At 44.3% G+C, this 144,179-nt stretch overlaps 4 protein-coding genes and 1 long non-coding RNA gene across 5 annotated transcripts; 2 read left to right on the top strand and 3 right to left on the bottom strand.

Annotated features, from left to right (window-relative positions):
• Nucleotides 1-33,531: 33,531 nt before the first annotated feature.
• Nucleotides 33,532-45,971, bottom strand: DNAJC12 (DnaJ heat shock protein family (Hsp40) member C12). The gene is made up of 5 exons (XM_072131163.1): nt 45,823-45,971; nt 43,000-43,078; nt 41,126-41,265; nt 37,230-37,422; nt 33,532-36,549 (listed from the first exon to the last, which is right to left on the bottom strand). The coding sequence occupies exons 1-5, from the start codon at nt 45,901-45,903 to the stop codon at nt 36,455-36,457; spliced, it is 588 nt and encodes a 195-aa protein (XP_071987264.1). The 5' UTR covers nt 45,904-45,971; the 3' UTR covers nt 33,532-36,454.
• Nucleotides 45,972-74,382: 28,411 nt separating this feature from the next.
• Nucleotides 74,383-75,456, top strand: LOC140106475 (olfactory receptor 6C4-like). Its single transcript, XM_072130932.1, has one exon. The coding sequence runs from the start codon at nt 74,383-74,385 to the stop codon at nt 75,454-75,456; it is 1,074 nt and encodes a 357-aa protein (XP_071987033.1).
• Nucleotides 75,457-76,884: 1,428 nt separating this feature from the next.
• Nucleotides 76,885-86,005, bottom strand: LOC140106200 (cytochrome c oxidase subunit 5B, mitochondrial-like). The gene is made up of 4 exons (XM_072130484.1): nt 85,836-86,005; nt 85,311-85,381; nt 77,944-78,043; nt 76,885-77,080 (listed from the first exon to the last, which is right to left on the bottom strand). The coding sequence occupies exons 1-4, from the start codon at nt 85,945-85,947 to the stop codon at nt 76,968-76,970; spliced, it is 396 nt and encodes a 131-aa protein (XP_071986585.1). The 5' UTR covers nt 85,948-86,005; the 3' UTR covers nt 76,885-76,967.
• Nucleotides 86,006-89,442: 3,437 nt separating this feature from the next.
• SIRT1 (sirtuin 1) lies at nt 89,443-100,712 on the bottom strand. Its single transcript, XM_072129647.1, has 9 exons — nt 100,254-100,712; nt 98,948-99,061; nt 96,850-97,091; nt 95,880-96,032; nt 94,255-94,402; nt 93,711-93,790; nt 92,940-93,126; nt 91,372-91,917; nt 89,443-90,619 (listed from the first exon to the last, which is right to left on the bottom strand). Exons 1-9 carry the CDS (start codon nt 100,558-100,560, stop codon nt 90,318-90,320), a joined length of 2,079 nt encoding a protein of 692 aa, XP_071985748.1. The 5' UTR covers nt 100,561-100,712; the 3' UTR covers nt 89,443-90,317.
• A 17,267-nt stretch (nt 100,713-117,979) lies between these two features.
• Nucleotides 117,980-132,364, top strand: LOC140106402 (uncharacterized). The gene is made up of 3 exons (XR_011850780.1): nt 117,980-118,110; nt 119,380-119,494; nt 132,086-132,364. It is a non-coding gene; the product is annotated as an uncharacterized lncRNA (long non-coding RNA).
• Nucleotides 132,365-144,179: the final 11,815 nt, after the last annotated feature.

The raw sequence follows: 144,179 nt of genomic DNA, 5'->3' as shown, positions 1-144,179 counted from the left end.
GAGTTTGTTGGAAATTCAATGAGAGCTCCTGTACTTGGGGAGCGTCTTGCACTTATCGACATGAATGTTCAGGTTGTGGGGGAGCAAATCATCCCCTGTTCAAGTGCTTTAAAACCCTCACAACAGCGGCCGGGTGAAGGGGCTTCAAAAGGGGGCGACGCCGGTGAAGCTAGGAGAAATGAGACAGTGGCTAGGGATCTATCCAAATAGGGAGAAGGTGCTGTTGTTGTTGGAGGGGTTTCAAGACGGGTTTAAGATTCCCTTTAGAGACTGTGAGGGTTTGGGTTTTGTTAAGCATTTAAAGTCGGTTAGAGAACATCCAGAGGTGGTGAGGGAAAAAATCTACAAGGAAGTTAGTCTGGGAAAGATTTTGGGCCCCTTTGACGTCCCGCCAGTAGAGGGTTTGCGGGTATCACCACTGGGGGTTGTACCAAAGAAGGAAGAAGGCAAATTCAGACTGATTCATCATTTATTGTATCTCTCTGGGGCTTCGGTAAATGATGATATTGATTCTTCATTAACGGCAGTGACATACACATCATTTGACGCGGCGGTGGCATTGGTCCGGAATGCTGGGCAGGGGGCATTAATGGCAAAGGCCGACATTGAGTCGGCATTTCACCTCCTGCCTGTGCATCCGGAATCAATGCACCTGCTAGGGTGTTGTTTTAAAGGGAAGTTCTTTGTGGATGGGTGTCTCCCAATGGGCTGCTCCATTTCATGCGCTTACTTCGAAGCATTCAGTACATTTTTGGAATGGGTTATTCGGAAGGAGTCAGGTTTGCGGGGGGTCATTCATTATTTGGATGACTTCCTATGTGTGGGGCCTGGGGGTAGCTGGGTTTGCCATATTCTCTTGAAAACATTAGAGGACGTGTTTGGCAGATTTGGGGTTCCCTTAGCGCATGACAAGACAGAGGGGCCAACCATGTCTATGTGTTTCTTAGGAATTGAAATTGACTCTGTGGAAATGGTGTGTCGTTTTCCAGATAAAAAACTGACCGACTTACATTTAGGGGTTCAAGAGGCATTGGTCAAGACAAAAGTGTCACTTAAACAATTGCAGTCTCTATTGGGGAAGCTTAATTTTGCATGTCGCATTTTGCCAATGGGAAGGGTATTTTGTAGAAGACTGGCACAAGCGACAGCAGGCGCAAAACGGCCAGAACACTTGATTCGACTCCGGAAGGAACACAGGGATGATTTACGGGTGTGGGATAGTTTTCTGGTGAGCTACAATGGTAGGACTTTGTGGATGGAAGAGCCGGTGATGAGCGTAGCTTTGAATCTGTTTACCGACGCGGCTGGGTCGGTGGGGTACGGGGCATTTTTTCGAGGCAATTGGAGTGTAGGGGGTTGGCCAGTGCGGTGGCTGGAGGCAGGTTTCACGTAGAACCTCTGTTTGCTCGAGTTGTTTCCAGTGGTGGTAGCGGTTGAGTTGTGGGGGGCTCAGCTAGCAAACAAGTGTGTGGTGTTTCACTGCGACAACATGGCAGTGGTGGAGGTGATATCGAGGCAGACTGCATCTTCGCCCCCCGGTTATTGAGCTGCTGCAGCATCTGGTTTTGTTGTGCTTGCAGTGGAATATTTTGTTTAAGGCAGTGCATGTTCCAGGGGTAGATAACAACATCGCTGATGCGTTATCCCGCTTGCAGTTAGGTTCCGAGAACTGGTGCCAGAGGCTGCGAGGGAGCCATTACCATGCACAGAACATCTGTGGGAGCTAGTGTGGTAAAGTTTATGCACTGTATAAGAAGGTTGTTGGCTCCATCCACGTGGGGGTCTTATCAGAAGGTTTGGAAAGATTGGTTGTTGTTTATTGATGAATGGGGAGTGGATGGTTTGTTGAGGGACCGCTCAGAACAATTATTCTGTTTAATGGCAGCGCTTTTTGATAAAGGGGTGTCTGGGGCGGTAGTGCATAGGACGTTAGCGGCATTATCGTTCCTTTTCAAGCTCATTGGGGGGGGGGGTGATGAAACCCAGGCATTTTTGATCCGTCAAGCCACAAAAAGTTTTGTGAAAGGTGGGGTGAGAGCAGATGGTAGGCGGCCGGTGTCGTTTGAAGTGCTACTGGGGATTGTGCAGCAACTACATGGGGTTTGTAGGTCCGAGTATGAATGCCAGTTGTTCACGCTGGCTTATTCATGGGCCTTTTTTGGGGCGTTTAGGATTTGTGAGCTAGTTAGTGGAAGCAAAAGGACTGAAGGGGGTGTGCAGAGTAGGTACGTGGTGTTGAATCACACATCGGTGAGAATTTGGTTGTTTGGGTCAAAGACAGACGTGAAGGGAAAAGGGTTTTTGATTAAGTTGTACAGGCTGCAGGAATGCGTATGCTGTCCGGTTTCGGTGTATGAGGAGTATCTAGTTGTGCGGAGCCAGGAGTGGAGGTCACTGCTGGTGCATGAAGATGGTACGTCATTGTCTAAGTTTCAATTTGTGTCAGTGTTTAGGAGATGCGTTGAGCGGCTGGGGTTATGTCCAAAAGAATATAGCTCGCACTTTTTTAGAATTGGCGCGGCGACAGAGGCAGCGAGGTGGGGGCTCAGAGAGGAGGAAATAAGGATTGTATGTCAGGCCGCGGTTGCTCGAATTTTAGAAGAGCGTGCCTTTGGAGGAAGATGTAGGAATATGGTTGGGTTGAGTTTCAATGTTCATTTGCTGTTCTAGTAATATGTTTTTCTTCAGGGACTGCGAAATGTATAATTTGGGTGTTTGGCCATTCGTTTGTTTACTGGGCTGAAAGGAGGGCGAAGTTGCGGCTATTGGGTAGGTCATTGGGCATGAATCCTGAGCAGGTGAGTGTGCACTGGATGGGGTTTCGAGGCCTATAATGGTGTAGAGTGCGGCCGAAACTGCAAGAATGTTTTAAGAGATGGGGTCCCCCTGATGTTTTGATTTTGCATGTGGGGGGTAATGACGTTGGCAGCTTCCCGATGCGCCCTTTGATCAAGACGATTAAGAGAGACATATTGTGCCTGTGGGATTCGCATCCAAAGATGCTAATAGTGTGGTTCGGACATGATACGGAGAGAGAAGTGGAGGAAGGCTGTGTCGGTGGTTGCACTGAATCGTTCTCGGGTGAAGGTTAACAGAAGTGTGGCCAAGTTTGTCAGATTGAATGTCGGTTTGGTGGTGAGGCACAAGATGCTGGATGCGGACAGGTCCTATACAGGACCGGATGGTGTTCACCTAACGGAAGTAGGGTTGGATGTTTTTAATTACGGCCTGGCGGAAGTGGCTGAGTTTTGTGTGCGGCTGTGGGGGAGCATGGTGGCTTAATGGGTCAAGTTGCCATGCTTGGCGGGTTCTTGGCAACAGCCAGTGGTGATTTACAAATTGGTGGCTGGTAAAATATAGCCCCCAGAAGTAAGGAAGGTGGAGTTGTGGAATAAATTATGGTAATTTTCCCCTGGGATGGTATCCAGGAGGAATGGTGGGTTGCATTGTCTCCATTTGGTTGATCTAGGGCCACATCCTCTTTCGCCATTTTACCTAGGCGAAATTGTTTAACAAGAATTTTAAATAAAACGCTGTGACCATTCACCTTTCCAACTACTCATGTGTCTGTGTCGTTATTTAGATAGGGGGTGGTCAGGCGAGGTGTATTGGGTGTTTCTCCTATGCCCTGAACTCAGCCATTGCCTGGTCATGTGAGCACGGAGCTTACGGCAAGTGGGCGGAGAGCGGGCATGACGGACTGGGCTGGGAGGGACACAGAATACAGGTGGTTGGAATTAATTGGGGGGTGGAGAACAACATTAGCTGTGATAGGGGGCTTTAAATGCGGGGGGTGGCGTGAGAGGGTTTATAAAGTCTGGCAGGGAGATAGAGCCTCATTCTGGCCAGAAAAAATTGTCCCGCCCACCCTCCCCATAGTTGTTTTTGTTAGGGACACTCTTGTGTATTTAGGGGAGTGTCACAGTCTATGGGGATTAGTCCCTTAGGACTAAGTAAGTGGACTCCCTGGACCACCGCGGGAGATAACAACCTTAGCCACACCCGGGAGCGGAGTCTAAGTGAACTCCTGGTCTTCGCCAGAGCCCGCCGCAAAGCGGGATGGACTTTCTGCGGCGGGGAGTCACCAGGTCGCTCCACGGGTGCGACTAGGCCCACGGTGGCAGCCAAGGTAGGGACAAGGGGACCACGGGAAGGCAGGCAGGCAGGACCACGGGAAGGCAGGCAGGACCACGGGAAGGCCTGGGAGTCGCCAGGCTATATAGCCGAGCCTGGAATGCCAGAGCCAATAAGGAGGACGCTGGCCCTTTAAGGCTGGGAGAAGTCCGCGCGCGCTCCCTCTAGTGGCAGGAGCACGCGACTGCATGGAAGAAGCATGCGGCCTACACGCTGGGAGCAAGAGTGCAGGCCGGAGCCTGGAGAGGTAAGTGAGAGCTGGGGGAGAGGCTGAAGAGTCTCTGGAGCAGCTGCAGGGAGCTGCGGAGCCACTGGAGCAGCTGCGGGGAGCTGCGGGGAGCTGCGGAGCCACTGGAGCTGCTGCGGGGAGCTGCGGAGCCACTGGAGCAGCTGCGGGGAGCTGCGAAGCCACTGGAGCAGCTGCGGGGAGCTGCGAAGCCACTGGAGCAGCTGCGGGGAGCTGCGAAGCCACTGGAGCAGCTGCGGGGAGCTGCGGAGCCACTGGAGCAGCTGCGGGGAGCTGCTGAGCCACTGGAGCAGCTGCGGGAAGCTGCGGAGCCACTGGAGCAGCTGCAGGGAGCTGCGGAGCCACTGTGGGCAGCTGCGGAGCCACTGGAGCAGCTGCGGGCAGCTGCGGAGCCACTGGAGCAGCTGCGGGGAGCTGCGGAGCCACTGGAGCAGCTGCGGGGAGCTGCGGAGCCACTGGAGCAGCTGCGGGGAGCTGCGGAGCCACTGGAGCAGCTGCGGGGAGCTGCAGAGCCACTGGAGCAGCTGCGGGGAGCAGCGGAGCTACTGGAGCAGCTGCGGGGAGCTGCGGAGCTACGGGAGCAGCTCTGGGAAGCTGCGGAGCCACGGGAACAGCTCTGCGGAGTCACGGGAGCAGCTACGGGAAGCTGCGGAGTCACGGGAGCATCTGTGGGAAGCTGAGGAGCCACGGGAGCAGCTCTGGGAAGCTGCGCAGCCTTGGGTGCCGCTGGAGCAGCTCTGGGAAGCTGCGGAGGCTTGGGCGCCGCTGGTGCAGCTCTGGGAAGCTGCGGAGGCTTGGGCGCCGCTGGTGCAGCTCTGGGCAGCTGCGGAAGCTTGGGCGCCACTGGTGCAGCTCTGGGAAGCTGCGGAGACACTGGAGACCCTGGAACCATGCAGGACAGATGAGGTAATCGAACTTAAAGGTGGTTCAAATCTGGACTGGATTTTTGCCAGGAACTTGGTATGAGTAACCATGTCCAGGTCACCACTATCCCATAGAGGAGTAGCCCAGTCCAGCGCCTCTCCAGTGAGCAAAGAAAAAACACATGCCAGTGCGTTCGGGTGTGGACAGGGAGGACGTTAGCTTGATGTATAACGAGCACTGGACGACAAAACTCCTGCAAAAATTGGGGTTGCCATCAAATTTGTTTGGCATCAAAAAATCTGATCCAGAGTTCGCTGCCGAAAAACATGGCTGTGGGACAGAAACAACAGGAGGAGTCACATGAGCCTGCTGCTGGGAGGTAATAAACCGCAGGGTGGCAGCGAGTTTATCCAAGAGTTCTTTTTGCGTAGCAATCTCTTGGGCCTGCTGGGCAATAGTGCTGGGAAAGTCACCCAGAAGCTGGTACGGATCCTCGACACAGTCCATGGCTTTTGCAGGATACAAGACCTTGGCAGAGTCCATGGCCGGATCTTACTGTCACAGTCTATGGGGATTAGTCCCTTAGGACTAAGTAAGTGGACTCCCTGGACCACCGCGGGAGATAACAACCTTAGCCACACCCGGGAGCGGAGTCTAAGTGAACTCCTGGTCTTCGCCAGAGCCCGCCGCAAAGCGGGATGGACTTTCTGCGGCGGGGAGTCACCAGGTCGCTCCACGGGTGCGACTAGGCCCACGGTGGCAGCCAAGGTAGGGACAAGGGGACCACGGGAAGGCAGGCAGGCAGGACCACGGGAAGGCAGGCAGGACCACGGGAAGGCCTGGGAGTCGCCAGGCTATATAGCCGAGCCTGGAATGCCAGAGCCAATAAAGAGGACGCTGGCCCTTTAAGGCTGGAAGTCCGCGCACTCCCTCTAGTGGCAGGAGCACGCGACTGCATGGAAGAAGCATGCGGCCTACACGCTGGGAGCAAGAGTGCAGGCCGGAGCCTGGAGAGGTAAGTGAGAGCTGGGGGAGAGGGGACCGCGGCAGCAGGCACGGGTACAACCTCAATCCGTACCGAGGATCGTGGGTGTAACCATGACAGTACCCCCCCTTTGGGCCCCTCTTCTCTTCTTCTTCGGAGACACTGGAGCAGCCACGGGAAGCTGCGGAGGCTGGAGAGTCTCTGGAGCAGCTGCGGGGAGCTGCGGAGCCACTGGAGCAGCTGCGGGGAGCTGCGGAGCCACTGGAGCAGCTGCGGGGAGCTGCGAAGCCACTGGAGCAGCTGCGGGGAGCTGCGGAGCCACTGGAGCAGCTGCGGAGCCACTGGAGCAGCTGCGGGGAGCTGCGGAGCCACTGGAGCAGCTGCGGGGAGCTGCGGAGCCACTGGAGCAGCTGCGGGGAGCTGCGGAGCCACTGGAGCAGCTGCGGGGAGCTGCGGAGCCACTGGAGCAGCTGCGGGGAGCTGCGGGGAGCTGCGGAGCCACTGGAGCTGCTGCGGGGAGCTGCGAAGCCACTGGAGCAGCTGCGGGGAGCTGCAGAGCCACTGGAGCAGCTGCGGGGAGCTGCGGAGCCACTGGAGCAGCTGCGGGGAGCTGCTGAGCCACTGGAGCAGCTGCGGGAAGCTGCGGAGCCACTGGAGCAGCTGCAGGAAGCTGCGGAGCCACTGCGGGCAGCTGCGGAGCCACTGGAGCAGCTGCGGGCAGCTGCGGAGCCACTGGAGCAGCTGCGGGGAGCTGCGGAGCCACTGGAGCAGCTGCGGGGAGCTGCGGAGCCACTGGAGCAGCTGCGGGGAGCTGCGGAGCCACTGGAGCAGCTGCGGGGAGCTGCAGAGCCACTGGAGCAGCTGCGGGGAGCAGCGGAGCTACTGGAGCAGCTGCGGGGAGCTGCGGAGCTACGGGAGCAGCTCTGGGAAGCTGCGGAGCCACGGGAACAGCTCTGCGGAGTCACGGGAGCAGCTACGGGAAGCTGCGGAGTCACGGGAGCATCTGTGGGAAGCTGAGGAGCCACGGGAGCAGCTCTGGGAAGCTGCGCAGCCTTGGGTGCCGCTGGAGCAGCTCTGGGAAGCTGCGGAGGCTTGGGCGCCGCTGGTGCAGCTCTGGGAAGCTGCGGAGGCTTGGGCGCCGCTGGTGCAGCTCTGGGCAGCTGCGGAAGCTTGGGCGCCGCTGGTGCAGCTCTGGGAAGCTGCGGAAGCTTGGGCGCCGCTGGTGCAGCTCTGGGAAGCTGCGGAGACACTGGAGACCCTGGAACCATGCAGGACAGATGAGGTAATCGAACTTAAAGGTGGTTCAAATCTGGACTGGATTTTTGCCAGGAACTTGGTATGAGTAACCATGTCCAGGTCACCACTATCCCATAGAGGAGTAGCCCAGTCCAGCACCTCTCCAGTGAGCAAAGAAAAAACACATGCCAGTGCGTTCGGGTGTGGACAGGGAGGACGTTAGCTTGATGTATAACGAGCACTGGACGACAAAACTCCTGCAAAAATTGGGGTTGCCATCAAATTTGTTTGGCATCAAAAAATCTGATCCAGAGTTCGCTGCCGAAAAACATGGCTGTGGGACAGAAACAACAGGAGGAGTCACATGAGCCTGCTGCTGGGAGGTAATAAACCGCAGGGTGGCAGCGAGTTTATCCAAGAGTTCTTTTTGCGTAGCAATCTCTTGGGCCTGCTGGGCAATAGTGCTGGGAAAGTCACCCAGAAGCTGGTACGGATCCTCGACACAGTCCATGGCTTTTGCAGGATACAAGACCTTGGCAGAGTCCATGGCCGGATCTTACTGTCACAGTCTATGGGGATTAGTCCCTTAGGACTAAGTAAGTGGACTCCCTGGACCACCGCGGGAGATAACAACCTTAGCCACACCCGGGAGCGGAGTCTAAGTGAACTCCTGGTCTTCGCCAGAGCCCGCCGCAAAGCGGGATGGACTTTCTGCGGCGGGGAGTCACCAGGTCGCTCCACAGGTGCGACTAGGCCCACGGTGGCAGCCACGGTAGGGAAAAGGGGACCACGGGAAGGCAGGCAGGCAGGCAGGACCACGGGAAGGCCTGGGAGTCGCCAGGCTATATAGCCAAGCCTGGAATGCCAGAGCCAATAAGGAGGACGCTGGCCCTTTAAGGCTGGAAGTCCGCGCACTCCCTCTAGTGGCAGGAGCACGCGACTGCATGGAAGAAGCATGCGGCCTACACGCTGGGAGCAAGAGTGCAGGCCGGAGCCTGGAGAGGTAAGTGAGAGCTGGGGGAGAGGGGACCGCGGCAGCAGGCACGGGTACAACCTCAATCTGTACCGAGGATCGTGGGTGTAACCGTGACAGGGAGTAGGGATACAATTAGTCTTAAGATAGTTTATCAAGGTGGGTAAATTAGGCAGTTAGGGCTGGTTGTAAGATGGCGGGTTCTTGGCAACAGCCAGTGGTGATTTACAAATTGGTGGCTGGTAAAATATAGCCACAAGATGTAAAGAAGGTGGAGTTGTGGAAGAAATTATGGTAATTTTCCCCTGGGATGGTATCCAGGAGGAATGGTGGGTTGCATTGTCTCCATTTGGTTGGTTTAGGGTCACATCCTCTTTCATCATTTTAGCTAGGAGGTTGGTGGCTAGTGGAGCTGGGGTTGTGGTCCTCGCGCGCTGTGCGCGTAATTTATGGTTTTGTGAGACAATGCTGATATTTGAAGTCTTATTTGAATATGGTACCAATTCGGGGTGTTGCCAAGAGCTCAGCTATTACTTTTACAAGTGTTACTGTATTATGTATTGTATTCTTTAACAATGTTTTATATTTTAGAGATTGTTTAACAAGAATTTGAAATAAAACGCTGTGACCATTCACCTTTCCAACTACTCATGTGTCTGTGTCGTTATTTAGATAGGGGGTGGTCAGGCGAGGTGTATTGGGTGTTTCTCCTATGCCTTGAACTCAGCCATTGCCTGGTCATGTCCCTGATATTCTCTCCAGGTCTTGCACTGGCTGGGGTTGTCCCGACTCTGTGTCCGCATAGTATATACTTTCAAAGCCAGAACTCATAGGGGGTCATTTACTAAGGGCCCGATTCGTGTTTTCCCGACGTGTTACCCAAATATTTCTGATTTGCGCCGATTGTACCTGAATTGCCCCGGGATTTTGGCGCATGCGATCGGATTGTGGCGCATCGGCGCTGGCATGCACGCGATGGAAATCGGGGGGCGTGGCCGAACGAAAACCCAACGTATTTGGAAAAACCGAATTAATAACCGCATTTAATAACCGAAAATTGTCGCTTGGGAAGCGCTTGCCTTCACCTGGTCCGGCTCGGTGTATTCCGGCGCGATCAGATGCATTTTAGCGCAGCAGCGCCACCTGGTGGACGGCGGAGTAACTGCCATCATAAATCCCGTCCGGACCCGAATCCTGTTCAGAGAACGCGCCACTGGATCGCGAATGGGCCGGGTAAGTAAATCTGCCCCATAGTACTGAATGGCTTCTACAGACATCGGGCAGGGAATCCTTTTTAGAGATGTGTGGGTTGGCACAGAGCAGGCACCATGTCATCAGGGAGAGATCACCATGTGTCGATATATGGTAACTACATCTCCTAGGGATTTCCCCGACACAAGCTCTTATTTAAATTAATTAAATAAATTTCTGCCCACCTCAGGATTTGAACCCAGACTTCACTGCTCTACCTGCCATAGAGAGACACAGAGCCTCTACCCACTAGGCCAGTGATGGGGAACCTTTGGAAGACCGGGTGCCCAAACTGCAAACCAAAGCCAACGTTTCTATCGCGAGGTGCCAACACAGAAATTTAGCCCAATGGTGCCACAATAGCACCTAACAATAAGACAAATAATACTGCCATATGATGATGCCACCTTTAAAACCACATAAATAGCATCATTCTGATAATAAAGACTATAGAAAGACCAATGTTACCAATAGTATTGCTATACTATGCTATACAAATATAGCAATAAATATCATATTACTGTCATTCAGTGAGGAATATTACCGCCATATACTGATTATCATTACCCCCATACAGTGACAGTAGTCCTGAGTAGATGCAGGGACTAGGGGACTGTGATAAGTTAGCTTGATCATGGACCAAATATTGCCCCCTTTTTGTTTTTGCGTTTCCATTTTTCACTCCCCACCGTGAAAGAGCTCTGTGTAAAAAATTGCACTTCATAGTGATGGTATTTAATATCTAATACCCTGTACTGGGAAGTGGTAAAAAATTCCAAATGCAGTGAAATTGGTTAAAAAAATGCCTTTGTGACATATTCTTGTGGGCTTGGATTTTACAACTTGCACTGTGCACCCCAAACGACATGTCTACTTTTTTCTGTGGGTCAGTACGATCACAGGGATAATATATTTATATAGGTTTAATAATGTTTGTATACATTTACAAAAATTAAAACCTCCTGTACTAAAAAGTCATTTTGCCATCTTCTGGTGCTAATTTTGGCGCTAGCTTTTTCATACTTTGGTGTACGGAGCTGTTTGTGGTGTAATTTTTTGTGATATGAGATGACACTTTCAGTGCTACCATTTTGAGGACTGTACACCCATTTGACCACTTTTCATAACATTTTATTACATGTTGCCAAATGGCAAAAAAGTGGCATTTTCAACTTTGGAGGCTATTTTCCATTACGGGGGTTTAACTCATATGTGGTAAATAAGGTGCATGGTGAAAGATTGGGGAATCCAATTTGGAAGGTGGTTTGTAGGGCAAAGTGGTTGTTGTGGGGTGGAGGCACATGTGGATTTGGGATCACCCATATGACAGCTGTCCGTGGCCACATATACACTTGCCTCTGTCCACAGCGCTCATCACCTGCACAACCCGGCCAGTGATGCAGCATAGCACCCGGTTACATTGTGCATAGGGTGGTTTCTGTGGGGTTGTCCTGGCTTCACTGGATGCCTTGTGCAGGTGATGAGCATTTCAGATACAGGCAATGTGGCCACAGAAAGCTGTCATACAGGGTGATATGGGACACTAAACCACAAGTATGCATAGTTGGTTTAGTGTCACCTGACAGGACCTGTGTAAGTGTGCACATCTCTGTGTGTGATCAGCCCCAGCAGCTCCTGACCTCTTATCTCTGTGTGTGAGCAGCCCCAGCAGTTCCTGACCTCGTATCTCTGCTCTGCTGCTGTCGGCTCCATTCTGTGAGCTGCCTCAATCCTCATTCTCTTCCCACTGTTTCCCGGGCTGAAGAGGATGAGGGGCGGGCAATGATCGGCTACTACTGTCTCACTAAGCATCACTAGTGAGAGCAGAGCTGATCAGCTTCAGGGTGCAATGGACAGATTCTGGCTGGAGCTCCGACTTTGATGAGACTGGGGAGATGGTACGCATGCCTGCAGAGAGGGCTCTGCGTGCCATAGGTTCGCCACCACTGCTATGGGCTTAGTGAATGTCTGTCAGTGGATTTTTGGTAACTAAGAGCTGTTACTGTTACACTGTCACTTAATGCCCTGGTATACAGAGAGGGAACTTCTTAGAGATTAATAATTAATGAGACTATTATTATTATTATTTTTATTTTTATTATTATTATTATGGAGACATTATTAATAATAATAAAAATAATAATAATGTCTCCATAATAATAATAAAAAAAAATAATAATAATAATTTATTGTCTCATTCATTACAATAATAATGAAGATCCCTCTCTATATACTAGGGCATTAAGTCACAGTGTAACAGTAACAGCTCTTAGTTACCAAACATCCACTGACAGATATTCACTAAGCCCATAGCCTATTGGTTGGAGGCTCTGTCTCTCTCTCTTTAGCAGGTGGAGCTGTGAGGTCTCGGTTCAAATCCCAGGCTGGGCAAAAATATATTTAATATTATTTTTATTATTGAGAGTTTGATTATTATTATGATATTATGGTAAAAATTTGGGGTGTGGCCAGTGTGTGATTAGGGGTGTGTAATTCCCTCTCCCTTTAAAAGAAATTGGTCTTCCCACAAATTCCCTATATCTAACCAAAACCATATAATGTTCCATTTTGAGCAGCCCCCAGTCTAAAATACCCCCAGTGCTGCTTTTTCTGTTGTCAGTCAGTTATCAGAAAGGGGCTACAGAAAAGGATAAACCCTTTTTCTATAGTCCCACACAACTTGGAGGGACAGAATATAAAATAATTCATTGTGGGGGACAGAATATGAAAAAATAATTGTGGGGGGACAGAATATGAAATAATTCATTGTGGGGGGACAGAATATGAAATAATTCATTGTGGGGGGACAGAATATGAAATAATTCATTGTGGGGGAGGCAGAATATAATAATTCTTTAATTACGCAGAACAACCCACCAGTATGTTTTGGAGTGTGGGAGGAAACCCATGCACACACAGAGAGAACATACAAACCTCTGCAGATGTTGACCTGAATGGGACTTGGACTCCAGTGCTTCTGTAGAAGCCATTCAGTACTATGAGTTCTGGCTTTGAAAGTATATACTATGCGGACACAGAGTTGGGACAACCCCAGCCAGTGCAAGACCTGGAGGGAATATCTGGGACAATCTCCCAGCTGCCCGTGACGAGGAGCAGAGGTAAAAAAAATCGTGACTGTCCCAGCAAATACGGAACGGTTGGGAGCTATGGATACGGATAATATAGAGCAGTGTTCCCCAACCTTTTTGTATGTGGGGACTGGCCTTGTGTACCCACACAATTTTTAGGGTTTTTTAATATATTTTTTTTTTTTACTTTTTTTCAGCATCACTAATAGATAGCCTAAAACTTGATTGCCTCGGATCTTTGTGTGACCCAAGGCTGTCATGGCAACGAATTGCCGCTCCCTGATAACGTCACGGGGAGCGACTATCCGAGCCAAAATTGGGATCACTGGTGTTAGTTCTATTGTGAAGCAAACACCCAGTGAGTATGAAGAGGGTGCTGTCCCCAATGGGGCTCACAATCTAAACAACCTACCAGTATGTTTTGAAGGGTGGGAGGAAACCCCACGCAGACACGGAGAGAACAAACAATTTTTTTTGCAGATGTTGACCTGAGTAGGACTTGAACCAAGGACTCCAGTGCTGCAAGGCAGAAGTGCTACCCACATAGCTACCTCTATCCTAACATTTCATTGTAGGTGGACAGAATATGAAATAATTCATTGTGGGGGACAGAATATGAAAAAATTAATTGTGGGGGGACAGAATATAAAAAAAATTTATTTTGGTGGTACAAAATATAAAATTAATCATTGTGGGGGATAGAATAGGAAATAATTCATTTTGGGGACAGATTATGAAATAAATCATTGTGGGAGGACAGATTATGAAATTATTCATTGTAGACGGACATAATATAAAAATAAATAATTGTGGGAGGACAAAATATGAAATAATTAATTTTTGGGGACAGAATATGAAATCATTCATTGTGGGGGACAGAATATGAAATAATTCATTGTGGAAGGACAGAATATAATAATTCTTTATTTACGCAGAGCTGCAAAAAGGATGACAAATTGGTCCCTGTCCCCAATGGGGCTCACATTCTAAACAACCTACCAATATGTTTTGAAGTGTTGGAGGAAACCCATGCAGACACAGAGAGAACATACAAACTCTTTGCAGATGTTGACCTGAATGGAACTTGAACCCAGGACTCCAGTGCTGCAAGGCAGAAGTGCTACCCACTCAACCACCATACTGTCCATATTATGAAGCAATTCATTGTAGGGGGACAGAATATGAAATAGTTCATTTTGGGGTGGACAAAATATGAACTAATTAATTGTGGGGGACAGAATATGAAACTTTCCAGGAGAAGTTCCCCAAACTGTCAAATGCTTTGAGGGGTCTAGTTTCCTAAATGTTGACATCTTTGGCGGTTTTCTATTGTACTGTTTAGAGATGAGCGAGCACTAAAATGCTCGGGTGCTCGTTATTCGAGACAAACTTTTCCCGATGATCGAGTGCTCGTCTCGAATAACGAGCCCCATTGAAGTCAATGGGAGACTCGAGCATTTTTCAAGGGGACCAAGGGTCTGCACAGGGAAGCTTGGCCAAACACCTGGAAACCTCAGAAAATGATGGAAACACCACGGAAATGGACAGGAAACAGCAGGGGCAGCATGCATGGATGCCTCTGAGGCTGCTTAATCGTACCATTATGCCAAAATAATGGGCAACAGCATGGCGATGACAGAGTGACCGAATGAGGCTAGATAGCATCTAAAACATCCAATAATTGACCCTGACACTATAGAAGACGGCATGCAGAGGCAGCGGCAGCAGCGGCAGGCTAGAGAGGGGCATGGCGACATACCCTAAATGGACTCAGGCTTCAAACCAATGGGTGGCAGAGAGGAACCAAAGGAGGTGAGCAAGAAGCGCTGAAATGATTTCCTATGTAAACAAAAGGTTGACGGCATATTTAGTGAATAACACAGAATAGTGGCGACATAGTGACCAAGTTCCATAACGTATCTGGTGAAACACCCGAAAAATGAGCCTGACACAGCTCGTTTGATAAGGGGATGACATGTGGAGGCAGCCATGGAGACTACTTCCATGATTAAGAGCGACAGTATGGGGCATTCATATTGCGCTGCTATGATTGCAACTTCAGGTCTCCAGCATGACGGAGATAGATGCGCTGAGTTCCATTATGTATCTGGTGAAACACCTGAAAATTCTGCCTGACACAGCTCGTTTGATAAGGGGATGATGTGCTGTATTTCCTCTCGCGCTCCAGTGTCTGGGGTATAGACAGTTGAAAGTTGCGCATGGAGACATTGGTGGACGCTGTGGAGGATCGTGGAGGCGAAGGTGTGGTTTTCGCATGGAAGGTGTTTGGGCCGGGGTCCTGGGCAGGGGGCTGACTAGCAGAGGCAGCAGATGACACAAGGGAAGGAGCAGTGGTGTGCCCGGCCGGAGGTGAACGGCCTTGGTTCCATTGAGTGGGGTGTTTAGCATTCATATGCCTGCGCATACTGAAGGTGGTTAAGCTGGTAGTGGTAGAACCCCTGCTGATCCTGGTGTGGCACAGGTTGCACACCACAGTCCGTCGGTCATCCGGTGTTTCTTTAACGAACCTCCAGACTTCCAAAAATCTAGCCCTCGCCACGGGATCTTCACTACGTGAAACATTTGGCGCTGATGCACCAGCTCTGGCCCTGCCTCTCCATCTGGCCCCACCACTGCCTCTTCCAACCTGTTCTCGTCAAGGACTCGTCTCCGGCCTATCAACCCAGCTTGGGTCTGTCACCTCATCATCCTCCGATCCCTCAGTCTGCTCCCCCCTGACAACAACTTCACCACTGTCTGACAACCGTGTCTCCTCACCTCTTTACACACTTCTTCCACTACGTCAATAATGTCATCATCACCCACAGACTGCGACCAGTGGAAAACCTGGGAAAGGAGTAAGGTATAGAAAGGCGGACAAGGAGAGACCAAAAAGCGCTCATAGAGTAGTAAGGTCGTAGGCTGTGGTGCTGTTTAGGAGAGGTGGAGAGAGGCTCACCGGATTTGGTTGTGCTGTATTAGGCACAACTCTAATGAAGGTGAAAGGGTTGATATTTCCTGGTGCTGCCTGTAGACAAGGGTCGTCGAGACACGGTTGCCAAACCGGTCTAAAAGCGTAGTCAGTAGTACAGGAAGGGTACTTGTCTTACGTCGGCGCACACAGATACGTCAAATGCACAAGATGGATCCAATAAAAGGGGGGGTATTTTTATTCGGTATCTTAGGAACACAACGCGTTTCGGAGTCTAGTATGACTCCTTTATCAAGTGGGTAGATACTGGGGGAATAAAAGAGAGTACTTGGGGAAAAGAAAACATATACATAGATATATCCATATATACAGGAGGGGGTATGGTAATATTAATCATGTAGTAACAGATAAAAGTAAGTAAAACATAAAGATATATATACACACACATACACGAATATATAGCATATATCGTGACCTTTTATGGGACACGTGTAAAAATTAATTAATACAAATGCATAAAAACATCCATAGTATAGGGGCAATCAGACTGGTTAAAAGCTAGTATTCAAAATAAATCACTGAATGAATCGATTGGTACATAGATTAATAAATGCATAAGATGGATAGTTCAATAAATAAATAAATAAGTGGTTTGATCAAGAATAAAAAGTACCGATGGAGGTAGGATGAAGTCGCTTACCTGCAGCGCGGGTGAAAATAGGATTCCCCGGAGCTGTCAGGTAGCGCTGGCTCGGCTTGTTAAATAAGTGCCGACTAGTGGGAGCGGCGCGCGCCACAAGTGGATTGTGGCGCATGCGCAGGTGGATTGTGGCGCATGCGCACAGTGGAGTATAACCAAGAATATGTCTGCCATCTAGTGGGGCGACATAATCATGCAGTGTGCTGACATTGGAGGGACGATCAGTGTGTAACAACATGCAGTGTACTGGCATGGGAGGGACAGAATATGTGAGAGATAGTGGCTAATACATAAATGGGGGGAGATAGTTAATGAGTAGATGATAAAGTATATAAATAACTGATGTAAATGTTTAAAAGATTAATTGAGAAATAATCTAATAGATTACATCGGTGGTAATACATAGTATAAATGTTAACAATTAATAAGCTGTGGATTAATGGTTTATTAATGAATAGTTAGTAATTTTAATCTTAATATTAGTATGGATATAAAAGAATATATATAGGTTATTATTAATCTTGATCTTGGATGTAAAGAATATGTTGGTTTTAAGATGGGGATGGGTAGGGGTGGCTTGGGAGGGGGAGTTTTGGGGGGGGGGAGAGAACATATAATGTGGGGGATTGGTATCTTAAGGGTGAAAAAATAAAAAGGTCTTATTAAAAGTTGCTTTCTAGCGATTCATTTAGGCCACTGGGGGTGAGACAATTCATTTTAAAAATCCAAAACATTTCTCTCTTGCGTAGGAGATTAAAGCGATCGTTCCCATCAGGGATATGTTCGATTGGGGTAACAGAAAAGACTGAGAAATCCTTTTGGTGGTGTGTGAAGCCATGTCTCGAAATGCTATGTTTAATGTATCCGTTTGTTGTATTACACCTGTGGCTGTTCATTCTTGTCTTAAGTTGTTGAGTTGTGCGGCCCACGTATTGAAGGCCGCATGGGCATTCCATTAGATAGATGACAAAGACTGAGGAGCAATTCATGAAGCTTTTAATTGTAAAGACTTCGTTGGTCGTATTGCTTCTGAAGGATTTGGCTCTATGTGTAATGTTGGAACAACATTTGCAACTAGAGTTGCCACATTTGAAGCTTCCGGTGATTTCCGGGAATATTGAGTTCCTTGGATTGTTTTTAAAGGGGTTTCGGAGCTCGCTGGGGGCTAAATTGTTTTTTAGTGTTCTTGCTCTCCTGAAGATAATGCTGGGTTTCTTTGGGAGGTTCTTGGATAGGTATGGATCATTAAGAAGGATGGGCCAGTGTTTGTCCAGGATCTTTCTAATGTGTTGGTGTTCGCTGTTAAATGTTGTGATAAAGTTTATACTGGTGTTTCTCTCTGAGGGTTTTGATTGGGTATCTTTGTTCTTGGAGGATAGCAGGCAATCCTCTTGGGTCAGTTTACCGGCTCTTTCTATGGCGGAGTTGATGATGTTCTTGGGAAAACCTTTGTTCAGAAATCTTTTGGAGAGTATTTGGCTTTGTTCGAGGAAGGTCTGTGTCTTCGAGCAGTTCTTCCTAATGCGTCGGAATTGGCTGAACGGGATATTATTCTTCCATTTTCTGTGATGGCTACTTTTGTAGTGTAAGAAACTGTTTGTGTCTACTTTCTTAAAGAAGGTCTTCGTTTGGATTTTCTCTTCTGTTGCACTTAGGTGTAGATCAAGGAACTCGATGTAGTCGGGTGAGTGTTGGAGGGTGAACTTAAGACCCCAATTGTTAGAGTTAATGGTCGTTACAAATGAATATAATTCTTCTTCCCCTCCATCCCAGATGAGTAGAAGATCGTCTATATACCTCTTGTATAGGACAATGTTCTTCTTCCATAGGGGATTGTTCTGGATAAATTCCTGTTCGAATTCGCCCATATAGATATTCGCGAAGCTTGGGGCAAAACGTGTCCCCATTGCGGTTCCGTGTACTTGTTTATAAACTTTATTCTGAAATGTGAATACATTGTGAGTAAGAATGAAGTGGATGGAATCAAGGATAAATTGTTTCTGTTTGGTTGGTAGCGATGTGTCACGACTTAGACAGAGGTTTATCATGTCGATCCCTTTGTCATGGGGGATGTTGGAGTATAAGGCTGATACATCTAGTGTTACCCAACGGTAAGAGGGTCTCCATACTATGTTCTTGAGTGTTATAATGACACTTGTTGAGTCACGGAGATAAGAGTCCAGTTGTGTAACATATCTTTGCAGGTGTGTATCGACATAGTGAGACAGATTACAGGATATAGAGGATATACCTGATATAATGGGTCTCCCCGGTGGGTTGGTGGCATCTTTGTGTATTTTTGGAAGGTGGTAAAAAATTGGGGTCTTGGGATTGGTGACCCATATGTAGTCCTTTTCAGGTTTTGAAATAATGTTGTTACTGTAGGCGTCATCAAGCAGTATTTTTAGTTCTTGTCTATGGTCTTCCATAGGGTTGGTTTTCAGGGTTTCATAGTAGACAGTGTCCGAAAGTATGTTCAAGGCCTCTGCTAGGTATACTTCACGGTCTTGGATGACAACTCCTCCTCCCTTATCCGCGTTGCGTATAGCGATGGATGTATCGGACATGAGAGTCTTCATAGCTTGTCTTTCTGTCCGTGATAGGTTGTGTGAGAATTTAACGTTCGAATTCACTGATCGAAATTCTTTTTCTACTAGAGTCATAAACGTTTCGATGTTATTACCTCTATGGTGTAGAGGATAAAATGTGGACTTTGGTTTAAGTCCACTGTTTCTGATTTGGGGTTCTATTTGCTCGACCGGAATAGTTAGTGGCACTACTGGATCTATTGAGTTGGACGTGGATGGGAGAGGGGGGGGGAGGAGGGGCACCGTAAACCTCGACAGTTGCGGGGGTGTTTGATGGCGTGGGGATGTCGGGGTTTTTCTTTGGAAGACTGAAATGTCTAGATAGGGTTAGTTTTCTAATGAAGGATTGCAAATCGATGAAGAGTTGGAACTCATTGAACTTGGAGGTGGGACAGTATGAGAGGCCTTTATTGAGAAGGCTTATTTCTGGCGTTTGAAGTAGGTGAGTGGAAAGATTGAATATTTTTATTTATATTTCAGCTTCTTTGTTTTCTTTCGGTACTGTGCTGGGACTGGTGGTTCCAGTGGGGTCTGTGAGGGTCTTTTTATTGTTGTTTCTTTTTCTTTTTCCTCCTCTCGTTCCTCTTCTGGATTTTTTCTTTTTTGGCTCTTGGTTGAGCCTAACTGAAAAAAATGATGGAGCTGGGATATTTTATTTTTCTGAGGGGTACAGGGATTGGAGGGGGCTCCAGTGTTGGATGGTGACTCAGGATTTTGTCCCGATCGAGTTGCACGCCCCTGGGGGGGTCCTGTGTGAAAGGCATGTTCCTCAGTGGGACTGGGTATGGGGCCAATGGCAGGACACTTCGTCGTTGTTGGAAAAATACTCTCGATGGCTGTGGGAGAGGGGAAATCATGCAGAGTGAGAATGGATTCATTGATCTCTATTCTCACAGGGGAAGGATTGATACCCACAAAGGTGGTAGGGGGGAGATTTAGTGGGCATTCGTTTATCTCTAGAAGAGGGATTGGCGATGGGATGGAGGGTGGTGTGTAGAAGTTTGGGGTAAGGGTGAGCTCAGTTGGTATTGGGGTCTGGGGTGGTGGGAGTTTGATTGAGAGTGTTGAGGCTTGCACGGGACCTGGTGTTCCACTTGGGTGTTTAAGAGATCGTGGGAACAGGTTGGCACTGAATGTTTTGTTGGTCTTGTTTGGAGGGTTGTAATTGTATGGAATGTTAGGGTTTTTATTGCTGTTTCTGGAATTTGTATAAATAGTTTTGGAATTGTGGGATGCTTTGCTTCTCCTGGGGTAGTGCAAGGGTTTTGATACATGGGTTTTTGGGGTATGAGTGGGATGGTTGAGGTGGACTGATCTTGTCGGGGTTGTGGAGTCGGTGGTGGAGGGTGATGTGGGGTTCTGGGGTTGTTTCAACCAAAATTTGACATTTTCTGTCTTGAAGTCGTTTCTATCTCTTTGTAATTTGACTAATTTTTTGTCAATAATTTCTTTCTCGAAAGTCCTAACCCTATTTGTGATCATCCTGTCGAATTTTGTAAATTCTGGATGATTAAGATGGTGGCTAAGGAGATTGTGACATGTGTTTATGTCAAATGTTAGTTTTCTCATGAGCTCTTCCCTTTTGGCACATAGACGTTCCATAAGGCCACGTGCACAGGTTAAGAGATATGCGTCCCAATTCTCTGCAAAGAGGGGATCATTCTTAAAGCAGGAGTCCGTGCGTATTCGGAGACCTCTGGGTACTATTTTCTCTTTAATGTAGAGCTTCAGAAATAGGACATCAATGTGATGTTGCAGTTCATCTTTCAGAAGTTTTTCCAAACGATAAAACAGTTGGAGGAGATCTGTGGTGTTGATGGAGGATGAATTAGCTTCCTCTGGTTCGTGCAGAGGTTTGATGTTCTGACCTGAGCATTGAGCGATCAGGGCTTCTCTTTGTTGAACTCGTTGTAGACAGTAGTCCATTCTCACTTTTTCTTTTTCGTAAGATTTACGACTGGTTCTACGGCTGCTGGCACTGTTTAGAGTGAGGTCTTCCTTTAGTTACGATGTAAACCTGGGAAAGGAGTAAGGTATAGAAAGGCGGACAAGGAGAGACCAAAAAGCGCTCATAGAGTAGTAAGGTCGTAGGCTGTGGTGCTGTTTAGGAGAGGTGGAGAGAGGCTCACCGGATTTGGTTGTGCTGTATTAGGCACAACTCTAATGAAGGTGAAAGGGTTGATATTTCCTGGTGCTGCCTGTAGACAAGGGTCGTCGAGACACGGTTGCCAAACCGGTCTAAAAGCGTAGTCAGTAGTACAGGAAGGGTACTTGTCTTACGTCGGCGCACACAGATACGTCAAATGCACAAGATGGATCCAATAAAAAGGGGGGTATTTTTATTCGGTATCTTAGGAACACAACGCGTTTCGGAGTCTAGTATGACTCCTTTATCAAGTGGGTAGATACTGGGGGAATAAAAGAGAGTACTTGGGGAAAAGAAAACATATACATATATATATCCATATATACAGGAGGGGGTATGGTAATATTAATCATGTAGTAACAGATAAAAGTAAGTAAAACATAAAGATATATATACACACACATACACGAATATATAGCATATATCGTGACCTTTTATGGGACACGTGTAAAAATTAATTAATACAAATGCATTAAAACATCCATAGTATAGGGGCAATCAGACTGGTTAAAAGCTAGTATTCAAAATAAATCACTGAATGAATCGATTGGTACATAGATTAATAAATGCATAAGATGGATAGTTCAATAAATAAATAAATAAGTGGTTTGATCAAGAATAAAAAGTACCGATGGAGGTAGGATGAAGTCGCTTACCTGCAGCGCGGGTGAAAATAGGATTCCCCGGAGCTGTCAGGTAGCGCTGGCTCGGCTTGTTAAATAAGTGCCGACTAGTGGGAGCGGCAGTTATTTATATACTTTATCATCTACTCATTAACTATCTCCCCCCATTTATGTATTAGCCACTATCTCTCACATATTCTGTCCCTCCCATGCCAGTACACTGCATGTTGTTACACACTGATCGTCCCTCCAATGTCAGCACACTGCATGATTATGTCGCCCCACTAGATGGCAGACATATTCTTGGTTATACTCCACTGTGCGCATGCGCCACAATCCACCTGCGCATGCGCCACAATCCACTTGTGGCGCGCGCCGCTCCCACTAGTCGGCACTTATTTAACAAGCCGAGCCAGCGCTACCTGACAGCTCCGGGGAATCCTATTTTCACCCGCGCTGCAGGTAAGCGACTTCATCCTACCTCCATCGGTACTTTTTATTCTTGATCAAACCACTTATTTATTTATTTATTGAACTATCCATCTTATGCATTTATTAATCTATGTACCAATCGATTCATTCAGTGATTTATTTTGAATACTAGCTTTTAACCAGTCTGATTGCCCCTATACTATGGATGTTTTTATGCATTTGTATTAATTAATTTTTACACGTGTCCCATAAAAGGTCACGATATATGCTATATATTCGTGTATGTGTGTGTATATATATCTTTATGTTTTACTTACTTTTATCTGTTACTACATGATTAATATTACCATACCCCCTCCTGTATATATGGATATATCTATGTATATGTTTTCTTTTCCCCAAGTACTCTCTTTTATTCCCCCAGTATCTACCCACTTGATAAAGGAGTCATACTAGACTCCGAAACGCGTTGTGTTCCTAAGATACCGAATAAAAAAACTCCCCCTTTTATTGGATCCATCTTGTGCATTTGACGTATCTGTGTGCGCCGACGTAAGACAAGTACCCTTCCTGTACCAGTGGAAAACCTGGGCATCGGGAAAGAGCTCAGCAGCAACCGGACAAGTGGTTTGTGACTCTGGGAAGGGTCCAGAAAACAGTTCCTCAGAGTATGCCGGTTCAAATGCCAAATTTTCCTGGGAGGGGGCAGACTGGGGGGAAGGAGGCTGAGGTGGAGGAGCTGGAGGAGTGCTGATTTCGGTGACATGGGTGGACTGCGTGGAAGACTGACTGGTGGACAAATGGCTAGAAGCATTGTCCGCAATCCACGACATCACTTGTACGCACTGTTCTGGCCTCAATAGTGCTCTACCACGAGTCCCAGTAACTTGAGACATGAACCTAGGGACTGTAGCTCTGCGGCGTTCCCCTGCTCCCTCATCAGCAGGTGGTGTCTCACCCCTCCCAGGACCATGGCCTCTGACCCCTGCAGTAGTTGGACGCCCACGCCCTCTAACCCTACCCCTAGCCCTCGGGTTCCACATTTTCAAAATTAAAGTGTATACTGTACATTTTTTTGTGTTTTTTTTTTGTTTTTTTGTGGTTTTTTATTTTTGGTGTTTTTTGTGGGTTTTTTTGTTTTTTTGTGTGATAACTTTCAGCTTTGAAAAAAAATAATAAAATATCGGCAGACTGTGCCTAATTCAATCAAACCCCTAATAAATTGTCCCACTTAGGTGTTTGAGATGGCTATGTGTGTCACTAAGAGCTAAATAGAATGTTCGCAAGTCTCCCTGCAAATCCGTCACAATATGGTACTACTAGTGCCAGCAAGCCCAGCCACAAGCAAAGAAAAAAAAAATATTCTAGCGCTAACAAGGGCTGTTGGGTTCTTGTAGACTCACTCCTGCCTAACAGTAAGCTAATATAACACCCTAACGCTTTCCCTGACCTGCAGCAGCTCTCTCCCTAGCGGCATCCAGACAGAGAATGATCCGAGCAGCGCAGGCAGGGGCTAGTCTATTCCAGGGTCACCTGATCAGGCCAGCCAACCACTGCTATCGACGTGTAAGGGTACCACGTCATGCTGGGTGGAGTGCAGAGTCTCTTGGCTTGTGATTGGCTCTGTTTCTGGCCGCCAAAAATCACAACGGCGGGAGATGCCATTTTCTTGAGCTGGCGAAATACTCGTCCGAACAACGAGCAGTTTCGAGTACGCTAATGCTCGAACGAGCATCAAGCTCGGACGAGTATGTTCGCTCATCTCTATTCTTTACCTATATTGGGACTTAAACCCACCGTACACAGAGAAAAATATACACTCCGGACCAAAGTGTTGCTTGCCATGGCTCCTCTGCGTGCTCCCACCTGCACTCTGCCAGTACCTTTATTGATATGCATTCTTGTAACAGGCCATTCGAATGTTTTACCTTTTCAGTCTTGTTACTGCTTAATTCATTATTCAAACATTCTCCTCGGTTATCGCATCTCCACTCCATTGTAATTGCATTGTATATATTTACGTTTTTATAACTCTTTTTCTTGTGTCACTTATATTTGAATAGCACTTTAACATAGTATATTATTGCCCACTGGTGACGCTTATGTGGGCATCTTATTATTTATTTGTCTGTGTGTTTAACTCGTCGTTAACAGTGTTTATATGTAGATTGGGTATAATGTTATTGTAGTCGTCTTACCAATTACTCTTGCTACTTAAGTGCCCTCATGCGCAGGGGATCACTTTTTCTGTGTAAGAACGGGATGAGACCATTAGTGGTCTCTGTAATAAATCCATGAATTTATTTTAATTCTTTGGCACATGAAGTATTTTCACCTTCTTTTTTTCTTTCTCTTTGTATGTGTTAAAAAGCGCGATTTCGTTTACAAATAGAGTGCTTTACCTACTTACTTACGTACCTGAGGACAAACTACAGGTTCGGGGCAGATTGATAGATCGCCGTGCTTATAACTTTTTATGCATGAGGATCGATATTTCAGCAAGGCCAGCCACAAGCAAACAAAAAAAACAGTAAGCTAATATAACACCCTAACGCTATGCCTGCAGCAGCAGCAGCTCTCTCCCTAGCGGCATCCAGACAGAGAATGATGCGAGCAGCGCGGGCAGGGGCTAGTCTATTCCAGGGTCACCTGATCAGGCCAGCCAACCACTGCTATCGACGTGTAAGTGTAGCACGTCATGCTGGGTGGAGTGCAGAGTCTCCTGGTTTGTGATTGGCGGGAGATGCAATTTTCTTGAGCTGGCGAAATATTCGTCCGAGCAACGAGAAGTTTCGAGTACGCTAATGCTCAAACGAGCATCAAGCTCGGACGAGTGTGTTCGCTCATCTCTAGATTCAACGTATGATTGATGAATATCAGGTATGTGCAGTCCCTGGAAGGAAGATGTCACACAATTTGTTACTGCTGCGCGATCTTTTTAGTTACTGTAATGAGACTAATGTGCCTTTACTCCTAGAATCTATTGATCTAGAAAAAGCTTTTGATAAGGTGTTGCATAAATTTATGTTTGTGGTTCTAGGGAAAATGGGCATCCCTGCTAAGGTTGAAAGCCAGGTCTCGGTCAACGGTAACCTCGGCCCTCCTATCAGCATAAGGTCCACAGTAAGACAGGGCTGCCCCCTGTCCCCACTGCTGTTCACATGTATAATGGAGCCGCTGTTAGCTTACAAAAGGATAAGATTGTGGATGGGCTAATCATACCTGGGAGTGGTGGAACACAAGTCAAAAGCTTAGCATACATGGACGACGTGGTGTTTATGGGTTCCTCTAATTGTCATATTGATAGAGCAAAGTGTTAATTGGACCAAATGTAATTTTTGTAATTTTGGTAAAAAAAATGCCCGATAGGATTGAGAATGTTCCCACCGTAGACGAAGTATTGGGTGTAACATTTGATGCTGATCTAAAGAGCAAGACCAGTTATGCCCAACTAGAGAAGAAGATTGACCAAAATCTCTCCTTCTGGAAGCTGAGGCGTCTTTCTCTTAAAGGGAAAACTCTGGTAGCTAAAGCAGTGGTTTTGCCTTTGCTCCTCTATGTCGCAGTTATCTTACCTCCTGAAGTACTTTGGGTGAAGAAAATAACCCGAAAGTTTGAGGAGAGTACTTGTAATGTCTAGATGTGAGTTAGGGGAGGGATGGATTTCACGAATGTAAGTGTTTTCTTAAAACTCCAATATCTACTGTTAATTTACAAAACGGTCAAGTCTGGGAATGGAACTGCCCATATGATGAGATACTCTGCAGGCTGGCTTTTTGTATGGTGGCAATGGGTCGCTAAAGATCTAACAAAACCTGTGGCGTTGCGCTTACCGCGCTATTATGTAGCTCTGAAAGTCTTTGTCGAAGAAAGACATCTCAATGTCATCAGAGAACCGGTAAAAGATAGAATCTGGGATAAATTAAGAGAAGATGAGCAGCTGTGAGATGTCCCACTTCTATACCCCCGGAAGAGTCCAGGAAAGTGTGGAGAACATTTAAGGCTCCTGGAGTTCCAAACAGATATCTGGAGATTACTTGGTTGGGCATGCATCAGGTTCTGCCCACACGTGAATTTTTGAAAAAGAGAGGGGTAGCTCATGTAGATACCTGCCCGGGGGAAAACTGTCATGCGACTGAAAATTGTTCTCATGTCTCTGTAAATTGCTCCTTTTCTAAGATTGTTTTTTTAATGTTATGTCCATTATTCAGTCTTCTAATTTTAAGTTTGAGGAGTTTTTTTCAGGATTGTCTTGACCTGTTATGGATATGGATTGTCTTGACCTGTTAAGAAGGATATGGATCGTAAGTCCTGCATTATGTTTTGTGTTTTTAGGTCTGTGATTTGGGATGCTAGGAATGTTTTGTTATTTTAAAAACTTGAGTGGAGGCCGGAGGATGTTGTTAAATTGTTTTTGTCCCGTTTCATGTTATTTTCCCTTATGACCAAAAAAGATGGGGTAAAGATTTGGCAGAGTCTTATTGGTATTTTAAAGAATGGAATAAAAAAATTAAAAGAAAATGGAAAATTGGAAAATTGGATAACTTTTCCTTACACAAACCTTTTCAAATATTTGCTGAAAGTGGAGAACCCCTTTAACTGAAAGGTTTACCATGAAAACTCTGCCTCGCTATGCATTGTGCCATCTAAGCATAGAAGCGGCCTGCTATTTCAATATATGGAGAATGACTGTATATGCCTGAGATATGTACTACAAGATTTGGGCTGCCAGCAGAAAGGGTGAAGCTCTCTAATCAGCTATACCCTACTCATTCAAATCTACTAATGTATGGGGGATGCTTGTAAAGGTTCAAGGAGCTTGTGACACATTAAAAAGAGAGAAAGGTTTGATGCATAATTTATTAAGTTTTTAATTTGAAAGGCGTTTAGAAGGGGCTGACAGGTTCCTTTTAGGTCATTTAGTTGGTGGATGAGCATGAACAGACACAACTCTTTGTTATGAAATGAAGTAGCAATGGCGCTGGGTCACTACTGTTTATTGATGGTGTGACTGAAGACCGAAACGAATGGATAAAATGTAGCCGGATCAGGTGGGTGAGGCCTAACACTAAAGATGGACTATGATCCAAAACATGCTGCAAAAGCAACACAAGTTTTTTTAGGTAAAAAAGTGGGATATTGTCATGAGTGCTCCCGCGATCCTTGTCTCGGATCGCGGGCACACCCGTGGTCCTCCGTGTGCCCCTGCTGAAGCCCCTGCGCCGGACTCACCTGCTATTCCGGACTGCCACGCGCACGCGCGCTGGATGCCGAAAATTTAAAGGCCCTGCGCACCGCTGATTGGTGCACTGGCTGAAAACCTCCTGTGTTACCAGCGATCCTCTGTTTTGCTGTGTTACTGTGTTGCTGTGTTTCTGTGTCACGCGTGCCTGTGTTCCTGTTTCCATCTGCTTGGACCTCCGGTTGCTGACCCCGGATTGGACTTGACGTTGCATCTCTGCCACCTGCCCTGACCCTGTGCCTTTGCCTGGACCCGACCACTTAAGTTGAGGGGTGGACCTGAACACGAGACTGTTTTCCGTTAAGGTACCTCGACCTCAGCTGCCAACGCAGGCTAGTCGCACCAGTGGAACGACCTGGTGGTACGCTGCCACAGCAAGTCCGTGCCGCTTTGCGGTGGGCTCTGGTGTAGACCAGGTACCTCTTAGACTCAGGTCCCAGGTGTCGGCTAATACCACCTCCTGCGGTGGTCCAGGGGATCCACTGATCCTCACAGATATTAGGCAGGTCTCAGTTCACTTGTTCAAGAAAAAACTTTACCTCAAACTTGGTCATGAATACAATCATAAGGTCCTCTCAGGCACTTTACATATCAAGAAAGCAGAGCAGAACTTTTAATACCGTATATCAGGGGCGTTGCTAGGGTGGTAAAAGATTCGGGGCACGGGCCCCAATGCATGTGTATTGCACTTTCAGTAATGCCCCCTCCTGTACATAACCTTCTCACATGTGGTTGTGCCAATAGCAAGGTTACTTCTGGTATATACAGCTACAGAGAACAAAGGAGAAATCCCCATCACCACATCTTATGTTCCTCATTGTTCCTACATCTGTGTTCCCTGGCAATGTTATCCTGCTGCTGCCCCTAACAATCTCCCCAAATACTGTAAGGCTGCGCTCACATGTTTGTCTTGAATTTAAACAAAACCTGGTGCGTGTTACCCATCACTTGTGTATTACTGGAAAATATATGTGATCAAATCACGGTCTGTCCTAGAGCCCCCCAGTAAGTAATGTCCTCACACAGCCCCCCAGTAAATAATGTGCCCCACACAGACTCCCAGTAAGTAATGTACCCACACAGCCCCCCCAGTAAGTAATGTGCCCCCCCCAGCCCCCCCCCAGTAAGTAATGTGCCCCACACAGACCCCCCAGTAAGTAATGTGCCCCACACAGACCCCCAGTAAGTAGTGTGCCCCACACAGTCCCCCCAGTAAATAATGTGCCCCACACAGTCCCCCCCAGTAAATAATGTGCCCACACAGTCCCCCCAGTAAGTAATGTGCCCCACACAGTCCCCCCAGTAAGTAATGTGCCCACACAGTCCCCCCAATAAATAATGTGCCCACACAGTCCCCCCAGTAAATAATGTGCCCACACAGTCCCCCCAGTAAATAATGTGCCCCACACAGCCCCCCCAGTAAATAATGTGCCCCACACAGCCCCCCCCCAGTAAATAATGTGCCCCACACAGCCCCCCCAGTAAATAATGTGCCCCACACAGCCCCCCCCCAGTAAATAATGTGCCCCACACAGCCCCCCCAGTAAATAATGTGCCCCACACAGCCCCCCCCAGTAAATAATGTGCCCCACACAGTCCCCCCAGTAAATAATGTGCCCCACACAGTCCCCCCAGTAAATAATGTGCCCCACATTGCCCACAATGTTCTCCCCCTTCCCTAGTCCCTATCATGTTTCTCACCTCACAGATGCAGCTCTCTCTCTTTCTGTGCGCTGCTTTCCCCTGCAGGTCATGTGATCATGACATCATCACAGGTCCTTCAGCCTCTGGAACCCCCGGAGGCTAGGTCCTTGCAGGGGAAAGCAGCCCCTGCACTCGTTCTCATCATGATCTGTGTCCTCAGACACAGATCTTGATGCGACGCCCCTGCCGTATATACTCATGTGGATAGAAAGGCAAACAAGGGGAAACCGAATAGCGCTCATAGAGTAGTAATTCTTATTCAAATATGGGTGGTGGTAGTAGATAGAGAAGGAGAAACAATTGGACTGAGGCTCACCAGACGGGGTTGTGCTATCTTAGGCACAACACTAATAAGCGTTTGGTAAGCCGTTGGTGGGTGGCGAGGTGCTGCCTTCAGACAATAGGTATCGGGACTCGGTTGCCAAGACGGTCGTGATCAGGATATGTAGAGGTAGGCAGAGAGTTGTCTGTTGTGGCGCACTCCCAAACTCAGGTATGGTACATCATGGTTAAAGAAGCATTTATTTGAAAAATCTCGGGTCACAACGCGTTTCGGAGTAACTAGGACTCCTTTCTCAAGTGGTATGAGACTGAAAACGAAGTACATTTACAAAACACACAAATAAATAAATAAATGGAGCAATACAATTTTTTGAAGAAGGAGATAGTAAAAGTGCTTGATATCAATGAGTGTAAAAAATAGCAATGGTACTAAAATATGGGTTTTGGTAAATATATAAATCAGTAAAAATACATATGCAAATTATTGCTTGTTGAGCATATGATAAATACTGCATTGCTAAGAGGGTAAAAAAAATTATACAAACATTATTTCAAACAATATTAAAAAATATATAAAAATAGAACCAGATCGTGATCTGAATAGATCAATTGATGAATCAATAAATGCAAGAACAAATTAATAGGTGAATCATTTATAAATTATAGCGATTAGAAAGAAAGGTGGATTAATTAAGACATAAATAAATGAATATATAAATAGATAACTAGATAAAAAGGTAAATAGATGTGACTTTCAGATTATTTAAAATAAGGGAACCCGGTATGGTAAGTATTTGTGTGGAAACGATCCTTGTCCTACCTGCAGCGTGGGGGGTATGAAGCTTGTCCCGCTCGCTAGCGGGAGGCGCAAGGGCGCCAGGGTTAATATAGTATTCGGGAGGTGGGAGTCGCGCCACAAGTGAAAGTTGGCGCATGCGTGTGGGGAAGGGAAACCAGAAAAATGGCCGCTAGGTGTAGGAGCGACATATTGTGTGGATCGTGCGCATACAGCGAGCCGACTCGGTCAGTAAATTCTGAGAGGAATTTGCTGGGATTGGATGCTTGGCAGAGCTCTAGATAAGTGTGTAAGAGACGTTTTGAATGAGAATAGCAGGTACAAATGATTCAGGTGTGCGCATTAATGGATATAGCTTACAGTAAAAGAAATTAATATGAATAAATAAATAATTAAGTGGTAATTGATGGTTTGTGGTGAATGGGGGAAATTTATAAATGAGTAATAACCTCATTGATTAGGAATAGTGTGATGGCTTATTGTGGTGTTATTACTAGGGAGTGATATCAGAGGGTAAGAGAAAGGGGAAGGTCACAACAGACAACTCTTTACCTACCTCTGTATATACTCGTGTATAAGCTGATTTTTCAGCACAAAAAAATGTGCTGAAAAATCTCACCTCTGCTTATACACGAGTCAATAAGAAAATAAACTTGTATACTCACCCTCCAGCGGTACTGATGCTCAGCGCGGCTCCTCTTCTGTCTTCCCTGCGGCTCCTCTTCTATCTTTGGTCTTCTGTAACAGCCGGCAGAGATGCGGCCATGTTATCTGCCGGCTGGTGCATACTATGCCGCCCTAGTATGCGTCGGCCAGAAGAGCGCATGGCCACGTCTCTGCCAGCTGTTACGGAAGATCGAAGAAGAGCCGCGGGGAAGACAGAAGAGGAGCGCATCGGGGTCGCCGGAGAGTGAGTATATAAGTTTTAGTTTTTTTTGGATTTTTTAAAGTGCTGGGCTGGCAGGCTGTATACCACTGGAGGCTGGCAGGCTGTATACCACTAGGGGCAGGCTAGCTGTATACCACTGGGGGCAGGCTGGCTGTATGCCACTTGGGGCAGGCTGGCTGTATACCACTGGGGGCTACCGGCTGTATACTAATGGGGGCAGGCTGGCTGTATACAACTGGGGGCTGGCAGGCTGTATACCACTGGGGGCTGGCAGGCTATATACTGGGGAGGGGGTGTGTGGCCAATGCATTTCCCACCCTTGGCTTATACTCGAGTAAATAGGTTTTCCCAGTTTTAAGTGGTAAAATTAGGGGCCTCGGCTTATACTCGGGTCGGCTTATACTCGAGTATATACGATAGATGTATATTGGTAAAATACCTGATATCCTGCCCCCCACACTACAAAATACATGAGATAAAGTGGCCAGCCCCTATAAGGCCAAAAGTCCCACAAAGAAGTAAAAACCGAAGACTGCATCACACAGTACCAGAACCAGCATTTGGGGACATAATTGGGTTCCAAACATAATATTCAAAATGAACATTTTATTTTTAGTAATGTTAATTTGTCCAATTACTTTTGAGACCCTGAAACGAGGAGGAGGATTTGTAGAAAACTGGTTTCAATTCCTAAACTTTTAGGAATTAAAGGACATCTACCACCAGGATGAAAGACACTATGCAAATGAGCTTGAGGGGCTTCGGGCTCTGTCAACACCTATGGAACCTGGAGCCCCTCAGGTACATTTGCATAGTCATTCATCCTGATGGTAGATGCCCTTTAAACCTGAAAGTCTACACTTGTTGTTTCATCTCAGATCCGATATGGAGACAGGCGTAGCCCACCATGAAGAGTGTCACTGACCAGATAGTCCTGGACCTCTGTAGCTTTTAGATTTGGGTGTATCCAGACTACGGAGGAGACATTAGCATATTATTTTAAGAGTGGATTGATGTTTATAAGCAAAGGTGAGCAAATAAAGATGGAGAAGACAGAGACCATGTCAACCAATTAACCACCCAAAAATCCAAGGATAAATGACATCATAGCCAAAGGAAATAAAACCCCAGACAAAAGTACAAGCAAAATTGCAAAGATCTTATCCATTTTTATGAGCATGCTGCGGATATTACATGCCGCCATCAGATAGGGCTAGGTCTTCTTTATTGCTTCACGATGATGTTTGTGTCTGGTAAAAGCCTCTTCTTGTTGATGATTTAGTTTGTCCTATAAGAATTCTTTCTAGATAAAATCTCTCTAGCCATTGATTCACATTGCCCAGCATGCACCGAGGCTGTGCAGAAACATTGTAACAATTGTAATTGCGTACTGTAATTACATATGTTAATGAATGTTAACAAAAGGATGGGGCAGATCAAATTCTTCCAATGGGGGATAATCCATAGGCCCCATACAGTACATACTGTGGTTATAGAAAGTATTCAGACCCCTTTAAATTTTTAACTCTTTATTTCATTGCAACCAATTTGAAACAGACATATCACATGTTCATAAAGCACTCAGACCCTTTGCTCAGTAGAAGCACCTTTTGAGCTGCTACAGCCATGAGTCTTCTTGGGAATGATGCAAGTTTTTTACACCTGGATTTGGGCTTTACTTATGAGGAGCGGCCTCCATTAGCATACTCTGAGCACATTCTAAGAGTAGGGAATTGTCGTCCAGTTGTCACCTATGGATAAGCACAGTGTGGGCAAGTAGGCAGGGAAAGGGGTGATGGGTTTGCCTCTGCCATAAAGCTCCGACTGGTGGTGGCTGTTGTGAAAGTTAACTTTGCAAAACTTTCTCCCATCTCCCTACTGCATCTCTGCAATTTAGCCACAGTAAAATTGGGATTCTTCTTTACCTCTCTTACCAAGGCTTTTCTCCCACTATTTCTTAGTTTGGCTGGACTGTGCTCTTAAAAACATTTAGTGCTGCAGAAATTCTTGTGTAATCATGGCCACATCTGTGCCTTTCCACAATTTTGTCTCTGAGCTCCTTAGACAGTTCCTTAGACCTCATAATTCTCTTAGGCTTTGACATGCACTTTGAGGTCTTACATAGATAAAGCGTGTGCCTTTTCTAATCAAGTCCAATCAGTTTAATTATACAAAGTTGGACATCAATGAAGGAGCAGAACCATCTCAAGGAGAATCAGTAGGAAATGGACAGCATGGGAGTTAAATATGAGTGTCACAGCAAAGGGTCTGTATACTTATGACCATGTGATATTTAAGTTTTTCTTGTTTAATAAATTACCAAAAATATCTACATTTAAGTTCAGAGAAAGTTAGTATTTTGCAATGAATTTAGCATTAATATTCCATCGTCTGGGAATAATGTAATTAACAGACTGGTGCAGGGCAATCACTTTATTAGAAACATGATGACCATAAATACATATACATATTAATCTACAGTTTACATCAGACAACAGGATTATGCATTGGTAAGAGAATTTGGGCTTCCAATCCTTAGCAGTTATGTTTAGTGTGACTTTTAACACTCTGCTACACTGAATAGGGAATATGGGCGAGAGTATATGAAGGAATAATCCTCAATGAGAAAGGAGACTGCCACTGCCTGGTTCATCCCTATGACTTCTCAGCACATAAAAAGCAGAAAGTGGATAATAACCAGTTTTAGTTATATAATATTTTTTCAGCTCCTCCTGACCTAAAACATGCAGCCTGCAGATAGGACACTATGTACAATATGCTTAGTTCCTCCTGCTCTATAACATGCTGCCTGCAGATAGGACACTGATCAATCTACTCGGCTCCTCCTGCTCTATAACATGCGGCCTGCAGATAGGACACTATGTACAATATGTTCAGTTCCTCCTGCTCTATAATATGCTGCCTGCAGATAGGACACTGATAAATTTACTCGGCTCCTCCTGCTCTATAACATGCTGCCTGCAGATAGAACACTATGTACAATCTGCTCAGTTCCTCCTGCTCTATAAGATGCTGCCTGCAGATAGGACACTATGTACAATATGCTAAGTTCCTCCTGCTCTATAATATGCTGCCTGCAGATAGGACACTGATAAATTTACTCGGCTCCTCCTGCTCTATAACATGCTGCCTGCAGATAGAACACTATGTACAATCTGCTCAGTTCCTCCTGCTCTATAATATGCTCCCTGCAGATAGGACACTATGTATTATCTTCTCAGCTTCTCCTGCTTTATAACATCATGCCTGTAGATAGGACACTATCTTCTCATCTCATCCTTCTCTAAAACATGCTTCCTGTAGATATGACGCTTTCAGGGGCGTAACATAGCAGACTTTTATACACTTTTTATACACTTTTACAAACATACATACATGTATACACTCATGCGCGCTCACATTTATATTCTCATTTCACACTTAAATATACAGGGTGAGATTTATCATTGTTTTTTTGGTATGTAAAAGTCGCAAAGAGGGTTTTTGCTGAAAAGTTACACAGGACTATTTACTGGTGCAACGTCGTGCAAAGCCACATTTATGACTTGCAACTTTTTGCAACAAAGTCACTCCAGCCCCCTGCTGGTGTATGTGCTGAGACTTTTGGTGCATTTTGCGCCTTTTTGAAAGGAAAATACCGGACACATATAGAACATAATAACATTTATTAAAGGGGCAAAGCTTGATGAGCAGCGAAGCTCCAAAGACAGACATAGATCTGTCCCAAGGAGCCTGTCTGATGATATATATTACCCACTGTATACAAACATCATATTATTACACACACAGTATATACACACATACAGCATAAACATGCATACATACAGTACCATATACAGATACGCATCATATAAACACACACATACAGTATATACACCATATCCGCACACATGACACTGCTGGCCCCCTATGGCTACTGCTCTTCTAGTTTCTCCCCTGGAAGTTATGTACAATCTGCTCAGCTCCTTCTGCTCTATAACATGCTACCTGCAGATAAGACACTGGGGCTTATTTATTAAGGGTCCTGCGGATTGCACTTTTGTCGGCTTTTAGAAATTTTTGGGATTTGTGCCGCTGTGACAGGTATTTAGAAGGGAATTGTGTCACACGTGATCGGATTTTGGGCGTCGGGCCGTCGGACGGTCCAATGGATGGATGAGCGCGGGATTTAACTTTAAGATTGTGTCGCAATACATGCACCGGGAACAAGAAGGTGAACTTCGGCGGACCTGAGCGGGGAAGCAACAGATGCAGGAGATCGGGCGCATGATCTTAGTGAATCGCGGCAAAGTTCATTCTCATTGGAAAACACACAGCGGGGATCGCGTAGGACCGGGTAAGTAAATGTGCCCCACTATGTACAATCTACACAGCTCATCTTGCTCTATAACATGCTGACTGCAGTTTACATGAGATTCACTGAGATACTTTCCCTATAAACCAGGTCCAATAACGATAGAAATTCCAGTCCAGTTTTCTGCTAGAAGCCAGTAGTCCACAGCATTACATATAAGGCTATGGCTATATTCACACTGTTTGTAGGGCTACCCATCATGTTCAACTATTGAGCTATTGTTGCAATTAAGAAATTTCTTGGAGAAATTTTATCAATCCAAATGCACCAGAATTCAGGCTTCTTTAGGGTTAGACCCTTATTTTTGCCTTGGCCAAAAAAAAGAGCAGATCTTAAAGGGAAGGAGCTAGTAAATCTTCCCCATTGCATTGTGTACTGCTGAAATATCCAGATGTGAGATGTAAAGTGATGGATGCCTCAGTTTCTGTTTCTGGTGACTATAATTAGTAAGAGAAGCACAAATCCTTAGGTAGTTGTGAAATAAAATACATTAAATATATAACTTTTATATATAATATGGAGGAAAGATCATTTAAAGGGGTTGTCCGAGAGTTATGAAAATAAACTAAAGGTGGCTAGAGGGGGCTGCTTAAAAAAATAAAGATCTACTTACCTTCCGGTGCCCTCCGGTGTCCCACGCTGCTGTCGCTCCAGTCCAGGCGCCGTGTAAACAAACTTGGCCGCCGGAGCAGCGCTGGACTCAGCTTCCGCCCGGACCCGACATCCTTCTGGCCCCCATACACAATGATGTGAATAGGGACGGGTAGGCGTGACGGCCACGGCCGGCCGGAAGCTGAATCCAGCTCTGCTCCGGCGGCCATGTCTGTTTACATGGCGCCCAGACCAGAGCAACAGCAGCACGGGAAGGTAAGTAGATCTTTATTTTTTTTAAGCAGACCCTCTGGCCACCTTTAGTTTATTTTCATAACTCTCGGACAACCCCTTTAATACTTCAGGTGAGCACATTTATATTTCATAATTTCTGAATTTCCGCAGGAGATCCGATGGAGCCTCAGCCGACCAACGGAAGCGGAGAAGACAGTAGGTCATGTCAGGGCTTCCTGTGGTCAAATAAGAAAGAATAAACTATTATTACATGACAGAACAAGTCTACAAGTCTAATATATTGTGGCAGATTTACTTTCCCGGTCCATTCGCGATCCAGCGGCGCATTCTGTGTGGAGGATTCGGCTCTTCTGGCGATTCACTAAGGCAGTTCCTCCGACGTCCACCAGGTGTCGCTGCTGCGCTGAAGTTCATCGGAATGCACTGAACTTCACCAAGCCGGGCCGAGTGCAGGTAAGTGCGTGTCCAGCGACACTTTTTTTAAAAAAATGTTTCGGTTTCTCCGAATCCGTCGGGTTTTCGTTCGACCACGCCCCCGATTTCCGTCGCGTGCACGCCGGTGGCAATGCGCCACAATCCGATCGCGTGCGCCAAAAACCTGGGGCAATTCAGGGAAAATCGCCGCAAAACGGAAAAATTCGGGTAACGCGGTGTAAAAACGCAATTCGGGCCGTTAGTAAATGACTCCCAATGACTTTAGAATAAGTAGTCGGGGTTTGTATTACGTCTCAGGTAAAAGTCAAACGATACAAGTAGAACGGTGAAATCCAGTGTATGAGTAATAAAGCGCTAGGAATTCCAGTCCGATGGGTGACATTTAAGAAGGACCTGTCACACACCAAGCGTCGTCTTAAAGACCACATTGATTGAATACTTTATTTAATTGTGTTGTTACCTTCAGGACTTTTAGGCGACAGCAAATCAATATTTTCTGGTGTTTTCTTCAAAAGGTGATTCTCGTTTTCATCACTGATCTGGTTTTTCTTTTCTTCCGAGTTAAATGAAATGTCATCATGTGTTTCACTTGAAGATTTATCTGGGGCTTCCAGCATTGCTTCCTTCTTGTTCTTTACAGCCCAATGCATTGACTAAAAAATACAAATAAAAAAAAAAATAAATTCTTTGGTCATGATCTCCTCTCTTTTGTACAATTTATTTGTTTGTTTGATATATTACATGAACTTTTGAAAGTAAGATTGTAGGAAAAGAGTAGCAGCAATACGATGTGCTTAAGTGGGTGTCCCATTTCTAGGCACTTGCAGACCAGAAGAGTTAATAATAATTCCTTTATGTATATAGTGCTACACAGATCTTACAGAATCAGAAGAATTGGAGTCCCGTGACTCTTATTAACTACTTGTAACATCCATGCCCGATCGGTCTTCAGTGCCATCATTAGTCCGTAACGTACAAATGAGGGTGCACTGATCAATGTGATTTGGTTTTTAAGTTACTTTCTGTTCTTACTAGTCTGAAAACTACTTTATTTCATTCCTGACTGATTTGATTGATTTGTACCACACCCATCTGTCTCTTATTGATTTTGCTCTGGGTTTTTAATAGTTAAGTTAGCTGAGATGGAGACATTGGGGCAGATTTACTTACCCGGTCCATTCGCGATCCAGCGGCGCATTCTCTGCGAGGTCCACCAGGTGTTGCTGCTGCGCTGAAGAGCATCGGAACGCACTGACGTTCACCGAGCCATCGTGGGTGAAGGTAAGCGTGAGTCCTGCGACACTTTTTTTTTAAAAATGTGGCGGTTTCTCCGAATCCGTCGGGTTTCCATTCAACCACGCCCCACGATTTCCGTCACATGCATGCCGGCGCCGATGCGCCACAATCCGTTCGCGTGCGCCGAAATCCCAGGGCAATACAGGGAAAATCGGCACAAAACGGAAATATTCAGTTAAACCGTCGCAAAAACGCAAATCGGGCCCTTAGTAAATGACCCCCATTGTTCCTCCACTAACACTTCTGCCCTGGCGTTCAGCTTTGTCTGGATGTCAGGAAACTGGTCCAGTCATCCTCCGGACTGGGACTGACATCTCATAGAAGGTTTGCCTGACATATACTATAGTCTTGTGTTATACTTGCTGGATTTAAGGGGCGGATCAGGAGAAGAGGAGAGTTCCCAGACGGATGCATGAATGAACTGAACTGCTGATAATCCATAGAAGGTTATTTGCATAATGTGGGTACTAGGTTTTTAAAAGTTTTACAGTACACACTGATATGACATTGACATGTGCTGGGGAGAGCATTTTTCATCAGTGTTGGGTTTTAGGTGACAGGTATTCTTTAAGCATTTTGCTACTTCAGATGGATAGTAATTAGGCTAATTGGCTTCCTTTGACACAGGCAGGGCTAGATTTTGTTTCTTTGATAGAAAAATTAAAGATTGGATGCAGCACAATGTTAAAAGCTTATATTTTATAGTATCCCATATAGCCAACAATTTCTGTAGCAGTTGATGGTAGCCCACTGTACGCTCACAGTGTTGGCCTGGGGCACCACTGGCCCACCATAGATGATGACTCGTACCTACCCTCGATCCATAATGGACATTATTCTGTGCATTATCATTAATTTCTATTCATGCATACTATCTGTCAATTATCATATAAGAAATAACTTAAGTGGCAAGTTATTACTCCCACCACATCCTCAAAAAATTGTTCCCTACAAGGTGTTAAAGATATTACACTGGTCTTGAATGCCATCTTACATACTGTCAGACATTTTAAAGACTCAGCATTCATTTCACACAACTTTGTGTAATAAAAACTAAAGTTTGGGTGTGCCCCTCAGCACACAAAGACTTAGCGCTCGCTAGTACCACCTAGTGGAAGGTATCCAGGTGAACATCTGGACATTTGGTTTATGTGAAGACAGCCAATGGTTCTACATTCCTTTGTGTGCTTACATCCAATAGTGTTAGGGTGAGAACACCCAATTATAGTTGCTGCTTTCCTAATTACATGCCTTATGTAAAGTGCCTTATGGTTTTCTATAAATGTCGGTCCCTCAATAAACTTATCAGTCTTGTTGTGAGCTAACTTCCTGCAAGGACAGGTTTTGTCTTTTCTTTCAAGTTAGTCAAATTCCAGTGCTGGACACAGACTCATTTAATTCGGAACTCACTTTTGCAATGTGGACGAGGATGGTTAAAGCCTCGTGAATCAAAAGACCCTTATGGTCATTTCTCCCTTATAAAGGCTTTGGGAGCCCAATTCTATATGTGAAGCCTGTGCCCACAGGAGTATCCTCTGGTCTTCCAAGGGGTCAGTACAACCCTGCAAGTGCATGCATGTGGGATTTAAAGGGAATCTGTCACTAGTTTTGGCTATACAAAGCTGCAGACTGTCTGTGTGTCTGTCTGTGTAACCATACCTGTCACGGGTGCTCCTGCGACCCATCGCCTGGGTTTCAGGTGCACACGTGCCCCTCTCTGTCCCCCGGGATGTTCCCGCCTTCTAGGGTGCATGTGCGCCACCTTCAGTAAATTTAAAGGGCCAGGGCGCCATTAATTGGAGCTGGCCATTTTCCGAAAAAGTACTTAAACCTTCCCCCTACTACACTTCCTGCCGGATCTTTGTGCCTCACAGCCTTAGAGAAAGCTTCCTAGCGATTATCCTGCGTTCCTGTGTCTCCTGTGTTTCTGTGTATTACTGTGTTCCAGTGTGTTCTTGCTCCTGAGTCCTGTGTTACCAGTATTCCTCTGTGTAGCTGTGTTTCTGTGTTGCTGTGTTCCCGTTCCCATCTGCCTGGACCTCCCATTGCTGACCCCTGATTGGACTTCACGTTGCATCTCTGCCGCCTGCCCTGACCCTGTGCCTGGACCTGACCACGAGACTGTCTTCCGCTAAGGTAGCTCGACCTCGGCTGCCACCGCGGGCTAGTCGCACCTGTGGAACTACCTGGTCATACCCCGCCGCAGCAAGTCCAACCTACTTTGCGGTGGGCTCTGGTGAAGACAGGTCCCAGGTCTCGCGGTGGTCCAGATGATCCACACATCCCGAATCCTGACAATACCTTTGTAAGTAGAGATGGTGCTAAAGCTCTTGTAAGAGTTCTGGTTGGATCTTTCAGCCTGAAGAGCTTCCTGCTCTCTACAGTAGTTACTCAGAGCAAAGGGTCGGGCTGTGAAAACTCTTGAGGCTGAAAGACCTGTCCCACAACACTTCCAGAGCTGAAAAACTGGATTAAAAGTTCAAGTTTCACAGTACTGCTGCTACTTACTACACACACAAAGGTATGATTCCACATATCTGCAGTTTATTATTGTCAAAACGGATGATAGATTCCCTTTAAATTCATAGAACATACTTGTATTTATTAAGATTTCTTAGATTTTTGTGTTGAGACTGACGGATTCTATTTCTATTTAATAAAAAGTAAAAGTTAAAAAGGGATAGTACATCTTAAATGAATAAGTAAAAGGTTACCATAGTTTAACATAACCCACATGTATATTACAACGAGGTTTGGATTAGGAAATGTTTATTCCCAATGTTCAAAGACCCGGAATACCGCAACAATTTCATCTAAACAAATTATTGTGAAACTGCACACGTTGCATTCCCAACAAACACATGTGCCAATGGCTCCCCGCCTATTCCTCCCCATTGTCTATAGGGTCACATGACAAGTGGGACATGTGTATGAAATTAAGACTCAGGCAGCTTGAAGTCATAAACATTGGATTTGTGGTTAAATTAGGCAACCCACTGTCCCGTTCTTGTTGACTTTTCCAGAACGCTCTGTATTATGTATAAATCTAAGGTGACCTACCATTTTTACTGAATCACTCAAAGCTTCCCATTGTGGAAATGGAATCATGATTTTACTCCGTCTCCAGTGGTCATAATGTGCACGACTCTCTTCATTGGTTAGGGTGTCTTTGGCTTGTTGAAGTTTTTGAAACTCTTCAACTACAAAAAAAAGTAGGTATTGATAACCAAATTGTCACCCAGAATATCTGTATGACACAGAGTACATAATGGGGATGGTGTCCCAACTCGTCCTGTATGATTTTTGTAAGTGGACGTTAATAAAAACAAACTCTATACTCTATACTCTGTTTTCTTCAGCGTCTGCATGTTGTGAAGCCTTGTTGTGAAGCTTTAATTGTATCTTTAGCATTACCTGGCTCCCTACCAGCAGTGTGTGGTGAGTCCTGGGTGAGGCAGTTCAAATGAGAATTCTTTGCTGCAGTGAGCTAACATACGTGACTGGGAGGGGGGAATACAGTAGAGACTGAGGGAGGGGGAAGGCTATGAGTGAGGAGGAGGGAGGAGGGATTAAGGAGAAGATGACTTGTACCATTTGAACATTTGAACTGCCCCCCTGGGACTCACCACACACTTCTGGCAGATGTCATTAAATCATTAAAAATCTGGGGAAATCAGGTTACAACAAATGCATTTTTCAAATAAACATGCCAGAGGCCTTGGAACCTGTCATCATGTAAAAATGACCTTCTTGATTACAGGTTCCCTTTCAAGATTAACATCTCCATCAATTAATCAGAGATTCATTTAACAGCTCCCCAAAGTTTTTATCACAGATTATCTGACTGGCAATTCAGAATCATTGCGGTGCTTCTTCTGTCAACTGGTGTCCCCTTGTGCTCCTACAGTCTGATACTTTTATAAAGATAGCAGACAATTTTAGAGGTGATTTAGAGATTGTTTACACAAAAAAATATCTACTTTTTTTCTTACATTTTCTGAAATTGTAGGATTGTATCTGTCTCTGATATTGCAACTTAATTCTAGTAAATGAGGCCTGGGCAAATCTTTTTTAGTTAATCGACAACCGACTTTAAAATATTTTTGGAAATTATTAACGACCCAATTGGTCAATGGTCGATGTCAGTCATTGGGTAAAAGGGTAGAGTACCGTATTTTTCGGACTATAAGGCACACCGGATTATAAGGCGCACCATGAATAAATGCCTACTAAAACGTCAAAGTTCATATATAAGGCGCGCTGGATTATAAGGCGCACCTGATTATAAGGATGAATGACCAGCAGGTGGCAGACCTGTGCACAGTTCAAGGCAGCTGTTGTCTGTAAGTACAGTTCATATACAAGGCGCACTGGACTATAAGGCGCACCTGATTATAAGGATAAATGACCAGCAGGTGGCACACCTGTGCACAGTTCAAGGCAGCTGTTGTCTGTAAGTATGGTTCATGTATAAGGCGCACTGGACTATAAGGCGCACCTGATTGTAAGGATGAATGACCAGCAGGTGGCAGACCTGTGCACAGTTCAAGGCAGTTGTTGTCTGTAAGTACGGTTCATATATAAGGCGCTCTGGACTATAAGGCACACCTTTGATTTCTGAGAAAATCAATAGTTTTTTTTGTGAGCTTTATAGTCCGAAAAATACGGTAGTTGGTCTTGGGGTGCATAACAAAAAGATGCATAACAGGTTCACGAACAGACATGGCCCCGACTCTACTCCTCGTAAAGAACATTTGCATATAGATAAAAACTGAATTTTTTTTATCCAAAATAAAATATTGCAGTTAAACATAATAAGTCTAAAAGTTTGGAAATCTTGTAAAATGCCCTATGCAACACTGTGAAGTGTTTAAGAATACCCTTTAATTTGTGGATATAATTTTCAATTATTATAATAAACATGAATGTTTTACCTGCTTTTTGGTTCCCTGGATGTTTGTCAGGATGGCATTCAAGGGCTCTGACTTTATATTCTGTAATAATTTGTTCGACCTGATGGAAAAACATACACAGTCATTTGCTTGTGACGTCTCTCTATATAAATAAGCCGTCGTCCTGACTATTCAAACAAGCGTAAGCCTGACACTTTCTGACAATGGTCGGCTATTTCCCTGGAGCGGCAGGAGCTTGTCATGATTCATCTTCCTCCTCTCCATCCTTTGTTATTATAGTCATGTTTTCCCTTAGTCACCGTTACCTACCTCTTAGCAAGTGTAAAGTTTAAGGCTGTAGAAATAATAACCTCTGTGAACACTGCAGAACGTAGATGAATCCACACAGACGTAAGAGCGCATTTTCAGGATTCTCTTTACAGAAGTATCTATGTGACGTCCGTGCTTCACCCAAGACTTGTAGCGGATGACATAGTCAATATAACAGAGTGTATGAACATAGTAAAAAAACACAAGACCAAATCTATCCAAGCCAAGCAGATAGGATGAAGAATAAAGAAAACTCCGTAGCAAGTTTTACTCTGCTTTGGTAATTGCATATTTTTGGTCCTCTTTTGCACCACATTTTAGATTTGCTTTTGTTTGAAGGAACTATGCATGACCTAAGAAGAACATTATAACCTATGGGCGGCACGGTGGCTCAGTGGGTAGCACTTCTGCCTTGCAGCGCTGGGGTTCTGGGTAGGAATTTGTATGTTTTCTCTGTGTTTGTTTGGGTTTCCTGCGGGTACTCCGGTTTCCTCCAAAACATACTGTTAAGTTGTTTAGATTTTGAGCCCCATGGGGACAGGGACCAATTTAACATGCTTTGTGCAGCGCTGCGTAATCTGTGTGTGCTATATAAATAAAGAGTTACTATTATTATAACCACCTTTTGCAAAGAAATGTCTTAGTGTCTCCCTTAAGTCCAATTCCATTTGGTAAAAAAGAAAAAAGAATTTCTCCTGATGTAATTTGAAAAATCTGTCAGGGGGGGAGGATAACTATAGTGGTAACAGCTGCTATGGGACCTGCAGTGTTAGGGGGCCCATCATCCACCCTGATACACTAAATAATGGAGGATTATATAAAGGATAATATAATATGGATAATATTATAGGACAATATGTATATAACAGTAAATAGCATGAATCAGAAAGTCAGATAAGAAATGTCAGGGGAGAGGGAGGGGACAGCAGAACAACATGACTAGGGATCTCTCATCTCTAATTCCTGCCATCTACCTCCCCTATCTGGTCAGCAGCCTCTGGGACAGATCTGTGTAAGTGTATAAACGTATATATCAGTGCATAGATGTGTGAGTATACAACTATCTATATTTTCTGAGGGGGAAGGGGAGGGGGGGGGGCTATTCAAAAGTCTGCTATGGGGCCCTGGCTCTGCTAGTTACGCCCCTGAAATCTGCATATTATAAACTTTATTAGGAAGACTCAGTGGAATTACTATGTAGACCAAAGCCAAGAGGCAGTAGTAGTAGTGGCCAACTATTAACTAGGCAACTAATTTGGCTCAGGCCATGATTACAGGTCCATCTCCTTAGGAGGACACGTCAGGGTGCAGATGTGTTCTCAATGAATCACCATCAATGTTGTTATTTCCGGGTAAATATCAGCTTTGTACATCCGTCTCATTCACTAGAAAGGGGAAACAATATGATACTATGATAGTGAGACAACACTGCAACATTCATCACTACTTATCAGATCAATGAATCACCCACGTCTTCTTATAGACCATGGTAACCAAATATCAAAGATAGGGTCTAGCTACAATATTTGTAGCTGTAAACATCTGGGAATCAGAAAAAGGAAGGATGAAATGGGAAATATAAAGGTATGACTATAATCAGTGGCGTAACTAGGAAAGGCACTCACCCCTTAAAAAATATGCATACAGTATATACACATCCATACACTTCCATATATACCCATGCATCATGTACATAGACATACAGCATATACACATCACATATGCAAACACATTTAGAGCATATACACATAACAAATACATACATATAGCATATTTACACCAAATACCCCAGATGTCGGGGCCCCCTGACACTGTGGGCCCCATAGCAGCTGCTATGGCTGTTACCCCTGTAGTTACACCCCTGACTATGACTATTCCTCCATTTCTAGTTTTGGGTAAAAAAAATAAAGCAAAATCTGTAGCAAAAACTTCACGTGCGTCTCAAGACTTTGAGTTATGGGAGAATCAACTGCTTTGTTATTGGCTTCATCCAAAATTCCCAATGACTTAACTATATATGACATTTAAATATCCTCCTTTAAGTTTTGGTTTACTTCAAATTGGAAAACCTTAAAAAAATTCCTTGTTTATATCAGTCTCTACATTCTACAGCAGGTTGTTCTTTTCATCTGTTATATTGTCTTCTGTTTTCATTTTTATGTGCAGTTTTTTTTTTAACTTTTTTTTTTTTTTATAAAATATATCCAAAAATAAAGGTTAGAAAAATATCTATTGTGACGATCACAACATACAGGTCCAAAGGACAAGGTTCAGAATATTGCGTGTGGCTACTTTGAAGATATCAGATACATGCAGGTGTTCTTCTTTTACATTGGTAATATATAGTAATACAGTATATTATAAAAGGTCATCTACAACATCACAAGCACAATGGATCCCAATGATATCACATTAGAGCCGGCTTCGCCATAGCTATATTTGCATATCCTGACATTTCCAGGCACAGCAAACCTAAGAGTAATAACCTCTTGTGAATAATAATAGAGCAGCAGAATAGATAAGATGGACACTGACCGTGGAGAGCTCATCACAGCCCAGCAGAGCGTAATAATCCTCCCCCACAGCCTCCTCAATGCTGTTCAGAATAGACTCCATGTGTGTGGCAGGATGAGCAGTATACACACCCAGCTCCGCTCCTCTTCACTTTATACTGTTACGGGGGGCTCCCCCAGCCCTTGTGTTAGATGGGCAGCGCCGCACTTGTTGCTTGCTATTGGCACTTGGAAGGGGGAGAGGCTGTTCCATTCGCAGTGAAGCCTGGGAGTTATAGTTAACAAAAAACACCGCTTATTACGTCTGCTTGTGTACAATATGAGAGCGAGCTGCTTTGTGTTATGCTACTGTATGAGTAGGAGGAGGAAGAGGTCATTGACTGATTATAGTCAGCAGAAAACAAACATCTGGCAACCATTCTACTATCATATTGTGATCTGTAATTCGCAAAATTTGTAAACTCACCCATACACAATCCATTGCTTAGCGTAATAAGTATATGCATCGGAAAATGTGCATAACAAAATGTATTGTTAAAGGGGTATTCCCATTTCGGCAAAGTAATGTTATCGTTTGTATGACGAAAAAATTATACAATTTTCCTATATAATAAATAATAATAAATCCTTTCTTTATATAGCACCTACAGATAACGCAGCGCTGCACAGAACTTGCCAAATCGGTCCCTGTCCAAATGGGGCTCACAATCTAATCGACCTACCAGTATGTTTTGGAGTGTGGGAGGAACCCGGAGGATCCGGAGGAAATCCACGCAAACATGGAGAGAACATACAAACCCTTTGCGGATGTTGGCTTGGATGGGACTTAAACCCTGCAAGGCTGTATTGCTAACCACTGTGCCACCGTGCTGCACCATACTTTTTGTATAAGTTCCTTATGAATTTCTAGAATGATGAATTTCTAGAATGATGATTTTTTATGTCCAGTGGATAGAAATCTGACCATGGTCACACAGGTGCAGGGCTCGTTATATCACACAGCTCTGATTCCTCTCTGTGATATAATGAGCCGTGCACATGTGTGACCATGGTCAGATTTATATCCACTGGAAATAAACATAGAAGCTTTCTATAGAATGACAGAGATCTAGAAAATCATGCGGAATTGATCTAGAAAGTATTTTGGAAAACTGCATAACTTTGCATTAATTTGCTGAAATTAGATAACCCCTTTTTAACTAAAAGTGAGGCAGGATCCTGATACACCTCAGGTGGAGCTGTCTACTTCTGCCTCTGCAGTGTGAACCAGCTGATCAGCTAGTAATTACCTATTCTATCCTGTCTTTTACCTGTTATCAGCCAGACATTCCTGACCATAAAAATCGCAGATGGAAGGTCATGTGATCTCTATCTGTCCATGAACAATCACCCTGCCAGGATCTTATGTTAGAATTCTTGAATATAAGATCAAGGTCCTGGCAGGGCGATTGTTCATGGACATATAAGATTACATGACCTCCATCTGCGGCCATTTTATGGTCAAGAATGTCTGGCTGAGGAGGTAAAAGACAAGAGGGTTCAATTTGCATATCAAGAAAGTGGTACAGAAATTTTAATAGATTTATATTGGTAAATTTTCTAATATCCTGCCCCCCACACTTACAGGAACTATATTCCTCATAGTTTCTATCACACCTGTGTAATATCACCTCGGATTAGGAAAGCTCCACAATAAATTTTGGCTGTGGTCCATTGTGTCTAAGACACAAGTGATATGTAATGCAAGGACTCCCCTCTTACCCGCGGATCATTATATATCACTTGGTACGTGTATTACGGGTGAACCACGGTTGTGTGCTACTAGCCCTATAATGCCTTGTCTCATACTAAATGTGGGGCATCAATCCGCATTGTATGTCAAAAGATATGTCCTCCATTTTTTAAACTCAAAAAACCACCAGTAGAGTTTTTCTATTGATTATGCAATTGCTGGGTGTAGTGAAATTCCTTTGAAAAAGCATTTTCTATTTACTGACATTGCTCTATATACAGCTTCAAAATTACAGCTTTTATCTATGTTCTCAAACAAACTAGAGGTCAAACTAACCAAATGCCATTTCACTAACAGAAAGCACATCAACATTTATCTGAAATCCTTCATTTATTTATAATTCTTTATTTTGTAAAGAGACAGAAGTCAGGAACGAAGACCCCAAAGCATCAGGATAAAATGAGAGAAGTACAATATGACATATAAGCGAAAGAAAGGTTTGAGGACAAGGACCAATATCTCCATCCGGGGCCATGTATGTGCCAAGAACCGAGGAGCTGAGGTCCTCCATGGGCATGAGGTTATTGACCTTGGCAACTCCCTGTTGTGGGTGGAGCACTATGTTTCCATAAAATCGGAATGCGTCTGTCACGGGTGACCCTGCGATCCATGTCTCGGATCGCGGGTGCACCCGTTTTCCGCTGCCACGTGGCTCCCCGGCACGGACCGATGTCGCAGGTGCCACTTCGATCCATGTCGCGGATCGCGGGTACACCCGTGCTGCGCTATGTAGTGTGCATAGCACTCACCTCTACCCATTCCTGGTCCAGCTCTGGTCCCGGTCTTCTTTGTCCTGGCTCCCACTCCCGTCCAGGACTAGGCCCACACGTGCCCCCGCTCTCTAGGGCGCGCAGGACGATACTCTGTGATTTAAAGGGCCAGCGTCCTTCTGATTGGCGCTGGCTAATCCAGCTTGCCCTTCTAATCCGGCACCTCCCTTCACTCTCCGCCGGATCTTCAAGTCATTTCCCTGAAGTGAAAGCCCTCCTGTTTCCTAGTGTTCCAGCGTTCCTAGGATTCCTCCGTGTGTCTGTACTCCAGTGTTCCTCCAAGTTCCCGTATCCCTGTGGCATTCCTGCATTCCGGTGGTCATCCCGAGGTCCTGCCATGCTGAGGTCCTGCCATCCTGCCGAGGTCCTGCCATCCTGAGGTCTGTTCCTGTGTCCAGCTCCGGTTGTCCTTCTGTGTGGTTCCTACTCTATTGATCCGTCCCGATGTGACATCCTGTGGTTCCTGTTTCCTGCTTCACTACCTTGGCTGCCACCGCGGGCTTAGTCGCACCCGTGGAACGACCTGGTGGCCCCCTGCCTCAGCAAGTCCATTTCGCTTTGCAGCGGGCTCTGGCGAAGACCAGGGGCAACTTAGACTCTTGTCTCGGGTTGCCGCTAGTACCATCATCCCCCGCTGTGGTCTGTGGTTTATATTTCCAGATGTTCATGATGTTGCAATAGCGTAGGAGAAGCAAGGGGAGACCCAAACCAATCGAGTCTCCACAATTCACAGAAATTAGCTGTTGTTATTATTGCTTAAAACACACAGCAAAACAGTAAAGTTCCTTCCAACATTTATTAGGGAATTTGTGGAAAATGTCTCTGTATCTGTGGAAAAATTGCTTCTCGCTTCTTGATAGCGAGAACTAATGGAAGTACGCTGGCACAGCTCAAATATCCTGGTCTATTGTTCAAACAAGAGGGAGTTTTTCAAGTCTGTTTGCTACTGGGCTGCATACACTGGCCCTGGGGAATCAGGGATGGATTGCAAGCAAGAGTGAGCCAAGGAATATGTGTGGCAGATGTTCCCTGTAGCCAAGTGCAGGCTCTCAAACGAAGTCTTATCGCAACTTAATTGTAAGCAAGGAGGCAGAGACGTCAGGTAATGTTGTTGGGTCCACGAATCACCAAGAGAAAGAGGATCCAAGAGGCTGGAGAAAGATTGAGTTGTGAGCCAGCTAGAGTTGTTCATAAAGTTCTCCACCCTAAACTTACCAGCAACCGTCCATGGCATGGTCCTCACACCCTGAAGAGAAATCTGGATATCCAAGAATCATAGAAAAGGGGTGACTTCAATGGAAGCATCAATGGTAAATTCAGTGCGTAGTTTGGAAAGGTCAGGCAGCATATTGATACATAGAGGCTTATTTACTAACGGTCCCGTGGCCCCATTTTTGGTGGGTTTTCCAAAGTTTTCGGGGATCGCGCCGCTGGGCAGGCATTTAGAAGGAGATTGTGTCACACACGATCGGATTTTGGCGCATTGGCGCCGGCTTTCATGAGACAAAAATTGGGGGGTGCGCCGTCAGATGATTTGACGAATTCGGACTGAGCGTGGGACTTAACTTTAAAATTGTGTAGCAACACATGCAGGAAATCGAGCGCACAATGTAAGTGATCATGAGTACATGATCGTCAGACACTCCGTATTGCGGGAACTCCGTCAGCCGGGTAAGTAAATGTGTCTTATGGATTTTTTTTTTTTTTTTTACTTTCTTTTTATTTAAGCATTTTGCTCAATTACAGCATATAACATTTCCACAATGTATGTTACATTGCCAAACAATCACATGATCGCATCGATAGTAAACATTCCGGCAAGATCCCACCCTCTTCCTGCTTGTGCATCTCAAGTAATGGGAGAAAGGAAAATAAAATTGAAAATTGAGTTGAGTTGAGTAAAAAAATCAAAAGAGCTGAATTTCTCCCCCAAAACACCTCATGTACATGCCAACAGGTCAAGTACTGTAGACAAATCGTTTAGGTGCCAATTTGTAAATTCAAACTGGACCTTAATTTGCTGTTTAGTCAATTGATAAACAATAGAGATGAGCGAACATACTCGTCCGAGCTTGATGCTCGTTCGAGCATTAGCGTACTCGAAACTGCTCGTTGCTCGGACGAATACTTCGCCCGCACAAGAAAATGGCATCTCCCGCCATTTTGCTTTTTGGCGTCCAGAAACAGAGCCAATCACAAGCCAGGAGACTCTGCACTCCACCCAGCATGACGTGGTACCCTTACACGTCGATAGCAGTGGTTGGCTGGCCAGATCAGGTGACCCTGGAATAGACTAGCCCCTGCCTGCGCTGCTCGGATCATTCTGTGTCTGGATGCCGCTAGGGAGAGAGCTGCTGCTGGTCAGGGAAAGCGTTAGGCTGTTCTATTAGAATAGTGTTAGGCAGGAGTGATTCTACAAGAACCCAACAGCCCTTCTTAGGGCTACAATAACGTTATACATTTTTTTTTTATTTGCAGCTAGTACCATATTGTGAGGAATTTGCAGGAGGACTTGCTACCGTTGTGTTTAGCTCTTAGTGACACACATATCCACCTCAAACACCAAAGTGGGACAATTTATTAGGGGTTTGATTTCAATTAGGCACAGTCTGCCAGTTTCTTTTTATTTTACATTTATTTTTTGATAACTCAGCGTCATCTCATCTGGCATAGCAGTGTGCTTTCATAGTTGGCTAGAAAATAGCCATAGGAGAATCCAAACGGCTTACTTAGGCCTACAATAGCGTTATATATTTTATTTCTGGTTGATCTGCTGGTGGCTGGCCTTGCTGTAGTGCATCTACTACCATATTGTGAGGAATTTGCAGTGAGACTTGGGACCGTTGTGTTTAGCGCTTAGTGACGCACATATCCATCGCAAAGACCGAAGTGGGACAATTTATTAGGGGTTTGATTGAAATTAGGCACAGTCTGCCATTTACTTTTTATTTTAGGTTTATTTTTTCATAACTCAGCGTCATCTCATCTGGCATAGCAGTGTGCTTTCATAGTTGGCTAGAAAATAGCCATAGCAATAGGATAGCATCGTTTGGTTTTAAAAACTAAAAAACACAAAAAAAAACAAAAAAAAAAACACAAAAAAAAAGTACAAAAAAAATTAAAGTTATAACTTTCATTTTCAAAATGTTTAACCCGAGGGCTAGGGGTAGAGGACGAGGGCGGGGACGTGGGCGTCCAACTACTGCAGGGGTCAGAGGCCGTGGTCCTGGGCGGGGTGAGACACCACCTGCTGATGAGGGAGCAGGGGAACGCCGCAGAGCTACACTCCCTAGGTTCATGTCTGAAGTTACTGGGACTCGTGGTAGAGCACTGTTGAGGCCAGAACAGTGCGAACAGGTGATGTTGTGGATTGCCGACAATGCTTCGAGCAATTTGTCCACCAGTCAGTCTTCCACGCAGTCCACCCATGTCACCGAAATCGGCACTCCTCCAGCTCCTATACCTCAACCTCCTCCCCCCCCAGTCTGCCCCCTCCCAGGAAAATTTGGCATTTGAACCGGCATACTCTGAGGAACTGTTTTCTGGACCCTTCCCACAGTCACAAACCACTTGTCCGGTTGCTGCTGAGCAATTTTCCGATGCCCAGGTTTTCCACCAGTCTCAGTCTGTGGGTGATGATGACCTTCTTGACGTAGTGGAAGAAGTGTGTAAAGAGGTGTCGGACGATGAGGAGACACGGTTGTCAGACAGTGGTGAAGTTGTTGTCAGGGAAGAAACCCCGGGGGGGTAGCAGACTGAGGGATCGGAGGATGATGAGGTGACAGACCCAAGCTGGGTTGAGATGCCGGGTGAACACAGTGCTTCTGAGACGGAGGAGAGTCCTCGACCAGCACAGGTTGGAAGAGGCAGTGGTGGGGCCAGACGGAGAGGCAGGGCCAGAGCTGGTGCATCAGCACCAAATGTGTCACGTAGTGAAGCTCCCGTGGCGAGGGCTCCCGCGGCGAGGGCTAGATTTTCAGAAGTCTGGAGGTTCTTTAAGGAAACACCGGATGACCGACGGACTGTGGTGTGCAACCTTTGCCAAACCAGGATCAGCAGGGGTTCCACCACTACTAGCTTAACTACCACCAGTATGTGCAGGCATATGAATGCTAAACACCCCACTCAGTGGCACCAAGCCCGTTCACCTCCGGCCGTGCACACCACTGCTCCTTCCCCTGTGTCAGCTGATAGTCAGCCCCTGCCCAGGACCCTGGCCCAAAAACCCCATCGTCGCCTCCACGATCCTCCACAGCATCCACCAGCGTCCACCAGGAAATATAGTGCAACCCACCCGCACGCCCAAGCCCTCAATGTCCACATCTCCAGATTGCTTAGCCTGGAGATGCTGCCCTATAGGCTGGTAGAGACCGAGGCCTTTCGCAACCTCATGGCGGCGCCCGCCCCTCGGTATTCGGTCTCCAGCCGCCACTACTTTTCCCGATGTGCCGTCCCAGCCCTGCACCAGCACGTGTCAGACAACATCATCCGTGCCCTGACCAACGCCGTTTCTGACAAGGTCCACCTGACCACGGACACGTGGACGAGTGCTGCCGGGCAGGGCCACTATATATCGCTGACGGCACATTGGGTTAACTTGGTGGAGGCTGGGACCGAGTCTGACCCTGCGGCTGGTCATATACTGCCGACGCCGAGGATTGCGGGGCCTACCTCGGTCCAGGTCTTTCAGGCCTACTATGCCTCCTCCTCCTCCCACCCCTCCTCCACCTCCTCCTCCGAACTACCATCCGTGGGCATGGCGCCATCAGTCGCTAGCTCTAGGCACAGCAGCAGTGCCGTCGCTAAGCGACAGCAGGCGGTGCTCAAACTGCTGAGCCTAGGCGATAAAAGGCACACCGCCCAAGAACTATTACAGGGCATCACGGCGCAGACTGATCTGTGGCTGGCACCGCTGAACCTGAAGCCAGGCATGGTTGTGTGTGACAACGGCCGTAACCTGGTGGCGGCTCTGCAACTCGGCAGACTGACACATGTGCCATGCCTGGCCCATGTGTTAAATCTCATAGTTCAGCGTTTCCTCAAGACATACCCCAATCTGTCTGATTTGCTCACGAAGGTGCGCCGCATCTGTGCGCATTTCAGGAAGTCCAGCACAGATGCTGCCACTCTCAGGGCAGCGCAGCGCCGCCTCCAACTGCCCGCTCACCGACTGTTGTGCGACGTGCCCACGAGGTGGAATTCAACATTAACCATGTTATCCAGAGTTTACCAGCAGCGCAGAGCGATTGTAGACTGCCAGATGTCAACTTCCACCAGAACTGGTAGTCAGGTCAGTCAGCTTCCTCAAGTCTACAATGAGGAGTGGACGTGGATGTCTGATATCTGTCAGGTGCTGAGTAACTTTGAGGAGTCAACACAGATGGTCAGTGGCGATGCCGCCATCATCAGCCTCACCATCCCGCTGCTTGGCCTGTTGAAAAACTCTCTGATCAGCATGAAGTCGGAAGCTTTGCGCTCGTCACAAGAGACGGGGGAAGAAGATTCCCTTGTTGATAGCCAAAGCACCCTCAGGTCTGTTTCTCAGCGCATATCGGAGGAGGTGGAGGAGGATGAGGAGGAAGAGGAGGAGAATGTTGGCGAGACACAAGAGGGGACCATTGTTCAGTCCTTCACTGTTCAGCGTGTATGGGCAGAAGAAGAGGAGTTGGAGGAGTTGGAGGAGGAGGAAATGAACAGTCAGGCCAGTGGGGGGAGTGAATTCTTGCGCGTTGGTACTCTGGCGCATATGGCAGATTTCATGCTAGGCTGCCTATCCCGTGACCCTCGCGTTCAAAGAATTTATTCCAGCACCGATTACTGGGTATTCACTCTCCTGGACCCACGGTACAATCAAAATCTTTCCACTCTCATCCCTGGAGAGGAAAGGAGTGTGAGAATGCATGAATACCAGCAGTCCCTGGTGCACAAGCTGAAACAGTATTTCCCTTCTGACAGCGCTAGCGGCAGAGTGCGTAGTTCTGCGGGACAAGTAGCGAGGGAGAGTAGGCGAGCAGGCAGCTTGTCCAGCACTGGCAAGGGTACGCTTTACAAGGCTTTTGCCAGCTTTATGTCACCCCAGCAAGACACTGTCACCTGTCCCCAGTCTCGGCAGAGTAGGGCTGATCTTTACAGAAAGATGGTGAGGGAGTACGTAGCTGACCATACCATCGTCCTAAATGATCACACAGCTCCCTACAACTACTGGGTTTCAAAGCTGGACATGTGGCACGAACTGGCGCTGTACGCCTTGGAGGTTCTTGCCTGCCCTGCCGCTAGCGTGTTGTCCGAGCGGGTTTTCAGTGCAGCTGGTGGCATCATCACCGATAAGCGTACACGCCTGTCGACTGACAGCGCTGACAGGCTGACGCTTATTAAGATGAATAAAGCCTGGATTTCTCATAATTTCCAATCTCCACCAGGTGAAAGAAGCTCAACCTGAATAATTGATGCACTCCTCCTCCTCATTTTCCTCCTTCTCCTCCTCTTTGTACACTAAAGCAGAGGAAACTGGCTATTTTTTGACAGGGCCCACTGGCTCTAGCTATAGTACTCTATGCATTTAATTTTTCTGGAGGGCCACCTACCCGGTCCTCTGTTTTAAACAATTTTTGGGACTGCCACATACAGGCACTCAATCTATTCAATTTTTCTGGAGGGCCACCTACCTGCTCCTCTGGTTTGAAAACTTTTTTGGACTGCCACATACAGGCACTCAATCTATTTCATTTTTCTGGAGGGCCACCTACCTGCTCCTCTGGTTTGAAAACTTTTTTGGACTGCCACATACAGGCACTATCCAAATTAAATTGTCTCCATAGCAGCCTCCACACGTTGTCTCCATTGCTACCTCCAAAAGTCGTCCATATAGCTGCCTCCATACATCGTCCCCTTATCAAACGAGGTGTGTCAGGCAGAAATTTGGGTTGTTTTCATGGATTCCACATCAAAGTTGTTAACTTTGTCGCCACCCTGCTGTGTTATCCACAAAATATACTGGCAAACTTTTATGATTAACCGATATTATTTCAGCGCTTCTTGCGCATCTGTTTACATTCCCCTCACCCGCCATATCCCAAACTTATAAGAACGCTACTACACTTAACTTGGTGGAGGCTGGGACCGAGTCTGACCCTGGGGCTGGTCATATACTGCCGACGCCGAGGATTGCGGGGCCTACCTCGGTCCAGGTCTCAAAGGCCTACTATACCTCCTCCTCCTCCCACCCCTCCTCCACCTCCTCCTCCTCCGAATTACCATCCGTGGGCATGGCGCCATCAGTCGGTAGCTCTAGGCACAGCAGCAGTGCCGTCGCTAAGCGACAGCAGGCGGTGCTCAAACTGCTGAGCCTAGGCGATAAAAGGCACACCGCCCAAGAGCTATTACAGGGCATTCCACATCAAACTTGTTAACTTTGTCGCCACCCTGCTGTGTAATCCACAAATTATACTGGCAAACTTTTATCATTTACCGATATTATTTCAGCGCTTCTTGCGCATCTGTTTACATTCTCCTCACCCGCCATATCCCAAACTTATAAGAACGCTTCTACACTTGATCTTATACAAAAGGTTCTTAGAAGTGCTGTTTGGGGAGTAGCCTAGAGACAGGGGCTTGGATTGGCGAAAGCTCGCCTGGCAGCGGAGCGCCAGCTCCATCCCAAGATCCAACTAACATAGTTTTAACTGCAGCACCTTTAATCTACTACTAGTTCACTGCCTCCATACATGGTCCCCTTATCCATGCATGCTGCCCCTGCTATTTCCTGTCCATTTCCGTGGTGTTTCCATACTTTTCTGAGGTTCCCAGGTGTTTGGCCAAGCTTCCCTGTGCAGAGCCTTGGTCCCCTTGAAAAATGGGGCTCGTTATTCGAGACGAGCACTCGAGCATCGGAAAAAGTTTGTCTCGAATAACGAGTACCCGAGCATTTTAGTGCTCGCTCATCTCTAATAAACAACTAATATATGGAGCTCAAACCATTGAGTCAGTCTTTCCCTATCAGTTAAAGTGTTCAACCACAAAAACTTCACCTTTGATTCTATAAGAGAAATAGGTGGAACAACGGGATTTAACCAATGCTGTAAAATGCTCTTTCTTGTAGCTGTAGCCTAGATTTCCATGAATTGTAATAAGGGATGAGATATATGTGTGTCTCCTGGTAATATATTAAACAATGCCCAAGCAGGGGGCAAAGACGTGATGAAAGACGTCAGTGTTACTTTCAACACATGCAATACAGGAGTAATTATTTATAGACATCTTATTCTAGGGAGTAATGTTTGCCCTGTAATAAATCATTAAAGCCATGTCCTGATAACTACTAACGTCACGAATTATGAAAATTTTTTAAAAACTAGTAATGTGGTGCAACATCCCCCACCGGGGCCTAGCCTTTTCTTGGGACCTGGAGACAGCCGGGGCCCAGAATACCGGAGTGGCTGGCGGTTGCGGCTTTGGGCACGCAGTGATCACGGTGGTTGGTATGGGGATCCGAGGGCTGTCCTACAGCCTGGCAGGTCTCCAGCAGGTGGTGTGTGCAAGAGAGGCTGTTATAGTGTTTCTCCCTGGGGCAACCCTTAGAGTCTGTAGTATGTGTCCCTGGTAGATAGATGGGGCGTCCTTGATGGTGATACAGCCGTAGCAGGGACCAGACGGAGGCAACATTGTGCAAAAATAACTTACAGTTCTTTATTCGAATCAACAGCAGGCAACGTGCCAAACGATTCTGTACAGAGGCCAGATTGTTAGAAAATCTGGATTACTAGAGAGTGAAGCTCAGGATTTTGTTCACCAGCCTGGTTGTAGATGCAGACTGGGATGTAGCTGTGTCCAATACTGGAAGCTGCAGCTTTAATCCTGGGTGTTCTGTGTGTGTGGGCACTAGAGGTGTGCACCACACGCTGTCTCTGGTCACTCAATGATCTAATGGATGTGCTCTCTAGGAGAGCTGGGTTCCAGGAGCTTGTGCTCTAAGAAGTTTCTGGAACTCAAGACATCTAACCCCTCCCTGACTAAGGGTTTTGTTAATCCCTGGTCAGATGGTCTCACTCTCCAATCACACTCCAGTTACAAAGGTGGAACATCATTGGATGATACCAATATCAAATACAGATTTAACCCTTGCCTGTCCAGGCAGAATCTACTGCTGCTAATTACCTCTAGCTTACTATATGACCTTGAAGTGAGTTGTAAAGGGGATTATTCGGAACTACTCCTCTGCCTATACATCAGCAGGGGTGTTGCAGTGGCATTTAGAGAAAATTGTTAAACCATTTTTAGATCCCTTGCAATTTGCCTATCAACAAAATCTTAGTGTAGAAGACCCTAGTACACTTGTTGAATAGTGTGCATTCCACCTGGACGCCTGGACCTCAGTGTGACTTACCTTCCTTAACTTTAGTAGTGCATTCAATACGATCATTCCTGCATGACTACAAGAAAAACTATGGTCTATGCAGGTGAAGAAAGGGCTGGTTAACTGGCTAATGGACCATTTGACAGCTCGTCCACAGAAAGTCCGAATGAGGGATATATGGTCGGATGAGGCAGTGTGTAGCATAGGTGCTCCGCAGGGGCCGGTTTTGGCACCCTTTTAATTTATTATCTACACCTCTGACTTCGGGAAAAACTAAACAGAATGTTTCCTACAAAAATATTCAGATGACTCAGTGTTGGTGGGATGCATAAAAGATGGTGTAGACAGAGTCTATAAAAAAGTGGTGGGGGAATTTACAAGCTGGTGCCCGTAATGGCCTGCCACTGAATGTTAGTAAGACAAAGGAGCTAGACATTAATATTTCACGGAAAGTTACAGGTTCTAGTGAACCTTTATATACTGGTAACACAGAGGTGGAAAGAGTCGACTGCTACAAAAATTTAGGTAGGCGTTAGAGGACTGGGATAGTACACTACAGCGTAAAATCCTAAAGAGAGTGCACAAAATTATTGGTAATGAAGATCACCCACTACATGAGGTAATTCAGTCCCAGCAGAGTGGTTTTAGTACAAAGTTTTTATTAATGAGATGTCACACTGAGAGATATAGAAGATGATTTGTTCCCTCGTCTCTCGTTATGGCAGATGGAGGTTAATGAACATGAGCAGTTAGAGGGAGATGTGCAGCTCAATAAGGCTACACTCAATGGGGCTCATTTACTAAGGGTCCACGGACCGCAATATATCCGACGATTTCCGAAGTGTGCCGCATTTAGAAGGGCTGGCGGTCGGACGATCTGACCAATTCGGACAACGCACGGGATTTAACATTCAACATTGTGTCGCAAGCCATGCACTTACATGTAACGGGAAGAAGAAGGTGAACTCCGGCGGACCTGAGTGGGGAGGCGACACATGCAGGAAATTGGACGCACGATCTTAGTGAATCACGGCAGCTCTGAATCCTCGTTGGACAACGCACCTCAGGGATCGCAATGGGACGGGTACGTAAATGTGCCCCATTATCTAAGATGAATGTATTGGATGTTTTTATGTTTTTAATTAACCACTTAATGACCACCCTATCGGGAATCTACGTTGGTCATTAAGGGTACTTCTTCTGACGCGACGCCTTTCTACGGCCGCGCGTCAGAAGAAGATTTAGGGACATTGGAGAATAAAGATAAAATATTATTTTTTTACGTTATGGTGAGCGGGGAAAAAAAGTCTCATCTCGTAAAAAATAAGCCCTCATATATTCGCATTGCCAAAAAAAATAAAAATGTATAGCTTGGAAAATGTGACAATACAAATCTGGTCTGAATGGCGCTGCTTTCATTCTATGCTCGGCCGTGCGCCCATACAGCAGTTTACCACCACATATGGGGTATCAACGTTGCAGAGCGTTTCATCATTTAATTTATTATGAAACTGTTTTGGCCTAAATGAATGTATTTTTCAAAAAAATTCCATAGTTTCTAAATCGCAGGTCCATATTGTTTTAACCCATGTGAAACACTTAAAGGGTTAATAGAATTAATAGAAGTTGTTTTACATACGTTGAGGGGTGATTTATGGGGTTTTACTATTATTTAGGCCTTTCAAAGTTGTCCCTCAAAAGCTGAGTTGTCCCTCAAAATGTGAGTTTTGGGAATTTTCTTGAAAATGAGAAAAATGGCGGCTAAAATTCTGCGCCTCATAACATCCTAGAAAAAGGAGAGGACGCATAAAATATCATCCCAACATAAAGCAGACATTCCGTAAATGTTAATTATCAAGCATTTTGGGTAGTTTTACTTCCTGTCTGGAAAGCAGAAGATTTCAAACTTGGAAAATAAAGAATTTTTACATTTTGCCAAATATTCACTTTTTTTCAGATTGAAACGCAAAACTTATCACTTAAATTTTACAACTAACATGAAGCACAATGGGGCAGATTTACTTACCCGGCCCATTCGCGATCCAGCGGCGTGTTCTCTGCGCTGGATTCGGGTCCGGCCGGGATTTATTAAGGTGGTCCCTCCGCCGTCCACCAGGTGGCGCTGCTGCGCCGAAAAGCATCTGAACGCTCTGGAATTCACCTGGGGTTAAATCTATGTGTTATTTATTTTTCTGTGTATGTAAATGTAATTGTATTTACATGTAGTGGATGTGATACTTTAATTTCCCTCCGGGGACAAATAAAAGTTCTATTATTATTACTAGCTGAGATAGATTTTTGGAACCTTAGAGTTGCCTCCTATATGTCCATCAGATCTAGGTCACATTGGGCACCAAATTTTATGTAGCCAATATAGGACTCAATACCATCTTGCCATAATTTTATAATAAGTCTCCTGAGATTTGCCAGAAATTGAGAGTTTAAGGCAAGGTTAATAGACTTTTGACCAATCCTCAGTAAAGTAGTTTCTCCCTTCTTCAGATTCCCAGGCCCTTACCAAAGGGGGTTCTGAGACTGCCCACTTGTCTCCTAATAAATTAGAGATGAGTGAGATGGCATGAGGGATCGGTGTAGAAGAGCAGCATAGTTTGTCAATGAGCGGACTGTGTCCGCTCAGTGTTGCTGCTATATTTTTAAATTCATTGAATAATGCCATCATACACTGCCAATTGTACAAAAAATGCATCAGGTTTGAGTCAATGGGGCTTATTTACTAAGGGTCCGCGGACCGCACAAACGTCAGATATTCCAACGCTTTCCGATTTGCACCGCATTTAACCCCTTCACGCTATAGGTCATATATTTGGTGTATGGTATGGAAATGTGTAAATTTTAGGGCTAAATGAGCATATAACCGGAACAATTTGACCATTCTAAATTTCACCTCCATTTTGATTCAATTACTATGAAGATCTCAAGGGGTTAACAATCTTCCTAAAAGCTGTTTCTGATAGTTTGAGGGGTGCAGATTTGAAAATGGGTTGATTATATTCGGGGGTTTTGATGCTAAATATGTAAAATTTCATTCAAAACTGTATTTATCCGCAAAAGAGTAAATTCTGAAAATATGGAAAAGCGATATTCGATTTGTAAGCCGAGCGACATCAAAATATATTATCCAGACATTTCAAAAATTATGAATATGTATAGTAGACATATGGGAAATGTTATGCAGCAACTTATTTAGGTGGTAAATCTATCTACCTGAAAATGTAATGATTTTGAATTTCAAAAAAGTGAGATTTTTCAAAAAATTCATCATTTTTTCTTTTTTTGGAAAATAAATGCAAAACTTATCAGCCAACATTTACCACTAAAATGAAGTACAACATGTGGGGAAAAAACAATATCAGAATCGCTTTGATAAGTAACAGTGTTCAAAAGTTATAACCATATAAAGTGACGCAAGTCAGAATCCAAAAAATGGGGCTGAGCCTTAAGCTGTAAAATGGCTGCGTCTTTAAGGGGTTAAAAAGGGATTGTGTCGCACGCGATCAGATTTTGTCACAATAGCTTTCATGCGACACAAATGGGGGGGGGCGGTTTCGGACAAACCGTGGTATTTAACTTAAAAATTGTGTCGCAAGCCATGCACTTACATATACCGGGAGGCAGATGGTGACCTCCGGAGGACCTGATCATGGGAAGCGATACGTTAAGGAAATAGCACACTCTAAGTGAATCGCAGCAGAGTTCATTATCGGCGGACATTCCGGATCGTGCAATGGAAGGGTAAGTAAATGTGCCCCATTGTTGTGTATTTTATCTGCTCTCTTACAAAAAAAGGTCTGTGCCATTTGGCTACAAGGGGATATTTGCAAAATGGGTGATTAGTATCTGTTAGTGTTTTGTAGAAGAAATGTGTACACCTCTGTAATAAATTAGGTGCCTTTGTCATTCATTCCTATATTTTTTTAAGGGAACATGTCACCAGATTTTCACTATTAAACAGGATCTCATAGCACTATGCTTACTATTGCACACAATGGGGGTCATTTACTAAGGGCCCGAATCGCTATTTTCCAACGTGTTTCCCGAATATTACCGTTTTTCCCTGAATTGCCCCGGGTTTTTGGTGCACGCGATGAGATTGTGGCGCATGCAACAGAAATCGGGGGGAGTTGCCGTTGGAAAACCCCACGGATTCGGAAAAATCGCCGTATTTTTTTTAATACCTCGGCGGACTTCAGCACAGCAGTGACACCTGGTGGACAGCGGGCGCACTACCTTAGTGAATCGCCGGAAGACACGAATCAGCGTCGGAGAACCCGCCGTTTAGTTGCAGCTAAGAATATTCTGACTTTTAGACAGCTTGATGAATTTGCCCCACTGTTTGTAGCTAAAAAAAATGCATACTTCCTATCCCCAGAAAATTAACTTTGTAAGCCTACCTGGCACCCTGCTGGAAGGAGCAGCAAGTCACAAGGGGCATGTGTTATACATGCAAGCCAGGTCTCCAGATCTTCCTAATTCCCCCCTCTCTTTAGCCAAAGCCATCCTCTAATCTTTTGAGTCCTTGTGCTTGCACATTTATAGCCCAGTCAAAGAGCAGTTAGAAGCTGCGCATGCAAGACCACTCCACCGCTCACGACATATGAATTATGCCAGGCTGTGAATGCGCAGGCGTGGGGAGCGGAGGATGACTTCTGCCGAAGAGAGGAGGGAATGAGGAAGATGCCGGAAAAGTAGGCAGTCATGCAGTGACTTGTTCAAATAAGATACGCCCCTCCTGGCAGAGTGCCAGGCAGGCTTATAAATGTTTATTTTCTAGGGATAGAAAGTATGCATTCGTTAGCAAAAATAATAATTAGCATGGTGATATTTGAACCTGTTGTTAGTTTTATATGAAGCTGTCACTAGTTTATATGACAATAATCGTGTAAAGTTTGAAAATGAACTGTAAATTAGCCATAATGCGCAGACAAAGAATTTAAAGAAAATTCATTAGTAGTATATAAACTCACCATGGACCACTAGTCCCAGGTGTCAAAAGACACAGGTGTCTAGAAAAACAAACATAATAAATGACTCAGAGACATCGCTAATTATATCTGCAGATTATCAGTAATATTTTACTTTATGAAAAGAAACAGTATACAGAATAATCAATAGATATATTAATAGTCCCAAAAGACAGGTTTGGACTAGCGCACAAGTGGACAGTCCAAACCTGGCAGTCCCCCCTAGTTTAATAGACAAATTGATGTCACAGTACAGGGATAATACACACAGTGATGTCACAGTACAGAGATAATGCACACAGTGATGTCACAGTACAGGGATAATACACACAGTGATGTCACAGTACAGGGATAATAAACACAGTGATGTCACAGTACAGGGATAATGCACACAGTGATGTCACAGTACAGGGATAATGCACGCAGTGATGTCACACTACAGGGATAATGCACGCAGTGATGTCACAGTACAGGGATAATACACACAGTGATGTCACTGTACAGGGATAATACACACAGTGATGTCACAGTACAGAGATAATGCACACAGTGATGTCACAGTACAGGGATAATACACACAGTGATGTCACAGTACAGGGATAATACACACAGTGATGTCACAGTACAGGGATAATACACACAGTGATGTCACAGTACAGGGATAATGCACACAGTGATGTCACAGTACAGGGATAATGCACGCAGTGATGTCACAGTACAGGGATAATACAAGCAGTGATGTCACAGTACAGGGATAATACACACAGTGATGTCACAGTACAGAGATAATGCACACAGTGATGTCACAGTACAGGGATAATACACACAGTGATGTCACAGTACAGGGATAATACACACAGTGATGTCACAGTACAGGGATAATGCACACAGTGATGTCACAGTACAGGGATAATACACACAGTGATGTCACAGTACAGGGATAATACACACAGTAATGTCACAGTACAGGGATAATACACACAGTGGTGTCACAGTACAGAGATAATACACACAGTGCTGACACAGTACATGGATAATACACACAGTGATGTCACAGTACAGGGATAATACACACAGTGATGTCACAGTACAGGGATAATACACACAGTGATGTCACAGTACAGGGATAATACACACAGTGATGTCACAGTACAGGGATAATACACACAGTGATGTCACAGTACAGGGATATTACACACAGTGATGTCACAGTACAGGGATAATTCACACAGTGATGTCACAGTACAGGGATAATACACACAGTGATGTCACAGTACAGGGATAATACACACAGTGATGTCACAGTACATGGATAATACACACAGTGATGTCACAGTACAGAGATAATACACACAGTAATGTTACAGTACAGGGATAATACACACAGTAATGTCATAGTACAGGGATAATACACACTGCGATGTCACAGTACAGGGATAATACACATAGTGATGTCACAGCACAGGGATAATACACACAGTGATGTCACAGTACAGGGATAATACACACAGTGGTGTCACAGTACAAGGATAATTGTCACGGGTGGTCCCGCGACCCATATCACGGGTGCTCACCCATGCCCCTCTTCCCCCGCCAGCGCATCGTCCGCGCATCTTACCCGTCCCGGCTCCTGTCACGGTCCGTGCGTGTGCACGTCCCTGACTCCTAGGGCGCGTGCCGGCCTCTTCCTGCAAACCCTGTCGGATCTCTATGCCTACGCCTTAGAGAAAGCTCCCCAGCAATATTCCAGCGAGATTCGTGTGCTCCTTTGTGTTTCTGTTCGTGAGTTCGTGTGTTCCTGTGTGCCATGTGCCTGTGTTTCTGTTCCCATCTGCCTGGACCTCCCGTTGCTGACCCCGGATTGGACTTGACATTGCATCTCTGCCGCCTGCCCTGACCCTGCCTGGACCTGATCACGGGACTGTCTCCTGCTAAGGTACCTCAACCTAGGCTGCCACCGCGGGCTAGTCGAATCTGTGGAATGACCTGCTGGAACCCCGCCACAGCAAGTCCATCCCGCTTTGCGCGCGGGCTCTGGTGAAGGCCAGGTGCCACTTAGATTCCGGTCCCGGGTGTCTCCTAGTACCACCTCCCGCAGTGGTCCAGAGGATCCACTCATCCCGAATCCTGACAATAATACACACAGTGATGACGCAGTACAGGGATGATACACACAGTGATGTCAATGTACAGTGATATTACATTCAGTGATTTCACAATAAAAGGATAACATTAACCGTGATGTCACAGTACAGAGATGATATACATAGTGATGTCACAGTACAGGGATACCACACACAGTGATGTCACAGTTTATAGATAATACACACAGTGTTGCCAAAGTACAGGGATAATTGTGAGTTCATAGTATGGGGATAATACACACATTGATGTCACAGTGAAAGTTAATAAACACATGGGGGCACATTAACTTACCGGGTCCTATCGCGATCCCCGAGGTGCCTTGTCTGACGAGGATGAAGTCCGGTGCGATTCACTAAGATCGTGCGCCCGATTTCCTGCATGTGTCGCTCCCCGCTGAGGTCCGCCGGAGTTCACCTTCTTCTTCCCGGTGTATGTGAGTGCATGTCTTGCGACACAATTTGAATTCTAAATCCCGTGTTTAGTCCGAATCAGTCGGGTTGTCAGGCGGCCACACTCCGATTTGTGTCGCATGAAAGTCATCGCGATTGCGCCAAAAACTGATCGTGTGCGCCAAAAACCCCTGTTAAATGTTGTGCGGAAATAGTCAGGAAACCCGCCAGAAATGCAGTGTGCGGAGCCTTAGTAAATGTGCCCTATTGTTGTCAAACTACAGGGATGCACACAGGGATGTCATAGTGCAGAATGATACACCAGTGGTGTACGGGGATAATGCACACAGTGGGGGAGATACATCATATATTTTACATAAATCTACCCCTCCCCTCCAGTTTCCCGGCTTCTCTGACCCATACACCAGTTTGGGCATGCGGGCAGGGACGTGAATGCCCAGTAGAGCCTATAGCAAAAACACCGCCAGATCAAACCTGGTTTTAGGAGTCTTTTAGCAGATATAGGCACTTGTGGGGGCAATTTTAAAACTTAATCTCAATCTTAATGAATTCTCCCCCCCGCTGATGAATCACACCAAATGTCACAACACAGGGATTATGTACTCCTTCATATCTTATATCAGGAATAGAGTAGGAAAATGAATGCTGCTAGAGTTAAATTTTGCATGCTGCTTCTACTGTCATGACTTACTGCTTCTAAAGTCTGTGTTAAAAGGGGCCCCCATTATTGATGTGCCAATGGCAGCTGCTATGCCCACACCCTGGTAGTTGAACCCATGAAATTGTACTATTACATCTACAATGCAGTCAATACAAATTTATATACCCATACATTTATAAACTTACACAGATCTGTCCCAGTAGCTGCTGACCACATGGGGGAATATAGTGAGTATATATGGTACTATACATAATATATGCATAATATGTATATATTGGCGCACATCCTCCATTCTAAACTGTGTCAGGTCAGATGCCAAGGGCCCCCTAACACTTCAAGTGTTAGGGTAGGATTTAAGATATCCTCTTTATAGTGCGTCAATTGTGTGTTTCAAATCAGTTCCAAATGCATTTGTGCACGGTCGCAAGAAAATGACTCTGCTGATGCAAGATTTGCTTATGCTATTGCCCCGGGCAAAAATCTGCATTGCACAAGTTTATTTGGTTTCACAAGTCTATATAGAAAAGCAGGGGAAAAGTAGAAAAGCATAACAATATCAGACATAGGGGCACATTTACTAAGGGTCCGCAGCCGCGAATCCGTCGGGTTTTTCCCGAATATTTCCGCTTTGCGCTGTATTTCACGGGATTGTGGCGCATGCGATCGATTTTTGGTGCAATCGCGCGACAGAAATCGGGGGCGTGGCCACCGGACAACCCGAAGGATTCGGAAAAACCGCAGAATTTAAAAAGCCATTTGTGTCGCAAGATCAAGCACTCACATACACCAGAAAAAAGCAGGTGAACTTCGGCGGACCTCGGCGCAGCAGCGACACCTGGTGAATATCGACGCACGGACCTTAGTGAATCCCGGCAGAACCCGAATCAGCGTCGGAGAACCCGCTGCTGGATCGCGACTGGACCGGGTAAGTAAATGTGCCCCATAGTCTCTTGATTGGAGAGTTTTCTGCTGTCTCGCATTCACATCACACTCAGATTCCTTAACCTCAAAGATTTAGGTGCAGTCTAAGATCTCGGCGACATCTTGAGTTCATTGTTTCTATTACAGTATATTTTAGGAAAATAAGACAAGTAGAAATGACAGGATTTGATCTATCAGCTAGGTTTACCTTAACACTGGCCCCATAGCAGCTGCTATGTCTGCTACCACTGTAGTTACACCCCTGAAAGCAGTTCCTAAAAAATGCTTAAACACGTATACAGTCATAGCAAACCAGAAATCCTGAAGACAGGCTAAAACTAAACCGATTGGTACGGCACAAAGGATAAGGTATATAGTGTAAAGAAGCTTCATACCTTGGGGGTATCACAGTATATATGAGGGCCCCCTACTAGGTGGGGAGGAACTAAAGTGGCCCTACTCTAGAAGCGCAAATTAGCAATATTACAAAGGGGATGAAAACGCAATAAACGAAATTATAACTGTATTTTTTAAATGTAAAAACATTGTAAATCTCTGCAAAACCGCTTTGAACAGTATTTTGGGAGTTTAGTATCAAAATGATAGTGGTAAGTGGCCACATACACTTCTCCAATTCAAAGTATAGTAAATTCATTAATTATTTGTCAAAATATGAATAGCCATTAGTGAAGAGTATGAGAAATCACCTATAGGGAATCTCTCTCTGTGGATATATCCAGCAAACATTCATATGTTCTCAAGGTGCAAGTACAGAAGAATTCATCCCATCTCTGGAGGACATGGTTGATTATCTCTCAGAGGAATACGGCTTATTAGATATTATATATTGTAAACATGCCACATTATTTTTTTGTATCACAGCTCTCTGGAGAATTGAGCACTGGGGAGAGAGAAAAAGTGTTTAAATGTAACGAGGAAAGCGCTAGATAAACCAGACTCAGATTTCAGACTTTGAGGTAAATATTATGTCAATTGCCTGTGATGTATTGATGCACAAATATGTTGTTTTTAGTTTTATATATTTCAAATTTGACTAAGAGGAGACAACAATAATTAAATATAATTAAAAAATTGAGACATATGGAAAATAAAAAAATTAAGAGAGAAAACTATAACAAAAAAACAACAAGACTATAAAAATGATTTAAAAGGCAATTTATATATTTACTTGGGTTATCTTTTGTTATACAGGCAGTCCCAGGGTTACGTATAAGATAGGTTTGTTCTTAAGTTGCATTTGTATGTAAGTCGAAACTGTATATTTTATAATTGTAGATCCAGAAAAAATTTTTTTTGCCCCAGTGACAATTGGAGTTTCAAAATCTTTTGCTATAATGGGACCAAGGATTATCAATAAAACGTCATTACCGACACCTTACAGCTGATTGCAGTCTGGCACTATTGTAGCATCCAGAGAGCTTCACTAGGGATCGTCTGTAAGTCGGGTGTCCTTAAGTACGGGGCCCCCTGTACAATTATCTCTGACATGGAGTGGTAGGAAACCCCACAACTAAAATTTGTGCATTAGAAGGAAGCTCCACACCAATTTAATTATGGTAATTTATTAAAATTAGCCCCCAAATCTCCCTATTTAGATTGATTCTGCTCATGACCTGGTGAAGGGGAACGATGTGTGCCAAAAAGGGACGCAAACAGGGTAATGTTTATGGCCTGTTTTGGCTGGTGGCTTTTACATACGGTGACCGTGCATAATAGAAGTCAATGTCGGCCGTGAGCTAGCCATAAATTGTGTGGCTAGATAATCGCCACCATATACAGTTGGGTGAATGAAGCCTTAGAGACCAAGTAAGGGATACAGCTTCGCCTACATTAGTAGTTGAGAATTATTATCCTTCCATCTGATCTCCTTTTTAATTAATTTTCCAAAGTCATGTCGAACATTCATTACAGGGGTGTGGAACGGAGATTTACTTTAATACATATATAATAACAGTAACATTTTAAAAATATATAAAAATTCTGTTTTAGGTTTTCAGTACCTTTGATTTTTATATTATAAGCAAAAAAATGAATGTTTACTAATCACATATCAGTTGCTAAATGAATCTTCAATTTTTATTTTAATTACTATAATTTAGTCAAATCTTAAATCAATATTTAATTTAAAATAAAATTGCTAAAATATATAAAAAATCATAAACAATAATAATAAACAAACAAAATAACAAAACAAAATATGTGCAGCTCTTTGTTCTCTTTTCTTTTTTTTTTGGGGGGGGGGTAGTTTGATTTCTTTTAGAGGATGTTAAATCTGGAATTTGTATTTTTTCACAAAGTTTTGCAACACTTTTGGAAAATAGTCTGCAACAAATTAAAGAATTCAACATCTGGATTCCGATGATAACTCTGGCACAACACAGGAAAACTTGGGCTCCTTGAACTTTGCAGGGAGAGTTTCTTTGGTGGAAATAAGCAGCATATTCACCAATGCACCAGAAAATGTCACAAGAAGAAAATCACTTGGCAAGACAATTACTATATTTAACCCCTTGAGGACGCAGGGTTTTTCGGCTCATTTCTCGCTCTCCAACTTCAAAAATCCATAACTTTTTCATTTTTACGTGTACAGACCTGTGTGAGGGCTTATTTTGTGCGTAACAAATTTTACTTTCCCGTAATGTTATTTATTTTAACATGCCGTGTACAGCGAAGCTGAAAAAAAATTCCAAATGTGGAAAAATTGAAAAAAAAACCGCCACGTTCTTGTGGGCTCAGTTTTTTCGACTTTGACTGTGCACTCAAAATAACACCTCAGCTTTATTCTTTGGTTCGGTGTGATCGCAGTGATACCAAATTTATATAGGTTTTATTGTGTTTTAATACATTTTCAAAAATTAAACGAACGTGTACAAAAAAGAAAAACATTTTTTTGCCATCTTCTGACGCTAATAACTTTTTCATACTTTGGCGCACGGAGATGTGTGAGGTTTAATTTTTTGCGAAATGAGGCAACGTTTTCATTGCTACCATTTTGAGGTCTGTGCGACATTTTGATCATTTTTTATTTCATTTTTTATGTTATGTAAAAAGGTGTAAAAGTCGCATTTCGGACATTTGGGCGCCATTTCCCGTCTCGGAGGTCACCGCCGCCCGTATCTGTTTTTATATTTTGATAGATCGGGCATTTTGGGACGTAGCGATACCTAATATGTTTGTGATTTTTACTGTTTATTATGTTTTATATCCGTTCTAGGGAAAGGGGGGTGATTTGAACTTTTAATATTTTATTAATTTTTTTTATTTTTTAAACATTTTTTTTTCTTTTTTTTTTCTTTATTTTTTAGACCATCTAGGGTACATTAATCCTAGATGGTCAGATCGCTGCTACCATATACTGCAATACTTCTGTATTGCAATATATGGCATTTTTGCAGCACATTCATTACAATGAGCCACTGGCTACCATGGCAACCGATCGCCGCCCCCCGATGACGTTCGGGGGCGCGGCAATCGCAATAAAGATGGCGGCGCTCGTGTACATGTTGTATCAAGCTTATACAGGCGGTCCCCTACTTAAGAACACTCGACTTACAGACAACCCCTAGTTACAAACGGACCTCTGGATATTGGGAATTTATTGTACTTTAGTCCTAGGCTACAATAAACAGCTGTAACAGATATCACAGGTGTCTGTAATTAAGATTTATTGTTAATCCTGGATCTTATGACAACCCAACATTTTTAAAATCCAATTGTCACAGAGACCAAAAAAGTTCTGGCTGGGATTACAATGATAAAATATACAGTTCCGACTTACACACAAATTCAACTTAAGAACAAACCTACAGACCCTATCTTGTATGTAACCCGGGGACTGCCTGTAAATCCCACAGCTAAAAAAAACATTGCAGTAGATCGGGGAGAAGGAACAAATAGTCTTCAGTGGTGATCAGCCAACTATACAAAGTATCATCCATATCCGTGTAGCAAAGAAAGATCCATTGTGTAGGTTTGGATGGTGCAGCACATTTTAATTTCCTTCTACTGACCCTAGACATTGGCAATCACGCTTAAAGGGGTTGTCCGGAGGGCAAAAACATGGCTGCTTTCTTCCAAAAATGTCACACCTGACCCTGGTTCATACTGGTATCTCAGCTCTGCTGTAAAGAAATAAATGGAGTTGGTTGCAATACCATGCACTACCCATGGTAAGGACAAGAGCTTTTCTGGTAAGAAAGCTGCCATGTTTGTTATTTAACATCTCCTTTAGGCTGTTTACTATCATTGGAACCCATCAATCATCTAATGAAGCATGAATGCAACATGTAATATTGGAAATAGTCACAAAATTAGTAAGATACTAACATCAATATACAATATTAATCCAAAAAAAATGTTTTGCACTTCATGGCAAATATTTGAATATATTTATAGATATACAGGCAGTCCCCGGGTTACATCCAAGATAGGTTCCATAGGTCTGTTCTTAAGTTGAATTTGTATGTACAAGTTGAAACTATATAATTGTAGATCCTGACAAATTTTTTTTTTGGCCCCGGTGACAATTGGAGTTTCAACATTTTTTGCTGTAATTGGACCAAGGATTATCAGTAAAGCTTCATTACAGACACCTTACAGCTGATTATTGCAGTCTGGGACTATAGTAAAGCATCCAGAAAGTTTCACCAGAGGTCACAGTGGGAAGAGGGGTCCGCCTTTAACTAGGGGTCAGCTGTAAGTCGGGTGTCCTTAAGTAGAGGACCGCCTGTATAAGTACAAATCCATAATTTCCCTTCCCTTATCATTGTAATTATAATAATTCTTTATTTATATAGCTCGCACAGATTACACAGCGCTGCACAAAGCATGTCAAATCGGTCCTTATTTTCATCTTTTACAATACTACAATATACACCGGCTTCAGCTTATTGACATTGCATCCTGTAGTCTAGCCATCACTTACTTCCACATACTTACACTAGGGACTTTCCCAGTTTTATTTCCTCTAGGACTTACAACCGTGTGCAAATTACAAGGTAGATCCTGTTAATTACTTATCCGCATCACAAACGATAACTCAAAAATATCATATTGGTTTCCATTAAAAAACTAAGCAGAAATCATATTAAAGCGAAGGTCAGGGCAGTAATTTTACGTGAAGACAGTAGCAACTTACAAGGATCAATCAACACATAACTACAGGCAGTCCCCAGGTTATGTACAAGATAGGGTCCATAGGTTTGTACTTAAGTTGAATTTGTATGTAATTCGAAACTGTATTTTTTATAATTGTAGATCCAGACAAAAAAATTTTGGCCACAGTGACAATTGGAGTTTCAACATATTTTGCTGTAATTGTACCAAGGATTATCAATAAAGCTTCATTACAGACACCTTACAGCTGATTATTGCAGTCTGGGACTATTGTAACATCCAGAGAGCTTCACCAGGGGTCACAGTGGGCAGAGGGGTCCGTCTGTAACTAGGGGTCGTCTGTATAAAACGGTTATCCAGGACAGATGAAATAACACATTTTACCTCTTTCCTCTGCAGTCTCCTATAATAAGACCTTTCTGCCTACATCAGTATTTCATGGACTTCACTGAGGTAAGACTTTACGTTATCGTCCTCTGAAAAATAGGGAACACTGCATTTTTGTGGGTTTTAATTCCAGACAAAAACTGCAGTGCATCCCCCTCAAGCTTTTGTCTTAATAAAAAGAAAAATAATACTCGAGTATTATACTCGAGTATAAGCCTAGTTTTTCAGCACAAAAAATGTGCTGAAAACCCAAACTCGGCTTATACTCGAGTAAAAAAAAATCAAAACTCACCTTTCTGACTTCCCCCGCTGCTGGCTATATACTGGGGCAGGGGGCTGGCTATATACTGGGGGATATGGGCTGGCTATAAGCTGGGGCAGGGGGCTGGCTATATACTGGGGCAGGGGGCTGGCTATATACTGGGGGATATGGGCTGGCTATAAGCTGGGGCAGGGGGCTGGCTATATACTGGGGCAGGGGGCTGGCTATATACTAGGGGATATGGGCTGGCTATATACTGGGGCAGGGGGCTGGCTATATACTATGGGGCAGGGTCCAGCAGGCTAGATACTGGGGAGGCTGTGACCAATGCATTTCCCACCCTCGACTTATACTCGATTCAATAGGTTTTCCCAGGTTTTTGTAGTAAAATTAGGGGCCTCGGCTTATACTTGGGTCGGCTTATACTCAAGTTTATACGGTAAATGTATTTGCGAATGGAAAAAAATGCAACATGAGTCATTAAGCAAAATGGTTTGCTTAAAGAGAACCTGTCAGCGGGTTTAACCCCACTAAGCTACCAGCCCTCTCAGGTAAGGTATAATATGTCCTTTCTAGAATTTATGTGAAGCCTCTTACCTATTAGAAATCTCCCCCAAAGTCAGGTAAATATGACTCTTCTCATCTAATTTTCACAAGAAATGAGTCAAGTTTAATGGCTGTAGGCAGAACGTTACTTCAGCATCCCATATCTATAGTTCATAGAAACATGTTTTCTGTGTCATGTTACAGATAAGAATCTTGTCTTTTAGATCCCATTAAGCTAATGATTCTAGAACTGGGCATACGGGCAGATAAAAAATAGGCAGGAACTGGATCCTTATCTAAAACTTGCATTTCCAGCTATGTCTTTAGCTATCTGTAGTTCTTTGTAGTTTATAAAGATGAGATCCTTATCTTTAATATGACACCAAAATCATGTTTCTAGATACTATAGAACAGACGATAGGGGCTTCTGACACTAACTCTGCAACCACTAAACTTGACTCATTTTATGTGAAAATGAGATGAGAAGAGTCAGATTTGCCTGACTTTTGGGGATATTTATAATAGGTAAAAGGGTGAGAGTTCACATAAATTCTAGAAAGGACATTTCATACCCTACCAGAGAGGAATGGTGGTTTAGTGGAGTAAAAACTTGTGACAGGTTCTCTTTAAATATAATATATATAATATTTATATAATGTTTATATATAATATTTATATAATGCTGGTTAGTGTCCTGCCATGTTTGTAATATTCAGAGTTAAAGGGAAAAAGACATCAGTTATGATCATATCCCTGGAGCAGAAATATAAAAAATGCATTTATATTTTAGGATTGTAGCTGGATTCGGAGCACTCTGGGGCTCACTACCTTGCTTAGTCGCTTGCTGTAGCAGCTTCTGTTTGAATGCTACAACAGTTACTCAGGGGGAGGGGCCATGCAGTGAAGAGATTTCACACACCAGTGCATCAGAGTGATCAAAGTCCAGCTGCAATCCTGGAATATAAACTTTTTTTTTTTTTTTACAAATCCTGCTACTACTAACAACACCCACAGAGGTACAATTACACAGATGTTGCTACCTTACAATTACACAGATGCCTGCAGTATCATATGGTCCAAACTGCTGAAAGATTCCCTTTAACATAAAAATGATCAAATTTATTAGCTCCTTGTGCCAGGTTGTAAAACAAATGGGGTTAGATGTGTCTAGATTTCAACCGTCCCCTTTCCTTTAGTCCAGCGTACAAATGTAGGAAGATGCCGACACTTTTTCTTTTAGACAACTTAAAACAGAAAATATATCTTTGTATCATTTTGCAGCCCGACCCATTTGCGGGATGTACCTTGGAGAACAGAAGCCGGGCAGACAAGTTCCTGCTCCTTGGACTGACTAATGAAAGGGACATAAGCACGATACTCTTTATATTCATTCTGATTATCTACATGTTAACCCTTTTGGGGAACATAACCTTAATTTCACTCACTAGAATCGACACCCATCTAAGGACACCCATGTATTTTTTCCTAACCAACTTCTCATTCCTGGAGATAGGCTACACTACAGTGACAGTACCCAGAACGCTCTTTCATCTTATCTCTGGAAACGTGACTATTTCCTTTAAGAGCTGCCTCACTCAGATGTATTTCTTTTTTCTCTTTGGCACCACAGAGTTCTTTATTCTGGCTTTAATGGGATTTGACCGTTACCTGGCCATCTGTCACCCGCTTCATTATACCAACATTATGAACAAAAGATTCTGCTACCAGCTAGTTTTTGGATCTTGGATAAGCGGATGCCTGGTCCCAACTGTACCCACCATTGTGCTCTCTCAAAGGCCATTTTGTGGCTCAAACATTATTAACCACTTCTTCTGTGATGTTGGACCTTTGGTGAAGCTCTCCTCTCCAGACACTCTCTTCTTAGATATTTTTGTCTTTATGATCTCTGCCGTCATAGTTCTTGGTTCTCTACTGCTCGTGACGGTCTCTTATGTCTTCATCATATCGGCTATTTTACGAATATCGTCATCGTCCGGCCGGCGCAAAGCTTTCTCTACCTGTGCTTCGCATTTTTCGGTGGTGATAATTTTCTTTGGTACTGTAATATTCATGTACATACGACCATCCTCGGGAGGAGATTTTGAGATGGACAAGGCAATATCCGTCTTTTACTCGATTGTTACACCCGCTCTGAATCCTCTTATATACAGCCTGAGAAATAATGAGGTTAAAAAGGCTTTGGTGAAAGCATTACAGAGAAATAGAAACGTGTGGGGAGGTGTAGGAGTTGTTCATTCGATCAGGTTAAAGCCACATCCTAGACCACATTAATCCTCATACACCATAAGGCCTAATTCACACACAGAGGACATTTTTCTTAAAGAGCATCTACCAGCAGGATGAAGGGTTGTATGCAAATGAGCCTTAGGGGCTCCAGGCTCCATAGATGTTAATGGAGTCTGGAGACCCTCTGGCTCATTTGCATACATTCCTTCATTCTGGTGGGAGATGTCCTTTAAATTAAAGGAAATATGACATTTGATTTGATGCATTATGAACCAAACATACCTTGAGAATGCTGTAGCCACACCGATGCAGAAACATATCTTGTTTAATCACTGAGCTGAGTGGTTTTGCTGAAAAAACAATTATAAAATTTTGATAATGAAGCTCTTTCGCTTCTGTGCCTGTGCTCAGCGCTTTTCCTTTCACATTAGTTATGCACTGCTCAGAGGATGATGTAATCACCATGTTCTCCCTGACAAGCAGAATAATGAATTGCTGCACCATCCCCCAGCTGCTGTGTATGAGTGATCCAGCTCAGGTTGATTAATCATGTCTTGGCTGTTCAGAAAGCACCATGTGTAATGTGGATCCAGCTTTCTCAAGGTCCTGAACTTTATAATTGATTTTTCAGCAAAACCACTCAGCTCAGGGATTAAACAAGATTTGATTCTGCATCAGTGTTGCTACAGCATTTTCAAGGTATGTTTGGTTCACAATGCATAAAATTAAATGGTAGTTTTTCTTTAAAGTCAGCACAGATCCATAACAGAAGCAAGTTGCACTTGTGATCTCGTAATATTTGTATACCGTTTCCTGCCGAGTCACTTATTTATATCATGTGAAGGGTCTCCATCGTAAATACATGTACATGATAACTACCCACAACCCTCTTCTGTAGGTGGAAAGAATATAATACCATGTAGTGAAAGAGCACTCTACCTTTCAGATCATGCTTCTCTCATGGCCCATGAAGTGAGATTTAGAATGGTGTATAAAGTCATGGAGGTGGAGAGTTTCAGGAGAACATGTTAATAAGAAAGGCTTTCTGAGACGGGGAGAGCTTGACTTCAGTGCTAAACTCCATCTCCTTTACTTTCCATCTTTTTATATATCACTTCAAATTTTCTGGTTGATGCCACCAGACTAGACCTTGAAAGAAACATGATCTGGAAGGTATTTATACCCTGTCCCTACAGGGGTCAGGTCAAGAGGAAGAACACTGGCGGGAGGCCTTTAACCTCTCTTCTTCCTGTCCCTACAGAAGTCAAGGGGCATCCTCCAAGGGGGCCGTCATGGGGGACTTTATGGAAACATGGGGTTCTTTGGTATTAACACAGCAATACATTTCCTAATGCTGGCATCAGCATTATAGACAACACAATACACCTACAGAAATTAGTACTTGTTGGGTTTTTCATTAACCCATTTAGCAACTAAACAATCTTCTGCACACAAGACCAATACCCAAGTAAATACAATCAATAGGTCTGGTATTTATTAAAAGATTTGTCAGCATTATTGTATGGCAGGAAGTGGCAATACACCACAAGTGGTCTTCAGTGTGGAAGCTCATAAGGCACAAGCTTGTAGTGAGCACCGCACTGGGGACAGCGGTCCACCTGTCCCTCATGGACCCAGAACCAAATTATTTGAGAATTATCTTCTTCACCTGTGACAAAAAAGAAAAAAAAAAAAAAAGTCATTTAAAACCAGTCCAGTCCAAGTTATAAAATGATTTTCAAAAACACCCAAATATTAGGCAAAAGGCATTTATCCCATTAATTCCCAATAACAGACCCAGAGGAAAATGTAAAAAGACCAAGGTACACACTCATAGCCCCTGGAGTCAGACCATAAGCCGATTATTGGGTGTCCCATTAATGAGATCAGTGCCCCCAGCAGTCTGAGTGGGGAAGCTCATGTTCTTACTAATGAAGCAGCTGGTCAAGTGTTGCCAAACCTAGCGCTCAGATTCTCTGGATTCTGGGGTCCCAGCAACTAGACCCTTGGTAATCAGCTTGTTATCCCCAATCTACATCAAAATAGGGAGAGATTGATAAGTGAGGAGCAGGGCAAATTTTAATAAAAGAGTCTGGAGCTGAATGATAAATCTTGTGTAGTTGTACTATTACTTTGCACCTTACATTTGTGCATTTTGTTTACACCAGAAAAAATACAACCCATTGTGGAGAACTTTAGGGACTGCTTAGGGTCATCCTCTTATTGCACAAATGGTATGACTATCTGAAGAATTTACTGGGGACAGTATCAATACATTGCAAGCAAGCTCCCTCTAGTGGTCATAACTGGTATGCATCACACTTGAGGGTTTAACCGTTCACACAAAGTGCTTTTAATTTAATCGGTGCTTCACATCCATGGGCTCCCAAAATCCCCTTCTTCCTAACCTTGAAGGTCTATAAAGCAAAATATAGAAAATCCACAACTAACCCACAAGGGTACTTAAGTAATCTTAACATGAATGATTGTTTCCCACTAGTCCTAATGAGAGGTTAGTAGGCAAGCACTTACATATGCAGCCCACAATTCTCTGCTTGTTGACGGAGGGCACAATGTGTGGATTCTCTTTGGTTCCTGGATAGGACTTTGGTTTATTGACATTAAAAGGATCCTTAAAACGAGAGAAAACAAATAGCAAGATATTACTAAAAAAGACTCCCAATGGGGACAAAGGCTGCATTCAAAACCACTGTAAACCTCATGATCTCGCCCCATGCAAGATCCTACAAGTCCACTACTTTGAGGGGTCTATGGATTTCATGATAAGCAGGAAATGGTCCGGCGCTTGGGGGAGTAAGTTACAAAACCTCTAGGGACCAATTGGGTTCCAAAAAACTTGAGGTTTATTAGATAAAAAAGTTAAAAGAAAGTTACAGGTGCAACGCGTTTCGGCTCAGTACGTGAGCCTTCGTCAGGCATGAAGTTACATGGTATGTGACAGGTTTATATACAGATGAGTAACACTGGGAGTTATCCCGGGTAAAAAACACGAGCTCTTACGTCACAGAGTTATGTAACCAAATTTATACAACGTAGTAACATCTCGTTTCCGTCGCGCCACACTAACTCCCCTGTGGTTTTTTGTCCTTCTTAGGCTTCCGTAGCAACCTACATCACGGCCTATGTTTCAGGGTTACCTAGCAATCTCCATGCCAGAGCAAGCGTCTAGGTTGCCACGACAACCCGCTATCAAGCATAAACGAGACTACTTCCGGTGACACCGGTCTCCGGTATTTATCAACATCACACTTACATTCATCTTTTCATGTAATCAGTACAATAGATGCACACATTCCGTCCCATCTATGATGTAAATTTTATTATTTATATAATTTATATGTTTTATTTGTATAAATTTGGTTACATAACTCTGTGACGTAAGAGCTCGTGTTTTTTTACCCGGGATAACTTCCAGTGTTACTCATCTGTATATAAACCTGTCACATACCATCATACCATTCATCTGGCAAGGGACGGAGGAGGAACTAACACGATTCATGCAACAACTGAACCGTAATAAATACAACATAAAACTTACGTACAAATACAGTCAGAATAAAATCGATTTTTTGGACATACAGATTGAAGTGGGACCAAAAGGCCTATTGCAAACTGACATGTACAGAAAATCCACCTCAGTGAATTCATTACTACACGCTTCCTCAGCACATCCCCCCTCCACAATCAGGGCCATACCGGTAGGCCAATTTTTACGTGCCCGACGGCTCTGTTCATCAGAAAGAAGTTTTAAACACCAATGTAAAGACCTTAGGGAGAGATTTCAAGACCGAGGGTACAGTAACAGGAGTATAAAAAGAGGCCTGGATAGAGCCAGAAAACAATCAAGAAATGACCTATTGACCACTGGCCCCACATGTAAAAAGAGGGCAGTTGAGGACAACTGCGTGAGATTCATTGCAACTTATAATGATAAATGGCCTGAAATGAGGGCCATTTTAACCAAATATTGGCCAATATTACAGACTGATACCGTATTGAAAAACACCCTACAAGACAGACCAGCATTAACCGCCAGACGGAGTAAAAATCTAAAAGATTTATTGGTTAGCAGTCACTACATACCCAAAATCGAGAGACCTTTTGGTATGAGAGATAAGAAGCAGGGATGTTTCCCGTGCGGAGACTGTATAGCCTGCCAAAATATCCTGAGGACACAGGAATTTGATACCACAGATGGGAGCAGGACTTTTAAAATACGTGAGTATATTTCGTGCAGTAGCACAAATGTCATCTACTACGCCACCTGTGGTTGCCCTTTAGTTTACATAGGGTTGACAATCAGGGAACTGCGAGTCCGCACAAGGGAACACGTAAGAGACATAATGAAAGCCCGACAAGCTAGTACCCCATTGGAACTGAGTCAATTAAAGACATTACCCAGACATTTTAGAACTCACCACAACTGCGATGCTAAAACTTTTAGGGTCCGTGGAATTGAACAAATACATCCAGGTATTAGAGGCGGCAATGTAAAGAAATTGCTAGCACAAAAAGAGTGCAAGTGGATCGCACTCCTGGATACAAAGGTTCCGAAAGGCCTTAATGAAGCACTAACCTTTTCTCCCTTTTTATAAGATGCTTCCCTCGAACTAGTCCTGTTCCAACCAATCTATTTCCAATCTCCAAATATAACCATACATAAAGCACGAAGTGTAACTATATTCTTGTTTTTCCCTCTCCCCTACTTGGTTTTTTAATTTTATCTTGTTTGTGGTCTTAAAGCAGAATGACTAAAATATGTATATTCTTTCCGTATTAAGATCTAATATAGAACATACAGACACGATATTTCGATGTACTTCCCTGTGTCGCGCTGTGTGATGGTCTTGGGGATGGAGTATGATGTGACGAAGACGGATGTTATGAGAGGAAATTTCGATCGAGACCTAAAAAGAAGAACCACAACAGAAGATCTACACACAATTTACCATGTGGAATCTTGGGGATGGACTTATATGGAACTCTTCTGATCCTCTTCTGATCCTCTTTGCGTTCGATGGACATACAGGGGCAACAAGTAGGACTTGGAATACAACATAAATGGACACTACTCACGATCAATCAATGGGGTCTGTGCACACAAGGGTTAGGTGTGGGGCGGGGTGGGGATTGGGGGGGGGGATAAGAGTGTGGGGGGGGGAGGGGGAGAGGAGGGGGGGATGAGTTGAGTGCATGGGAGTGGGGGGTGGGGTGGGGTGGGAAAAAAGGATGGGATGGGGGTAAGGGGGGTTTGCCTTGGAGGAGGTTGGGGGGTTGGGGGAGGCGGGGGTGTAAGGGGGTTTTTTCTAGCATGTTTGGTTTGATTTGATATTATTGGTTTAGATATAGGGGGGTTGGGCCACTGTATTTATAAGCATTCACACATATGGTTTTCAACATCACTACAACAGCACCTAATATTTATCTTAATTGGAGCTTAAATGTAATATATTACACAGCAATCACAGCCTTAAAATATTCACACTATCACACTTGTCACTGCAGCCTATTATATACAGTAATAATTATAATATTCATATTTTCATATATCGACACTTTTTCACTTATACCACTAATAACACTTAACCCAGCACATTCACAATACTTTATACACTAATATTAAACTTATGTCAAGATCCCGGATAATATAGGCATATTTAATACCTAATATTTCCAATTAATCCACACTACTGTGCCCCATCTTACACGAACCACGAACCTCTCCCCATCCACCTCTCAGAATTCTGATTCCCCTTTCTCGACATCCGGAACCATCTTTCGGCATATGTGTCCAAAAAGAACCTGCGCACCTTGTAACCGGCTCCCCCGTGCGGCGGGGGTGCACCACTGCTCCCGAGTGACATGTCCTCGGGTTCAGTGCTGTATCCTCCGTTTTGACACCGGGGGCTGGGATCATGGAGGCAGCGGCAGAGTGGGGAATGACGTCAGCATTAGGGCGGATCATGTGACACGGCGGTCGCCACTCCCGCGATGACGCGGTCGGGGGAGTGGCCTCTCTGTCCTGTCTGGTTCCGGCCGAAGTGGGGCGTTACCTCATCCTGCCCACGTGACACGCCGAGATGCTTAAATATGAAGACACACACATGCACCCACAGGCCCCCTGAAGAAGCGGCAACGCGAAACGCGCGTCGGGGTACCAGCGCCCACACTAAACGAAACATGGGTAAGCCAGTTTTTGCCATCTCCGTACATAATATGTAAAGGGCACATAATACTTAAACTGTAGCCACATACTTATGTTAGGCTGTACTGCTATCTACTGTTGCACCGGCACTTTACAATATCTCTTGTGATAAAATTTCTTGTATGGATATTTGGGCACTGGCACTTTATAATACATCTTTGAATAATTTATATATGGACAGTAATCTGGATATATTCCTGTGTTTCTGTGGAGTGTGGACGCTTTAGTGGAACTCCAGAGGAGAACTTAACTTCTGTTTGCATTTTATAGATCATATTGTCATACTGTGTTTTTTTAAATAAGTGTAATGATTAAATAAAATGAATTAAATTTTAACTAAACGGTATAATGAGATTTCTATGAACCAGATTTCACTCATGTGCTTTTCTTAGGTGTTGTTAACATGTAACTTCATGCCTGACGAAGGCTCACGTACTGAGCCGAAACGCGTTGCACCTGTAACTTTCTTTTAACTTTTTTATCTAATAAACCTCAAGTTTTTTGGAACCCAATTGGTCCCTAGAGGTTTTGTAATTTACTCCCCCAAGCGCCGGACCATTTCCTGCTTCTCCGATTGGGATCACCAGTACATTCACCAAGACAACCCCGAACTCTGGACCGGGGATTGCTTGCTACCAGGAGTCCATCGGCTGCTAAATGGGATTCTATATGCCTTCCTTATTTCTCACAAGGTGAGCAACTCTCTATTACCATTATTTGGTTTTATTACGTACTTCACGAGGTCAGCGCCTCTTGTCTTTTTCCTTTGTCTCCCCTATATCTACCTGGCTTATCTGATGAACTCTGACGGTCCAGTGATATAGAGCCACTCCAGACTTCCACTACATTGGATTTCATGATAGAGAGGTCTCTGCCCTAAAGCCTCGTCCCAATACAAAACCTACCAGTTATCCAAAAGGTGTGAGAGAAAATAAGATTCATCACAGGCCATTGCATCAGCATTGACGCCCGAGCTCATAAGAGGTTATTTCAACAGAAAACCGGTCAGAAAATGTAACGTAAGAGGACTATGGCGGTGCTGTGCCTAGTGGTCTTGGCTCAAGCTGCATTGTATTGCATCTTCTGCTGCAGGATAGCCAAGATTAAAGGGGTCTGCAGAGATTTAATTACAAAATTGCCTATACTAAACATAAGCCAATATAAGGAGAGTGGGTGCAAACACTGGTTGCAGCTCAGATGCCTTCATGTGAATGGGGCCAAGTTGCAGCACAACGACTAAACAAGCATTACACAGTTCATTGTATAGCAATTACACGAATATATCATCAGACAAGTGTGGGGATCAGATGCATGGAACCCCAATCAGATACTAATGTCCTATACCAAGGATGGCTCTGTATGTATAACCTGCCAACTACTAATGAATGGAATGACTTGAGATTTTCAGTTATAACAACCTCTCCAGTGTGCTCTTCACAGGTACAATCTTCTGCATACTGGGGACACTACAAATATCTGCTCCATCTTTCTCCCCATGCATGGCACGGAGGCACAGTGATGTGCTTAAAGTTTATGGGAACATATATCCACAAAATCCATGTGAAAGGAGCCTTTCTTTGCATCACGTTGAAAGAACAAAAAAACACAACAGGAGAGGAAGGCGCCTCGTGTGATGTTGTAGGGATCACTGGTTTGTGAGAGAAGAATACTGCTCACCTGAAGACCCCTTGTTACAGTGCGGTTTGTAGCCCACCCTGGGGAAGGGTTTCGGGTCATCTGGCAAAATAAATGCCAATAACTGAAGTAGATGAGTGGCTTGGTCACTCTGTAGGTGCCTCTTCACATATGCCAAGGCACTTGCAGCACATGATCTGGATTTTCAGGTCATTCCATGGGAAAACCACACAGAAAATATGGACACTGGAGCAGAATTTTCATTCAAACATATGGTGGTGCATTTACTAAGGGGGTGTGTGCGCCAGTACTCTGGACATTACACATTCTTTTTAGTGCAAACTGCTAGCACAGGTATTTAATAAGTGCCCTTTTGTGGTACTGCCGCACTAGTCATCATCATGAAACAAACTAGGGGGCGTCCGGTCAGACTGTGCGCCAGACTTGCAAAGTCCTACAGAATTGTGTTGCATGCCCCATGTTAAAAGCGGGACCAAAAAAAAAAAAAAGTGGTGCACTCTGTTGGAGCGGTGCTGGGGGCACCAGAAATCCAAAATCTGGCGCCCCCTGCACTATACACAGGCAAACTGCATTAAGTGCAGTTTGCACTGTTGGTAAATGTACTCCATGGACCTGATTTGACTTTCTGCAGTGAATTCTTCCATCTCTTGACACAATCCTCTTATTAACCCCTTAACGACCTGGCCCTTTTTAGTTTTTTCACTTCTTTTTCACTGCCCACCTTCAAAAATCTATAACTTTTTTTTAATTTTTCCACTTATGAAGAGTCGTGTTCTGCGTAACAAATTACACTTCATAGGGATGGTATTTAATTTTCCATGCCGTGTACTGGGAAGCTGGAAAAAAATCCAAATGCTGTGAAAGTGGTACTGTGCGCCACAAATGACAAGTGTACTTTATTCTTTGGGTCGGTACGATCACGTGGATACCAAATTTATATAGGTTTTATAATGTTTTCATACATTTACAAAAATTAAAACCAACTGTACAAAATTTTTTCTTCTGGGGCTAATAACTTTCATACTCCGGTGTACGGAGCTGTGGGTGGTGTCATTATTTTGCGACTTTTGATGATGTTTTAAATGCTCCCATTTTTAGGACTGCATGACCTTTCGATCACTTTCGATACTACAGTATGGCAGTATACGGGGATTTTACTCCTCATTCATTACAATGTGCTGATTTATTGCATTTCTATGGTTGTAATCGTTTTTGCTTGTGGTCTATAGTTGTCATGGTGTCTTAACCAGCTGTATCATACATTGCGGTGCAGGATTGATCTTACTATATACAGGCGGTCTCCTACTTAAGGACACCCGACTCACAAACGACCCCTAGTTACAGACGGACCCCTCTGCCCACTGTGACCTCTGGTGAAGCTCTCTGGAAGCTTTACTTTACTCCCAGGCTGCAATGATCAGCTGTAAGGTGTCTGTAATGAAGCTTTATTGATAATCCTTGGTCCCATTACAGCAAAAGATTTTGAAAATCCAATTGTCACTGGGACAAAAGTTTTTTGTCTGGAGCATATATAGATCCAACTTGCATACAATTCCAATTTAAGTACAACCCAAGGAACCTATCTTGTATGTAACCCGCAGACTGCCTGTACTGCCATGCATATGGCAGTATATGGGGATTTTACAGATCTATTACAATGTGCAAATCGCACATTGTAATGAAAGTTAAATATCAGACACCCACGGGTCTTTTTACACAGGTAATAGTAATAGTCCCCCAATGACTTCACAGGGGGCAGCGATCGAATGCAAGATGGCTGCCGTGCACCCATTGCCGTCTATATATACGGCCGATATACGTCGCCGATATGGTAGTGTGAATGTAGCCCAAGAATCGTATTTCTGTTCTATTTCATCCACTATGCACCATATGAACAATTGGTTTCCTGTTAAAATAGGGGAACGATAGAACGTTGCAGATTCTGATGCACTGGAATCGGGGCATGAGAGATCAGATGTGTGAACATGTCCTTACACAGTGTACAGCGGTAGCATACCTCTCCTCTCTTCAACCCTTCCAGGACTTTTCTTTCCAGGCCAGTCGCCTGCTCCTCGTCACTGGGGATTCCTATACACAAAACGAGAAACAAGTCCTCAGAAGAAAAAAAAAAAAAAATGCTATAAAATTTAAAGGAACCCGTCACCAAATTGTGCAGGAGGCTTTTTATAGGCAAACTTGGGAGATTCAACATAAAAGGGAATTGTAGACAGGATATTTCATACCCTCCCTGATAGGAACAGTAGTGTAATGTGCTGACAGGTTCCCTTTAATGTAACGCAATAGGACACCTGTATCCCGCTGATGACAGGGACTGCAGAAACTGAATTCAGGTCTTGCTCTTCAGATGTAATGCAGCAGATTGCAGGCGGTGCATGTTTGTGGCAGTCGGTATAGAAGGTCACCTGCCCCGGAGTACGTGCTCAGGGGAGGTGTCACTACACTGCTACAAGTCACGTCCACAGCCTGGCATGTGCCCTTTCACTAGTGCTCACAGCAGTGTGCGGCCCCATGTCATACACACCCCCGGCGCTCATGGCTCTGGTGCCGGCTATGCTGAGGTGCCCACTCCTGGGACAGGCTGCAGCCCGGGGCACTGCACAGCGGACAAACTGCAGAAACCTCCAAGAAGCCATCACTGCTCACACCCGACAGCCGCCTGCACAGCGTCCTATGGGCGGAACCCAAGCGGCTCACCGAGTATTTATACCCGGGGACCGCACCATGCGCTCAGCGGAGGGGTGCACCGGTATAGCCGCCGCCGGAAGGGAAAGTCTAATCGAAGTTTAGTGACTGTAATGTCATGTAACGACGGGGGTCAATGCTTGCACTTAGTAGTCGTGACATAAAAGCAAATCACTGACAGGTGGAAATACGAGTTGTCTCCTAGTAGTAGAAACCCGATAAAAGTCTCCTGCGAAGGCACATGAGGAAACGAGTAGGAGAAATAAACTCAGGTGTGAACTGTGCCTAAAACATAAAGATATAACGGATCCCCATACATGTGCCTAGATGTTACAATGTAAGGACGTGTTCACATTAGCAAATTCTGTCACATTGCAGGAGGCTGCGATATTCTCTCAGGTAGGATGGCAGAGGATCAGGGGCGTAACTTGAGGGGATGCAGAGGTTGCGATGGCACCTGGGCCCAAGAGGCTTAGGGGGCCCTTATGGTGTCACTTTCCCATATGAGAAGACTATTACTATAAACCATACATTATAGTAAGGGACCTGGAACGGACTTTGCACTGGGGCCCACCAGCTTCTAGTTACACCACTGCGGGGGGGGGGGGGGGGGGGGAATATTCTAAAACTTTGTAAGTTGGGCCCAGTTCCCAGTTTTCCATTTAGCAGGAAAAAAAAATTAGAAACAGTAATTTAAACAGATGTCTGGACGGATACATTGATAGCAAATTATCATTGTTTTAACAGATATCTTCAACAGAGGCAACTTTGCTTTCCAGTAGTGTTGTTAGTTTCCATCTTTATTATTTTATAGCTATCCGCAGGGGCGTAACTTGAGGGGGTGCAGAGGTTGCGATCGCAACTGGGCCCAAGAGGCTTGGGTGGCCCTTATGGTGTCACTTGCCCATATGAGATGACTACTACTATTTTTTATTTTCGGGGGTCTGGCACAGACTTGGCTTTAGGACCCATCAGCTTCAAGTTACGCCACAGGCCATCCGTTTTATCTATTCCTACTGCTCAAATAACAGAAAATGTAAAAAAACAGACACCGTTGCAGGTCCATTGAAAGATTTGTAGAAAATAATATTACCATTAAAACTGAAGTAGATAGTCTGAAAGAGATGGTGTACGTCTATCCCTATATTGTTCCTCCACATCCCTGTAAAGTTATACAGTCCGTTTGTAAAGTTGACTCGTAATCTATGTATAGTCATGTTCTTCCAGCTCAGCCACACCTCCAGTTTTTGGATTGACAAGGGGTGTGCTTTCTCTTCAGCTAGTCACTGTGGCGGTCTGTTCAGTTACCTCATACCCCCTACATTGGATGTGCATGAAGAAGAGAATTCCTGAAGGAGGGTGAGGGTGCGGTCACATGTCGCGTTTAAAAACGCATTGCAATAGCTGAAGAGTGATTTGCCTATTTAAACAGCTGTTAACATGTGTGTTTACAAAATGCAACTGTTAACGCAAGTGTTAACATTTGCGTTTTGGTAGCTGAACAGTCACACGGTGGCTGAATGAAGAGAAAGCATGCCCCATGTCAATCCAGAAGCGCAGAACAGTATAGGGATAGTTGTACTGCTGTATAATAGACGTTTTAAAAGAAAGATATGTTTAGTGTGGGTTAGTTTATAGCATAACTGTAAAGTTACTGACATAAAATAGTGTTAGCACAGCTGAAAGGAGCCGTTGACAACAATTTCAACGATACCTGTGTCATGCGGCTGGCCTCTTCCTAACCTTAGTTACAGCCTGGACTATCAGCCCTCCTCAAAATCATATTCAGATATTCCTGAAGTGGGTGGTACAGCAAGGGCTATCACATGACAGCATGTTTGTTATTGGACGACCTGTAGCATGTGATGAGTCACATGCCTATGATATCAGTCAAGGTCCGTTTTTTGCGGCCGGCAATAGAGGGCACTGCTATTCTCTTGCACAGATGGGGAGCGCACTCCTCTCCTGCTGCCCCTCCCAACAAGCTCCACCCACCTTCTCTTGTCTCCAGCTGTCCAGTATGGGGGTAGCCGGTAAAACCTCTGCTAGCAGTCAAACTCCTACAGACAGCCAATTAGAGTACAGGCAGTCTCCAGGTTACGTACAAGATAGTTTCTGGAGGTCTGTTCTTAAGTTGAATTTGTATGTAAGTCGGAACTGTATACTTTATAATTGTAACCCCAGGCAAAAATTTTTTGGTCTCTGTGACAATTGGATTTTAAAAATGTTGGATTGTCATAAGAACCAGGATTAATAATAAATCTTAATTGCAGACACCTGTGATTACTGCAGCCTAAGGCTAAAGTACCTAACATCCAGAGGTCCGTTTGTAACTAGGGGTCATCTGTAAGTCGGGTGTTCTTAAGTAGGGGACCGCCTGTATTGCTTATTTTTGCTTATGTTATGCTACATTCACACGACCGCTGGGGGACGTATATACGCCCCCAAGCTTGTGGCTGTATATATACGTCCCCCATAGGCCAGCAATGGGCACACAGAGCGGCACACGTGTTACGGAGCCGTGGATCGCTATGGAAAGGGGAGGGGTCACCCTTCCTCCTCTCTATCGCAGTGAACGTAATGCCCGCCCTATGTTTCTGTGAATGCGTCTTTAGGCAAAAATTTTATACATTGATCATTCACCGCACCTTACCTTGCATTTTTTCTTTTGATATTGCTTGGAAGAATATGATGGGAGTCACCCTTTCAATCCTTTAAAGTAGAGAAGACAGTGAGGGATACCTGTTCTACTGCCATATGGGAGTGGCTTCTCTTTCCCCAACAGCAAGTGACTACCATCCACTTCTATATATATGTGCACACAGGGAAGGCTAATCATAGGAGACCAAGCGCTAGACTTCCCAGCCAAAAATGAGCCGTGCCATGTGAGTGACGTACAAGGAACACTCATTTTAATATGGAAGGAGAAACAAACTAACTGTCACCTGTCAAGGTTTCACATAATTCAAATGCATAAAGTAAAATTTCTTTAAAAAAAAAAAAAAAAAAAAAAACCTAAACTAAATAAACCCTATAGTTATGTTCCAGAGTACAGGCGGTCCCCTACTTAAGGACACCCGACTTACAGACAACCCATAGTGACAGACAGACCCCTCTGACCTCTGGTGAAGCTCTCTGAATGTTACTATAGTCACAGACTGCAATGATCAGCTGTAAGGTGTCTGTAATGAAGCTTTATGGAGAATCCTTGGTCCCATTACAGCAAAAAATGTTTAAACTCCAATTGTCACTGGGGCCAAATTTTTGTCTGGATCTACAATTATAAAATATACAGTTTCGACTTACATACAAATTCAACTTAAGAACGAACCTCCGGACTCTTATCTTGTACGTGACCCGGGGACTGCCTGTATAAATACTAAAATATCAACATTACAGACTACAGGAATTAAATGATACTACAAAGAATTCATGATTTCTTTTTTTTTTTATTGAAAGGACTGATACAGACTTTACCAGAGTGACTCAGCTCTCCCCACCCATACAGAGACAACAACAAAAACCTTAGAAAATAAATTAGGCACGGTTTCGACACAAACAAGGAAAAAAGAAAAAAAAAAAAAAATTCCAGCGGAAAGCTGTAGAACACGAAAACTGCGGGAACATTTGCATTTACCCAGAGAGCCAAGCATCCGTTTCATAGTGTTATGAAGAAATATATATATATATACACATTCATAGATTCAGAGAAAAAAAAAAAAAAAAAAAACATCTTAGAAATTTCTCATTTACATTGGCTCATTGTTAACACAAATTTTGTTAACTAAATTACAAAAAAAAAAAAAAAAAAAAATCCTAAAATTCTGAAAAAATAACTAGTCAAGAATAATAGACTAGAAAAATGTGACCTGGTCAGATAAGAAAAAAAAAAAAAAAAAGTACAGAAAAAGCAACAAAAACATAGAAGTTTTTTTTCTTCGGCACGGACCGCATCGGATAGTGACTGCTACTCAAAAAAGCATTGACAAAATCTTGTCTTTGGCCTATTTTAGCTGTTCCTTTAAACTTAAACCTTTCTTTTATGGGAATATTTGACATAAGGAAATAAAAAATAAAAAAAAAACAGTATCTAAAAGGACACATAAATAACCACAATACTGCATAAGAAGGTCCACCACTATGTAGAGACAGAAAAAAAGCCAGTTACAAAAATAATTACAGAATGGATTAGAGTGAATAGAAAGTTTGTGTGTGTGTTTTGTATACTTTTCCACATGTTTTGCATGCTCTGGAGTCCACGTATTCCCATGCTTCTTATCTCTTAATGCTGGTGTTCAGAATATTTAAGGCGATGTTCATACTATAACTTAGGCGACGTATCATTACCTAAAACCTCATCGTTTCCATATAGGATAACCCCTTCAGACTCTTCCTCCAGCCCGACCCTCTGTTCTGTGTCAGAGTCATTGTCAAATTTGACCCGGTAGAAGTCTTCGTTCTCGCTGTCTTCGTCTACAGGTTCCTGTATACTTGGGCTTTGTAAGGAGTCGCTGTCACTGTTGGTTCCGCAGGAGCTGGATGAAAGGTCGTCTTCAGAGTCTGAAAACACTTCTGCGCCGTGGAAAATGTAACGATTCGGAGACATGAAAAGATACTGCGTGCCTAAGCGGGAGAGGGAGGAAGCAAACTGTAAACCACACTAATCAAGCAAAACCAAATGCAGCAACATACTGTATAAGCACATAAATAGAAGCACAAAAAAAAAAAAATTAATATTCACCCTTCCAACGCCTCCCACTGGTCTTTTATTCTGTGAGATGTTGTATCGCACAGGCTATGACGTCAGCCGCGGCTGCCGGTACACACAATATGATGGCAGCAGTGGCTGACACTGTGCTGTCAGACAGAAGAAGAGAAGACCTGCGGGAGCCATCGGAAAGGTAAGTATTGAATTTTATTTTTCACATGTTGGGCATACTGGGGCTGGCTATATATTAAGGACAGGCTAGCTATATACCAGAGGACTGCCCTGCTATATATTGGGGGTAGGGGAGCCTCGGCTTATACAAGGTACCATTACTCACTATAGAGACAGTGGAAGGTGGGGGATGGCAGGTACTTTTCCCTTGCCCTACCGCAGCGTGCGGTAAAATATAAATTGCCGAAATAAAATTTGCCTAGAAAGAGTCACCCGTTTACAAAAGGGATTAAAGAATGCCTCCTGCAGACCACAGGAGTGAGACAATTGACAAGCAAAGCTGATACTGCCAACTTTGGGAACAACCAGTTCACCAAAGCAGATATTCCCTGTATATTGAGTAAGAGATACAAGACTGAGCATGCATGTCCCACGCTTTACAATTGTTAATGAGACACTGTATGCTCTCTGTAAATTGTAGTCAGTGCGCACTTACCATCCAGACGTTTGCTTATCTGTTCCTTTGTAGCTTTACTGGTCAGACTCGTCCTGGACAGATCAATACTGCTCTCTGTAACAAACTTATTGGAGTCATTATCGTTGCCAACTGGAGTCTCAATGGCGGGCTTGGACAACTCCAGATGCTTGACACTGGCTCGACCATCGGCGCTGCCCACTCCAGTCTTACCGCTCTGAGAAAGTTCAGAGTCACTTTCTGAAGAAAGACAATCTTCTAGGGGTGGAGTGAGTGGTAGTTCTGGGTGCTCTACCCCATCTTGTGAAAATATGTCTTGCCCAGTACCCACTTGCCTGGGCGGTACTGTATCTGGAAAAACAAGCGGCATTTTGTGCCGAGGAGGCTTTTCTGTGAGTTGTGAAAGTTTCAGGGAGCTGGTACAAAGTTCTGTGTACTTTCCGCCCAGTATCTGACACAATTCATTTATAATGACATCGCAGTCACCAAGTAGTTCAATATCAAAATGTAGATGAGGCAATGGCTCTCTATTAATTAAAATTTGAGGCACTTCATGAGGGATCGAACCTAAAATGTAATAAGAAATAAAATAATTAAAACTGCACTACCTACAGGCCTATCGTACAATAATCACAGATAGTAGTTTGTAAAGTGGTCTTCCAGGGAAGTTATTTCTTTGTCTATGACCCATTTCTTAAAATTATACACCTGGGGGTCTGACAGGCTGGACCCCCCTGCTGATTAAACAGCTAGCTGCTTCAAATGCCAGACTCCATTGTCCTGACAGGTCAATATTATTTTACTGAAACCCCCCATTAAGTAAATGGAATCTGTGTTGCAGTAACCCAGCTCACTAGATACTTCCAATGCGGTTTTCAGTAATAAAAAAAAAATATCTATATAAATTCTTATGAGATTGCATAGGGCTTGAAGGGTTGTCCAGATTATCTAATGTTGTGGTTGCTACTAGTAAAAAATGTATTGATCATGGACAACACCTTTAAATGAAATCTACCATTTGATTTGATGCAGTATTAACCACACATACCTTGAGAATGCTGTAGCTACACTGATGAAGAAACCTATCTTGTTTAATCTCTGAGCTGAGTGGTTTTGCTGAAAAAAACTATTATAAAATTATGATAATGAGGCTCTGGTGCTCCCATGGCTGGCTCAGCGTATCTCCTCTTACCCCAATTATGCACTGCTCCAGAGAATGATGTAATCACTGTGTTGTCCCTGGCAGGCCGTGTATGACCGTGGTGGATTAGTCCTGGACAGTTCAGGAAGCCCTGTGTAATGTATTTACGTATGGCAGCCAGTCTGCACCCAACTTTCCCAAGGTTTTTTAAGCAAAACCACTCGGATCAAGGACTAAACAAGATATGTTTCTGCATCAGTGTAGCAACAGCATTCTCGAGGTATGTTTGGTTCACAATGCATAGAAACAAGTGGTAGATTTCCTTGAAGGTCACTTGACAAATGTTGATCACGTTAAACATTTTATTCAGTGGTCGCCTAAAAATAAAAATAACTTTCCACTGTTGATTTTGTGATGTAACATGACAGCACAGGTACAAGTCACTTACTGGGTATAAGGGCAACTGGCCTCACTTTCAACGATGAGCCAATAACAATTAGAAGATCAACTTCATCCTTGTCATACTTCATCGCCCTGTGAAATTCTTCCGGCAAGTTCTCCCCAAAGAAGACAATGTCTGGTTTCATGATAGCGAGAGGCTCATCAGGTGGACATCTCGGACAACGTGGCACAATCTACACAGCAAGAACAAAGACAAGTTTTCTTTCCGAATTGTAAACCAATTGTTCACTACTAGAACATTTACAGAAAACATCTTCTAAAGAACTTCTGATATGTAATAGAGGCCTGCAAAGCCATCATGACGGCCATGACTGGTACAACCAACTAAGAAGAGATAAAACAGCACTCCAATATAATACACCTACATAATTCATAGTGATATTCCAGTCACAAGTCCATGCTGCTGGGACCCCTAACCCACAAATTCGAAAAAGCTGCTGCTCTCCTTATAGAACCATATTTTGTGTATTTCAATGGATCTATTAGGAGTGCTGCATCTGTTTCGATTTTGTTGATATGGCCATCTAACACTAGTCAGGTTCTTATAACTAAAAACCTGACACCTGAAAGTGCAAGTTTCCTTAGTTATAGTACAGGCAGTTTCTGGTCTATTCTAGTAGCTTGGGTGCTGTGAAATGGACTTGACCACACTGACACCCTTCCATTCTAGACCTCACTGGTGATCTTATATCAGCCTTCAATGACATCTAAAACTTCTGGGTCAATTCACTTCCATAGAATATCCGCAACAAATTACCTGATTAAATATATCCTCTCTCACAGCTTCACAGTCTACTTTGTGTTTGCATATTAAACAGGAAGCCATAGCAAACGATCCTGTAGAAGAAAGACAGAAAACTGTAAACACAAGTTAAATATCTGCAATAAATAAAAGTGGCACCAGTCACTCCTGCAGGGAGAACTTATTTCTCATAAAGATGTGAGTAGGGGAAAATTGTCTGTTCATCAGGGATCTGACTGCTAGGACCTCCAGCTATCGGCAAAACTGTGGGGGGAGCCCTGGTCCCCGAGCTGTCCCACATGGAATAAGATTCTCTTGTGACATTCTATTTAACTTTTAGGTGTCATCTAGTTACAAATTCTGACTTACTATAGAGCACCTCAGGGAGGACATTCGTTCTCCACCATGCTACAGATAGTCCCATATGTAAATTACGGAGTACAGCATAAAAGTATGGAAGACTCAGTACTCCCGCTCTACATGGACACAAGTCTGGATCACAACAGCCCCATTAACATGCCCAAGTGACACATATGCACAACGGCAAAGAGATTCTCACCATGACATTGTATAATCCTCTGAATTCCAGCAACTTGTTCCAGTGTATCTATATTCTGAGTGTAATTTCTTAGAAGTTTCCCCTCTTTATCCAGCATAGCAATAAACTTGTGGCAGAGAGATGGTTGGAATTGTCCTGGAAAGATTTCCTAAAATGGGGGTGGAATAAACAAAAAGGAAAGTAGTAAAAACAAGTTGTAAAAGAAAGATAAAATTGGTGGCCAAGCATTAGTAAACCAATCCCTGGAGGCAGTGAAAATTCATGGCATATCATATAATGGTATAAAATGACTGTAGAAATATGATCAGTGTCAGTCCAACTTCTGGACCCACTTCGCTGCTTTTGCATCTTCAATTGCCAGGAATGGACTCTATAAGCTTAGCCAGTTCTGAGCTGAAAATAAGAAGAGCTCTGTCCATAGTACAATTAGGCCAAAAAGCCTTTGTGTGAGAACTTATGACTGTAAGATTATAGTTGCCACGTATCGTCTAGAAGCATTGTACAAGGGCTTGTTTTCTGCATAAGCAAATGTACTTCCTAGCGGCATGATTTAATTTTCCGTGCCATGTACCATGCGGGAGGAAAAAAAACATTCCAAATGCACTGAACTTAAGGGGAAAAAAAAAAATTGTGCCACTTTCTGGTGGGCTCCGTTTATATGGCTTTAACTGTGCGCTCCAAATGACAGCTCACCTAAATTGTTAGCGAAAATCTCATTACAGGGATACCAAATTAAGGTTTTATTTGGTTTTAATAGGTGAAAAAATATTTTTTTTTTATGGGACACAACTATTTTTGGGGGTGGGAGGGTGGAGGGGGAGTGTATAACCTTTTGATCACTTTTTATTCAATTCAATTAAATAAAGGCATTTCGGACAACTAGCCGTTATTTTCCGTTATGGGGTTCACCACTAGGAATACGTTTGGGATGCGGCGATACCCAACATGTATTATTGTTTATATCAGTTCTAGGGTAAGGGGGTGATTTTACTTACAGTAAAAAAATTTAACCCAAGGGGCTCTGATCACTTATGCAATATACACCATCTATTAAAGAGCCTGTGTTAGGGTGATGCCACATGTCCCGTTTTTAAGCATGCATTTTCAGCCCGTTTTAGAACGCACTGTTTATCATGCGTTTGGCTGCTTTGAACCTGTTTATCTATTAAGACAAACAGGTTCAAAAGGAACCAAACGCATGGTAAACGGTCAAAAACGCAAGCGTTTTTAAATGGAGTAAAGATGCATCCTTTAAAACGTAAAACTGTCCAAAAATGGGAAGTGTGGCATCACCCTTAAGGTCCTGGCTGTCATGGAAACTGATGCCCAACGATGACAACAGTGGGGACACCGTCCAAATTTAGGATGAAGGATTGTATGCAAACGAGCCCAAGAGGCTACGGCCTCTAAAAGTGTTAACAGAGCCTGGAAACAATCGGGTTCATTTGCATTCAGTAGTTCATGCTGGTGGTAGAAGTCCTTTAAGTGTCAGCCGTGAGCCTGCTCCCTACATGCTTAACAAATATGTGACATACAGATACGTAACATGCCGTTAAGGTATTAAACTACCATGCATTACCTATGTTAATATACATATAGATTTCAAGTTTTAAAGTAAAACCTACCTTTGCAAATTTAAAGAATGGTCTTGGGTCCTTTCTAAAATACTCAATGTCAAACATGGCTTGAGGATTTGGAAGGTCTGGAAAATCCACAGCAAGACGAGCGTAAATGCCATCTCTTGATCGGAAGTCTGGTATCCCGCATGAAACCGAAACCTGCATTGTATCAAAGATCTTGAGATTAGGATGGTACAGCTACAGACGCGGCAAGAACTGTAACTTATGGGAGTAAGGGCTATATTTATCCTTATACTGACAATCTGTATGATACATTATAGATTTTATCATCATCTTGATAATATATTAGTAATTATATCAAACCACCTCATTTAGGGTACATGAATCATTTGAAGTTTCTGTGTTGAGAAAAGAGGTAAAATAGATGAAACCTCAGAGGCAGGGTCCTCCTCCCACTTTTTCTAGTGAAACTTTAACTTTTGTGCTTCCATTTGCTCTCAACTTAATAATATGTATGTGCACCCCTTATTAAAATGTACAGATACATGGAATCAATTATGCAATAGAAATAAAGAGGTTTGAGTGGGAACTGCACAAGGACATAGATCATTTATTGCTCCAAACCTCTCCCAAAGATGACCCATGACCCTAGGAGTGCAATACATCAACTTTTCAATACCCCTGTACCACTGTACATCTAAAAGTATTGCTGATCAATAGGGGTCCGACTGTTGGGACACCTATAATCCATACTCATCAAAATGTTCGTTCCTCCCTAAGGATAATGTCAGGAAAGCCAAACTTTTCATTTGAAAAGCACAAAATGCAGAATAGTTTCTAAAAATAAAAAGGTATAAAATTTATCAATTTCCTTCCACATGTACAGGATGCAGTGAAATATGAATGTTACAAAAGGAGAATAAATGGCATTGCCCTTTCTTCATCTCTCCCTAGTCTTATCCACAGACAGATATGCATTCTCCACCAATGGTAAATCTTATGTAAAACAACTTACCCCTGCACCAGTTAGCACCATTATTTTCTTGCTTTCTTGGAGTAGCCGCACAGCATCCTCTATGGTATTAATGTCCTTGCGTTTTTTCCTTTTTGGAGGGTCTGATAGTATATTGATAACAATCTGCCACAGTGTCATATCGTCCAGGTCTGGAGGTGCAACCGAGTCAGGAAGTAGATCCTTCAAAATGGTCCTAGGATCTGTGCCCATCATAAGGTGCCGTTGAACAAACGTGTATGGTCCTGGGGATAAGACACAGTTATTAAAGTACATCTACCAACGGGATGAAGGATTGTAAACTAAGCACACTGACATATTGGCGTGTGTCACTTCTGACAGGATCCACTTTTCTTTTAGCTTCTTATTCACTAGTTTTTAAACAAGAGAATTGAAAAATCCTCATTTGCATAATTTATTCTTAAGAACAAGGGCATAAAAAGCTTAAAGAAGAGCAGATCCTGCCAGAGGGGGCACACACCTGTATGTCAGCGGGCTTGGTTTATAATAATTCATTGTGGTGGTAGATCGCCTTTAAGTATTCAGATCTTTGGAGTGTACAATAACAATAGATTCAAGTTAGTTTTTCCCCTTGTTGGGCATTTAGCAGTCATGGAAAACACAAAACTGTGCCACTGGGTGCTGACAGAGGGGGCCACCCTATGACACTGCTTAGCTGTTACTGTGGCCCTTAAAGGAACACGCCAATCAAAGCTAATTCATTGATTAATAGATGGGGCAGAGCGTGAAGGGAGGAGCAGGACTCATTTTCTTTCTATTCCTAGAACCTTGCTAGAGTCCTGGTCATATCATTATCTTCTATATCACTTACTAGCAATTCAAAATAGCTAGCCCTATGTGCTTCCATGGTTACAGACTACAAGCACCATGTACTGTGATCCAGGAGTAATGTGAAAACCACAAAAGCAACAAGGTCAAAGAAGCCCAGTGCTATGTACGGAGGTCCTCTTCCACCAGACAATCTCTCTGCTACTAAATTTTAGGTCTCCATTGATGACAACTTCTAAGCTCCAGTTCACATCTGTTAGGTCTTAAAGGAAATCTGTCATTAGGTTACTGATGGTAGACTGTCCACATACACACGCTCGTTACCTCTAGCAGTGGTTAGCAGTGTTTGTCATTCATTCCTGGACATCTGTATTTCGGAGGAATGAAATATATAAAAATATGTATACGAGCCCGATGCGCTCAGGCCAACATCCATGGCTCATCGAGGAGGATGGATTGTAAACCAAGCACAGTGAAATACTTGTGTGCGCCCCCTGTGGCAGGATCTGATCTTCTTATGCCCTGTATTTTTTTTTTAAGATTTTAAAATTATGTAAATCAGAGGGGCTCCAAGCTCCATTGGTGTTAATGGAGTAGGAGCCCCGCAGGCTCATTTACATACATTCTAAAGCTTTTTTTTCTTAAAAACAAGGGCATAGGAAGCTTAAAGAAATACAGACCCTACCAGAGGGTAGGGTCTGACACCAGCACTTCAGTGTGCTAGGTTTACAATCCTTCATCCTGGTGGTAGATGTCCTAGACACCATTATGTCAGCCTGCTTGGTTTACAATCCTTCAACCTGGTGGTAGATATCCTTTAAATATGCACGCCCCCCCTCTTACTTTATATTTACTGCAGGTCCCTACTGATGGCTGTCTGCAAAACTCGCACATGCCCAATGTCTATCATTGCGCACTAGTAACCTGACAGCTGATAGACTTCTCGTTCATGTGCCAGTTTTGCAGGAATTAGGAGGGCAGTGCACAGGAGGACAGTGTACCATCACTAATCTGATGGTAGATGTCTTTTAAGTTATCTGCTTTAGTTATTGGGAGCCAAAACCAGGGTAGGCAGCTACATATAGGAAAAGACTTGCCCTGGTTCTGTGTTTTGGCTCACAATAACTGATGCAAGTAACTAAAGGAGATGTGAACGAGCCATTGCGTGACCTCAGAAGTTCATGATTGATAAGTAAGAGTTTGAATTGCATAGACTCTGTGATGTCCATACACGCAAAGGCATTTCTGGGATCCTAGTTACACGAGTAGGAGTCCAGAACATGGATGTGAACAATGACATAAGAATCTATACCTATACAGGGCTTGGGAGTCCAGTCACTGGAGCTGGCATGGGACGTCCTATCATCGTCATCACTGTCACAAGAATGGAAGCCACCGACAAGATCATCTTCTAAGTGAATACTTTCTGCAAAGAAGAGAGGTTATTATTACACAATACTTACAGTCAATGCATACAGGTGAACACAAAAGTCCAGAACGTGGCAAGTGCTGCCAGGGGAGAGCAGCGGCACCATGCTATCCCCCTATCACTAATGACTTGTGCATGCCCAAATATATACAAGTTTATGGAGACCCCGACAGAGCTGTAAAGGAATCCATAAGCAAACCCGCCAACAACCGAACATGAATAGGAATGTCTCAGCATCCCTGTGATGCCGGAGGATCAGCAGACTCGAATTTCACCATGTCTGATCATCAGAGACTGAGTGCCCAAACGACAGCCAAAATTCACGTATGTATCGCAAAGTGCCAACTCAGCTATTCAAGAAGTCAGAAGTCCCTGCTCTGTCATAACCACTGTCAAACAGCTGAAAAAAAGAAGGGAAAATTCAGAATTCCCCCCGGTACAGAAAGAAACGTGGGGTCAGAAGGACCTCGAAAAAGATAATCCGGTCCTTTCCACACCCTCTCTCCCTGCAGTCCCAAGTGGCCAAGGATGTGGTAAAATAGCGCTGAGAGCAGCAGATCTGGAGTTGCCCGAGACTGCAAGAAGATTCTTTGCATCCTGTCAGCTGACCTTTGTACCGAGTCCATGGCTTGGGTGCCCATAGAGAGAGCGACGAGTGTCACCCATGCCATAGGTTTGCCACCGCTGTCCTATAGCATCCCATGCCAACAGAGGCGTTAGGGGGACCACAGATATAAGTTAGATGCCACCAAGAAACATGTATCGGACCTGGTAGACCTCCTTTATCCTGTACCAGTGACGCAGGTGTGAACTGGGGCTTTGATGTGCGGACTGGCACAACATTACACAATCTGTGTCCTAACTGGCATTTGTTAGCGCAGCGGGCAGTGTAATGTATGCATCTGGCCCGATAAATCTCAAAACTTGACAAACACCAGCCATAGAGAATGCCAGCCATAGGTAGAGAATGCCAGCCATAGGTAGAGAATGCCAGCCATAGGTAGAGAATGCCAGCCATAGGTAGAGAATGCCAGCCATAGGTAGAGAATGCCAGCCATAGGTAGAGAATGCCAGCCATAGATAATGCTATATTACACCGGCCTGAATATATGCCCGTAGTATGGGAAATAAGGTCAGCTCAGGAGCCGCAGGTGTAACTAGAGCCCTGTGCACACAGTGACAGCCGCACCTCCATAGTGTATGTCCTGCGCTCCTCCATTGTGCGGCGCCTCCGCTCCCTCCTCCTCCTCCTGGCCCGGAAGCGCTGAGCTATTGTGCGCCTTCACTCCGTCCGCTCTCTCCGCAGAGGCCTCTCCCTCCGGCAGGATGGCGGGCGCGGGAGACAGCTCTGCCCTGCCCTCCTTCTCGCCCGGTAACGGCTGCCCGCCATGGGCGACTTCCGCTCGCAGCTTTTTGGCGACGGGTTCGCCGTTTTCTGGCGACGGAGAGAAGACAGGGTCGGAGAAGTGACAGCCCAGCCGAGCCGCGTCCGCCATCTTCCCCCAACCTCCTCAAGTAGGAGGCGCCCGGCCGAGAGGCGCTGGAGACACGGCCGCCACCACGTGACACGTCTTCCGCCAATCGCGGCCTCTCCGCGTGACGTCAACAATAACAAACCCTGTCACGTGGAATGTGGCGCCGGGGATGAGAGGGAGAGGGAAGGCAGGGAGCGGCTCCGGTACCGGGGCACAGCCACCACGAGCTGATAGACATGTCCGCACGAGGCCAGGAGATGTCACAGTGCTGTACACACAAGAGGATTTTCAAACAGATAAAAATTGCAGAGTGCGATATATAAGTGCTTAGTCCGCGGTCACACGTTCCGCTTAGTGTTGCGTTCATAACGCAGCTCTAGCGCACCGGGAGCGGGCCTCTTAACCCCTTATCACCGACACTAGTTTTTTAGCTCAATGACCAGACTCGATTTTTCCAATCTGCCCTGTGTCACGATAATTAGTTATAACTTCGGAACGCTTTAACATATCCAGGTGATTTTGAGAATGTTTTCTCGTGATACATTGTGAGAAGTCGTGCATTTCGTTCTGAAAAATAAAAATGTGGCAAAAGTGTGTAAAATTTCTTCAATTTCCAAAGTTTAAAATGTTCTGCTTTCCAGACAGGAAATAAAACTACCCAAAAAGCTTGATAATTAACATTTACGGAATGTCTGCTTTATGTTGAGATGATATTCTATGCGTCCTCTCACTTTTCTAGGATGTTATGAGGCGCAGAACTTTAGCCGCCATTTTTCTAATTTTTATGAAAATCGCTAAAACTCACACTTTGAGGGACAACTCATCTTCCAAGTGACTTTGAAAGGCCTAAATAATAGTAAAACCCCATAAATTACCCCACTATAGAAACTTCACCCCTCAACGTATGTAAAACAACTTCTATTAAGTCTATTAACCCTTTAAGTGTTTCACATGGGTTTAAACAATATGGACCTGCAATTTAGAAACTTTAGAATTTTTGGGGACAATACATTAATTTAGGCCAAACTAAATTAAATAATAAAATGCTCTTCAAAGTTTGATGTCCAATTTCTCGCGAGTGTACTGATACCCCATATGTGGTGGTAAACTGCTGTATGGGCGCACAGCCGGGCATAGAATGAAAGCAGCGCTATTCACAGCAGATTTGTATTGTCACATTGTACAGGCTATAAAATTTTAATTTTTTGGGTAATGTGGACATATGAGGGCTTATTATTTGTGGGGTGAGAAACACTTGTAAAAATAATTCATTTTGGGGTTCTATAGCTTATTCATGAGATTTTATTAACTATTTAAAGGGGGACACAAACAAAATCATAAATTTTTTATTTTTAGCACTTTTTTCCCCCTGCTGATCATAATGTAAAACTAATATTATATCTTTATTCTCTGGTTCACTACGATTACAGTGATACCTCATTTATATACCATATATACTCAAAAAATGTGCTGAAAAACCTCACCTCGGCTTATACATGAGTCAATAAAAAAAAATAAAATTATATACTCACCCTCCGGCTTCCCGCTTCTTTCTTCCTTGCGGCTCCTCTTCAATCTTCAGTTTTCTTTAAAAGCCTGCAGGGTGCGGCCTTGTTATCACCCATCCGGCAGGCGCATGCTATGATGTCAGCAGTGGCCGCGTCATAGTATGCGCCTGCCGGCCGGAAGAGGACATGTCCATGCCCTGCAGGCTTTTAAAGAAGACGGAAGATTGAAGAGGAGCCGCGTGGACATCGGGGCCGCTGGAGGGTGAGTATATAAGTTTATTTTTTTATTATAAGGGGTGGCTGGCTGTATACTAGAGGGGGCAGGCTGGGCTGGCTGTATACTACTGGGGGCAGGTTGGGCTGGCTGTATACTACTGGGGGCAGGCTGGGCAGTGCTGTATACTACAGGGGGCAGGCTGGGCTGGCTGTATACTACAGGGGGCAGGCTGGGCTGGCTGTATACTACAGGGGGCAGGCTGGGCTGGCTGTATACTACTGGGGGCAGGCTGGGCTGGCTGTATACTACTGGGGGCAGGCTGGGCTGGCTGTACACTACTGGGGGCAGGCTGGGCTGTCTGTATACTACAGGGGTCAGGCTGGGCTGGCTGTATACTACATGGGGGCTGGCTGTATACTACTGGAGGCAGGCTGGGCTGGCTGTATACTACATGGGGGCTGGCTCGGCTGGCTGTATACTACTGGAGGCAGGCTGGGCTGGCTGTATACTACAGGGGGCAGGCCGGGCTGGCTGTATACTACTGGGGGCAGGCTGGGCTGGCTGTATACTACATGGGGGCTTGCTCGGCTGGCTGTATACTACTGGGGGCAGGCTGGGCTGGCTGTATACTACTGGAGGCAGGCTGGGCTGGCTGTATACTACAGGGGGCAGGCAGGGCTGGCTGTATACTACTGGAGGCAGGCTGGGCTGGCTGTATACTACAGGGGGCAGGCAGGGCTGGCTGTATACTACTGGGGGCAGGCTGGGCTGGCTGTATACTACTGGAGGCAGGCTGGGCTGGCTGTATACTACAGGGGGCAGGCCGGGCTGGCTGTATACTACTGGAGGAAGGCTGGGCTGGCTGTATACTACAGGGGGCAGGCAGGGCTGGCTGTATACTACTGGGGGCAGGCTGGGCTGGCTGTATACTACTGGGGGCAGGCTGGGCTGGCTGGCTGTATACTACTGGGGGCTGTCTGGCTATATACTACTTTGGGCTGGCAGGCTGGCTATATACTACTGGGGGGCTGGTTGGCTATATACTGGGAGGCTGTGACCAATGCATTTCCCACCCTCGGCTTATACTCGAGTCAATAGGTTTTCCCAGTTTTTGGTGGTAAAATTATGGCACAGCTGCGGTGGCTTCCATGTGACACAAATTAGGGGGTGTGTAGTTGGACAGTCCGACTGATTCGGACCGAGCGCCATAATTAACTTGCAAATTGTGTCGCATGCCCTATGTTAAAGGTGCACTACAAAAAAGATGGTGAACTCTGTCGGGCCAGTGCAAGAAAGCTCCAGATTCATGATTTCTGGCGCAGAAAAAATAGCACTTTTAGTGTAGTTTCAGACTTTCTAATAAATGTGCGCCATTAGTATTCATCTAGTTCTGTGAGCTGGAAATGTGGTTCTGAACATTGTACTAGTATCTGACACATAGAAAGAGAGACAAGACAGATCAGAGGATGAGATTCATTTTTACACACAATAACACTCAGCTTTTGCTACATGTCAGCTACACACACAAAGATCTGCTGTGCCTCCCGTCCCTGGATAAAATATGCATCTGCCTGTAGCTTGCCTCTCGCTGGCAGGAAGTCAGCGTCTGTGTCTCAGTGTGAGCTCCGTTGTGGAATGCAGGGGGAGGGGCCGCTGCAGAGAGAGAAATCTCAGCTCCACGGCGTCAGACATAAAAGCAAAATGGCTGCCGACCCTAAAGTCAGAAGATCCAGGATCAGAAACCAACTAAAATTGTGTACACCATGTCTGTGAAATGTTGTATTTTTGTTAATAACAGTGAATTTGAGAATGTGTTATTTTTTATCCTGAGTATAAGAAACTTGTCTTCATGGGAATACCCCATTTAATAAAAAAAAAACTACAATCTTTTGTACATAAAAAATATTTGCCATTCTGAGGCCAATAACCTTTTTCATACTTTGGTGTATGGACCTAGGCAAGGTGTTGTTTTCTTGTGGTATGTGCTGTAGTATTAATTTATATCAATTTGGGACCTATATGTCTGTTTGACAATTTTTTTACTCAAATATTCACGGATGAAAAAATAGTGAAAAAGTGTCGATTCAGACATTTAAGCACTATTTTCCATTACGATGTTCACGGCCTGGAATAATCTTTTTTATATTTTGATAGAACATGCATTTTGAGATGATTTTTATTGTTTATTTTTTACACTTTGTTTACATTTTTTTTTTTAATATAATCTCAGACCCTCTCGGGGAGGTTAACCCTGCGGGGTCTGACTGCTAATACTTTTGTCACGGGTGGTCCCGCGATCCATATCACGGATCGCGGGGTCACCCGTGCCTCTCGCTCCCCGCCTGCGCGCCGCAGGCGCCGCTTACGTGTCCCGGCTCCTGTCCCGGCCTCTCCAATCCCGGCTGCCGCTGCTCCTCCGTCCTCGGCCGTGCGCGCGCGTCCCCGGCTCCTAGGGCGCGCGCGCACCAACTTCTTCAGATTTAAAGGGCCAGCGCGCCGCTAATTGGCGCTGGCCATTTCAGGTAAACTATTTATTCCTGCCTCTTCCTGTGATCCCTGCCGGATCTTTGTGCCCTGTGCCTTGGAGAAAGCTTTGTTTATGCCGTGCGCTGTTTATGTGATTTTCCGTTGTGACCCTGGTTCTGTTTTTGATTTTGCTCCTTTGCCGCCTGCCTTGACCTATTGCTACGTCTCTGACTCCGATCCTGTGCTGCCCGTCCTGACCTCCAGCCTGTCCCCGACTACGAGTTTGCCTGCCGTTTCTGTACCCCGACCTTGGCTGCCATTGCGGACAAGTCACGCCTGTGGAACGACCTGGTGGTACCACGCCGCAGCAAGACCAACCTGCTTTGCGGCGGGCTCTGGTGAAAACCGGGTATCACTTCGACTCCGGTCCCAGGTTGTGGCTTGTGTTATCGTCCGCAGTGGTCCAGAGGATCCACAACCTCGAACCCTGACAACTTTATACTGAAGCCCAGAGTTTGGTTAACTCTCTCTACCTGTCCATTAGACTGCGAATGGTACGCAGAAGAGAAGTCCACCTGCAGTTTCACCTGCAGCTGATTACAGTGTTCAGCCCTTAGACCCTTTCTGGGTGAGCACCGCCGCAGCACCTACAGAAGATGCATCCAGCTCTAGATGAAAGGGCTTCTCCGTATCAGGCCTTGTGAGAACAGGAGCCAAAGAAAAGGCGTACTTCTTTGTGAGCTCCACGATGGGAGACACCAGACTATAGAAATGTGGGATGCACTGCCGGTAATAATTTGCGAAACCCACAGAGACCTTCTGGACGTGGCCACTGCAGAACTGCAGATATTTAGCAGGATCCATCTGTAGACCTTTGTCGGAGATTATGTAGTAGAGGAAAGGAAAACACCGTTGGTGAAATAGACACATCTCAAGCTTGGCGTAGAGACGATTAGCCAGTAGGCAGCAGCCAAGAACTTGCCGTAAGTAAGACTGGTGGGTCTCGAGGTCTGGAGAGAATACCATGATGTCATCTAGGTAGACCATGACACATGTATACATCAGATTTCTGAAGATGTCATTAACGAACTCCTGGAAGACAGCTGAAGCAGTACACAGTCCAAATGGCATCACAAGGTACTTAGAAATGTCCATCTCGGGTGTTAAATGCTGTCTTCCATTTGTCTCCCTTGCGGATCCGGATGACCCCCACGGAGGTCCAGCTTGGAGAAAAACTTGGAGCCGTGCAGGCGGTCAAACAGCTTTGTGATCAACGGCAGAGGGTAGCGATTTTTAACCATGATCTTGTTAAGTCTGCGAGAATCAATTCAGGGACGCAGAGAGCCGTCCTTCTTGGTCACAAAAAAGAACCTTGCACCGGCTGTAGAGGAGGAGTTTCGTATAAACCCTCTCTGCAGGTTCTCGTTAATATGACATGGCAGCGGTCTTGGGAACGGAGAGAGGGTACACCTGACCCTGAGGAGGAGAGTCCCTTTATGAAAACTGTGGACAAGGCCGTGTCGTTCCAGGAGAGTTCCGAGGTCCGAACTAGACAGCAGATTCAACAGCGCAGTCTCAGCCGAGAGGCCCGTGCAGGTTCTTTAAACACGGACTGGAACTCCGCCAGAAATGCCTCTGGACCACCGCGGTGGTGGTACTAGTCGACACCTGGGACCGGAATCTAAGTGCCACCTGGTCTTCACCAGAGCCTGCCGCAAAGCGGGATGGTCTTGCTTTGGCAGGGTACCAAAGGTGCGACTATCCTGCGGTGGCAGCCGAGGTCGAGGTAACTTAACGGAAGACAGTCTCGTGACAGTCCAGGCACAGGGTCAGGGCAAGCGGCAGAGATGCAAGGTCAAGTCCAATCCGGGGTCAGCAACGGGAGGTCCAGGCAGATGTGAACGCGAACTTGGGCACACGGGAGACAGGAACACAGCAACACGGAGGAACTCTGGTAACACAGGAACACGGAGGGACTCTGGTAACACAGGAATACAGCAACACAGAACTCAGGTGCAGGAACAAACTGGAGCACGGGTGAGCTCGCAACCTGTGGTATGGGTCGCGGGACCAACCGTGACATTTAGCAAAACGTAAGAAAAAATATTCAAATCTGTTATCCCCAAAATCATATTGACCCATAGAATAAAGATAACATGATTATTAGGCTACAAGGTGAACACCAAAAAAAATAAGTAAAAAATCCAGTACAGAATTGATGCTTTTCTATTCCTGCCCTCAAAAAAAAGTTCCTAAATTTTCAACAATAGGGGATACCAACCCTAAAATGGTAACACTGGAAAAAGCATCTCATCCCGCAAAAAAAATACCATCACAGGGCCCCAATAACTAAAAAGCGAAAATTTTATAGCCTATAAAAGAGGCAAATGAGAAAACTAAAATCCTGGCAGCTGCAGGTCCCTCCTTCCCTCTTGCGCCTCGCTGTGCGCGCATAAAACAAGTAATGGCCACATGTGGGGTCTCTGTACTCAGGAGAAATTGCAGAACAAATTGTAAGGTGGGTCTTCTTGTAAGGTAGGGCTAATTAAATTCACCTCCATTTTGATTCAATTACTATGAAGAGCTGAAGGGGTTAACAATCTTCCTATAAGCTGTTTCTGATAGGTTGAAGGGTGCAGTTTTGAAAATGGCATCAAAATAAATTATCCAGACATTTCAAAAATTATGAAAATGTAAAGTAGACATATGGGAAATCTTATTTAGCAACTTAAATAGGTGGTAAATCTATCTGCCTGAAAACGCGATGATTTCAAAAATTCGAAAATTTTTTCTTTTTTTTTTTTGTAAATAAATGCAAAACTTATCAGCCTAAATGTACCACTAAAATGAAGTACAACATCTGGGGAAAAAACAGTCTCAGAATCGCTTTGATAAGTAACAGTGTTCAAAGTTATAACCATATAAAGCGGCGCAAGTCAAAATACAAAAAATGGGGCTGAGCCTTAAGCTGTAAACTGGCTGTGTCCTTAAGGGGTTAAAGAGGACCTCCCACCACCTCCCACCATTCTGTAGGGGCAGCTACACAGATTCAGGGGTACATTTAATTTTTTCACTAGCTCCCACAGGTGGAGATATCAGTCCCAGTCTCTGACCATTGTAATCTGTGTTCTGTCAGAGAGGAGGAGCTGGAGGCGTGTGTTATGCTAATCTACTTTCATATTGTCCAATCAATGGCAGACAGTGTATGATCTCACTATTCTTATAGTTGGCCCTGGGTTCCTCCTAATGCAGGACAATGCTATATCGATATTGATGCTATGGACAGGCCACTCGGTCCCCAGACCTGAATCCGATTGAGTACATTTGGGACATCATGTCTTGCTCCATCCACCAATTGATGCTTTAGTCCAGGTCTGTCTTCTAGAAAACCGCTGTCATTGTCTTCTAGAACTTTTCAAGCTTTCTGTATCATCCAATACACTGTGGAGTGAATCATTATCTCATGGGGAGACCAATACCTACCTTGCTTTTTACCGTTTTACCGTTTACCGTTTTTACCGTTTTTGGTGAAAATACTACACCACCAGGATATGCGCCCTTTTCCTAAATTCTAATCACATGTGACTGCACCCCAAGCCTTAAGAGCTTTCCGAACTGTTCTACAGCCCCTCCCTTCTGCTCTGACTGACTGCTGTAAGAATCCAACCAAAATCCTGACATAACTCCGACTTGCAGCAGAGGGGAAGGACTGTGGACTAGAACAGAAAGCTCTTCAGGCTAAGGCCGGCGGCACACGTGGCATTTTGAACCCATTTTTGGGACGTTTTTAAACAGTCCGTTAAAAAACGCATGCGTTTTTTCCAATTATCTTAATAAGGATAATTGGAAAACGCACAAAAACGGTCAAAAAATGCAGGCTTAAAGGACCTCCTTAAAGACTTGTTGGTGCTGCATTCCTGAATTATAACTTTTTACTTTTTCACTGTCCTGTTACTAAAAAGATACACAAAGATATGAGTACAAATATTTCCAGGGCTGCTTCTAACATTGTTTGCAGCTTTGTGTGGTGAAAACTGCTTACAAATATCCTTTAACTCCTTAAAGGGGTATTCTCATCTGGGCACTCACATTTAGTTTCATTAATCTGTCATATATAAACATTTCTTCAATTAAAAAAATTTACCTGTGTGAAGATAATTTCTCATAAATGTAGTCATATGGTGCCTTAGAAACAAGACTGACTGCTTGGATACGACCACCTCTGCTGAGTGATTGCACAAAGAAACAAAATGTTTTTGTATATGAAATGTCTGGGAGTTACTGCATGTCCCACAGCCGTCCTGTGGTAAGGAACGCTGAATCCAGGAGGTCACACAGGGGTCAATAGCGCATGTCTGGCCACCGCTGCCAGAGTGTGAGGTGGTCGTATCCGAGGAAGCTATCTGGTTTCTAAGGGACAAAATCACTAAATTTATGAGAAATTATCTTCACACCGGAACATTTTTTTAAATAACATATTTAACATCAAAAACTCTCTATATAATCAATCCATTTTCAACTCTGCACCCCTCAAACTATCAGAAACAGCTTGATTGTTAACCCCTTGAGATCTTCATAGTAATTGAATCAAAATGGAGGTGAAATTTAGAATTATCAAATTTTGTCGGATATACGTTCATTTAGCTGAAAAATGTACACATTTCCAAAAGATAAAAAGAGATTTTACTTTTCTCATTGGCCCCATTTGTAGGCTATAGAATTTTCGCTTTTTCGTTATTTAGGTCATGTGATGGCATTTTTTTATTCTATGGGTCAATACGATTAAGGGGATACCAGTGGCTGACATCACAGTTGTGCACTAGCGGGACTGCGCGCACGGAGCCGTCTCGGAGGTGGCTCCGGCATGAAGAAAGAAGAGGCGCTGACCATGGAGCTGCCGCAGACCTGCCATGCACATGAAGATAGAAGAGGAGCTGCCCGGGTTGGCTGGCTATATACTACAGGGGGCTGGCAGGCTGCATACTATAGGGGGCTGGCAGGCTATATACTACAGGGGGCTGGCAGGCTATCTGCTACAGGGGGCTGGCAGGATATCTACTACAGGGGGCTGGCAGGCTGCATACTACAGGGGGTTGGCAGGCTATAAACTACAGGGGGCTGGCAGGCTATGTACTACAGTGGGCTGCCTGGCAATATACTACTGAGGGCTTGCAGGCTGTATACTACAGGGGCTGGCTATATACTACTGGGGCGGCTGGCAATATACTACTGGGGCTGGCTGGCTATATACTACAGGGTGCTGGCAGGCTATATACTACAGGGGGCTGGCAGGCTATCTGCTATAGGGGGCTGGCAGGATATCTACTACAGGGGGCTGGCAGGCTGCATACTACAGGTGGCTGGCAGGCTATAAACTACAGGGGGCTGGCAGGCTATATACTACAGGGGGCTGGCAGGCAATATACTACAGGGGGCTGGGAAGGTTAAGTACTACAGTGGGCTGCCTGGCAATATACTACTGAGGGCTGGCAGGCTGTATACAACAGGGGCTGGCTATATACTACAGGGGGCTGGCAGGCTATCTGCTACAGGGGGCTGGCAGGATATCTACTACAGGGGGCTGGCAGGCTGCATACTACAGGAGGCTGGCAGGCTATAAACTACAGGGGGCTGGCAGGCTATATACTACAGGGGTCTGGCAGGCTATCTGCTACAGGGGGCTGGCAGGATATCTACTCCAGGGGGCTGGCAGGCTGCATACTACAGTGGGCTGCCTGGCAATATACTACTGAGGGCTGGCAGGCTGTATACTACAGGAGGCTGGCTATATACTACTGGGGTGGCTGGCTATATACTACTGGGGGCTGGCTGGCTATATACTACAGGGGCTGGCAGGCTATTTACTGGGGCTGTGACCAATGCCTTTCCCACCCTCAGCTTATACTCAACTCAATATGTTTCTCAAGTTTTTTTTGTGTTAAAATTAGGGGACTTGGTTTATACTCGGGTCGGCTTATACTTGAATATATATTGAGTATATACGAATTATACATATAGTGGAAAATTGTATAGCTTTTCCTCACACCATATCAAATATTTCCTGAAAATATTTTCTTTTAATATGGAGCATCGGTCCCTCACTGACCTGTCCTGTCAATAAAGTTGTATCAACTAAAGTTTTGAAACTCAAATTAATGCATATAAGACACTGGCAAGTTTCCTAACTCTGAGTTACAAAATCATTTCCAATATGATCCTCTAAATGATAGCTTCTCTTTAAAGAAATCCTCATTCATCTCGTGAATAGCTGCCAGAGCCAAGGATAGCATTATCTTACCCTTTTTAAATCTCCTTGTAGTAAAACAATATAAATGTCAGTCCTTCAATCAAATTGTGTCTAGACACATCCAGTATAATGTCATGAGTCAAAAAGCGGAGGAATGCGCCATTAACAAGCATAGAATAGATACATCAGCGGTGAGATCGGTCTAACTGCTTCTATTTTAAGAAAACATTTTATCTGTTAACTTATATTTTTATAGTGTGAATGTTATAGATTTAGGAATTAAGGCATGGCCATTATCTTTTTTTTTTTTTCCTATTTCCTATAAATTCCTGCTTTATGTTACAGGAAATGTAATGTCTCATCACATGAAGAAATTGTTCTTACTTTAAAGCCCCAAAGCAAAGGCTTTATTTTACTTAAAGAAGTTTATGAAATCAGTAATGGCAGCCATGTTTGTATATGTCATGCATAGCTAGAACATTATTAAGGGGAAATAGAATTGTACACACTGGTGCTCATGGGGCATTTTCGTTGGGTTTCCCGACTATTTCCGATTTGCGCCGCATTTAACAGGGGTTTTTGGCGCAATCGAGCCAACTTGTATGCGACACAAATCAGGGGACGTGGCCGACGGACAACCCGACTGATTCTGACTAAGCGCAGGATTTACAATTCAAATTGTGTCGCAAGACAATGCACTTACATGCACCGGGAAGAAGAAGGTGAACTCCGACGGACCTGAGCGGGGAAGCGACACATGCAGGAAAATGGACGCACGATCTTGAAGAATCGCGCCGGACTTCATCCTCGTTGGAGAACGCACCTTGGGGATCACGACAGGACCGGGTAAGTAAATCTGCCCCATAGTTCAGATTGGGGTTGTCCATTTTCAGCAAATAATTGATATGGTTTGATACTTTCTGTATCAATTCCTCACAGTTCTGTAGATCTCTCTGGCTACGACTAAGGACCAAGTACGGTCCGAAAAAGCGTCAGATCATGTGACGTCTGAGTATGTTTTTGACCCTCTTTTTTCAATAAAGTACTATATTTTATATTTCCATTTTTTGCCTTGATGCTGGATTCCATCCCGGATTTTTCTCAAGCTGTCTTTCTGTTCCCATGCGGCTTTCCGTGCATCGGCCATTACTAGGATTGGGCTGATCAGGGAGGTGAGCAGAACCAAATCTTTTTTCTCTGTAGTTATTTGCTTGTTGTCCTGCGATAGAAAGCTTCTCTGCAGTGGCGTAACTAGGAGAAGCAGGGCCCCATTGCAGGCTACTGCATGGGGCCCCCCTTCTCACTTAAGAAATATACATATTTATATACTCACACATGCAAGTTACAATCACACATTTATACACACATATAGAGCATATATACATTGCATATATGTTATGCTGTACAATGTGCAGCATAATATGTATATAATAGTGCACGTCCTCCACTTAATATGTCAGGTAGGATGAGGGGGCCCCCTTACACTGTGGGCCCCATAGTGGCTGCTATGGCTGGTACCACTGTAGTTATGCCCCTGCTTCTCTGTTTACTTCCACAGGATAGAAATCTGTCCATGGTCATGTGATGTCACACAGGTGCACGGCTCATTAGTATCACAGAGAGTGATAAGAGCTGTGTGATATAACGAGCCGTGCACGTTTCTATCCACTGGACAGATTTCTGTCCACTGAAAGTAACAAAAAAGATTCCTATAGAAGGACAGCAAGCAGAGATCCAGAAAACCATGAGGAATGAATACAGAAAGTATATTGGAAAATTGTATAACTTTTCCTTACACAAACGATATCAATTATTCGCTGAAAGTGGTCAACCCCTTTAAGGACAACAAGCACTTAATCTGCATTCGTACTGCAATATCTCACGTTGTGTGTAATTATAGAATAGTATTTGTTTAGATAATAACATACTTATAACATAATGATGACTACCTTTGTTATGAAGATAATTACGGTTATATCTCTGTTGGCCTATGAAAGTGAAGGTGTAGTTGTATCACTGGTTATGTTGGGCAGTAGATATTAATGGAGACTTCACTAGTGGTGCAGGGTAGTAAAGAGACCTTACTGCAGTGAAAGGTTTACATCACTGGTGGTCTAAAGCAATTTGGAGATCTTTAAAAAAAACACCCTGATTTAGCTGAAAAGTGAATGGGTTAACTGTACATTTTACAGGCTATAATTTGTTATATGGACATATGAGGGCTTATTTTTAGTGGGATATGATGCACTTTACAGATACTTCATTTACTGTAGCTCTTGTGAGCAGAGCTCTCTCTCCTATTGTTCCATATGACTGCTATTACTCTATAGTCAGTGGCGTAACTTGAAGTTGCTGGGCCCCAGAGCAAAATGCGTGCCAGGCCCCCAACTATAATGTATTATTTATAGTACTAGTCTTCTCATATAGCAGTGATGGAGAACCTTTTAGAGACTGAGTGCCCAAACTACAAACAAAACCCACTTATTTATTGCAAAGTACCAACATGGCTATTTAAGTCGTTATTTATTGCTACCTGTTCTACCACAACTTCAATCATATTCACCTCTTTAGGACAGCAATACAGTTGAAAAATGGGGGGAAAATTTGGACTATCATTGTAGTTTCTTGCCATGGTCCCCCCGCACAGGAAGAAACACGGGACCAGCAGGAACTCTAAAAATAATCCGCCCCTTTCCGCTTGTTCTTCCTCTTCCCACAGTCCCAAGAAATCAAGAATGTGTTGCTTTAAAATAGCATTGAGAGCAACATTTGTGGAGTTGCCTATGACTGCTGGATGATTCTTTGAGTCCTGTCTGGATTGTGAGAGACTGCTGTGTGGATGGCTTGGGTGCCCACAAATAGGGCTCTGAGTGCCACCACTGGCACCCGTGCCATAGGTTCTGTCATATAGGAAAGATACACCATATGGGCCCTCTAGGTTTCATGGGCCCAGTTGCGACCGCACCTCAAGTTACGCCCCTGTCTGTAATCTCTTATTTTATTTGTATATGTCCCCCAGAACCTAAAGTGCTACAGAATTTGATGTAGCCATTTCAATAAAGGTTATTATCATTAGGGGTATCTATAGCTTATTGAGATTTTATTACCTTTTACTGGGTGGAGGAAAAGAAACTCATCAATTCTAGTTTAGGATTTAACTTTTTTTTCACTGTACCATAAAAATAACAAATTATTCTTATTCCATGGCTCACTACGTTTACAAGAATACCTCATTTACCTCATTTTTATTATTTTCATCCAATTTTACTGAATATAAACTAAATTGGGAAAACTCTGTGTTAGCATTGTCATCTTTTCAGAGGCATAACTCTGTTGAGCTGGTTGAGGGCTTATTTTTTAGTGATCTCATTTTGGGGCGCATACCATTTTTTGACGACTTTTTAGAACACTAATTGTAAAGGAATGTGATGAAAAATTATCTTTTTCTTCAAGTTTTTTTTTTATGGCATTCATTGCTCAGGTCCAATAATGTTTCGGTTTTATTGTACACGCTGGTATTGATGCAGTTTTGTGTAGTTTTTTTCCCCATACTTTATTTGATAGTACCATGGTCTTTTTCTTCATTTAATTATCTGCTATTACAGACAGTCCCCGGGTTACGTACAAGATAGGGTCTGGAGGTTTGTTCTTAAGTTGAATTTGTATGTAAGTCGAAACTGTAGATCCAGACAAAAAAATGTTTGGCCCCAGTGACAATTGGAGTTTAAACATTTTTTGCTGTAACGGGACCAAGGATTATCAATAAAGCTTCATTACAGACACCTTACAGCTGATCATTACAGCCTGGGACTATAGTAAAGCATTCAGAGAGCTTCACCAGAGGTGAGAGGGGTTTGTCTGTAAGTATGGGTTGTCTGTAAGTCGGGTGTCCTTAAGTAGGGGACCGCCTGTATAAAAACGTTGAAGTCACTGCACTTCAATACTAATGTAGTGTAGCTCTCCCAGCACACAAACACTTGTGCCGTCTGTTACGGTTAGATCCTGCCGGAAGCAGAATCTGACGTGTATTGGGCAACCTGTTCAGATTCAAATGATGCAAATTAGCATGACGGGCTCCAGTCTCTATAGATGTCAATGGAGCCTGGAGCCCCTAAGGCTTTAAAACTTTTTTTTGTAAAAACAAGGGCTTAAGGATCTAATAGAATAGCAGATCCTGCCAGATGAGACACACACCAGTATGTTAGTGTGCTTGGTTTACAATCCTTCATCCTGGTGGTAGATTTCCTTTAAACTAGTGTTGGTAACTTGTTATCTCCGTGAACCAACTACAGAATGAGTGCTTATATCATGAATGCAAGATTAAAATTGGTTTGGAAAGAGCGATGAGGAAGCAGGCGTTTACAAAAAGGATTTAGCTGTCGAATTGTCACTTTAGGTTTGATAACATCCGCTCATAACAGATTGGGGCTGGATAAGGACAAACACACAGAGCGCACTATATCTGCTCTCTTCCACATCCATATTACAGGAAGGAGAAATCGAAGGAAACTGAAAGACGGATATTACAGGAGATAAATAATCTCATCAAAATTATAGAGAATATTTGGTGTATTTGAACTCAATTGTCCTCTGTGTCAGGAAAGGTTAAAAGCTTTGAGTATATGAGACAATCTTGGAATATTTTTGAGTGTTCTGATGACACATTTGTCCTTCAAATACTTTGCACTTCAGTCCCAGGGATTTTATAATTTAGTAACTACCCAAAGTAATAAATAAGACTCTTTTTCTAGATTATCCACATTATAAGGCCTCTTTCACAGAAACATATGTTTGCCTGGGCAAGTCTACAGATCGCGCTGGAGAGAGGAGGGGTGAGCAGTGCAACCTGGCTGTAAGGGTGGTAACACACATGGCGTTTTTAGGCCGTTTTTGGGCCGTTTTTAGTTGTAGTGCGTTTTCAGATCGTAAAAAACGCATGCAAGAAAGGACAGAGCATGCTTTTTCCCCATCAATGTTATGGTACGGCGGGGCGAAATTGTGCAGCCTCATATCAGTACCCTCAATATTCGTGTGAAAGGGGCCTTAATCTGCAGATTCTTTATTTGATAGATGAGTAAAAAAATAATTCCCCGAATATGAAAGTCTGATACAAAAGCTATATTCTATAATTGCTAAATGCTATAATTGAATGAATATAACAAAATTCAATGTCATTAATCCATTGCAGTCTATGGGGTGTGAATACGGCAGTGTGAATGTAGCCTAAGTAGAAAGTTTGTAAATCAGTTCTCTATCAGTTTAAGGGCAATTCTGGTAAGTCGCATGTGCTGCTAGTGTTGCATTTCCTAACACAACATAAGCGCATGTGGGTGGGCTCCAGCCTGGTCGGATATGGAAATGCATGCGATCGGTAACTAACTCCCAGTGTCTTTCATTTAAACAATTGAAAAACCATGGTGTTTGTTTCACTTGTGACCACACCCTTATCTGGGATATGTGGAGAACCATTATTATTTCCCTTGAGCAACATTGACTTTATTGAAAAACCATTGTTGGAAGGGCCCCCACTAGTTTGCGCCCAGGGGCCCCCACCACCCTTGATCAGGCCCTGATTGCAGAGGTACACTGTATGGCAGCCTGGCTAATTCGTACAAAAAGTAAGAATAAATAAAACAAATAGGGAGCAAGATGAGTACGCTGGATAATAACACATAGAACATGGACACGGCACAAACATAACAACAAATAACTCGAGCTGTTTGAGATTTTATTAAGTGGAAGATGCTGCTAGAAGTTTCATTGAGTGGAGGCTGCTGCTGGACATATCACTGAATGGAGGCTGTTGCTGGACATATGATTAAATGGAGGCTGCTGCTGGACATATGATTGAATGGAGGCTGCTGCTGGACATATCATTGAATGGAGGCTGCTCCTGGACATATCATTGAATGGAGGCTGCTGCTGGACATATCATTGAATGGAGGCTGCTGCTGGACATATCATTGGATGGAGGCTGCTGCTAGAAGTTTCATTGAGTGGAGGCTGCTGCTGGACATATCATTGAATGGAGGTTGCTGCTGGACATAGCATTGAATGGATTCTGCTCCTGGACATATCATTGAATGGGGGCTGCTGCTGGACATATCATTGAATGGAGGCTGCTGCTGGACATATCATTGAATGGAGGCTCCTGCTGGACATATCATTGAATGGAGGCTGCTGCTGGACATATCATTGAATGGAGGCTGCTCCTGGACATATCATTGAATGGAGGCTCCTGCTGGACATATCATTGAAAGGTGGCTGCTGCCTATCTTTTCCTGTAATACGCCGATGTGCGCCATACATTGCTAAGGAAAGGGGGGGGGAGCAGCACTCACCCCCTCCTCCATGTGCCGACGTTTGCCTGCCGTGCTATGGTACGGCGGGCACATGTTTGTGTGATTTCGCCCTAAGGGGGAGGGGGGCCCCATGCAGAAGTTTGTCATGGGGCCCAGCCTCTACTAGTTACCCCACTGGCTGCCGGTCATTTTATTGAGTGGAGGCTGGTCATTTTATTTAGTGTAGGCCGCTACTGGACATCTTACTATTGAGTTTTGGTTGCTGCTGTACATCTTACTATTGAGTTTTGGTTGCTGCTGTACATCTTACTATTGAGTGGAGGCTGCTGTGTTTAAAACACAATACAACAGCTTAGAAGAATTGCCTTACAAAACGCAATGTCAATGTGGCGTTAATATTTGCATTTTATGAATGTGTGTTAACATGATGTAAATGCACATGTTAACATTGCACTTTGTCAATGCAAATGTTAACTGCAATTTTCATCTGGCTGTTGTGTTTCAAAACTCAATGCAAATGCCAAATGTGAACAAAGCTTAACAGATTTTAACCAAATGAATGCCACTCTCAGCAGACATGTGGCTGCAGCTGTTAATCTATTTTTAAAATGAATGAAAAGCGCTGCAAAAAAAAAAAATCACTAATAAAATGTGTTCAACAGTGAAAGGGTGTTTGTGCACACAACTAGGGACAGGGTGTGTCTCATCAATTAAGACCAATTAAGATCTTCAATGCCAACAGGTTTGTTGGTTTTTGTCATTCCTGGAGGTGATGAGGACTGGTGTGCAGCAGACTGTGGAGGAGGGCAGCAGAGAGCGCCAATGAAATATGTGAGATGCTTGCCTTATGGCTCTTGAAAATGCTGATTTGTTGTGTTTGTTATTTGTATCTGCTTTTGTCTATGCTGATTTGTCTATGCTATTCACTTTTATTACATGGCTGTATTAAATGTGGGATTATATTTTATAGAACCTGCATGAGATACTACTCACCCCCTCATATAGGCTATAAACCGGGTTGGGCTTGGAAAACGCATCGCAAACACATCAGGCAAAACGCATGATTATTGATGTTGGGTTCTGATTACTTTTTCCCATTGTGTTTGCATGTAATGTGTTTTTAATACCTAGTGCAAACACATAGTGAGTGCTGCATAAGGCTTTGTTCATATTGTGGGCCCTTTCTCCTCACCCTCTCAAAATGGCGACCTCCCTGTTCTCATCTCCCTCTCAAACTGGTAGATCCCTTTTTCTCAAATTCCTATACAACTGGTGGATCCTTCTTTCTCATCTCCCTCTTAAAATTGTGGTCTTCCTTTTCTCATTTCCCTTTCAAGCTGGTAGATCCCTCTTTCGCACCTCATTTTAAGCAGTCCGTTAAAAAATGCATCAGTTTTTGACACGTTTTAATTAGTTAAATTGGTTAAATCGGTCAAAAGCGGATGCACTTTCAAAAAACGCTTGCGTTTTTTAATGGACTGCTTTAAAACGGCCCAAAAATGGGTTCAAAACGCCACGTGCGCCACCGGATCCCTCTTCCTCATCTCCCTCTCAAAATGGTGGCACCCTTCTCATATTGGTGCCCTCTGGTTGTTTCCCCCAGTACACGGATGGGCCAGTTGGACCATTTGTGTTAAATATTCTTATTAAAATTCCCTCTTTTATGAAAATCTCATTCATCTATAAAAATTCGGCAAGTAAAAAGAAATTGGCGGGAATTGTAACTTGTTATTAACTACCTGCATCTGGTTAAATGGACAATGTTTTGGTGGCACAAATCCTCCCTATTCCCAGCTGTTTTTGTGACTCTTTTACTGGAGTAATTGAGGGGTTATTCTTTTATTACCGTGATAAAAGTGGTGTCCTGTAGTGTAGTGTTAAGATTAGCAAGTGTAGATTAGTAAAGATCATTTGTAAAATGACTGGACACCGTACAACTCAATGGTGTAAAGTCCCCCACCCTGCCTGAAAAATATAGCAATAGCTAATGCTTCTAGAAAAAGCTAGCAATACATTATTTTTTGCTCTGTTTTCATGTGTTGACATTTGTCAATTTATGGGAAGGTGTTTTGACCCCTCTCATCTTGTTTTTTATTGTAGGTCTGGAAAGTTCACTTCATTGTCTATTGGACCCCAAAAGGTTTTGAAAGAACAGACTACCCTGCCGGGCAATGCTCGTTTCGTGTACATGGCATTAAACAATACAAAAAAACTGGTAGGTTCCCATTGGTAGTCTAAAGCTGGTTCCTGAGACTTCTATTTCATTTTGCATTGAAAGGCCTAAAGGCTCGTAATTCCCTCGTTATGGATCTAATCCTTTTAGTGTTGGTGGGATGGTTGTGGAGGGAATTGGTGGAGGGCTGTTATTGGATATTTAGGCCTGGTGTCCAGTAGTAGTCTTAAGCTGGTTCCTGAGACTTCTATTTCATTTTGCATTGAAAGGCGTAAAGGTTCGTAATTCCCTCGTTATGGATCTAATCCTTTTTGTGTTGGTAGGATGGTTGTGTACGGAATCGGTGGAGGGCTATTATTGGATGCTTAGCCATGTGTCCAGTAGTAGTCTAAAGCTGGTTCCTGAGACTTCTATTTCATTTTGCATTGTAAGGTGTAAAGGTTCAAAATTCCCTCATTATGGATCAAATCCTTTTAGTGTTGGTGGGATGGTTGTGGACGAAATCAGTTGGGGGCTATTATTGGATTCTTAGTCCTGTACTCAGTAGTAGAAGTCTCAGGAACCAGCTTTAGACTACTACTGGACACATGGCTAAGCATCCAATAATAGCCCTCCACCGATTCCATTTACAACCATCCCACCAACACTAAAAGGATTAGATCCATAACGAGGGAATTATGAACCTTTACGCCTTTCATGCAAAATGAAATAGAAGTCTCAGGAACCAGCTTTAGACTATTTCATTTTGCATTGAAAGGCGTAAAGGTTCATAATTCCCTCGTTATGGATCTAATCCTTTTAGTGTTGGTGGGATGGTTGTGGAGGGCTATTATTGGATGCTTAGTCCTGTATTCAGTAGTAGTCTTAAGCTGGTTCCTGAGACTTCTATTTCATTTTGCATTGAAAGGCGTAAAGGTTCGTAATTCCCTCGTTATGGAACTAATCCTTTTAGTGCTGGTGGGATGGTTGTGGACCGAATCAGTGGGGGGCTATTATTGGATGCTTAGCCATGTGTTCAGTAGTAGTATAAAGCTGGTTCCTGTGACTTCTATTTCATTTTGCATTGAAAGGCATAAAGGCTCGTAATTCCCTTGTTATGGATCTAATCCTTTTAGTGCTGGTGGGATGGTTGTGGACCGAATCAGTGGGGGGCTATTATTGGATCCTTAGTCCTGTATTCAGTAGTAGTCTAAAGCTGGTTCCTGAGACTTCTATTTCATTTTGCATTGAAAGGCGTAAAGGCTCGTAATTCCCTTGTTATGGATCTAATCCTTTTAGTGCTGGTGGGATGGTTGTGGACCGAATCAGTGGGGGGCTATTATTGGATCCTTAGTCCTGTATTCAGTAGTAGTCTAAAGCTGGTTCCTGAGACTTCTATTTCATTTTGCATTGAAATGCGTAAAGGTTCGTAATTCCCTCGTTTTAGTGTTGGTGGGATGGTTGTGGACGGAATCGGTGAAGGGCTATTATTTGATGCTTTGCCATGTGTCCAGGAGTAGTATAAAGCTGGTTCCTGAGACTTCTATTTCATTTGGCATTGAAAGGCATAAAGGCACGTAATTCCCTCATTATGGATCTAATCCTTTTAGTGTTGGTGGGATGGTTGTGTACAGAATCTGTGGAGGGCTATTATTGGATGCTTAGCCATGTGTCCAGTAGTAGTATAAAGCTGGTTCCTGAGACTTCTATTTCATTTTGCATTGAAAGGCGTAAAGGTTCATAATTCCCTCATTATGGATCTAATCCTTTTAGTGTTGGTGGGATGGTTGTGTACAGAATCGGTGGAGGGCTATTATTGGATGCTTAGCCATGTGTCCAGTAGTAGTATAAAGCTGGTTCCTGAGACTTCTATTTCATTTTGCATTGAAAGGTGTAAAGGTTCATAATTGCCTCATTATGGATCTAATCCTTTTAGTGCTGGTGGGATGGTTGTGGACGGAATCAGTGGGGGGCTATTATTGGATTCTTAGTCCTGTATTCAGTAGTAGTCTTAAGCTGGTTCCTGAGACTTCTATTTCATTTTGCATTGAAAGGCGTAAAGGTTCATAATTCCCTCGTTATGGATCTAATCCTTTTAGTGTTGGTGGGATAGTTGTGGACGGAATCGGTGGAGGGCTATTATTTGATGCTTTGCCATGTGTCCAGGAGTAGTATAAAGCTGGTTCCTGAGACTTCTATTTCATTTTGCATTGAAAGGCATAAAGGCTCGTAATTCCCTCGTTTTAGTGTTGGTGGGATGGTTGTGGACGGAATTGGTAGACGGCTATTATTGGATTCTTAGTCCTGTATGCAGTAGTAGTCTAAAGCTGGTTCCTGTGACTTCTATTTCATTTTGCATTGAAAGGCGTAAAGGCTCGTAATTCCCTCGTTTTAGTGTTGGTGGGATGGTTGTGGACGGAGTCGGTGGAGGGCTATTATTGGATGCTTAGCCATGTGTTCAGTAGTAGTATAAAGCTGGTTCCTGAGACTTCTATTTCATTTTGCATTGAAAGGCGTGAAGGTTCGTAATTCCCTCATTATGGATCTAATCCTTTTAGTGTTGGTGGGATGGTTGTGTACAGAATCGGTGGAGGGCTATTATTGGATGCTTAGCCATGTGTCCAGTAGTAGTATAAAGCTGGTTCCTGAGACTTCTATTTCATTTTGCATTGAAAGGCGTAAAGGTTCATAATTCCCTCATTATGGATCTAATCCTTTTAGTGTTGGTGGGATGTTTGTGGACAGAATTGGTAGACGGCTATTATTGGATTCTTAGTCCTGTATTCAGTAGTAGTCTTAAGCTGGTTCCTGAGACTTCTATTTCATTTTGCATTGAAAGGCGTAAAGGTTCGTAATTCCCTCGTTATGGAACTAATCCTTTTAGTGTTGGTGGGATGGTTGTGGACGGAATCGGTGGAGGGCTATTATTGGATGCTTAGCCATGTGTCCAGTAGTAGTAGTATAAAGCTGGTTCCTGTGACTTCTATTTCATTTTGCATTGAAAGGCATAAAGGTTCGTAATTCCCTCGTTTTAGTGTTGGTGGGATGGTTGTGGACGGAATCAGTGGGGGACTATTATTGGATTCTTAGTCCTGTATTCAGTAGTAGTCTAAAGCTGGTTCCTGAGACTTCTATTTCATTTTGCATTGAAAGGCGGAAAGGTTCATAATTCCCTCATTATGGATCTAATCCTTTTACTGCTGGTGGGATGGTTGTGGACAGAATCGGTGGAGGGCTATTATTGGATGCTTAACCATGTGTCCAGTAGTAGTATAAAGCTGGTTCCTGTGACTTCTACTTCATTTTGCATTGAAAGGCATAAAGGTTCGTAATTCCCTCGTTTTAGTGTTGGTGGGATGGTTGTGGACGGAATCAGTGGGGGACTATTATTGGATGCTTAGCCATGTGTCCAGTAGTAGTATAAAGCTATTTCCTGAGACTTCTATTTCATTTTGCATTGAAAGGCGTAAAGGTTCATAATTCCCTCATTATGGATCTAATCCTTTTAGTGCTGGTGGGATGGTTGTGGACGGAATCAGTGGAGGGCTATCATTGGATTCTTAGTCCTGTAATCAGTAGTAGTATAAAGCTGGTTCCTGAGACTTCTATTTCATTTTGCATTGAAAGGCATAAAGGTTCATAATTCCCTCGTTATGGATCTAATCCTTTTAGTCTTGGTGGGATGGTTGTGGACGGAATTGGTAGACGGCTATTATTGGATTCTTAGTCCTGTATGCAGTAGTAGTCTAAAGCTGGTTCCTGTGACTTCTATTTCATTTTGCATTGAAAGGCGTAAAGGCTCGTAATTCCCTCGTTTTAGTGTTGGTGGGATGGTTGTGGACGGAGTCGGTGGAGGGCTATTATTGGATGCTTAGCCATGTGTTCAGTAGTAGTATAAAGCTGGTTCCTGAGACTTCTATTTCATTTTGCATTGAAAGGCGTAAAGGTTCGTAATTCCCTCATTATGGATCTAATCCTTTTAGTGTTGGTGGGATGGTTGTGTACAGAATCTGTGGAGGGCTATTATTGGATGCTTAGCCATGTGTCCAGTAGTAGTATAAAGCTGGTTCCTGAGACTTCTATTTCATTTTGCATTGAAAGGCGTAAAGGTTCATAATTCCCTCATTATGGATCTAATCCTTTTAGTGTTGGTGGGATGGTTGTGTACAGAATCGGTGGAGGGCTATTATTGGATGCTTAGCCATGTGTCCAGTACTAGTATAAAGCTGGTTCCTGAGACTTCTATTTCATTTTGCATTGAAAGGCGTAAAGGTTCATAATTCCCTCATTATGGATCTAATCCTTTTAGTGCTGGTGGGATGGTTGTGGACGGAATCAGTGGGGGGCTATTATTGGATTCTTAGTCCTGTATTCAGTAGTAGTCTAAAGCTGGTTCCTGAGACTTCTATTTCATTTTGCATTGAAAGGCGTAAAGGTTCATAATTCCCTCGTTATGGATTTAATCCTTTTTGTGTTGGTGGGATGGTTGTATACGGAATCGGTGGAGGGCTATTATTGGATGCTTAGCCATGTGTCCAGTAGTAGTATAAAGCTGGTTGCTGAGACTTCTATTTCATTTTGCATTGAAAGCCGTAAAGGTTCGTAATTCCCTTGTTATGGATCTAATCCTTTTTGTGTTGGTGGGATGGTTGTGGACAGAATCGTTGGAGGGCTACAATTGGATTCTTAGTCCTGTATTCTGTAGTAGTCTTAAGCTGGTTCCTGAGACTTCTATTTCATTTTGCATTGAAAGGCGTAAAGGTTCATAATTCCCTCGTTATGGATCTAATCCTTTTAGTGTTGGTGGGATGGTTGTGGACGGAATTGGGAGACGGCTATTATTGGATTCTTAGTCCTGTATTCCGTAGTAGTCTTAAGCTGGTTCCTGAGACTTCTATTTCATTTTGCATTGAAAGGCGTAAAGGTTCGTAATTCCCTCGTTATGGATCTAATCCTTTTAGTGTTGGTGGGACGGTTGTGGACGGAATCGGTGGAGGGCTACAATTGGATTCTTAGTCCTGTATTCTGTAGTAGTCTTAAGCTGGTTCCTGAGACTTCTATTTCATTTTGCATTGAAAGGCGTAAAGGTTCATAATTCCCTCGTTATGGATCTAATCCTTTTAGTGTTGGTGGGATGGATGTGGAGGGCTATTATTGGATTCTTAGTCCTGTATTCAGTAGTAGTCTAAAGCTGGTTCCTGAGACTTCTATTTCATTTTGCATTGAAAGGCGTAAAGGTTCGTAATTCCCTCGTTTTAGTGTTGGTGGGATGGTTGTGGACGGAATCGGTGGAGGGCTATTATTTGATGCTTTGCCATGTGTCCAGGAGTAGTATAAAGCTGGTTCCTGAGACTTCTATTTCATTTTGCATTGAAAGGCATAAAGGATCGTATTTGCCTCGTTTTAGTGTTGGTGGGATGGTTGTGGACGGAATCAGTGGAGGGCTATTATTGGATTCTTAGTCCTGTATTCAGTAGTAGTCTAAAGCTGGTTCCTGAGACTTCTATTTCATTTTGCATTGAAAGGCGTAAAGGATCGTAATTCCCTCGTAATGGATCTAATCCTTTTAGTGTTGATGGGATAGTTGTGGACGGAATTGGTAGACGGCTATTATTGGATTCTTAGTCCTGTATTCAGTAGTAGTCTAAAGCTGGTTCCTGAGACTTCTATTTCATTTTGCATTGAAAGGCGTAAAGGTTCGTAATTCCCTCGTTATGGATCTAATCCTTTTAGTGTTGGTGGGATGGTTGTAGACGGAATCAGTGGGGGACTATTATTGGATGCTTAGCCATGTGTCCAGTAGTAGTCTAAAGCTGGTTCCTGAGACTTCTATTTCATTTTGCATTGAAAGGTGTAAAGGTTCATAATTCCCTTCTTATGGATCTAATCATTTTAGTGTTGGTGGGAAGGTTGTGGAGGGCTATTATTGGATGCTTAGCCATGTGTCCAGGAGTAGTATAAACCTGGTTCCTGAGACTTCTATTTCATTTTGCATTGAAAGGCATAAAGGTTCATAATTCCCTCGTTATGGATCTAATCCTTTTAGTGTTGGTGGGATGGTTGCGGACGGAATTGGTAGACGGCTATTATTGGATTCTTAGTCCTGTATTCAGTAGTAGTCTTAAGCTGGTTCCTAAGACTTCTATTTCATTTTGCATTGAAAGGCGTAAAGGTTCATAATTCCCTCATTATGGATCTAATCCTTTTAGTGTTGGTGGGATGGTTGTGGACGGAATCGGTGGAGGGCTATTATTGGATGCTTAGCCATGTGTCCAGTAGTAGTATAAAGCTGGTTCCTGAGACTTCTATTTCATTTTGCATTGAAAGGCGTAAAGGTTCGTAATTCCCTCGTTTTAGTGTTGGTGGGATGGTTGTGGACGGAATCGGTGGAGGGCTATTATTGGATGCTTAGCCATGTGTCCAGTAGTAGTATAAAGCTGGTTCCTGTGACTTCTATTTCATTTTGCATTGAAAGGCATAAAGGTTCGTAATTCCCTCGTTATGGATCTAATCCTTTTAGTGCTGGTGGGATGGTTGTGGACGGAATCAGTGGGTGGCTATTATTGGATCCTTAGTCCTGTATTCAGTAGTAGTCTAAAGCTGGTTCCTGAGACTTCTATTTCATTTTGCATTGAAAGGCGTAAAGGTTCGTAATTCCCTCGTTTTAGTGTTGGTGGGATGGTTGTGGACGGAATCGGTGGAGGGCTATTATTGGATGCTTTGCCATGTGTCCAGGAGTAGTATAAAGCTGGTTCCTGAGACTTCTATTTCATTTTGCATTGAAAGGCATAAAGGCTCGTAATTCCCTCATTATGGATCTAATCCTTTTAGTGCTGGTGGGATGGTTGTGGACGGAATCAGTGGGGGGCTATTATTGGATTCTTAGTCCTGTATTCAGTAGTAGTCTAAAGCTGGTTCCTGAGACTTCTATTTCATTTTGCATTGAAAGGCGTAAAGGTTCGTAATTACCTCGTTTTAGTGTTGGTGGGATGGTTGTGGACGGAATCGGTGGAGGGCTATTATTTGATGCTTTGCCATGTGTCCAGTAGTAGTATAAAGCTGGTTCCTGTGACTTCTATTTCATTTTGCATTGAAAGGCATAAAGGTTCGTAATTCCCTCGTTTTAGTATTGGTGGGATGGTTGTGGACGGAATCAGTGGGGGACTATTATTGGATTCTTAGTCCTGTATTCAGTAGTAGTCTAAAGCTGGTTGCTGAGACTTCTATTTCATTTTGCATTGAAAGGCAGAAAGGTTCATAATTCCCTCATTATGGATCTAATCCTTTTAGTGCTGGTGGGATGGTTGTGGACGGAATCAGTGGAGGGCTATTATTGGATTCTTAGTCCTTTAATCAGTAGTAGTATAAAGCTGGTTGCTGAGACTTCTATTTCATTTTGCATTGAAAGGCATAAAGGTTCATAATTCCCTCGTTATGGATCTAATCCTTTTAGTGTTGGTGGGATGGTTGTGGACGGAATTGGTAGACGGCTATGATTGGATTCTTAGTCCTGTATTCAGTAGTAGTCTTAAGCTGGTTCCTGAGACTTCTATTTCATTTTGCATTGAAAGGCGTAAAGGTTCGTAATTCCCTCATTATGGATCTAATCCTTTTAGTGCTGGTGGGATGGTTGTGGACGGAATCGGTGGAGGGCTATTATTGGATGCTTAGCCATGTGTCCAGTAGTAGTATAAAGCTGGTTCCTGTGACTTCTATTTCATTTTGCATTGAAAGGCATAAAGGTTCGTAATTGCCTCGTTTTAGTGTTGGTGGGATGGTTGTGGACGGAATCAGTGGGGGACTATTATTGGATTCTTAGTCCTGTAATCAGTAGTAGTCTTAAGCTGGTTCCTGAGACTTCTATTTCATTTTGCATTGAAAGGCGTAAAGGTTCATAATTCCCTCATTATGGATCTAATCCTTTTAGTGCTGGTGGGATGGTTGTGGACGGAATCAGTGGGGGGCTATTATTGGATTCTTAGTCCTGTAATCAGTAGTAGTCTTAAGCTGGTTCCTGAGACTTCTATTTCATTTTGCATTGAAAGGCGTAAAGGCTCGTAATTCCCTCGTAATGGATCTAATCCTTTTAGTGTTGGTGGGATGGTTGTGGACGGAATCGGTGGAGGGCTATTATTGGATGCTTTGCCATGTGTCCAGGAGTAGTATAAAGCTGGTTCCTGTGACTTCTATTTCATTTTGCATTGAAAGGCATAAAGGTTCGTAATTCCCTCGTTTTAGTGTTGGTGGGATGGTTGTGGACGGAATCAGTGTGGGACTATTATTGGATGCTTAGCCATGTGTCCAGTAGTAGTATAAAGCTGGTTCCTGAGACTTCTATTTCATTTTGCATTGAAAGGCATAAAGGTTCATAATTCCCTCGTTATGGATCTAATCCTTTTAGTGTTGGTGGGATGGTTGTGAAGGGCTATTATTGGATGCTTAGTCCTGTATTAAGTAGTAGTCTAAAGCTGGTTCCTGAGACTTCTATTTCATTTTGCATTGAAAGGCGTAAAGGTTCGTAATTCCCTCGTTTTAGTGTTGGTGGGATGGTTGTGGACGGAATCAGTGGGGGATTATTATTGGATTCTTAGTCCTGTATTCAGTAGTAGTCTAAAGCTGGTTCCTGAGACTTCTATTTCATTTTGCATTGAAAGGCGTAAAGGCTCGTAATTCCCTCGTTTTAGTGTTGGTGGGATGGTTGTGGACGGAATCGGTGGAGGGCTATTATTTGATGCTTTGCCATGTGTCCAGGAGTAGTATAAAGCTGGTTCCTGAGACTTCTATTTCATTTTGCATTGAAAGGCGTAAAGGTTCATAATTCCCTCATTATGGATCTAATGCTTTTAGTGCTGGTGGGATGGTTGTGGACGGAATCAGTGGAGGGCTATTATTGGATGCTTAGTCCTGTATTAAGTAGTAGTCTAAAGCTGGTTCCTGAGACTTCTATTTCATTTTGCATTGAAAGGCGTAAAGGTTCGTAATTCCCTCGTTATGGATCTAATCCTTTTAGTGTTGGTGGGATAGCTGTGGACGGAATCAGTGGAGGGCTATTATTGGATTCCTAGTCCTGTAATCAGTAGTAGTCTAAAGCTGGTTCCTGAGACTTCTATTTCATTTTGCATTGAAAGGCGTAAAGGCTCGTAATTCCCTCGTTTTAGTGTTGGTGGGATGGTTGTGGACGGAATCGGTGGAGGGCTATTATTTGATGCTTTGCCATGTGTCCAGGAGTAGTATAAAGCTGGTTCCTGAGACTTCTATTTCATTTTGCATTGAAAGGCGTAAAGGTTCATAATTCCCTCATTATGGATCTAATGCTTTTACTGCTGGTGGGATGGTTGTGGACGGAATCAGTGGAGGGCTATTATTAAATGCTTAGTCCTGTATTAAGTAGTAGTCTAAAGCTGGTTCCTGAGACTTCTATTTCATTTTGCATTGAAAGGCGTAAAGGTTCGTAATTCCCTCGTTTTAGTGTTGGTGGGATGGTTGTGGACGGAATCGGTGGAGGGCTATTATTTGATGCTTTGCCATGTGTCCAGGAGTAGTATAAAGCTGGTTCCTGAGACTTCTATTTCATTTTGCATTGAAAGGCATAAAGGCTCGTAATTCCCTCATTATGTATCTAATCCTTTTAGTGCTGGTGGGATGGTTGTGGACGGAATCAGTGGGGGGCTATTATTGGATTCTTAGTCCTGTAATCAGTAGTAGTCTTAAGCTGGTTCCTGAGACTTCTATTTCATTTTGCATTGAAAGGCGGAAAGGTTCATAATTCCCTCATTATGGATCTAATCCTTTTAGTGCTGGTGGGATGGTTGTGGACGGAATCGGTGGAGGGCTATTATTGGATGCTTAGCCATGTGTCCAGTAGTAGTATAAAGCTGGTTCCTGTGACTTCTATTTCATTTTGCATTGAAAGGCATAAAGGTTCGTAATTGCCTCGTTTTAGTGTTGGTGGGATGGTTGTGGACGGAATCAGTGGGGGACTATTATTGGATTCTTAGTCCTGTAATCAGTAGTAGTCTTAAGCTGGTTCCTGAGACTTCTATTTCATTTTGCATTGAAAGGCGTAAAGGCTCGTAATTCCCTCGTAATGGATCTAATCCTTTTAGTGTTGGTGGGGTGGTTGTGGACGGAATCGGTGGAGGGCTATTATTGGATGCTTTGCCATGTGTCCAGGAGTAGTATAAAGCTGGTTCCTGTGACTTCTATTTCATTTTGCATTGAAAGGCATAAAGGTTCGTAATTCCCTCGTTTTAGTGTTGGTGGGATGGTTGTGGACGGAATCAGTGTGGGACTATTATTGGATGCTTAGCCATGTGTCCAGTAGTAGTATAAAGCTGGTTCCTGAGACTTCTATTTCATTTTGCATTGAAAGGCATAAAGGTTCATAATTCCCTCGTTATGGATCTAATCCTTTTAGTGTTGGTGGGATGGTTGTGAAGGGCTATTATTGGATGCTTAGTCCTGTATTAAGTAGTAGTCTAAAGCTGGTTCCTGAGACTTCTATTTCATTTTGCATTGAAAGGCGTAAAGGTTCGTAATTCCCTCGTTTTAGTGTTGGTGGGATGGTTGTGGACGGAATCAGTGGGGGATTATTATTGGATTCTTAGTCCTGTATTCAGTAGTAGTCTAAAGCTGGTTCCTGAGACTTCTATTTCATTTTGCATTGAAAGGCGTAAAGGCTCGTAATTCCCTCGTTTTAGTGTTGGTGGGATGGTTGTGGACGGAATCGGTGGAGGGCTATTATTTGATGCTTTGCCATGTGTCCAGGAGTAGTATAAAGCTGGTTCCTGAGACTTCTATTTCATTTTGCATTGAAAGGCGTAAAGGTTCATAATTCCCTCATTATGGATCTAATGCTTTTAGTGCTGGTGGGATGGTTGTGGACGGAATCAGTGGAGGGCTATTATTGGATGCTTAGTCCTGTATTAAGTAGTAGTCTAAAGCTGGTTCCTGAGACTTCTATTTCATTTTGCATTGAAAGGCGTAAAGGTTCGTAATTCCCTCGTTATGGATCTAATCCTTTTAGTGTTGGTGGGATAGTTGTGGACGGAATCAGTGGAGGGCTATTATTGGATTCCTAGTCCTGTAATCAGTAGTAGTCTAAAGCTGGTTCCTGAGACTTCTATTTCATTTTGCATTGAAAGGCGTAAAGGTTCGTAATTCCCTCGTTTTAGTGTTGGTGGGATGGTTGTGGACGGAATCAGTGGGGGATCATTATTGGATTCTTAGTCCTTTATTCAGTAGTAGTCTAAAGCTGGTTCCTGAGACTTCTATTTCATTTTGCATTGAAAGGCGTAAAGGTTCATAATTCCCTCATTATGGATCTAATGCTTTTAGTGCTGGTGGGATGGTTGTGGACGGAATCAGTGGAGGGCTATTATTGGATGCTTAGTCCTGTATTAAGTAGTAGTCTAAAGCTGGTTCCTGAGACTTCTATTTCATTTTGCATTGAAAGGCGTAAAGGTTCGTAATTCCCTCGTTATGGATCTAATCCTTTTAGTGTTGGTGGGATAGTTGTGGACGGAATCAGTGGAGGGCTATTATTGGATTCCTAGTCCTGTAATCAGTAGTAGTCTAAAGCTGGTTCCTGAGACTTCTATTTCATTTTGCATTGAAAGGCGTAAAGGTTCGTAATTCCCTCGTTTTAGTGTTGGTGGGATGGTTGTGGACGGAATCAGTGGGGGATCATTATTGGATTCTTAGTCCTTTATTCAGTAGTAGTCTAAAGCTGGTTCCTGAGACTTCTATTTCATTTTGCATTGAAAGGCGGAAAGGTTCATAATTCCCTCATTATGGATCTAATCCTTTTAGTGCTGGTGGGATGGTTGTGGAGGCTATTATTGGATGCTTAGCCATGTGTCCAGTAGTAGTCTAAAGCTGGTTCCTGAGACTTCTATTTCATTTTGCATTGAAAGGCGTAAAGGTTCGTAATTCCCTCGTTATGGATCTAATCCTTTTAGTGTTGGTGGGATAGTTGTGGACGGAATCAGTGGAGGGCTATTATTGGATTCTTAGTCCTGTATTCCGTAGTAGTCTTAAGCTGGTTCCTAAGACTTCTATTTCATTTTGCATTGAAAGGCGTAAAGGTTCATAATTCCCTCGTTATGGATCTAATCCTTTTAGTGCTGGTGGGATGGTTGTGGACGGAATCAGTGGAGGGCTATTATTGGATTCTTAGTCCTGTATTCCGTAGTAGTCTTAAGCTGGTTCCTAAGACTTCTATTTCATTTTGCATTGAAAGGCGTAAAGGTTCATAATTCCCTCGTTATGGATCTAATCCTTTTAGTGCTGGTGGGATGGTTGTGGACGGAATCAGTGGGGGGCTATTATTGAATCCTTAGTCCTGTATTCAGTAGTAGTCTAAAGCTGGTTCCTGAAACTTCTATTTTATTTTGCATTGAAAGGCGTAAAGGTTCGTAATTCCCTCGTTTTAGTGTTGGTGGGATGGTTGTGGAGGGAATCAGTGGAGGGCTATTATTGGATATTTAGGCCTGGTGTCCAGTAGTAGTCTAAAGCTGGTTCTTGAAACGTCTGTTTCATTTTCATTGAAAGTCTAATAGATTAAGGGATCTAATCCTTTTAGTGTTGATGAGATGGTGGTGGACGGTATTGGTGGAGGGCTATTATTTGACGCATGTCATCTTCTTATTACAGATTTCTAGTGATTGGAGAAAGCTGAAGACATGGATCTTCTGTGCAGTTATCGTCTGAAGAAGAATGTGTTCGATGAAGATGTGCTTCTACCATAATGACCATTTCATCAGTGATATTTGGAAATGTAATCAACCTGATGCAAAACTTGCTTAGTGGCACTTATTGTTTTTCTTATCTAACTGGTCTTGGGTGCTACCCCAGTATATCTGAACTTCAAACAGGATATTTCAATAAAGAATTTGCAAATGTGGGCACTGCCAAAGATCGGTTTCAGACTTTTTAATCACCCATGTTGCTTTTAATCTTACAATATATGAAACATATAAAATAAGAAGTGAACAATAAAAAAAATAATCCAAGACACAGTTATTCCTATACAAATTGCAATCTACACATGCATATACACATATACACATGCATGTAGAAAAATTAATTCATAAAGGTAAATGACAAAACAGTGTGTAAAGCATAAAAAAGGTGTATTAATATCCAGGAGGCTTTTGACTAACAGGATGTAGGGCCCTACACCTGTAGTGTATATTTGTAACAGAACCCAATTTTCGTGCAAATGTCACTGTGAAGTTAGGAACATTAAATTAATGCAAAACACCGGCGGCTCATTCCCGATCGCAGACGTTTGCCCCAGTGGGTAGAGACTGGGAATCAAAGTTTCCTCTGTATTTGTACCCTTGTTTGCTGTGCAAAGAGATGGGGAGACGCTGTGTGGAGTGTTCGTGATCTGTTCCATTAAATCTACAACGGCGTGTGTTGCGTAATGGCGTTTGAGAGCGCCAACTCTGATGCTCGTGTTCCGCTAGAAGGTTGCCTTTTCATGCAGTCTGGGTTGGGTGCATACATACTGTTTGGTGTGGACACAGACCACATCACACCATGTAAGTTTGATAGGATCTTTCCTTATATTCTTTACGGAAAGTGTCCTCCGGGTGGAGAAAGTTCGCAATTTTGTTTGCAGTTTTACAGTTTGCGTTTTTTAGTGAATAGCCAGTGAATTGGGATTAATCATGTAATGTTGCTGCTCAGAATGTTTTAACTAGACATGTTTGGAAGCAAGATGCTTCTTCTTCAGTAGCTTTGAACTTTACATCCATGTCACCCTCCCCCCCATATTTACCCTCTAGATTTCTATCCGGCCCCCATCCCATCCAGCACCCGGGTGCCCCCAAATGATAAATCCGGGGCTCGGCGCTGGCATTGACAATCGTGTCAATGATTAGGCCGCGGCCTATGGTGGTCGGGCAGGGGCCTCTGTCCGTCCGGACAGGAAGCTCCTGCCTGTCACTGTATAGTGCCTGATGCGGCCGGAAACGGCCGCTCGAGCACTATAACTGGAGCGATGTGGCCGAAGACAACCCCGACGCACATCGCTCCTTGAACCTGGATGCGCGGCCGAGTGATTACGTCATCACGCGGCCGCGCACCCCTTCCTGCCCGGCCGCAGGAAGAAGAAAAGACGCGGGAGCCAGCGGTAAGTACAGGTTTTTTATTTATTTATTTTTTTAAAACAGCAGTAGAAAGATTGTGGCGACCCCAATATACGAAGTAATGAATTATGGGGCCATTAGTGAAAATAATAATGGAGGGGCAACATAGGGAATAATTAATTATGAGGAGCAGCATAGGAAATAATTTATTATAATTATTTCCTATGCTGCCTCTCATAAGGGGCAGCATAGGATATAATTAATTATGAGGGGCAGCATAGGAAAGAATTAATGGTGGGGGTATAGGAAAGAATTAATTATGAGGGGCAGCATAGGAAAGAATGAATGGTGGGGGTATAGGAAATAATTAATTATGAGGGGCAGCATAGGATATAATTAATTATGAGGGGCAGTCTAGTAATTAATGGGGGGGAGCAGCATATTTAATAATTAATTGACCCAATTGATTCATTAATTGGGCCAATAAATAAAATAGTTCACAAAGGGGTGCAGTATATTAAATAATTAATTGAGGGGGGCCCAGTGTATTACAGATGCGGTCACATGTACCGCTAGCGCTGTGTTTTCAAGGAATTTCTTATATTTTTTTTAATTTTAAACTTCAGTCCGGCCCTCCAACAGTCTGAGAGGGACAGAGAACGGCCCCCTATGTAAAATGTTTGGGGACCCCTGCTCTAGATAATGCTGCTTTTGTATCACTTCCCATACCTTATTTAATGGCAGTCAGCTCACATACAGGGCAGTTTAGAAAAGAACATGGTGTCACATGGTTTCCGTGTAATTAATGAATTACATAGGCTTGTTAGCCTATTCAGTGTTTAGCAGGGAAGGGGTTAATATGTTCATGAGGTAAAACTTAGTGTATTTATATTGCTCTTTCCTGTGGTAGCGTTCCCGCCTTTTTTCTCTTCAAATGTTTGCTGCCAGATGCTGTCAGCTGATTCGCTGAGAGCTTGATCAGCTGTTATTGGTGGACCAGCTGGATCAGTGATAAACCTGTAACCATAGCTCCCAACCGTCCCGCTTTTGACGGGACAGTCACGGTTTTTCAGACCTGCCCCGCTGCCCCGGATAGATAAGATAATGTCCCGATAAGCTCTGCATTGTCCCGGAACAACTGGCTTGTGGTCCCGACACAATGCAGAGCGGAGAACACGCGGCAGGAGCTGCAGGTTGTAGTGTTTATTATACCTGGCAGTGCGGAGTCTTCTGCCTCCTCAGTGCCGGCTCCGCCCCCAGTGTCAGTCTCTGCCTGAGAGACACAATCTCCCGGTTCACAGCAGCAGGAGATGAGCTGATATGGGGCACAGTGTGAGAAGTCTCCTCTGCAGCTCCGTTCAGTTGTCGGGTCACAGAGAGGACAGAGGGAGAGATGTCTGACACCAGGGCTGCAGGTGGAGAGCAGCCTCACAAGTAAGAAGTAATCCTGCTCTGTACTCCATGTGCTCTGACTCCTCTTATTCCTGCTCTGTGCTGTGTCCTCTCTTCCCCCACATTTAACCCTCTGCTGACTGAGGGCTCCACAGGAGACACCAATAAATAACTGAATAGGTGACTGCCACTTATGTCATAGTGTAACATGTGAGTGTAATATGGAGTACATGTGTCTATGTGTGACTAGAGTGTATTTATATGTGTAGGTATGTGTAACCTGAAGGGGTTGTTTTGGAGATCAGCTATTAACCCATTGCCACTGACTGGAGTAACAGTACGTCAGCAAGAGGCAAGGGGGTATGGAGAGGGGTCACAGACAGAGCGTTCTCCATACAGCAGGGTTAAGTATTGCAGCTAACGCCCCAAATTGGTGCGAGCAAGGAGGACTAAATGTGTAAAAGACTATAGGAGGAGGTGGGAGGACAGGAGGAGGCAAGAGGTTAGGAGGATGAGGCTGGGGGAGGCTGGGGGATAATAGAATGAGGCTGGAGGATGCTGGAGGACAATAGGATGAGGCTGGAGGATGCTGGGGGATGCTTGGGGACAATAGGATGAGGCTGGGGGACAATAGGATGAGGCTGGAGGAGGCTGGGGGACAATAGGATGAGGCTGGAGGAGGCTGGGGGACAATAGGATGAGGCTGGAGGATGCTGGGGGACAATAGGATGAGGCTGGGGGATAATAGGATGAGGCTGGAGAATGCTTGGGGACAATAGGATGAGGCTGGGGGACAATAGGATGAGGCTGGAGGAGGCTGGGGGATAATAGGATGAGGCTGGAGGATGCTGGGGGACAATAGGATGAGGCTGGAGGATGCTGGGGGACAATAGGATGAGGCTGGAGGATGCTGGGGGACAATAGGATGAGGCTGGAGGATGCTGGGGGACAATAGGATGAGGCTGGAGGATGCTGGGGGACAATAGGAGGATGCTGGGGGACAATAGGATGAGGCTGGAGGATGCTGGGGGACAATAGGATGAGGCTGGGGGACAATAGGATGAGGCTGGAGGATGCTGGGGGACAATAGGATGAGGCTGGAGGATGCTGGGGGACAATAGGATGAGGCTGGAGGATGCTGGGGGACAATAGGATGAGGCTGGAGGATGCTGGGGGACAATAGGATGAGGCTGGAGGATGCTGGGGGACAATAGGATGAGGCTGGAGGATGCTGGGGGACAATAGGATGAGGCTGGAGGATGCTGGGGGACCATAGGATGAGGCTGGAGGATGCTGGGGGACAATAGGATGAGGCTGGAGGATGCTGGGGGACAGTAGGATGAGGCTGGAGGATGCTGGGGGACAGTAGGATGAGGCTGGAGAATGCTGGGGGACAGTAGGATGAGGCTGGAGGATGCTGGGGGACAATAGGATGAGGCTGGAGGATGCTGGGGGACAATAGGATGAGGCTGGAGGATGCTGGGGGACAATAGGATGAGGCTGGAGGATGCTGGGGGACAATAGGATGAGGCTGGAGGATGCTGGGGGACAATAGGATGAGGCTGGAGGATGCTGGGGGACAATAGGATGAGGCTGGAGGATGCTGGGGGACAATAGGAGGATGCTGGGGGACAATAGGATGAGGCTGGAGGATGCTGGGGGACAATAGGATGAGGCTGGAGGATGCTGGGGGACAATAGGATGAGGCTGGAGGATGCTGGGGGACAATAGGATGAGGCTGGAGGATGCTGGGGGACAATAGGATGAGGCTGGAGGATGCTGGGGGACAATAGGATGAGGCTGGAGGATGCTGGGGGACCATAGGATGAGGCTGGAGGATGCTGGGGGATAATAGGATGAGGCTGGAGGATGCTGGGGGACAGTAGGATGAGGCTGGAGGATGCTGGGGGACAGTAGGATGAGGCTGGAGAATGCTTGGGGACAATAGGATGAGGCTGGAGGATGCTGGGGGACAATAGGATGAGGCTGGAGGATGCTGGGGGACAATAGGATGAGGCTGGAGGATGCTGGGGGACAATAGGATGAGGCTGGAGGATGCTGGGGGACAATAGGATGAGGCTGGAGGATGCTGGGGGACAATAGGATGAGGCTGGAGGATGCTGGGGGACAGTAGGATGAGGCTGGAGGATGCTGGGGGACAATAGGATGAGGCTGGAGGATGCTGGGGGACAATAGGATGAGGCTGGAGGATGCTGGGGGACAATAGGATGAGGCTGGAGGATGCTGGGGGACAATAGGATGAGGCTGGAGGATGCTGGGGGACAATAGGATGAGGCTGGAGGATGCTGGGGGACAATAGGATGAGGCTGGAGGATGCTGGGGGACAATAGGATGAGGCTGGAGGATGCTGGGGGACAATAGGATGAGGCTGGAGGATGCTGGGGGACAATAGGATGAGGCTGGAGGATGCTGGGGGACAATAGGATGAGGCTGGAGGATGCTGGGGGACAATAGGATGAGGCTGGAGGATGCTGGGGGACAATAGGATGAGGCTGGAGGATGCTGGGGGACAATAGGATGAGGCTGGAGGATGCTGGGGGACAGTAGGATGAGGCTGGAGGATGCTGGGGGACAGTAGGATGAGGCTGGAGGATGCTGGGGGACAGTAGGATGAGGCTGGAGGATGCTGGGGGACAATAGGATGAGGCTGGAGGATGCTGGGGGACAATAGGATGAGGCTGGAGGATGCTGGGGGACAATAGGATGAGGCTGGAAGATGCTGGGGGACAATAGGATGAGGCTGGAAGATGCTGGGGGACAATAGGATGAGGCTGGAAGATGCTGGAGGGCAATAGGATGAGGCTGGAGGACAATAGGAGGATGCTGGGAGGACAATAGGATGAGGCTGGAGGATGCTGGGGGACAGTAGGATGAGGCTGGAGGATGCTGGGGGACAATAGGATGAGGCTAGAAGATGCTGGGGGACAATAGGATGAGGCTGGAGGATGCTGGGGGATAATAGGATGAGGCTGGAGGATGCTGGGGGACAATAGGATGAGGCTGGAAGATGCTGGGGGACAATAGGATGAGGCTGGAAGATGCTGGGGGACAATAGGATGAGGCTGGAAGATGCTGGAGGGCAATAGGATGAGGCTGGAGGACAATAGGAGGATGCTGGGAGGACAATAGGATGAGGCTGGAGGATGCTGGGGGACAATAGGATGAGGCTGGAAGATGCTGGAGGACAATAGGATGAGGCTGGAGGACAATAGGAGGATGCTGGGAGGACAATAGGATGAGGCTGGAAGATGCTGGAGGACAATAGGATGAGGCTGGAGGACAATAGGAGGATGCTGGGAGGACAATAGGATGAGGCTGGAAGATGCTGGAGGACAATAGGATGAGGCTGGAGGACAATAGGAGGATGCTGGGAGGACAATAGGATGAGGCTGGAAGATGCTGGAGGGCAATAGGATGAGGCTGGAGGACAATAGGAGGATGCTGGGAGGACAATAGGATGAGGTTGGAAGATGCTGGGAGGACAATAGAATGAGGCTGGAGGTTGCTGGGGAACAGTAGGATGAGGCTGTGTGAGAGGAGAATGAGGCTTCGGACAGGAGAAGGCTGGAGGACAGGATGAGGATAGAGGAGGGAGGGGCTGGAGGACAGGAGCAGGAGGTTGGAGGACGGGAGAAGGAGGCTGTAGGACAGGATGAGGATGGAGTGGGCTGGGGAACAGGAGAAGGATAGATGACAGAGGGGCTGGGGGACAGGAGGAGGATGGTAGGAGGTGGCTGGGGGACGGGTGCAGGAGGCTGGAGGACAGGAGGCCGCAGGAAGAGGAGGCTGTAGGACAGGAGGCCACAGGGGGAGGAGGCTGGGGGACAGGAGGGCACATGGTGAGGAGGCTGGGGGACAGGAGGGCACAGGGTGAGGAGGCTGGAGGACAGGAGGCCAAGGGGGGGAGGCTGGAGGACAAGATGCCACAGGATGAAGAGGCTGGAGGACAGGGGCCTACAGGAGGAGGCTGTGGGACAGGAGAAGGATAGAGGACAGGGGGCCTGATGGACAGGAGGAGGTTGCTGAAGGAGGAGGAGGATAGGGGGCAGTGTGGGCTGGAGGATAAGAGGAAGCTGGGGGACAGCAGGAGGAGACTGGAGAACAGGAGGAGAATAGAGTACAGAGAGGCTGGAGGACAGGAGGAGGATGGGAGGAGGTGGCTGGGGGACGGGAGAAGGAGGCTGGAGCAAAGGGGCCACAGGAGGAGGCTGGAGGACAGGAGGCTACAGGAGGAGGCTGGAGGACAGGAGGCTACAGGAGGAGGCTGGAGAACAGGAGACCACAGGAGGAGGCTGAAGGACAGGAGGCTACAGGAGGAGGCTGGAGAACAGGAGACCACAGGAGGAGGCTGAAGGACAGGAGGCTACAGGAGGAGGATAGAGAACAGGGACCACTACATGTGAGGAGGGCTAGGGGTAGGAGTACAGATAGGATTATGTGTAAGTTTGGGGAGATAAATATAAGTGCAAAACCAAATGTAAAGGGAGGATAAAATTAAAGGGGGGTTTTGTATGTTGCAGAGTTGCATTAGGGGTATTTTACGGGTCCATGGGGGGGGGGGAGGGGGTGTTTGGGCAAAGTTAGGGGCATCGTACTATGGACTATGCCTGTAGGTGGGGAAATGGGTGTGGTTTAGAAAAAGGGGAGGGGCTTTTGTCCCTCTTTCTCTCGCCCAAAAGTTGGGAGGTATGCTGTAACTGCGGCGCTGATTGGCAGCTGTTCGCATCAACTTTTAGATAACAGGGCCTGTCAGCTGGAACCCAATCAATGGGAATTTCTCTACATGAAACTATATCTTTTCTTTCACAAAACTGAATTATATAGGAAATTGGAAATGAAGACCCTCTTCTGCTTTGTGGCAGAAATACATTTTCAGGGATTTGCTAAAAACAAGAATCTGAACCTGCATGTGAACCTCGCCTAAGGGTGAAGACACATGTGGCGTTTTTAGGCCGTTTTTGGGCCGTTTTTACTAAGTGCGTTTTCAGATGTTTTCCGAATTTGCGCAATTAAAAACGGACAAAAATGCATGCATTTTTTACAATGTGAAAACGCACTTAGTAAAAACGGCCCAAAATCGGACTAAAAACCCCACGTGTCTTCACCCTAGGTCGGCAGCACACGTGGCATTTTGAACCCATTTTTGGGCCGTTTTTAAGCAGTCCGTTAAAAAAAGCATGCATTAGGGGCCCCATACAGAAGTCCCCTATGGGGCCTTGGGTCTCATATTAACGCCCCTGGGCACTGTGACGTACCTTTCTAGTTTCCCAACCATCTCTCATTTTAGAGGAAATTCATTTTTCCTCTTTATGTAAATGAACTTCTTACAGTATAGTGTAAAGAAGTGCCGCTGGTGGGTGCTGGGCAGCAGGTGCACCTACACAAATAGCCATGGTGCACCAAGAAGAAGATTTGCATAAAGATGAAACAGAATTTTCGCTAAAGTAAAGGAAAACAAGAAATATATTTCTGGGAAGCGTATAATGTGCCGTACATAGCGCTGGTTTTACTTGTTAGGAACTGTTAGACTTGCTTTAAGTAAACAGCCAACTACATTTTTTTCCATTGCTTTTAAATGGCTTTTATTGTGTGATATGATGTACGTGTTGTTATCAGATTCCAGTGTAAAATAGCTACATCCGTAGCAGATACTTTCTACCTGTCAGCTAAATTGACAATTAGAGCAAGCAGAAGGGAAAAGCATTTATAAAGCTGTATACAAGTAACATAATGGTCACAAATAGTCCTATGTTCACAGCTACTGACTAAAAGTCAACTGAAATTACAGATACACTTTAAATACCCAATTTGAAGTTGACGCAACACTTTTGTCTGGACATTCCAAGCCGGTAACTGTACAGATGTGATCATCTAGTAATCACCATGTACTACCGAAGTTTGCTGTGTTCCTTTTTTTTTTTTTTCTGGATTGTCCTTTCTTTACTACAACCCAGAGATGTGACTGGCCACAGCAATAAGAGACATCAAGTGACGGAGCGGTCAACACATCACAACAGCTGAGAAGAGATTTGCCTGATTGCATTGCTGCTTTTGTTAACACATGCCTTAACCCTTTCACGACCCGTGACGTAATGGCACGTCACGGGTCGGCCGCGGGTGCATGGAGAGGGCTCACGCGCTGAGCCCTCTCCATAGCCGGTAAGTCTTTGCTGCATATTGCAGCAAAGGCTTACCGGTAACACCCGCAATTGGTGCCAGCACCGATCGCGGGTGTTTTCCCGCTGATCACCGCCGGCAAAGCTGTCGGCGGCTTCAAAAGGATGGCGGCGCATGGGCGCCGCCATCTTTTCGAGGATCGCCGCTCCCCGTGACGTCATCGGGAAGCGGCGATCCGTCGCCATGGTAACCTCGGGTCTCACGAAGACCCGAGGCTACTTCGGGTTAACCCATGCATTACAATGTGCTATCAGCACATTGTAATGTATGAGTAGAAAAATAAACATAGACTGCCATACTGTAGTATGGCAGTATATGATAGGATCGTGCAGACACCCTAGGGTTAAAGTACTCTAGGGAGTCTGAAAAATAGTAAAAATAAAAATAAAAAAAAGTTAAAAAAAAAAAAATTATAATAAAAATCCCTAAAAACTCAAATCACCCCCCTTTCCCTAGAACTGATATAAATATAAATAAACAGTAAAAATCATAAACACATTAGGTATCGCCGCGTCCAAAAATGCCCGATCTATCAAAATATGATAACATTTTTTCACTGCGTCTAATCCCGTAACGGAAAATCGCGCCCAAAGTTGAAAATGGCACTTTTTTGCCATTTAAAAAAAAAAAAAAATTCTATAAAAAGTGATCACAAGGTCGAACAGTCCTAAAAATGATAACATTGTAAACGTCATCAAAATCTGCAAAAAACGACACCACCCACAGCTCCGTACACCAAAGTATAAAAAAGTTATTAGTGCCAGAAGATGGCAAAATCCCCAAAAAATTTTTGTACAGAAGGTTTTAATTTTTTTAAATGTATGAAAACATTATAAAACCTATATAAATTTGGTATCCCCGTAATCGCACCGACCCGCAGAATAAAGTAGACATGTCATTTGGGGCGCTCAGTGAAAGACGTAATATCCAAGCCCACAAGAAAACAGCACAAATGCGTTTTTTTACCAATTTCACAGCATTCTGAATTTTTTTCCCGCTTCCCAGTACACGGCATGGAATAATAAATACTATCACTATGAAGTGTAATTTGTTACGCAGAAAACAAGCCGTCACACAGCTCTGGACATGGAAAAATAAAAAAGTTATGGATTTTTGATCATGGCGAGTGCAAAATGAAAATGAAAAAACAAAAAAGGGTCAGGTCCTGAAAGGGTTAAAGTGTAACCGTCATTTCAAAAAACTTTTGATATGTTGTAGGGCAGGTAATTTTAAGCCCTTTTGCAATTGGATTAGTTACCTGAATCTTGCTCCTTTCTCTTGTATTCTGCAGACTTCCCCTAGATGGCAGTGACTGCTCAGATAGCTGTTACTATGGACATTCCGTCTTCATAAAGAATACTACGGAACAGGAGACACGCCCCCCCCCCCCTCCGTGCTCACAGCTGATTACCTCATGTCTCCCTGCACACAGCTGTTACCTCATGTGTCACTGCCCCAACACTCAGCCATGTGCAGGGAGAAGACCTCACTAATATAGTGACCAAGCACCTACATTCTTCTCTCTCCTCAGCCCATACACTTGTGTATAACAAATAATCCATCCACACTGACAGAAACTGCAGCCCCCCATCACCTCACACACACAGGAAATGGCAGGAGACAATCTCCAAGTCTGCAAGCTGCCCTGTCATGTGCTGTGCTGGAGTGTTAGATAGACAGATATGAGAGAGAGAGATAGATAGATAGATAGATAGATAGATATGAGATAGCTCTGGTGTAATTGGTCAGCAGTAGAGATGAGCGAGCACTAAAATGCTCGGGTGCTCGTTATTCGAGACAAACTTTTCCCGATGCTCGAGTGCTCGTCTCGAATAACGAACCCCATTGAAGTCAATGGGAGACTCGAGCATTTTTCAAGGGGACCAAGGCTCTGCACAGGGAAGCTTGGCCAAACACCTGGGAACCTCTGAAAAGGATGGAAACACCACGGAAATGGACAGGAAACAGCAGGGGCAGCATGCATGGATGCCTCTGAGGCTGCTGAATCACACCATTATGCCAAAATTATGGGCAACAGCATGGCGATGACAGAGTGACCGAATGAGGCTAGATAGCATCTAAAACATGCAATAATTGACCCTGACACTATAGGGGATGGCATGCAGAGGCAGCGGCAGCAGTGGCAGGCTAGAGAGTGTCATGGCGACATACCCTAAATGGAGGCTTCCCCAAAGGAGGTGAGCAAGAAGCGCTGAAATGATTTCCTATGTGAACGAAAGGTTGACGGTATATTTAGTCGATAACACAGCATGGTGGCGACATATTGACCAAGTTCCATAACGTATCTGGTGAAACACCCAAAAAATGAGCCTGAGGCAGCCATGGAGACGACTTCCATGATTAAGAGCGACAGTATGGGGCATTCATATTGCGCTGCTATGATTGCAACTTCAGGTCTCCAGCATGGCGGCGACAGATGGGCCGAGTTCCACTATGTATCTGGTGAAACACCTGAAAATTCTGCCTGACACAGCTCGTTTGATAAGGGGATGATGTGCTGCATATCCTCTCGTGCTCCAGCGTCTGGGGTATAGAGAGTTGAAAGTTGCGCATGGAGTCATTGGTGGACGCTGTGGAGCATCGTGGAGGCAAAATGGACAGGAAACAGCAGGGGCAGCATGCATGGATGCCTCTGAGGCTGCCTAATCTTGGGATGGAGCTGGCGGTCCGCTGCCAGGCGAGCTTTCGCCTGTCCAAGCCCCTGTCTCTCGGCTCCTCCCCACCCAAAATGGGCCTGGGGGCCAGAAGCGTTTACTTTGAAAAAATTATAATTTTCAAAGCAGGCCAGGTCGTTTGAATATTTCACCTACGAATAATGGAATAGCATAGTGGTTCTATTTTTAATTGTTTTTTCGGAAATGGTTCCATGATTATTGCGCTGCTATGATTGCAACTTCAGGTCTCCAGCATGGCGGCGACAGATGGGCCGAGTTCCACTATGTATCTGGTGAAACACCTGAAAATTCTGCCTGACACATCTCGTTTGATAAGGGGACGATGTATGGAAGCAATGAAGTAGTAGTAGATTAAAGGTGCTGCAG

This window comes from Engystomops pustulosus, chromosome 11 (genome assembly GCF_040894005.1).
Source record: "Engystomops pustulosus chromosome 11, aEngPut4.maternal, whole genome shotgun sequence".
In the NCBI taxonomy this organism is placed as follows: domain Eukaryota; kingdom Metazoa; phylum Chordata; class Amphibia; order Anura; family Leptodactylidae; genus Engystomops; species Engystomops pustulosus.
This window is presented reverse-complemented; position numbering and strand designations above follow the sequence as displayed.

Excerpts from the sequence above, each read along its gene's own strand:
- LOC140106200 (XM_072130484.1), bottom strand. The coding sequence starts at position 85,947 with ATGGCTTCTTGGAGGTTTCTGCAGTTTGTCCGCTGTGCAGTGCCCCGG. Across the intron at positions 85,382-85,835 it reads CAGAGCCATGAGCGCCGGGG|GAATCCCCAGTGACGAGGAG; the intron begins GTGTGTATGACA and ends TTTTGTGTATAG. Across the intron at positions 78,044-85,310 it reads AAGGGTTGAAGAGAGGAGAG|GATCCTTTTAATGTCAATAA; the intron begins GTATGCTACCGC and ends TCTCGTTTTAAG.
- SIRT1 (XM_072129647.1), bottom strand. The coding sequence starts at position 100,560 with ATGGCGGACGCGGCTCGGCTGGGCTGTCACTTCTCCGACCCTGTCTTC. Across the intron at positions 97,092-98,947 it reads GACTCCCAAGCCCTGTATAG|GACCATACACGTTTGTTCAA; the intron begins GTATAGATTCTT and ends TCTTATCCCCAG. Across the intron at positions 91,918-92,939 it reads GCCAGTTGCCCTTATACCCA|GTTCGATCCCTCATGAAGTG; the intron begins GTAAGTGACTTG and ends ATTACATTTTAG.
- LOC140106475 (XM_072130932.1), top strand. The coding sequence starts at position 74,383 with ATGCCGACACTTTTTCTTTTAGACAACTTAAAACAGAAAATATATCTT.
- DNAJC12 (XM_072131163.1), bottom strand. The coding sequence starts at position 45,903 with ATGGAGTCTATTCTGAACAGCATTGAGGAGGCTGTGGGGGAGGATTAT. Across the intron at positions 43,079-45,822 it reads GCTGTGATGAGCTCTCCACG|GTCGAACAAATTATTACAGA; the intron begins GTCAGTGTCCAT and ends TTTTTCCATCAG. Across the intron at positions 41,266-42,999 it reads TCCAGGGAACCAAAAAGCAG|TTGAAGAGTTTCAAAAACTT; the intron begins GTAAAACATTCA and ends TTTTTTTTGTAG.